We start from the raw sequence: 122,685 nt of genomic DNA, 5'->3' as shown, positions 1-122,685 counted from the left end.
GTTTCATAGGATGGTCCTGTTTCAAAATTCAGTGTTTTCTGTCCACCGCGAGATTATGAATTTTTCAAAAGGATACAGCTACCCGAATTAACATTAACCTTACATGGCAATGGCTGGATAAGATTACGTTGAAAAATGTTTTTGCCTATTTTTTGTCTTCGAGAATCAGTTTGCCTATTATTTATTTTTGTCTTCGAAAATGCTGAACACTGCTCCAAATGAGCTCGAGGCAGTACCTCTTCATGCCGAATTCGCGTCCAGTATTGATTTACCATTGCCAATGTTGGCGCGCAAGATGATAGCAGAAACCTCAGAACACAACATTTATGCCGGTGCAGGCCTCTCTAGTCCTTTCAGACTTTCATCAGTAATCCCTCTATGACTGTACCATCTCTACTACTCTACTTGTCCATCTCAGCAACTTAAATATATGTGCTGCATTGCATCCTACCAAGACAAGTCGGCGCCACACATGAATTCTGCTGCCTGGTTTTCTCTCTCTCACACACAAGGGGGAAAACACTATGGGTGTGTTTAGTTCGCGAAAAAGTTCGCGAAAAAGTTGTTGTAGCACGTTTCGGTTTTATTTGGCAACTATTGGAGTAATTAGTCTCAAAAGATTCGTCTCGTCATTTACAACCAAACTGTGCAATTAGTTATATTTTTTAACTATATTTAATACTCCATGCATATATCGTAAGATTCGATGTGATGTGCGTCAGTGAAAAATTTTGAGAACTTTTCGCGGAACTAAACACGGCCTATACTGCATACCTGGATGTGTGGATCTGAATTCTGGAATGAACTGGTAAGCCACTGCACTGCATGATATGATCTCATTTGATTCAGCAAGGGGCGTGAAAATGTGTGCCTATGCATCGCATTGAATTCAATGTTGGGGGGACTGTGAAGTGGGAAGAATGACGGGGGCGAACTGGGCATTCAGATTTCAGAGGCTGACGTTTCCAGGTCCCAGAGGCACTATTTTATTAAGGTTTTCTTCTTCTTTTTTCGCAGACCGTTTTCATTGGTTGTTGCAAAGTTTACATACTGTATGTATAGTGTTGGTGTATCCTGTGCAGAAGCAGGGAATTTTTCCTTTGGGGTCCTCATCCTCATGCGCCCTAGACAATCGGTAGTTTGTCTGCCCTTCAATTCTCAGCTGTTTTGCTCATCAGAAGCGAAACTATTTTCATCAGGAGATCTAGACCCGAAGTGCTGTGGAACTGTGTGCGAATGCTGACATTTATGCTTGTATAGTGTTGTAACATATTTCACAGGGTATAGTTTGAATTCCTGGCACTCCCTGGGGCTTCAGTGATTGGGCACTTGTCAGTGAGAGTCGCCAAATTTTATCAGGATATATATTTCTGTACGTAGAAAATGCTGTCAAAATTGTGAAATCGTTTTTGTCTAAAAATATATGTATTTCATTCATCAATAGAAAACTTATTTATATTCCAATGCACCAATGCGAGTATTTTCTTATGTGCCCCTAAAAAAAGTTTATCGTTTTGAAGCATCTCCTGGGTTACCATCTTGGGATGTTTTGCTCAATGTCGTCGAGAAATTATTGAGCTCTCAGTTTTCATAGTACTGTGCCATTGTGTGGTCATTGCACAATTATATCAGCTGAGAGTATCAGGTGAGTGAGTGAATGAATCCGTAGCTTGCGCAGTTTCAGGGAATTGCCTGCGTTGATCTCTCTCTTACACACATGGTCCTGAGCAGAGCCCCTTAACTCTTATGAGTAAATGTATGTAGGCCACAGGTTTAGAACAATTGCAGCCAGATCACAGAAGATTGAATCTATGCTTGTTTGAATAATTTTACATTTTCAGGAAGATTGTCTGAATAATCTGGTTCCAGTTTAGCGGTGGTCTTCAACAGATGGCTTCAATTCTGAACTTTTTTTTAAACTGTTCTTTGCTCTCGGGGAGCATGATCATTAGGACCTGAATGTTGGCTCTGCACTTTTAAGGTGCCAACAGTGGCCGCTCTATCTCCATGTGAGAAACTGAAAACCGTCCTGCAGAGTATGATGGATGAGGAGGCCGTCCGAATGTTTGCAGGCCTCGTCTTCTGTTTGGATGATTCCTCTTGTTTCGCACGCAGTGATTTGCGATTCGCACGGCTCGCCCCCTTGAATCTTTGGCTTCTCCTCCTCCTCTCTGAGAGTTCAATGGGGGTCATGATGCTGCTGCTGAGGAGCGGCAGTCGATGGATAATGCTGCTGCGGACGATTCCACTTCTGCTGCGTCGCTACCATGTGGCCGTTAATGGGGTTTTGTGCCTTTTTGTTGCACTACTGTTCTGAGAAAGGAGACAGAGACCGTACGTGCTCGGCCACAGAGAAAAGGGGAGTCGGGTTCATTCACAACTATTTAAGACCTGTTCTGTTGATTTACCTAAGGATTGTGATTCGTAACTTGTGATGATTCAAATTCGAACTGAATTCTAAGATCTTTGGTTAGGGCTCATGTTTACAATCATCTACGATGTGAGGGATATATAGTAATGGATCCTACGGTTCTAATAATATATGTTCCAAACGGCTTCGCAGGAAATAATCCTATGTGAAACACGTTTCTGAATGTAAAGGACTGCATTTCAAAGGAGATCTTAATTCCTTTAGTAAGTCTCAATAAAAGACTGCGTGTAAGTGTGGAGAACGGAATGCAGTGTAATTCAACACAGAGTTCTTCTTTTTCCTGTAAAGAAAGGAAATTTTTCAGCTGATATGTAGAAAACAACGATACTTTTCTCTCCACATCAAAGTTCTATTTGATAGTAATATATAAGAAACAAGTTCTGATCATGTAAAGGCCGGAATATTCAAATATTCCTTTATCTAGAAAGGAAACAAGTTCTGAGATTAAGATCTTGTTAAGTATACACTGTATCTAAACTAGTAGCAATTAATGTTTGTTCAGCCTTTAAATTTTATCCGACAAAGAATGTTTGTTTAGATTGATTCTGTTCTGCTGGCTGCTTCTCTAGCCAATCAATAGTATTTTTCTCTCACACCAAACCAGCACCAGCCAGCTAGCAGTAATTTTCTCTCACACCAAACCAGCATCAGCCACCAGCTACAGCCAGCAGAACAGAGTGAATAGTAAATTTTATTTAATTAAAGAAATATCAAATACCAAAAAATAATTGCATTGAGAAGGGCATAGAGCCAATCAAATGTTTAAATAGATGTTACTTTTCTGATTCCATGCATTTGCATTTATTGAGAATATAGGGAACCAAATAAACAACGCGGTCTTCGATCACAGTTTCTATTGTTACTTAGGGATAACATGATCATTTTCCACGACTAGTAATATGTCTTAAATTTTCTAAACAAACAGTCTTCGTGGGACTGAGAGAGTATATGCTTTAATTTCCTGATCCCATGTTGATCTTCAGCCTGTTCAAAGTGGAAGATTATTCAGCATTCAAATTGCTCAAATTAAGAATAGATTAAGCAGCACCTAGCTCCCTGGCAGAGTTTTCTTAAACAAATTGAAACCAGCTGTACTGTGTAACTATGTTTTTTTAAGGCAACAGTACAGCTATAACATTAGGTTAACTAGGGCCATATGTATAGGTCTTCTCAACGGTTAAGAACCTACTACTCTTAGAAATGCTAGTACAAAACATTAGGGAATCCCGAAGTTTCATAAAGTAGAATATATGCACAACTAACCTATGTCAGATTAAGAAGGCTAAGAGTACAGGTAACTTAGATCTTATATGGTACTAACAGAAGCTGGCAGAAGTTGAAGAAGGTAGCTAGAGATCAGCAGCCAGTACGAATTCAAAAAAATTTAAACTGGTTGATCGATCCTTGGACAGTTTTCACCTGCTCAGTACTTAGTATAAGTTAAAGAAATGGTGGCACTGAAACATGAACAGCCTGCCACAAGTCATGGATACTACTTGTTTAGTAGTAGGAAGAGCACTGTTAAATTAGTTTACTCCAACTATTAGGTTGCAGCAGGTAAGATGCGCTGCACGACTATTGACAAAGTAAGGGCGACAGGGAGGTAAATCTTAATATATCCATTTCTTATTTTAAATCGTTTTAGGATTTTTTTTTTAAGAAAACACTCTTGGATATATATGTTGACTATAAGTTTTCTTATACCATGCTGTGCACTCCTGATTTGAAACACTCTTGAATATAGCATCAATCAATGTCTACGAAATCTAGTAAAAGATTTGAAATACGAACGGGTCTGCACTCCTGATTTCTTGAGAGTGGACATGACGTCGGTAGGAGAGGAGCCGCCTCGAGAAGACCCATGCCGTGCTTTGCGAATGCAGGCAACAGTACCCCCGCATCCCGGCCATGAAAGATCGTGCAGCTGCAGTATATACACTGTACGTATTCGTACGGCCGCATCAGCATCAGTTTCAGTGCTGTCCCACACTGAAAGCTTGTCCACCTCCGTAGTGGCATAGTACAGATCATGATGCGCTGACACAGCTATTTTGTTATCTCTTACAACAAGGCCGAATAATCTTCTCTCTCTCTCTCTCTCTCTCTCTCTCTCTCTCTCTCTCTCTCTCTCTCTCTCTCTCCAAAAGAAATAGAAAAACAGAGCATATCCGGAACTAATCGTATGTCAAGATAGTAATTTCTGAGCCAAGCCCAGCTTCCTGTTGTGGTACACTGGTACCACTAGCAATTAGTAGAGTAAATCATATGCTTAGTCTCCTGACCCAAAGCTGTGACCTCCGGCTGCCGTACGTGGAAGACTCGCACATCCAAATTTCTCGAACTGAAAGAACAAATCCCACACCGTCACCTCATGTCAGTAGATCACTAGTACTTCTGAGCGATCACTAGTTAAGTGCTACTTGATTTTTTTTGTGAATAAGTACTACTAGATTGGAGCAAGTATAATATTAGGCCGCTACATGTGTCTTCTCAGCGGTTGAGAAAGCTACTGCGAAATATAGCAGCAAAGATGCATGGGTTCATATAAAAGTACAGTGCACCCAACTAACCTAGCCTATGTGTGTCAGTTTAAGAAGGCTAAAAAAGATATCAGCAAGCTAAGCTAGGAAATGAAGAACACGGTCAGTAGACGAGCGAGTACGATTTGAAAGGATCCATGGAGAAGGTTTTCACCTGTTTTGTACTAGCAAGCGGTAAACAGCATTAGACACGCATGCGTGGCGGCTGACACGATAACAAAAACAAGGCCGGCATTGTAGGCGTGATCCCATCTGCCCCCCCCCCCCCCCTCCCCTGCTGCTGGGTTTCGAAATTTGAAGGCCTGGCCTGATGATGCCCTACCACCGCTCCAATCGTGTGCAGGCAGTTTGTACGTGCAGCACGTCGTGCAGGTGATGTGGTGATGTGAATAATGCGGATATGTAGACACATCATTCTACTAGATGTAGCAGTGATACGACACTACCACTCGATGAGATGGGCAATTGGGCTGGCATCTGTCTATCGATCACAACACAAGGCTCGGACGAGACGGAGAAGCACGGGGCGGGGGCGGTGGATGGATAAGGTTCTTCTTCCTCCCCGCTGGTGTTGTGTTCTACGACTACTCGTATGCGCTCCTGCGATCCATTCCAAGGAAACCATCAATGGTGACATGTGGATGCCGCCGGGGACTAGCGTTCGTCAGCGAGAGCGAGAGTGCCTGTGGATCTCAAACGAACTGTGCTAGGCAGCAGTAGCATGTGCTCTGGCGCTTCCGGTCTAGCACGCACTCATTTGCTTCGGATTCAGCGAATTTTCCCCATTTCTAGGGCGGTCGCGCTGCTGGGTGAAATCGTTCTCGTGCGCCGCCACCAGCAGGCCTCGGACGGGGTGTGGTCAGGTCAGCGGGGCTCGAGAGCCGAGCCGAACCGAACCACCGCGCCTGGCCCGGTCGGCCGGTCAAACGACTCCATGCAACAGTGCTAAAGGGTCTCAAAAATTTATTCTTCTAGATAATTTAAAGATCGGATTAAAAAGGTATGGATTCTTTTCTTATGCAATTTTAATCTAAAAAAATATAAACATAATGTTAGATTATGAAGAGACTCTATATGCAGTGCAGGCTACCTAAAGGGTCGAAGGCTCGAGGCCAATGCACAACTGCCCGGCAACTCCACCGGCCGGGTGATGCTAGAGAGAGATGCGGGATAAAAGTAAAGAATCAAGTCACGAATGAGCTGTATCCCGGCGAACTGTACGTACGTCTATTCGTAGCACGTGCGACTAAAATTTATACTATCGCACAAGTTCACCGGAGATATAAAATATTCTAGAGATAGAAATTATTTCAAAATAAAATAAAATATTCCAATATAAAATAAAAATATTCTAGAGATAGAAATTATTTCGGAACAAATAAAAATGTTCCAAGGTAAGACAAAAAATATTCCGGAGATAGAAATCGTTCCGAAACAAATAAAAATATTTTTTTTAAAAAAAATATTATCTAAACAAAATCAAGTGCGATAATATGGCTTCTAGTCGCACGTGCTATGAATAGATGCACCCGATAACAAAGAATGTAACTCCAATCATCTTCTATGGTTAATGGTGCTCTTTTTCTTTCAGAACTTGTTTATATGAATAATTATATTTAAAAAAAAAGTAGCACGAAAGATAATCACGATAGGCACATACTCCCTCTGTTCCAAAATAAATGAATTTATAGGACCGAGCATGCAAAATAACGCTAGGTGTAAAATTAATAAATTACCCGTTGTCTTTGTGATGGGTGGATAAGGTGTTAGTTGTCTTTTATGAGAATGTTCTAGAAATTGTCTTGTCTTTTATGGTAGATGGGACGAAATTAGCATTTTTATGGAACAAATTTTGAATTCTATAATTGTAATAATTTTGGAACATTTTCACATGCACATTCTTTTGTTCAGTTACACTTAACGAGCGTGGACCTTTGTAGCTTTCTTATATATGAGTCGGGGGCATATGTCCCCATTAGGTTCTCCTCGTGTCCATCCCTACCTCCATGCTCCACACCGTTAGCGCACTCGTCGGTTCTTCAGAGAAGAAAGCTATTCCCTTCGAAATAATTAAACTCCACACACCAACTAGATCTTGAGCCTCGCCACATGACCTCAGGTACCTTGATCTTAACTCTAGGGGTTATTTGGATTCAGGGGCTAAACTAGACTATGTCACATCAAAAAAATCATGATATTTAGAAGTATTAAATAAATATTAATTATAAAACTAACTGCAGAACCCCGAGGCTAAACTGGGAGACAAATCTAATGAGGTATATTAATTCATGATTAGTGAATGATTACCGTAGCAAATTATGGATTAATTTGGCTCATTAGATTTGTCTCATAAATTAGCACTCATCTATGCAAAAAGTTTTATAAATAAATTTTATTTGATACTTTTAAATAGGAAGATACCTTTTTGATGTGACAGGGACTAAAAATAAGTTTCTGGAAACAAACAAGCCCCTTATGGTCCTAGCCTAACCGCGTCCCGCTCCATCCTTCACTGTAGCAAGACCTGCCCCAAAGTTGGTGATCAAGTGAACGTTTAGATGCCTACTCCCTCCGTCCCTAAATATAAGGCATTGAAGGATTTAAAATTTGTACCAAAATTTATGACATCCTAGGGTCACTTGAAAAAAAAAAGACATGATATCAAGTAATCAATTGAGATACATGCATCTTTTCGCTACCTCCATAATCACTCTGTTCTGCTAGAACCATTCAGCAGTATTTTTCTCTCACACCAAATCAGCAACAGCAACTAGCACCAGCCAGCCAGCAGTACTTTTCTCTCACAACAAATCAGCACCAGCCACCAGCCGAACAGAGTGAATATGGTTGCAAAAACATAGGATGCCCTAGATTTCAAGGCGGAGGAAGTATACATCAAGCCATGTCACAAAATTTGGCATCCATACAAGTTAACGATCCTATTCAGTTAGCTGCTAGTGTTTATTTCCTCCATTCTGAAATGTACACTACTACAAAAAAATAATTTACTGCGACCTTTAAAAAAGCCCTCGAAGGCGGGCAAGAGAAATAACCACCTCAGTTAATGGCTAGCATTAATCGAGGCTGTCACATTTTATTAATAGGGGCGGATATAGAAAATTGCCTCGCAAAATCAATCAGCCGAGTCCGGCAACCTTAAAATGTTCGCTTCGATTAATACTACTATTTTCCGTGGCGGACGCATTATAAAGGCCCACATCGGTTATTGGACCGTGCCCAGTAGAAGTCCAAATGAGCCAGATTGGTGAGAGGAGTATATAAACGGAAGAAAATTCTAATCCACCCCACCCCCACTCACCAGCCCGATTGCTGGGGCGTTGCGGCGACGGCGATCGCCCCCTCCACACGGTGGCGGATCCGCCCAGGTGGGACCCCCAAAGCAACAAATCCGGCAAGGAGCACCAGTGGCGCGCGGTAGATCCGGTGTTGTGGACACTAGATCCGGCCTTCCACGGTGGCGATGCGTCGGCGGCGGCCTCCCCGTGGACGCGCTTGGCAGAGCCATGGATGGGCTCGACGGGCCTGTCCACGGGTTTTTTTGTTTCTTCTATTTGATTATTTGAGGCAGGCAAGTTTCCGCCTCAAAAAATGAGTCATTTATCATGACCCTTTGTCCGAGGTGATTGCCAAAAACACCTCGGTTAAATGTTTTTGCCCGCCTTGATTAATGAGTTTTGTAGTAGTGTAAGGTATTTTCATTTGTTATTAGTCAAATTGTTCTAAATTTGATCAAATTTATGTAAAAGAGTAATAATATTTTAAATAATAAATAATAATAATTAAATCCAATATGAAATATATTTTCATAATTTACTTATCCGATGGGTTAGATGCTAACGTTATTCTCAATAAATTGATCAAACTTATACTATTTAAATTTATAACAAAGTAAAATATCTTATCTTTCAGGACGGAAGTCGTAGCTGCCACCGGTTTTGTACTTCAACGTTCATTTTTGTTTTACTCTATATCTTCGGCGCGGACAGACTCGCTGGCGTGCATCTCCGTTCACCGACTCGTGACCTCCGCGCAAGTTGAGTCGAAAACAGGAGGCAGAATGCGATGCGTGCAGCATGAAGGAGCACGTACGCACGGTCAGTGCATGGCAAGATGCGAAACGTGCAGAAAAAGAAGGGCAACGCAAAGGACACGGATCTTCAAAAAGGAACAGAGAAAAATGTAGTACTACGGATGCGCGCAGCGTCAGGGAGGAGCACGCACGGTCACCCAGGAGAGTCCGAGTCCTCCATCATCCGTCAAATCAGAACCTAATCATTGCTGAGAAGAAAGGCAACCGGGACGGACGGACGGACGGACGGACGGATAGGGTGAATGGATGGATGGATGGCTCAATTCAGACTCGCCCGTGTCCTCAACTCCTCTGCAGGCAGTAGTGTTCCACAGCAAGCAGGGTGCAGGAGGAAAGGAAGGACCAGCTAACCGCTGGGTTCCGCTGACAGTGCTCAGGCGGCCACAGCCTCTCCGCAGCGTCGATCACATGCTTGCTCTCATTGGTTTGTCACGGGCACAGATCGAGTGCGATCCGGGTATTCTGGTTATGGATGCTACTTGCAATGGGGTTGGGGACCTTCACTACGTTCAAATCTGGGCATTGCTGGTGTGTCACCACAGCTATTGAGCGTTGTACTTGTTGACCTTTTTGATGTGCCCTGAGGTGCGCGTGACTCCTTATTTGTTGCTAATCGCTTGCTCGACGATGCGGCTTTTTTATAGAGTACTCTCATGTGTAATCATAAAAAGAAAGTGATGGTTCAAGGGAGCGCAGTATTGTGCAGGTGTTCATTTTCTAACCGGATTAGTATGAGGTAAGCTTTGATGTGAACGCCACAAGTCCATTTTCTAACAGGCCTCGTTTAGTTCGTGAATTTTTTTAGATTTTAACACGGTAGCACTTTCGTTGTTATTTGTCAATTAATATTTAATTATGGACTAATTAGACTTAAAAAATTCATCTCGTGCTAATCATTTAGACAGTGTAATTAGTTTTTTTTCAACTACATTTAATGTCCAAAAAATCGTTGTGATGGGTATTGTAGAAAATTTATTTTTTTTAGAACTAAACAGGGCATCCTGTAATACCAAACGGACTTACAGTACCCATACTTTTACCGGCAAGGGCACATTGCTCTGCTGACAAATCTTCGGGCAACAGGTGTAGGGAAGAGGACGGCCCCGTGGACGGCGAGCATGACGTCAGCAGCAGCACGGTAACGAGCAGCAAACTGGAACGTGCAGTGAACAGTGCAGTGCACCTGCTGGCAGCGAGCCGGCGACCTCGCCCTTTCTCTTTGGGGATTAATTAGCTGGGCCCGGGGAGGGGGAGCAAGCCGGGGCCCGCCGCTCAGGGAGTGGGACGGCGGACGCCGAGGTGGGGCCCGCGCTCCCGCCGACAGGGGCCGGCCCACGCGCGCGACCTCACGTGTTTGGGGCGTCGGGAATTCGGATCGAGCCGAGCGAGCCCGGCTGCCCGGCGCCCGCGTGGTCCGGCCGGCGCCGCGCCCGCGATGACCTGTCAGCCAAGCCCCCCCGGCGGCACCGCAGAGCCGCCACATGCCGTGCCGCGTGCCCGCGTCGGGTCGCGTCCCGGCACCTCGGCATCTCCGTGTCTCTTCCCCGTCCCCGGCGGGCGGCGGCGGCGGCGAGCCCCCGTCTGAATCGGGGAGCGTCAAAATCTCTGAACGGGATCGAGCTCGGCGCCCTGTTCCGCGTTGGATTTCAGCGCACGAATTCCCGGAAGGCTACTGCGAGGTGGGCGCCAAGTGCAAACTGCCAAGCGAGTCGCGCACTCTCCATTCCCATCCTCCTCCACGATTCATCCATCCCACGATCTACTCCAGTAGTATTATTGATGGCGGCTAATGCTAGGCTCGGTCGTCCCACACTCCCACTGCACCAACCAGGTTTTGAACGCGCCTGCGGGACAAAATCAGTAGGCTCTACGAAAAGAATCGGATCGAGCGAGTACTCTGTCCTAGCCTCTGCAAGTGTGGGTAGGATAGGGCTCAAATCATCGGCCGTTTGGCCTGTCACGAATCCGGACGAAACGAATTCAGTTCCAAACTACCTCTCCCGTTCGTTGCAACCCTAAGCACTAGTGGTAGGGCTTAGCCCAATTTAGCACTGCCATGACCCATGAGTTTCGGAAGATCAATTGCAAGCGAACTTTTCATGTTCACTTGATTGAATTCAAATATATATAGAAGAGTACTGCAACGACGTCCATATGATGGTTGTTTCTGTTAGTTTCTTTTCTTTTGAAGAAAATTTCTGTTAGTTTCTGTGAGGTCACAGGAAGGTCCTTCCAACTGAATTTTCAGATTGTTCATTGTTTGTGAGTGCCTCCACTACTACCTCTGCCGATTCAGTTGAATGGGTGCCTCCACGATTGTAGAAACAAATCACTCAATGTTCTGAACAAATGAAGAAGAAATTAAGGACACCATCGAAGAAGAGCATTGATGATAGGAGCAAGAATTTACATCCCAAGTGCAGTATGAATCAAATTTTCCTCATACACTTGTTTACCAGAAATAAACATAAAAAAAACAGAGAGAAGAAACACAAAAGTTGCATGATTGATCACATTGCAAACACACAAGAACAAGAAGAACGAAAAGGACGAGAGCTCGCAAGAACACACGAAAACGCATTCTTATTGCTAATTACTCCCCCCAAAGCTCTCGTCGTCTCGCTGGCACCCCAATGCACCGAGCCTGCTCTGCTGGCCTCATCACCACCTCCTCTGCAGGAACGCCAGCCTGTCGTTCTCGACGCCGGCCACCTCCAGCGTGCGGTCGATGCGGCCGACGACGGCCGTCTTGAAGCTGAACGCCCCCTGCGCCCTGGCGCCGCACCCGCGCTGCATTCCCACGACGCCGCTCAGGCTCGCGCGGGACGACTCGACCACCACCACATCGCTCAGCGGCACCCGCTTCCGCGCGCCGCCGCCATTGCCGCCGCCGCAGGCGGAGGCGAGCTCCGGCCGCTGCTTCGGCGCGCTCTGCGACCGCACCTTGGCCTCCGATGCCTGCGTGCTCGACATGTAGTTCGGGCAGCCGTGGAGCGACGGGGAGTAACCGGCCACGGACTTGGTCGGGGTCGCCGGCGCGTGCGCGTGCACGTGCAGGTACCGCGGCGTGCTCTGCGCCGTCGCCGGCCGGGCCTTCTCCAGCGCGCACCACTCGTGGTCCGGGAACTGGCGCGACGTCGGCACGGCGATGCGCGGCGGCCCGGCGGACAGGTAGCACGGCAGCGGCGAGCACGCGGAGTTGGCGCACCACTCCTCGCCGCCGCTGCTGCCGGCGTCGAGCAGCGGGGAGCTCGCCCGGCGCGAGGACGACCGCGACTTGGGCCGGCCCGGGTCCACCTCCACGATCTTGGGGCTCCTGTCGTACCCGTACGACGAGGACTCGATGCTCGCCGACAGCCGCCGGCTGCCGTACGCCGCCGCGCCGTGCTCGCTCCGCGTGTCGTCCGCGTACCGCTCTTGCTGCACCGGCCGATCATCCCGACACGTCAGCAAACATCGACGGGGATGACGAGACGAGACGACGGACAGCGCCGGCCGACGAGTATGGGAAAGGCATTCGTTCGTACCAGCGAGTAGCGCGGCCGGACGGGCGGGTGGTGGAGCTGCGGGAGGACGGGGACGCCGGCGCGGCGCGCGCGCACGGCGGCCTGCGCGCGGACGAGGGCCTGCATGCTCTGGAGCGTGGCGGCCGCCTGCCGGCGCACGAGGTAGCCGCGCACCAGCGCCTGCAGCTTCACCAGCGCCTTGAGCGCGCGCAACGCCTTCTTCGCCTGCGCGCAGAGAGAACAGTGGTGGTTTGAAGCAGAGCAAGGCGTACGGACATGGCGAGAGACAACGGGGCACTGTTCGATTCGATCACGGAGTTTGGACCGGTGCGATGCTGCTTACCAGGAATCCCCGGAACGCCGTCTGGATCCTGACGGCGGCGGCGGCGCGCCCGCCGGCGGTGGCGAGGACGGGCGCGGCCGCGGCGCGTCCCTTGCTGGTGAGCCGTACAACGGCGACGGCCGCCTGGGCCGCCGCTACGGCCGCGTCCGCCGCCGCCGCGGTGGCCGCGGCTACGGCGATGGCGTGCTTGCTCTGCTCCCGCTCCCGGTCCGTCTCGGCGTAGGCCGCGGACCGGAGCCACGCGGCCTCGGCCGCGCGCGCGATCGCCGCGTTGCCGGCCGAGACGGGCGCGGCCTGGGCGGCGGCGGCCTCCGCCGTGTCCCGGGAGGACTTGCCGAAGCTCCAGCGCTTGGCGCTGGCTGGCGGGGGCAGCGACTGGTGGTCCTCCCGCTGGCGCCTCTGCTGGTCTTTGGCCTGCTCCTTCTTGCCCAGGAAGCTGCGGAACCACCGCGCCGCCTTGCCCATCGCCGGACCTGGGTGGCGGGCGGACGCTGGTAGAGTGAGAAGGCACACGAGTGAGGCGAGGTGACGGCTGTTAGAGGAGGAGCCGAGTTTTGAATATGAGAGGGAAGACGGAAGGAAGCGTGCGAGTGGGCGCGGGTTCGAAATAAAAAGGGGTGGGGAGAGACGCCGAGGAGGTCACAGCGGCCATTAGCGGACAAAGCGAAGAAGCATGGGCCTCTCTGATCTCACTCTGCTTGCTCTCTCTCCCCCCCTGATCACCATTAAAGTAAAGTAAAGAAACGGAAACGGATGCGAGCGAGGGAGTAGCGTGATGAGAGAGAGGGATCGATCGGAGGGAGAGATTTGTTTGGGCACTCGAGGTTCGAAAACGGACAGCGTCAGCCCAAAAAGACGCAAACAAGAAAGGGGCAGAAAGAAAAGGAGGACGACCAGTTCGGGAGCAACAGGTGTAGAGCGCATTTTGGAAACAAGAACATCTGCAAGCAGTCTTCTGCTTACCGGTCCAAAAGGCCGACCGACCGAGAGGTGGTTATCTACGTACTGATCTTTGCGTCAAATCAAAATTACGTGCATGAGAGAGAGAGAATCTCGCCTACCCTTTTATCCTCCATCAGGGTGTGAGGGCTTAAAACAGCGGAGTATGTACGTGGTGGTGCCCCAGCCCAGGCAATTAAGCCCAAGTTGGCAAGAAAAGCTAAGCAAGCTACACCGCGCAACACATGGCGGACGCGCATGAGACGAGAGGGAGGGGACGAGCGAGGCGGGATCGATGCGGCCGTCGAATGGGACAACGCGCGTACCGCGAGCACGCACGATCCTCATCCACAGCACTCGCAGCCCGACATGCAACAGCCAACCATGCATGCGAGACGGACAAGTAAAAACTGCAGATGCAAACCAAACAGCACTACGGGTGGGCTGGGGGAGTTGAAGAGCGATCGAGCAGTGACCACGCACCTCGATCGGGATGAAGACGAGGGAGCTCGCCGACGGCTAGCTGCGGCAGCGAAGGGGGGTCTCGGGCCGTCGGGGCTTTTGAGCTCCTGCGACCACCACCACCTGCGTCCACTGCGGCCACTCCCGTGAGCGGCCTTGACCTGCACCAGAGCGGATCGGAGCTAGCGCGCCCAGCCACGACCAACTAGTCCACTACGTACGGCAGCATCTCCTCCGTGCCCATCAGCCCGTACGATCGGATCGCAGCTACTAGTTAGCTAGCTAGCACGGCAAAAAAAGGCGAGATGCTCACCGGGCAGTAGCCTGCCAACGGCTAAGGCGGTGGAGGAGCTAGGACCCCAGCGGCAGGAGATCCCGCACGGACGGCGGTCGATCCCGTCACGGCCGGAGACGACGCAGCAAAGCTGGCTTCTCCACACTCTACACTTACGTACTAGTAGCTAGCGCACTACCCGCGCAGCGCCATCGGCAATTCGGCATGCATGGCATGGAGACGACTCGACGCCGGCGCAGCATGCAGGAGCTAAATAAGCTAGCAGGCCAGGTCACCCGCGTAGCTAGGCTTGCAACTCATGGCGGAAAAAGGCGACCGCGGAAGGAGAGGACGGACACGGACTGGATGGAGGGAAGAAAAGCAGGCAACGGCATGATGCACAGCCGGCTTGCAGCTGCAGTGGTGGTGGTTTAGACATGACGGGCCGGGCATGTTAGATGGTGTGTGTATTCAGTTCATATCTCGTATAACAAACCGTGTGCTGTTAGTAGATTAGTTGTAGGATATCTTGTTGTAATCCTAGATCTCGGCCAGGTTGTTACACGGGTGCATCTTGTAATCCACGGTGGGGCTATTCCCATCCTATATTAACACGTACAGCGGCCTCTACGGAGGTTTAACGCTTCCACCAAATCTCACATGGTACCAAGAGCCAACTGCCTCTAGATTGCATCTAGAATGGCGACCTCCAACTCTTCCCTTGGTCAGGCCATTGCCTCACCATTTGTTCTTCCCGTTCCCGTCACCGAGAAGCTATCCAAGAATAATCTTGGTCTATGGAAGCTCCAGGTGCTGCCGGCCATTCGAGGTGCCCTGCTGGAGGGGTTCCTTGATGGGTCTACTGCGGCACCATCGAAGGAGATCGACGTCAAGCACGGCGACAAGACCGTCAAGGAGGCCAACCCGGAGTATGCCTCATGGGTGGCCCGCGATCAGCAGGTGCTGAGCTATCTGCTCAGCAACATGACCAGAGACGTCATGGCGCAAGTCGCCATGGCAAAAACAGCTGCCGAATTATGGGCAGCTGTGGAGGAGATCTATTCCTCCCAAAGCCGAGTGCGTTCGGTGAACACCCGCATCGCGCTCGCCACGACAAAGAAGGGGAACTCCACTGCCTCGGAGTACCTTGCCAAGATGAAGTCCTATGCTGATGAGATGAAGGATGCCGGGAGACCTCTCGGCGACGACGAGTTCACGTCATACATCTTGACGGGACTGGATCAGGAGGATTATAATCCTCTTGTCTCGGCTGTCCTCACCAGGATCGAGCCGATCTCCTACACCGAACTGGTCACCCAGATCACCAGCTTCGAAGCCCGGTTGGAGATGCAATGTGGTGGCCGTGGTGGCCGCAATGGTGGCCGTGGCCGTGGCTCCGGCACTGGAGGCCGGGGTCGTGGCAACGGCAATGGTGGACAAAAGCAAAGGTACAATGGCAGGTGTCAAGTCTGCCTCAAGAAGGGACACAGTGCGGTCAACTGTTGGCATCGCTTCGACCAAGACTATGTCCCTGATGAAAGGAACGTCAATGCTGCCACCAACTCCTGCGGCATCGACACGAATTGGTATACCGATACGGGTGCCACTGATCACGTGACGGGCGAGCTTGAGAAGCTTTCCACCCACGACAAGTACACTGGAACAGATCAAATCCGCACTGCTAGCGGATCAGGTATGAACATTAACCATATCGGTCATGCTATTGTTCGTACCCCTACTCGCAATTTGCATCTAAATAATGTTCTTCACGTTCCACAAGCCAAGAAAAATCTTGTTTCCGTTCATCGTCTTGCCAAAGACAATAATGCTTTTCTTGAATTTCATCCTGATTCATTCTTTATCAAGGATCAGGCAACGAGGAGAACTCTTTTGGAAGGCAAATGTAGATCTGGTCTCTACCCCCTACCGAAGCCAAGCAAAGACGCCTTCAGTGCCGTCAAAGCCTCTACCATGAGATGGCACAGTCGGCTGGGTCACCATGCCTTTCCCATAGTTCAGCGTGTCATTAGTGAAAATAAGCTGCCTTGTGCTAGGGAGGTTCATCAACACTCCATTTGTAACACTTGTCAGCAAGCTAAGAGTCACCAACTTCCCTACCCCAAGTCATCCAGCACCTCTAAATTTCCCTTAGATTTAATATTTTCTGATGTATGGGGACCTGCTTCTACTTCGGTTGGGCGAAATAAATTTTATGTGAGCTTTATTGATGATTATAGCAAGTTTACCTGGATCTACTTGCTCAAGCATAAGTCTGATGTTTTTCAATGCTTTAATGACTTCCAAAATCTTGTTGAGCTCCTGTTTAATATAAAAATTGTTGCTATGCAAACGGATTGGGGAGGAGAATATGAGAAGCTCAATTCTTTCTTCCAGAGGGTCGGCATCACTCATTTAGTGTCTTGCCCTCATGCTCACCAGCAGAATGGAGCAGCAGAACGTAAGCATCGACACATTGTTGAAGTTGGCTTATCTCTATTATCTCATGCATCCATGCCTCTTAAATTTTGGGGTGAAGCTTTCCTTGCCGCTACATATCTTATTAATCGCACTCCCAGCAAGGTGATTGATTTTCAAACACCTCTTGAGAGTCTATTCCATGAGAAACCCGACTACTCTATGCTGAAAGTTTACGGGTGTGCATGCTGGCCGAATTTGCGTCCCTATAATTCCAGAAAGCTAGCCTTTCGATCCAAATGTTGTGCATTTCTTGGATACAGCAATCTTCACAAAGGATTCAAATGCCTTGATATCTCTACCGGACGCGTTTACATCTCTCGAGATGTTGTCTTTGATGAAGAAGTTTTCCCTTTCTCTGAGCTTCATGACAATGCCGGTGCAATTCTTCATAAAGAAATAAGCCTCCTTCCACCTGATTTACTTAGTCCTTTTATGCTTGTTAGGGGTACAACAATATCTAGTACTGATGTGGCTAATAGTTCAAATAATTTACCTGTAACTACTGATGCTTTTTCTCCTGAAAATTTGGCTTCGGAAGGTTTTTCTGGTGATGGTGATACGCAGGGGGAGCACGTTCTCAATCCCGAAGAGGATTTGCCTGCAGCTGCAGCACCTGCGCCAGGCGAATCGCCCTCCGACTCCGTGCCGTCCAGCCTAGGCGAATCGCCCTCTGATGCTGCGGCTAACGACCCCGCCACCGAACCAGCACATGACACGGCTTCGCATGCTCCCGCCTCGCCGACCCGCGCGGCCCTTGTGGCTCCTCCTGTGGTGTCTGCGGATCCAGGGGAGAAACATGACCAAAAACTCGCGCACAAAGTGGGATCCGCAAGCCGAAGACTTATACAGATGGCACGGTCAGGTATGGGCTATTAACAGAAAATTCTGAGCCTAGTTCTCTTGATGCAGCACTTGAAAATAAAAATTGGAGGCGTGCTATGGATCAAGAATATGATGCTCTCCTCAAGAACAAGACTTGGCATCTTGTTCCCTCACAAGCAGGCAGAAATATAATTGACTGTAAGTGGGTTTACAAAATTAAGCGTAAACCAGATGGCACTATTGACAGGTACAAGGCCAGGTTAGTTGCAAAAGGTTTTAAACAAAGATATGGCATTGACTACGATGATACATTTAGTGCTGTAGTGAAGGCAGCTACTATCAGACTTGTACTCTCCATTGCAGTATCTAATAACTGGAGTCTTCGCCAGCTAGATGTACAGAACGCATTTCTTCATGGTATTCTTGAAGAAGAAGTGTTCATGAGGCAGCCCCCTGGGTATGAAAGTAAGAAACATCCACACTATGTGTGTAAGTTAGATAAAGCATTATACGGATTAAAACAAGCTCCTCGTGCTTGGTATTCCCGACTGAGCACAAAACTACAAAGTTTGGGGTTTAAGCCATCCAAAGCTGATGTTTCACTCTTCTATTTTTGCAATGGAGGGGTTACTATGTTCTTGTTAATATATGTTGATGATATTATAGTGGCAAGTTCGTCACAGGAAGCAACTGCAGCGCTTCTACGGAAACTGCAGTCTGAGTTTGCATTGAAGGCCCTTAGTGATCTTCATTATTTCTTGGGCATTGAGGTAAAAAGAATACAACAAGGTATTGTTCTGTCTCAAGGAAAATATACCTCTGATCTACTAAAGAAGGTTGGAATGGTGGACTGTAAACCAGTGAATACACCATTGTCGGCCTCTGAAAAATTGTCAGCATATGAAGGAGAACAATTGGGGCCAACTGATGCAACAAGATATAGAAGCATTGTGGGAGCTCTTCAGTATTTAACTCTTACACGCCCAGATATATCTTTTTCAGTGAACAAGGTATGTCAGTTCTTGCATATGCCAACCACTGTACATTGGACAACTGTCAAAAGAATTTTGCGATATCTAAAGTTTACATCTGGTATTGGTCTTCGAATACATAGAAGTCTCTCTACTCTTGTGAGCGCCTTCTCAGATGCAGACTGGGCCGGTTGTTTGGATGACAGACGTTCAACAGGTGGCTTTGCTATTTTCTTGGGTTCTAATCTTATTTCATGGACAGCTCGAAAACAAGCCATAGTTTCAAGGTCTAGTACTGAAGCAGAGTATAAGTCAATGGCCAATGCTACTGCTGAAATTATGTGGGTACAGACTTTGTTGCAAGAACTTGGGGTAAGAGCTCCTACTTCTGCTCGTCTATGGTGTGATAATATTGGTGCTACATACTTGTCGGCAAATCCAGTGTTTCATGCTAGAACAAAGCATATTGAGGTAGATTTTCACTTCGTCAGAGAACGAGTAGCTCAAGGGCTTCTTCAGATCAGATTTGTCTCTACAGATGATCGAGTCGCGGATGGTTTTACAAAAGCACTTCCAGTTCTACAGCTTGAAGTTTTTAGGAACAATCTCAACCTTCAAAAGGTGTGATTGAGGGGGAGTGTTAGATGGTGTGTGTATTCAGTTCTTATCCCGTGTAACAAATCGTGTGCTGTTAGTAGATTAGTTGTAGGATATCTTGTTGTAATCCTAGATCTCGGCCAGGTTGTTACACGGGTGCATCTTGTAAGCCACGGTGGGGGCTATTCCCATCCTATATTAACACGCACAGCGGCCTCTACGGAGGTTTAACGCTTCCGCCAAATCTCACAGGGCATGCAGCAGAGTGCCGAGGCGATTTAGGGCGAGCCGCTTAGCTTTGGTTTGATGATATCGGCGATCCAGCGTGCGCGCGTTTGCAGTTTCGCACTGTGCTCTCTCGCGTCGCGCTCGCTCGCGTGCGTGCATGATGGTGTATGGGCCGGCCTGCTGCACGTGCGCCGCCCGGGCCGGGTTGCCTGCCTGTCTGCGACGCGCCATGGTCGCCGTACCAGCAGCGCATGTGGGCGGGTGCGCCACCACGTACTGCGCTGCAGGGCGGTAGTGAAGCCGAAGCGAAGCATGCATCATTGTGTTGTACCCTTCTCTGCAATCAGCATGCCGGCCGTCATGGGGGCTAGGTGTGTTTAGCAGGCGTGCACGGCGCGTGATGGGGAGCGTTACGGATGGAGTGGCGTTTGTTCGATCTGCTGGGAGCTACTCGATCTAGCTGGCATGGCCTGCGTTCGAATTTGAATCCTAGTCGCATGTATATCATAATGGTACGGTCAAGGTACGTGTTTACACATGCACGATGTAGTACCAATGCACCATGCATGATCAGCTAGCGCACCATGTGCAAGTACATGCCGTCCGGACCAAGATCTAGGCTCTGGGGCCTCCGACCTTTTTCATCAACCGATTTTGCAAAAAGGCATACCTTGGTCGACGGATGTATTTTATAAATGATGACCAAATCAGCTCGATCGAGTGACAGACAATTTTCTAAGATAATCTTTTCTCTTATCTCGACAGTTTTGATATAAACAACAACCGTTACAATAAACATATTCTCCACAACATGAGTTTCATGAGGATTGAGGATTAAATAACAAACCACATTAGCAATTTTGATCACTTGGCAGTGTCATGGTGAAGAGGGATGAGGAAAAGTTTTATCGGATAAGAGAGGAATTTCATCGCTCATGGAACTCTGCCGGAATAGTTTCAAATCTCAGTGTTGGTAACTGTGCTATGAAGATTTACACTGAGATTGTCCTAACTAATATAAGATTATACTCCCTCCATATCGTAATTACATGACGTTTAGGACATGAGTTAGCATACCAAGGAGTGATTAGTTAGGAGTAATTTTTCCATGTTTGCCCTTATTAAATATGGTGTCGGGTGCACCCTGAGCATAAAACACACGCTACTCGATTGGTCACGGAAGCTCTGGTTCGAGTACTGGTGGCCCCGATTTATTTTGTTTATCATCATGTTTTTGCATGGGCGTGCATGCGCGTTGGTTTCGGACGGGGACGCCGGACGCATGCAGGCGCGTTGCTTTCGTTCGGGCGGGACGTGATGGCGCGCACTGGGTGGGAGGCCAAGTTTCGCTCGCTCGTTTTCGTTGGTTTCGTGCACATTTTTGCCACCGCGCGTTGGCTGCCGCTCAAACAAATTTTCCGGCACATTTTTATCCTGGCGCTCTGCCTTCTCTCCTTGCCTATTTAACCATGCAGCGCTCGTCATTCATTTGTTGCGCACAATTGTTTTGTAGGCTTTTATGGAGTACTCGCCACACCTTGCAAACCGGATGTTTCTAACACTACATGGTATCTCATGGAAGCAATGAAAGTGAAAGGTTGCAACAAGTTTCAGATTGCTCACATGAAAAAAGAAACTCTAGAAAGAGAAGTTCGGCTTCCATCTTGTATCCCTTGTGATCCTTCAGTGCTAGTAGGCATTCTTGTTGCATGAAACAATTTAATTAGTAGGCATTCTTGTAACAGTTTAGCATTTATCTAGAACATGCGTCTTACCGATGCATTGGCGTCGTTCGACAGCAAGCCCTTGTACTGCTCCATGAAAATCTCGCAGTCCACTTTGATGCGGCCGAGCATGGCGCTGATGGAGTAGTCCGCGTGGACGAGACCACAGCTAGGGCATGGATGGAACCGCGAGTGTGCACGGTTCCATGCTTCGCGATCCTCATGAACGAGACCACAGCGACCGCATACAAACGCCCCCGGCGGCAAGGAATCTAGCACCACCTCCATGGAATCCGGCACCACGTCCATGGAGTCCGGCGGGAGCTCCAGCAACTCCGGTGTGATGCCCTCGTCCGGCGCCTGCGAGTCCAGCGCCACGCCGTCTGCGACGACCTCCTGCGAATCCAGCACCACCTCCATGGAGTCCGGCGGGAGCTCCAGCAACTCCGGTGTGATGCCCTTGTCCGGCTCCTGCGAGTCTAGCGCCACGCCGTTCGCGGCGACCTCCTGCGAATCCGGCACCATACCGTCCGCGGCGAGCACCACGATGACCTCGTCTGGCTCTTATGAATCCTGCGCGACGGAGAGCAGCGGGTCGGAGTCGTCCACGGACAGCAGCGGATCGACGACGTCCTCCGCGGCGACCTCCTCCGACTCCGGCCCGATGTCCTCCACGGCGAGCGCCTCCGACTCCGGCCCAATGCCGTCCGCGGCGACCAGCACCCGAGCGCCGCCGGTCTCCATAGCGATGAAACGAAGTAGTAGTACTCCGCGTGAGGGAGATGAAGTAGTCCGCGTGCGCGTGATCTCTTTAGTCGAGGAGTCCGCGATTAATGACAAGGAGACGCGAACGGGCGGGCGGCGCGCGTGCCTGGCTAGGGGCAATCCCGTCCAAAGTTTAACTCGGCCTTCACAACGTCAAAAATTGACGCAACTAGCCTGGCCTCCAGGACATCGTCTAATTAGGATACGGAGGGAGTAGATTGTTTGCTATTTTAAAATAGAAACCTGTTTCAATCAAGGGGGCTGTCACTCTTGTAGTGGATTTGCTACCTTTTGCGTCAATAAACATGAGTGATCTACTACCTTTGCTGAAGCACACTTGAGTGATCGATCTGTCTTCCCCACTCAGAAGTTTATCCGGCGGTAACCGAACGAACCGACTGCCACTTGGGCTTGTCCAACACTCGATGCCTGCTGTTCGAGACTTGTGCGTGACGGTGAAGGCAGTATGGCCGACGGCCATATCGATCTACCGTGCGAACGAATTCGTCGGCACGAGGCGATTAGCGCCACGTACGTGGACGCACACACCCCATCATCGGTAGCAAGCCGTAGACCGCACTGTACTTGCGGTGATGCGGATTATACGAAGCGACAGCATTGCATCGTCTCGAGCCCACCCACCGGCCACCGGTCCAGTGTCCGCAAGAACGACGCCGGTTGCCGAGGCGCGTGAACGCGACCCCTCCAACCGAGACAGCCTACATCCCCGCCGGCGCAAAGCGGAGCTGCAAGCGCAATCATTCGACGTCGACCACCGTGGTCATCATCACGCGTCGCCGTAAAAGCAGTTGCTCCGATCCGCCAGCCAGCTAACCCATGCGGGACCCGTGGGTGGGTTGGCCGCCGCCCGACGGGCCGGGTCGCCGGCGCGCCGCCCCGGCCGGTGACGCGGCGGACGGCAGCTGGCCACGCGCAGCTTTCCAGGTCCCAGGCCAGCTCCTCCGGCCAGATGGGCTTGACTCCTTTTTCCCGTGGCCGTGCCCGTGACCCGCACGCACGCCCGCGCCGCGCCCAGCGGCCTAGCCGCGGAATTGCGGAAGAAACCACAGCACGAGAGGGTAGCGGCGGCCGAACTCGGACCGCAGGGGCTTTTCCGTCCTTTCTCCGAACCGTGGTCCGAAATATGCGGGGTCGTCGACGGACGCGCATGCATACATCTACCTGCCTGTGGCGAGATACAATCGTCTGGACCACCGTACCTGCCACACAGTTTGTACTAGTACTCCGTAGTTTGTACTACTAGTAGTGTTCATTGCCTAGGGTGATTTCCTTTAATCTTTTTTTTACCGGTCTGGACCAGCTCGCACGCATGCATGTGGTACGGCGCACGGAGTGGAGCTGGTGGTGGTGGGGATAGGTCGATACATATGCGGTAGGATCATGGATAGGATTGGGTTGGGTACGTCCGTACGTGACGGTTATATTATTGATCCAAGCATTCGAATGCGCGGCGCATGCATGGAGACGGCCGGCCTCGGTAACAAATTCAAACCGCACGTACGAATTGCGATGCAAGTGTACGAGCAAACAATGAGGAGAAACTCGCGCGCGGGCAGGCGTTCGTGCGGTACGCCGCACCGTGCTACCGTCCGAACGAACGCACGGCTCCCGAATCATTCCGCCGGGCCAGGCCCGTAGTAAATAAGCACCGCACGGGAGCAAGCACGCGCATGCATGTACCCTGCTGCCCCCGCACGGCCCGCTCCCCCTCTCCTCGCCGCCACCATTCGAAACCACAACGCCCGGCGGCGGCGCCGCCGCCGGGCGAGGCGTACGTACATACGGAGTACTACACTACTACTACGCGAGAGCTGTGCGTGCACGTGACCTCGCCTGCCGGCACCAGCGTCGCCATCGCGTCAGCCATCTCCTCTCCGGGCACCCGATCGAGGCGGGAGGCGTTGCCTTTTGTTTACCCGTTCCCGTGTGACACGACGGCTTCCCTGGGGCCGCGCGGGTCGGGTGCCGGCCGGGGCGCGCACCCCACACCATACAGACACCGACCGGCTGCCCTCCTGCAGCTAAGATCCTGGAATATTTTTTTAAATTTGGAGGGAGACACGCAGACAGCAACCACGTCCGTCGGATCTCGCAGTTTTGAGAGAGAGGGAGAGAGAGAGAGAGAGAGAGCAGGCGAGCAGCGCGGAAGGAATCAAGGAATCTTCTCCGGCGACGTCAGGTGACTTCATGGTCGGTTTTATTCCCCTGGAGGGGAGGGGCACTGCCACCACGTCCCGCGGGCGCGGGGCCCCAAGACCGCGCGGCGCTGCCTGCCTCGGGCCGCGGGATTCAAACAGCGACACCAGAGCCCGCCGGCGCGTGGTGCCGAGGGTACGACGGTCATTTGCGCCCGTCGTCGTACCACGACCAGCTCCTGCAGGGCCTGCCCGCAGGGGTCGACACGTTTCGCCCGCCGATGACGTCGCCACGCCGGTGCCTGTTCATACGGCCTCATGCAGTCATGCTGCCGCCTCCGCCGCCGGTCTATCTTCTCCTTTCTCGATTTGTGGTTTCCCGTTGGTTTGCCCTGTTTCCGCATTGGGTTTTCTCCTCTCTGTAAAAAAAACAAAATGCATTTCACGCCTGGTAGGTTCAATGTAGCTTCAACCTCGTGCACGAGGCCAGCTGCCCAAGCACCGTGCTCCGGAGCCGTTTCATCAGGATCCAGTGATCCACTCACTCACTGATCAAAGGCACCCGGGACACGTTCATGGGACGTGCCTGCAGGCTGCAGTGCCGATCAATGAGCACGCCTTTCGCCCGGCCGCGGCTGCCTCGGAGGCCGTGCGAGAACTCGAGCTCTGCTCGACGGCCGCTCCGTGGTCGACCAGGCGGCCTGGCCCTGGCCGGAACACGTCGCGGTGTCCCCTGCCCCGTGCCCGGCCGTGCGCCGGTCGTGCGCGGCACAATGAGGAGGCCGCGTCCGGACCAATCATCATATCGCGCGTGGCTTCGCCGGCCCTGCAGGCACGCCGCGCCGGGGGCCGGGCTCGTCGCGCGCGTGCCCCGGCCGGCCGGCCGTGCACCCACGCCGCCGCCGCCGCTGCGCACGCTCGCAGTCGCAGAGCAAGCACCACCCGCGCCTCCGGAGGGCCGGAAAAGGAGATCGTACTTGCCAGGACGGCAGGACATGCCAGGGGATGCAGGCCGGGCATTATTGTGCCGCCACGTGACCCAACAGGCCGGGCCGGGGAAGCAGGCTGAGGCCCGAAGGCCGAAAGTAAAGTGCCTCTGGTTTCCCTTGATCTTGATCATGGTTTATGATGGTCGTTTCGAACTGACAGTGATTGCTTGCGGTACAAGTGATTTCCGAAGATTTGTTTCGCGTTTTAAACTCTTCCAGTTTTTCAGAAAATCATGATTCGAGCTCTCGAGTCCTTGACGTCTCCTGTTCAGCGAAGTGACGAATACAATTTTTCAGAACATGCGCCTCGGCCCATGGGCCTTGAGCCCTTGACGTCCTGCGTTTAGCGAAATGATGGGTGCTCCCTGCTGATGGCCTCCTATTTTACCCCATTCATGCACGCTTATTTTTTATTTTTTTCTCAGTTACTTTGCCATTTGTCGAACTTTTATTTTTCGGCAAAGTTTTAGAACATGTGTTCAGTACATATTTGTCGAACTTTTATTTTTCGGCATACCCACATGTACTTAGCTTATTTTTTTTAGGCCCATAAATCATTCTTGGGCTACTATCGCCATAGGCCCAAATAATAAGGCTTCCTTTCCAGTCCATCTTCTTATGTGTGCGGCGGCCCGCCAGGACGGGTCCGTCCTTGATAAACAGTCTCTTCGCCCGCCACAGCTATATATCGCTCGGGCTACAAATTCTCGATCCATCGCCTGAAGAATTCCAGGTAAGCTAGAGACGTGAATTGGGCCTAATGTTATATCTTTTTCCGTTCTAACGCTGATTTTCGCAGCCCAATAAGATGTCAGCTCGGTTTATTGGTCTGCTGGCACTTGAATCCATGTTGTGCCATTAATTATAGTTTGAGCCTAGGACTGCACATGAGAAGATTGATTTGATGGAAATGAAGGGCTCGACACACCATGTTCTCCTGTTTCTTTTTTATTTCTTTTTCTTTTGACTTGCATTGGTATTCATGTTACTTGTTTCTTTTTCTTTCACATTCTTTTAGCTCCTTTTCCTCTCGTCGCCGGTTTTGTTTCCTTCCATTACTTGTCTTTTCTTTTTATTTTGTTAATCTTTTATACTATTTTTTCTCTTATTACTTATTTAATTTTTCTTCTCAACTTTGTAGATGTTTTTTTCTCTATTTCATAGTCCATGATAAAGTAAGAAATTTAGCATTTTGTTAGTAAAATCTATGAATTTTTATGATATAGGAGATTATTGCTAATATAAAATTTATTCTTTTATAGTATATTGAATATATGCAATGATTGAAAGTATATTTAGATTATCAAAAGTACAATGGTATATTTGATTGTTCCAATTCTGCATATGATATATTATAAGTCTTTCCTATATTTTTTGGTATAATTTTTTTATAAATTTGTTATTTCTTTGTATATTTCATTTCACATGCAGATTATTTGTTTGTGACCCAAATGAGTCATAATATACTTTTCTTTAATTTTCATTTTCTCTTCATTTCAGTAATACTAACTTTTCAATTTTTTCTTCCTTTTTATTTTTCTTTCATATTTTGTTTAACTAACTTGTCAACTACTCCCTCCGTTCCAAATTGTAGGTCATTTTGGCAAATTTAGATACATAGTTTGTGTTATGTATCTAGACATAATATATATCTAGGTGCATAGCAAAATCTATGCATCTAGATTTGCCAAAACGACCTACAATTTGGAACGTAGGGAGTATGAATCTATGCAAGGTGTGGAGTCTGGACGTGTTGTGTAGAGGCTTTTTATAATTTATTTTTATCAACTTATTTAACACGTGTATATATGCTTATAAGAACATTTCTTAATCTGGATATATCTTTTTATGTCTGTGTGTAACTAATTTGTTCGCAATGCTAAATTATTTGTTCGCTTTGTAGATTAAATTATTTTGTGATGTTGAGTCATTTGTTCGAGAATTTTTTTTCTATTATTCATCCTATACAATCAAATGTTCGCATTGTTTACTATTTTTTTTCGTTCTACATTATTATTTGTTTGTGACATTTAATCTTTTGTTCGTAAGAATAATTATTTGTACGTATTGTTAAAATATTTGTTTATATTATTTAAAATTTATTATTTAGTATTAATAATATATTAAAAAAATATCTTGTAAATATAGGCAAGTATGATCTTGTTTTGAAGATTTTATCATAAGAAAGATAATGGTACAATAGAAATTTAATTTGCATGCTCGGTTTTATAGTTACAATATTTTAGTTTTGTATTTGCATGCATGTGGGTGATGTCAATATTTTATCTATATCTTCATGCATGGGCATATTATCTTTCCTATTTAGCTGGCAATTTATCTGTGTTTTTAAAATATTACTTGACTAGCGCGAATGCTTTTAATTTGGATGCACGTTTAATAGTTACAAGTTTATTAGCTTTAGAACTGCATGTATATGGATGAAGTCATCTTCGTTGTATTTTTTTATATGCATGAGCAGAACCTCTCTTCTATTTATTTAGCTGACAACATTCATGCGCCAAATTTTTGTTCGCGATATTCAGATTTTGTTCGCATTCTACTATTATTTATTCATTGGGTTTAATATTTTGTTCGCAAAGAGATATGCATTTGTTCGCAAAAGTCCATACGTTCAAGTTTTATAAAAAAATACAAAGAAAAATAAAATTCTCCAAATATAGTCAAGTGTGGTCTTGTTTTGAAGATCTTGATGCAAAAAATACAATGTTGCAATCAGAATTTAATTTGGATATTTGTTGTGGGATTTACGGATTTTTTTGTCTCAAACTTGTTTGCACGTGGGTGATGTGATTGTTTTGTCGTTTCTGCACGCATGCATATATACTTTCTCTCCTTGCAATAATAAATAGTGGGCCGTACCTAACAAGCCCATTTGCTAATTGAATTGCGCGCATTCAGATGATAAAACGGGATTGTATCGCCTGAAGCGATGTATAGTTGCTCCCCTCTTCGGCTCTTCGCATCATGGCGGTGATGCATCCAAAATAAATATATATCATCTTTTTTTCCTTTTTTTTGCGTCACAGCACCTTTAAACTACTTAGCAGCCGCCGAGAAAGGCAATACACCAAAAGTCTTCAGAGCAGTCTCTTTTTCCTTTTTGCTTAAAGATGTCCAGTGAGGCTGCTATTGGAGGTTTAGTGAGCAGCCACGTCACTTTCAATCCACCAACCCACTCAGATTAACCCCCAAAATAATGAGACTGAAACTTTAGTCGACTAGGCCGCTTCTAATATCTTCGGATTATTGCAAATTGTCAAACAGTGTGACGACATGCGTTTGTTTGGACTTGGTTGTATCTACTACAAACTTAGCACTCTCCGTCAGCACATTAGGAATAATGTCATTTTGATCACTTTGGTGGTCTTCCACATGTAACTTTTCCAAAGAATGTTACATCATACTCCCTCCTTCCCTGTTTATAAGGCATACACGTATATCAAGATTCAAACCTTGTCATCTTTGACCAATAATTTGACTATTAAATTTTTATTTTTATAATGCAAATTTCATATGATTGGATTCATAATCAAATATATTTTACAATGATTATAAATTTATAATCAAAAGTGATATAATATATGATAAATAAATGGTCAAAGTGTTGTTTAGAAGACCGTGTCATGTTCCACCATGCCTTATAAACAGGGAAGGAGGGAGTAATATATTTACATATGACAGCAACGAGATAGATGGTTATGAAATAACGTTTTGATCCAAACCTACATCTACGTGTAGTATCTTTTTTGAAAGATCTGAACAACTTGTCAAGCATTCATTAATAAGCAGAGAGAGAGTTTACAAGGCGCCAACTTCCTTCCCAGGCATGTTGCTGGAAAGGCCCAACACATACAGCTACTACTCAGGCGAGGCTAGATCAACTAGAGAGCCGAGATCCTTTGCTCCGGCAAACACCCATAAACGAGAGTCCTCCTTGATAGCCGCAATGAAGTGAGTAACCGTAACCTCCTCATGCCTGAAAATTCTGTTATTGCGCTCAGTTCCATAAACGTGTAGTATCATAACATACAACTCAATCCGAGTTCATTATTACTGTAATAAAATAATCATTTATAGAAATATTAAGCTCAGTTGGAAATGTACGACGGTATGAGTCAAATGATTTCGTAGAAAGATATTATTGGGCCTTAGTTATTATCCTCATTTCACATGATGGTACAGCACTCGGAGCGAGTCACAGTGGCGCCTTGACGTGATGCCAAAAGACAATAGCGACTACAAGAAACGGTGCTAGTCTTGATAGTCGCGGCATCGTCGCAGCTTCCCCAATTTGAATTTCGGTGCCAAAGGGAAAAATAATTAGAGTCCGCTCCAAAACAGAAACAAAAAAAGCAAGAAAGTACAGAAACAAAAGCGAGCCATCATTTTCGAGCAATATTTGAAGTTAGCAGCCGCACGACTGCAGGAGTCATTCTGATATTTTTTTGTGTTGAACAGTGAAAGTCATTAGATATGCAGAAGCCTTTTGAGCATTTTTTTGTTGCCTTTTTTGCTTGAAAGGCAGCAGATAGTCGATCAGGTACAAGGCAGGCTGCTAAAGTCCTGACTAGTTCTCAAAAAATTTCCTACAATACTCGTCACATCGAATCTTTGAACACATACATAAAGCATTAAATAGAGTTGAAAAAAAATAACTAATTACACAGTCCAACTGATTAGCACGAGATGAATCTTTTAAGCCTAATTAGTCAATGATTGGACACTATTTATTTTTTTAGGGCCCTAAGCTAGAGTACAAGTTGTAGTATGTGAACTCACAAGTAGACGCACACTACACACCTACTCACACCACACGCAACACCTCCCTACAAGCAAGCTAAGACCTACTACAACCTATCCTCCGAAGATGGCTGATCATGTGCCGAAGCACGGTCGGAGGAAGGCCACCAAAGAACCTGCCTGGGAATAAATCCCGGTGCGGCACGCAGGTAGTCCCCGATCGGGGATCGGCGGGCACGCTCCATAACGGGAGGCGCTGCCGTTGCACTACGAGCGCATCCACATTCGACATTATTTGTTAAATAACAACGAAATATGCTACAGTGCCAAAATCAATAATTTTTCACCAACTAAACACACTCTAACTACAAGTTCGGTCGTCTAAGCAGGCATAGGTAGAACCCCATAGCCCCCAGCTATTTGGTCCACCGGATGCTTTATCTACTTTGGCGGATCCATCCATCAATCTTCAAACAATGATCTGCACTATCCACGACAAGTTTGCCTCGTCCAATTTGTGTCTCTTCGGATAGCACCTGATCTAGTTTTAATACTCCATGCATATAAAATTCTGATTCAATGTGATAGATTTGAAATTTTGAATTTTGCAATTAAACAAGCCTAAAATGAAGCCATTACAGTTTGCAGAGAAGAAAAAACCCTACCAATCGCAAACGCGCACCCACGGATTATCTGCAGAAGCGGCGGGCGGGCCCACCACCTGGCATTGGTCTGGCCTGATCTCATCCCCGTTGGAGGGGCTTGTCAGCCACGTCAGAGTGAGGTGTCAAACTGCCTATCCCTCCCCAAACCAGCTGTCCGCCAGGTCAAACCTTTGACCGCAGGAGCAAACGGCATTCGCCTCCCCTGCCGCCACCTGAAAATTCGCAAGAGACTAGCTGCCTGCCTGCCCTTCGCTGCCGTAGAGAGTTCTGGCTTACGTTGCAGACCAGACGAAATCCTGGGGAAACGGCAATTTTTCAGAGATTTTTGGTCTCCTTAATTGCGTTGATGTTTCGGTTTCATCACTGCGTAAACGAATTTCTCCTGCTCGTTGGAGCACGCAAGTTTTTTCGACTGACCTACTATGTCGGAGAATGCAGCAATGCTCAAGTGGACGAGGATGGAAGGTGTCATTTACACGGGAACTAACGATGGAAGAATTTCGTAGTATAAAGCAATTTCTTCACACGTCGATTACCAAATGTATGTTCACGATGGGTGTTAGTTCTCCCCCCACAAAAAAAAATAAATAAAAATCTAACGATAACTAATTTATTGTAAGAGAAAATACTACTGGCTAGTTGTGACTGGTAGCTAATACTGATTTAGTGTAAGAGGAAAATACTACTTGCTAGTTGCATCCGAACACAGTGTTTATCGATGACTTTGTTACCGAGATTATTACTCGTGGGCCGCAAGTCGGGAGTTACGAAAAAAAGATGCTGGCCGCGAGTCCCAGCCCTCCTCGGTCAAAGCCAAGCAAACCCTTTGGATCACACGCGCTTCCCGTGGGCAATGGCCTGGCCGGAGGGAGGAGGAGAATTCAAAGCAGCGCTCTTGGCAAGGCGTCGCGCCGCCGCCTCCTCCTCCCGCACCCTTTTACTATTATCCAGCAAAGGATAATTAATTCCGGTAACCGACAGTAATTATCCGGTAAACAAATCTACTCCACCCGCCGCGGCGAGTCCGACTCGGCCCCCTTGCAGTCAGATCCGGCGAGGCGGAGCCAGCTCGTCCCCGTCCGTCTCGCTCTCGCGCTATCTTCTTCCCTCGCCAGCGCGCGCGCGGGCGGAGGCTATAAATAAACCTCGCGGGCCGCGGCCACAACCCAAATCCTCCTCCACGGATTGCGCACCAAGCCTCCGAAAATCCACAAGTGCATACTCCAAGATTTTTCCTCCTCTCTGTTCCTCGGCTTCTTCAAGTTCTCACGCCGCAAGATCGCAGCTTTGGGTAGCTTATTCCTGCCAGCCGCGGTCGCCGGTTGCTGAGTAGGGGCGCGCGCGTTCGGTGGTCGGCCCCGGTTGATCGGCGCGTGGAGTCGACCGAAGATGGTGGCGGCGGCGGCGGCGGAGCGGGTGGTGGCGGAACTCCGGGAGGCGTGCGCGGCGCCGGCGGCGCGGCTGGACGAGGTGGCCGCGGCCATGGAGGCGGAGATGCGGGCCGGCCTGCGTGAGGAGGGCGGCAGCAAGATCAAGATGATCATCTCCTACGTCGACAACCTCCCCACCGGGTAACCACCACCTCCCTCCTCCTACCATTGTTAATCGCTGCCGCGCAATTTGCAAGTTCGCCTCACTTTAGTCCAACAACAGCGACAAAGAAAAAAAATCCATGTTTTTATTTCGTATCAGTAATTATTGTTTCCGGATGCCAAATCCGTGCGAACACGGCGCTGTATATCCTCTGATCCGATCCAGGCAAAGGTTAGCCGGCCATTTACTACCTCCGGTAGTAAACACTATCAATTGGTACACGCAAACCACGATCACCGTTGATGCTAGGATGTTTCGCACTCCAAATTGGCTTCCGTCCTTCCTAAAAAAATTTGGCTTCCGTCTGCAAGCATTAGCTGGCCGTACGTCTGCGTTGTCGGAGCGGCCTCCTACCCGTCTGTTCCTCGTCTTCTAGAAAGCGTACGTGCTCCCCCCCTACCAACTCCATCTGCTGCTGGCGTCTCCGGGTGCGCGTCTCCCGTGACACACCCTGTGCGGCGGCACGTGCCGGGGCGCGTCGGGTCGCGAGCCTGGTGTGCCAAGCTGCCTCGCAGTAGTCGCCTCCAACGCCGCGCTGCGCGGCAAGTTGGCACGTCGCGGGGCGACGGCGAACGGCCAACCGACGCGTGCGCGCGACGGTGGTGGAGGAGGAGGCTGGTGGATTGGATCGGAGCCAGCGCACCAGCGCATGCCTTGTCTAGCACTCTGAACCTAACCCGACAGCCAGTTCTCAGTTCCGTGGCGCCAGCTGCTAACGACGACGCACCTGTCGGTTCCACCCGCCCCCGGTGTTTAGTTGCTCCAGCTGCTGCGCAGACGAACAAAAACAAAGCGACTTTCTGGTTTCAAGTCAAAAACAGATACAGTAAAGATTGCAAACGCTTTGATGGCCGTCCTTTCATTTTATTTTTGACTCCCTTTGTTCATGTTTCTTACTGTATGTATGCAATGCCTCTGATTCTGAAGTCAATTTGCTTACAAAGTTGTTACGAAATTCAGGAATGAGGAGGGGCTCTTCTACGCCCTGGATCTCGGGGGAACCAACTTCCGCGTCCTGCGCGTGCAGCTCGCGGGCAGAGAGAAGCGCGTCGCCAAGCGCGAGTCCAAGGAGGTCTCCATCCCTCCCCACCTCATGTCAGGCAACGCCTCGGTGAGCCCAGCGTATACTCCATTCTTTTGCTCTGCCCACCATTTACGTGGTTACGCTCCCACATCTCACCCTTGGTGTTCCGGGCTGAATTCTTCAGGAGCTGTTCGGCTTCATTGCCTCTGCGCTGGCCAGCTCCGTCGCGGACGAAGGGCGCAGTAATCTGTTTGAGGACAAGCAGAGGGAGCTGGGGTTCACCTTCTCGTTCCCTGTCAGACAGACATCGATCGCGTCCGGCACGCTCATCAAGTGGACCAAGGCGTTCTCGATCGATGACGCTGTAAGTATTCACTCTGCCGCCAGCCATCCCAATTGGTGCCCTCTGTCATACGCAAAGTTCTATCAGAATTGTTTGGTTTCTTACGCTGATGCATTTCTGAAACTTTTCAGGTGGGCGAGGATGTTGTCGCTGAACTGCAGACGGCCATGGAGAAGCAAGGCGTCGACATGCATGTGGCTGCATTGGTTAGTTCTTAGTTTCTTATCTCATCTATTTTATCTTCACTCTGATACAGACAGTCTTCATATGCTAGGATCACTCATTGACATTACGTTTTTCATGGTTCAGATCAACGATACTGTTGGGACACTGGCTGCCGGTAGATACAATGATGAGGATGTCGTCATCGGTGTCATATTAGGTACTGGCTCGAATGCCGCGTATGTTGAAGAGGCAAGTGCCATACCGAAGTTTGAGGGCGAGCTGCCTAAATCAGGAAACATGGTACAGCTGAATTCTCACTTCAAGTATCTTGTCCATAATAATAACATAATTATGTCTCTCTCTTTTTTTTTTACAAACTTCTCAGCATGCTTAATTTCTTCTGCGATTTAGGTGATCAATACGGAATGGGGTAACTTCTCCTCATCCTGCCTCCCAATCACAGAATATGATCAGGCATTAGATGAGGAGAGCTTAAACCCAGGAGAGCAGGTAGATTTGCCTATAAATTGCCCAATGATATCATTATCGTTAACACACATGATGCTTATACATTTTGACTGTGACTTGTTTTTCAGATCTTCGAGAAGTTGATTTCAGGAATGTACCTTGGCGAGATCGTCAGGAGGGTGCTTCTTAAAATCGCCTCACAGTCTACACTCTTCGGCAAAGTCAACCAAACTAAGCTCAAAACCCGATTCATTCTGAGGTATGATTATCGATGAGCCAGGAATTACTTAATATTGCTGTAATGGCTTCATGAAACACACATGCAGTCAACCAAACTAATTAATTGAACACTTGTTGCAGGACTCCTGATATCTCCGCAATGCACCACGATGACACGCCTGATCTGAGAATCGTGGCAGACAAACTGGCAGAAAACCTCAAGATCAAGGACACATCCTTGGAGACAAGGAAGATGGTTGCGGAGATCTGCGACATCGTCACCACCAGGTCTGCACGGCTGGCCGCGGCAGGGATCGTCGGCATCCTCAGGAAGATCGGGAGGGCCGTCCCCGGCGATGAGCGGCGGTCTGTCGTCGCCATCGACGGCGGCCTGTTTGAGCACTACGCCGAGTTCAGGCAGTGCCTGGAGCGCACGCTGGTGGAGCTGCTGGGGGAGGAGGCGTCCAGGTCGGTGGCCGTGAAGCTCACCAAGGACGGGTCCGGCCTCGGCGCCGCCCTGATCGCGGCTGCTCACTCCCAGCACTGAACGGCCGCGCCACTGTGCAAGTCCCAGGCTCCTCCTCTGGCACTCACGATGTATTTGTAGCGAATTCGTATGTTTTCGAGCAAAGTTTGTTTGGATTCTGCCAAACGAATGTTCAAAACGGAATGCAGAAGTGTCTTCCCGTGCTTGTTGTTCAGGCCTGGTTCCATGTTTCAGAAATCTTGGCCTTCCGTGGGAGGATGGGTCGCGGCCCAGAACAAGAATTCGCCAATTGATGACTTGAGCGAGAGAACCCGCAGCCCCCGCGCGTCGCGAGAGATAGTACCACCTCGGAAGCGCAGGCCGCTCGCAGCCAGCTTATAAGGCGGAGTCTCGCGAGGTGTGGCACGACCTTACTTGAACAGGATCTGTTCTATAGGATCGTACCGCTTCATCCTTGACTAATAAGGAGGCAAACACTCAAGCTTGGTTGATGACGCATGACCTGTGGGGCCAGAGCGTGATTAGCGGCGACGGATTTGGGCTGCTGCCCCTTCGGAGCTTGTAGAGGATCGTTCTTGACCGGCCTGTCCGGTTGAGGTGGCCCACAGGGTTGTCTGACAAGCGCTCTTTTTTGCTTCTTTTTTTTCACTCTTTTCACTCTCCAAGGACCAAGCTGCAAAAGAACAGGAGAGCCTTCACTTGACAACCTCTTTTTCTATTTTTTTTACCTCTCCAAGGCTCTAACAGCAAATCAGCGGGACAGCCTGCACCTTAACCTGACGAAAGTCACGACTCAGGAGAAATTATTTCAACTGATTACACTCGTTTAAATTTTCGTGTGGAGCTTAACCTATCAAAGTTGGATCATCGTGAATGAAAAACAAGAGTTAGCTCATGTGTGCAGCACCAAGAGTCCCCGACACCTCACTTCAAAAATTTCAGACAAGATGATGAACAGACACACCTCCCTTGAGAGCACAGCCAAACTTCCCTTAAAAAAAAAGGTTCTGATACAGGTCCTAGCATCACATGATTCTAACAGCACCGATCAACTCTTGGTTCTTGCTTCTGTAGCATGATGGGCAAAACACTACGAATATGATACTAGAAGAAACTACTTGAAGATTTACACAGATGGCTAGGGGAAAAGACGCTCAGACTTAGTTCAGACTCCAACTCAGCCACCAGTTCAGCACTCAGCTGCTGCTCTCTTCCTGCTAGCTGCTCTTAGCTGCAAAGCAAGAACATACACCAGCGTCTGAAAACATTTTCAGGCAGGCTATACAATCCACTAGCACAAAATGGATTCAGCGCGGCAGGTGTGACTGACCGAAGACGGGCTCAGATCGGAGCTCCTCAGCACGCGCAGACGCCTCGCCGTGCTGGTGAACATCCTGAAAGCAAAGCCGTTGGTCAGCAGAGATTCAGAAAATTGTGTGACGGGGACGAAAAGATTGACAGAACTCACTCCCATGGCACGTCTCCGACTAGCATCTGGTCGCCCTCCTCGTCCTCGTAGACCAGCGTGTACTCGCCGCTGCCGTTCAGGACCCCGGTGATCACCTCCTGCTCCCCTCCTGATGTTTGAGCTAGCAGAGCAACCAGAGATTGTAAGTTCAGAGGTTTGTCTTCTTGAAGAGACAGACACCAGAATCAGAGAGACAGAGATCACACACACATTCGCACCATTTCCAGAACCGGAGTACACGTACCGGCGAGGAGGCCGCGGAAGAGGTGGTCGACGGCGGCGGAGAGCGTGTCGTAGCCGGCGTGCGCCCTGAGGTCGACCTTCCGGCCGATGGGGACGCCGTCCATGTTGATCTTCACGAAGAGCCCCTTCTTGCCGGCCTCAACGGCCTTGCCGGCGCCCGTGGGATCACTGCCCCTCTGGCTTGATGGCTCGTGGGACGGCGGCTTGGAGGACCACGAGGCGAGGTTCCGCCGGAATGCGCGCACCGGCGGCCATCCGACGACCGGAGCAGCTGCCGCCGGACTGCAGAATTCAGGTGATTTAGAAGAAGATGGCGCACCATAAAAACAGAAGAAACGAAAAAAAAAGGCATACAAAAAGAATCGTGTCAAGTTGCAAAGGTGAGAATTTTACTCTAGGCTTCGGCCTTCAGGCACAAATGCCTGATGAAACGAGCAACCAAAAAGCAGAGCAAGCAGGTGAGGAGAAAGATCATCAGCGGTTACCTCGCCTTGAAGCCATTGCTTCCCTTCGCTCGAGCAGTGGCGGCGGCAGCAGAGCCAGCGCTCCCCTTTTCCTCCAAAGCTGAAACCGACACAGATCGTTGAAACCATGGGATGATGGGAGACTCACTTATTCCAGACGAAGCAAAGAACCACACGATGATACGAGCAAGAAGGAAAAGGGCAGGACACCGAACCTGCAGCGTGGGTTGGCGACTTGGAGAAGTAGCCCGGGAGGCCGAGGCTGAGCTCCAGGCCCCTCCCCTCCTCGTCGCCGAAGCGGCCATTCCAAGCCATCTCCCCTCGGCCTCGCCCTTCCCTGTCTCCTCCTATCTACCCCGTGCACGCTGCTGTGCTCCCAACAGTCAAGCAGCAGCAGCAGCAGCTCTGAAACGCTGGGACGGAGCACAGAGCAGTAGAGCGCGCGCGCACTGGCCCTGGGAGGCAGAGCAAGCTGGCATATATAGGTGGGATAGGATGGACGGTCGGATGGGTGACAGGATCACAAGAAAGGGTGGGGGAGAGGAGCTTTTTGCCAATTTACCCGTCCAAACAACTGACTTCGCTCATTTGACACTGTAAAGAATGCATTCGCCAGTTTACCCCTGCAAACAATGTCACTTTGATTATCCATACACTGTGTCCATTTTACCCCTGGCCCCACCCGTCAGATGCTTCTTCTCCTATCTTCCTCCTCATCGTCTCTTCCCTCTCGTCTATATCCATCTTCGTATCCCTCTTCATCCGTGCAGGATGAAAGCTAGCCGGCGTCAAAAGGTAGCCACCACGTCTCCGATGGCAAGCGCGACGAGGAGGTGCCGCCGGCCGCGCAGCTCGCCAGCAACGCCCGAGCTCTCACGCGCCCTACCCGACCTCACCCTCAACCGTACCCATGAGCTTGCCCTCGACTGAGCAGCTCGCCGGCGACGCTCGACCTCAACCACACCCGCGATCCTCTTCCTTCTCCGTCGTTCCCCTTCTTCTCCCTTGTGGCCGCGCCGCTATGCTAAGTCAGCCATGGCCGTGAGCCCGTGACCGCGTGGAATGCCCACCCCGTCTGCTCCCTTCGTGCAGCTCAGCTCGTGCCCATCTCCTGCATGAGCTCGCGCTCATGCCGCGCCGCCCGCGTCGGGATTGGGGATGACAAGAGGTGATGGAGAGAGGAGAGGCAGCCCGTCCTATTTGTTGTAGCAGCGGGTGTACAAGAGTTTCCTGTGCCTGTTCCTGGGACGAGGTCGCCCTCCTGCTCACGGGCTCGCGGAGGAAGATTGGAGAAGAAGGATCTGACGGGTGGGGCCAGGGGTAAAATGGACACAGTGCTTGGTTAATCAAAGTGATATTGTTTGCAAGCGTAAACTGGCGAATGCATTCTTTGCGGTGGCAAATGAGCGAAGCCAGTTGTTTGGACTGGTAAATTGGCAAAAAGCTCGGGGGAGAGAAGTAGAGGACAGAGGAGAGCGCTGCAAGGAGGAGGAGAGAGAGCACAGAGCATGCAGCAGCAGCTGGACGCTGCGCCCGAGGAGCAGGCAGGCAGCACTGCAGGAGGCTGCAGTGCAGAGACCGGAAAGGCCAAAGGAGGGGGGACGGGAGGAAAGCTTGCGAGATGGGACAAGGTTTAGAGATAGAGAGTTCCTGCAGAGAACAAGAAAAATTCAGGAGAGAGAGAGGTAAAAAGGGACGTGATTTGATTCGCAGCAGCGCCGTGCAGGTGCTGCGAAAGTGGACTACTTTTCAGGTTTCAACTCCCTCTCTCTCTCCTGAATTGTTCTTGTTCAGCAGGAAAGCATCAGTGAGGATACTGGCAAGGAGTGGCTCCCTCTCCCTCCCGGGGATGGGCAGACGCCAGGAAAGGCAAGGGAAACGGTACAGGTGACCAACCGGGCCGCACGGCACGGGCACGGCCCGAACACGGCCGGCACGGGCACGGGGAGGCACGGCACGCCGGGGCACGGCGGCGCCGCCGTGCCGTGCTGCGTAGTGCCGCCGTGCCGACATCCCGGCCCGGGCACGGCCCTACGAGGGCGCCGGCGTGACGGGCCGTGCCCCTGGGCACGGAAGCACGGCAGGCCCGAGCGGCGGCGGCCGGGGCGGACCATGGCGGGGAAGACCGTCGCAGCCGCGCAGGCGACGGGTGGGGGCGACGGCGGCCCTTGGTGGCGGCGGCGAGGTGGGCGAAGACGAGCTGCGGCTGGCCGGCGACGCGACGCGGCAGAGGTAGGGGACGCCGCCACCGAGGTCGCACGCCGGCTGCGCCCCGGCCCTCGTGGCGGCCGCCGCGGCCAAGGCGAGGAGGCCGAGCAGAGCAGCAGCGCGAAGGCGAGGCCGCGGAGGGGGCGACGGCGGCGTCCGGGGGCGAGGTCGGAGCCCGCGGACGGAGGCGAGATCCGAGCACGCCGGAGGCGAGGTCCGAGCTCACGGACGGGAGGAAGGGAGCGGCGCGGCGGATCCGGCCAGAGGGGGGAGTGGCGCTGCGGCGGCCGGGGGGGAGCGGCGAGGCGGCTGCGGCCGGAGGGGGAGCGGCGAGGCGGCTGCGGCCGGAGGGGGAGCGACGCGAGCGGCCGGAGAGGAGCGACGCGAGCGGCGAGTCGCCTGTCGGCTGTCGCGAGAAGGATGGGGATGGGAGGGGGGAGCGACGCAGGGGTTCACGGGCCGAGGCCGTGCCGCCCCGTGCAGATGCCTTAGCCGGGCCGGGCCCGTGCTAGTGCCACGGGCCGGGATTGCGGCCCAGGCACGGCCCGGCGCCTGGCACGGGCACGGCACGGGCCCGCGAGGCCACGGGACGGGCCGTGTTTGGGCCGTGCTTTCTCCGGCCGTGCCCGTGCCGGCCCAACGGGCTCGGCCCAGTTGGCCACCTATAGGAAACGGGAGAAGGAATCCAAACCCAAGTCTCCCAGTCCCAGTCCCACTCGTGCTCAAGAGCACAACTCCACAAGTCTTGCACTTGATTATTCAAAAACAAAGTCTTGTGCTTGTCATACGCTGCAAAACCTAATTCTGAGAAATTATGAATGTTTGGCACATATTCTTTTCCCTATTCCTATGATACTTTTTTAACTGATTTATCTTAGATTTTTTCCAGTTTCGAACATGATATGATGTTTCGAACTCGAGAAGTCCTCGACGGTTCGCCTAACGTATAAATTCATTCCGTTGCTTACTCTTTCGTGGGTATATTAGCAATTATGACTTTTCCACTTTGAATTGATCACACAAATATATGTCCATTGTGACAGAGAGAGTAGCAAAATGCCCGCCTTGTAAGTTTCTACAATACAATAACAACAAAGGAGGATGAACATCTAGAACGGAACAAGAATGGGAAATCAATTTGTATGTAACAACTTTACACCCACTATATTTTGTGTTTTTTAAATTCCTACGCAGATAATTCCTTGATTATTGAAGTCTATGAAAAGTCGTCCATATATCGCTACAAAGCTTAAAATTAACAGTGGCACATAAATGGTCGATGAACTGCAAATTGGAGCAATAAGCCCCTAGGATTCTTTTCTTATTTGTTTTTGCAGCAAATAAAAGATAATGGGTGGAGTCCCTTTAGCACACGATCAAGGCAAGAGAATTTGACATACTAGAGGGAACAAGTGGGGTTGAGAAGAGGGAGAAAGCATGAATGAGATAAGAAGATAAGCTCAGCACTAACCCACATGCTTTTAGGCGTACTACTTGTTTAATCCCTCTGCAACCTTAGGGAAAACATGACTGTTTGTGTAGTTGGCGAACTGAATTTAATAAGAGCAGGAGGAAATCTATAGGCTAAAAATGAGATCACAAGGTGCAGCGTGATATCATGGAAGAAATCTGAATGTTGGTAGTGCTGGTGCTGAGATCGAGTTGCATGTCAGAAAGTGGAATGCTTGCTGTGTTGACTTTAGCTAGAAATAAACCAAGCGGACTGATGAAGTAGATGGCTGGCTTTGTTCATGGGCGGCTGGAGTTGAGTGGCAACTGCTGATTTTGGTGTGGAGAGGAGCACTGAACCGAGACAGGGCATGATGAAGAGGTCATTTGTGAAATTATCTCATGAGATGAATTGTGTATGTGGGTAGAAATAAAATGTACCTCTTAGAATTAAAGTTAGTCCTTGTTTTATAGCCGAGTTAGGGAGGAAGAACCACACAAAAAAGTTTAAAGATCCATGTGCTCTGATGAGAGATTGTTTGTTTCCACGAATCTTCTATTACAATTTTCCCTCAAAGTTTACATCCAGATCAAATAAATCAATAGGAAGAACCAAAATGTAAAGAGAAGATCAGAAGGAGCGGTGAGATTCGACCCAATTGGTCTAGCTAGTCCCATTTGTGAGAACTCCATTTCAAAATGAGAACTTTTGAATCACGGCAACAGTGTTCTCCTGCTGCTGCTGACTGCATATCGTAGCAGAAACCAAAGACAGTTGTGGGCCATGTTTGGTTTACACCATACTCCCTCCGTTCCAGTATATTAGCATTCCAGGGATTCAAATGCCAAAATAGCACAAGGAGGAAATGACATTTCTACCCCTGAGGTGGGTGAGAGGGCAAGCAAGTGGCATGGCTCTCACGGTCACGGACGCCACCACACCTCCGGCCGGCGCTGGAGTGGCTCCCGCCCGCGACGCTACCGCAACTCCAGGTGATGCCTGCAGGGGAGGAGGGTGGCGCTGCGTGGCGGCGTTGCGGGAGGGAGGAGGGCGGCGCTGCGTGGCGGAGGAGCGGGACGGGAGTTGGGCAGCGCGGTGCTGCGGCCGGAGCGGGAGGGGAGGAGGCCGGCACGGCGGCCGGAGCGGGAGGGAGGAGGACAGCGCGACCCGGCGGCCGGAGCGGAAGGGGAGGTGGGCGCCGCCGGACCGTCGCGGCCGGAGCGGCAGGGGAGGAGGGCGACTTGGCCCGGCGGTCAGAACGGGAGGGGAGGCGGGCGCTGCCGCGGCCGGAGCGGTAGGGTAGGAGGGTGGCGCGGCGGCCAGAGTGGGAAGGGACGGCGGCGGGCGGGCGGGCCATCAGGTGCGAGGTGGGGAGGACAGGGATGGATGTGGGACCCAGCCTCTAGGAATGCTTATATTGTGGTAAAATTTTTGAATCTTTAGAATGCTAATATAGTGGGACGGAGGGAGTAAAAATTAGTGCTCAAAGCACGAAAAAGTTTTTATAAACACGGCCGTGAGGGGAGAACCTGAACATCTCTCCTGTGCTGTCTTCTGTTCACTTTTGCAGGGACAGTTGTGAAATGTCCGCCGGGAAATGATTGCACTACCGTATTCTGTTCACTTGTGCAGCTGAAGTCCGTAGGTTGGGGGCGGCCAGCGGCCTGCCAGTGTCTGCAAAGTCTACGCTTGACCACGACCAAATCTTGGGGTGCAGAGTAATAATAGCCAGCCAACCAGCTTTGCTCCTTTTCCGGAGGTAAAAAGGAGAAGAATACCACCACCTGTTGACCGCATTTGTTCTCTCCTTCTCTGACCACATTTCCCCTCTCCGTCTCTCTCTTGTACAGCATGCCAGCAGCAAGGCAGTTTTTTTTATTACTTAAAAAAAGATAGTTTTTTTAAGGTTTTACGGCTTCGCAACGGCTACATTGGTTACTGGCAGTAGATTCATTTGAGTTGAAATTAAGCTATACTTCCTATTTAGATGCATTTGGAGTGCCAAAACTTTTGGCCAAAGTATTTTGCACTAAGGGGGTGCTTGGATTGAAAACATAACTCACCACATCACGAGTAAGCGGCCACACCTGTGAAGGCTGCTGCTTGATTGACTATTAGTTTTGGCTGCCACAACTGTTTTATGTTGATATTCTCGCCAAAGTGTAGTGGCCGTTTGGCTCGCCACACATCGTCACAACTTCGGAGGCCGCGCCACAGCTTGCGTGGCGGGCATTGGCCGGGAACCAAATAGACCCTAAATTTTTTGGCATACAAACTTTACACCTTAGTGTTTAGATGCATGGCAAAACAGCAATTTTTTTTGTGCCAAATACCAAAAGTTACTCTCTTGGCTGTCCCCCGACGCGTGTTTAGCGTTTTTGAGATTCCTGGCTCCCAAATGCTGAAAGTTTTGCAGCCCAACTTTTGCTACTTTTTACCCATGTTGTTTAGATCCATTTGCCAAAAAGTGAGAAAAAAGAGCAAAAGTTTTGGCAAAAATGGGGAACTACACCCCCTCCATCCTTGCTATCTTAGCAGATTGTTAAACCTAATAGGGTCTTCTTTTGGCATGTAAAAATTTCTAGAGGTGCAAATGAGTACTCCTTAGTGTATTCATCGTTTTTAAAAATTTGTACTATTTTTTTTTAAATGGAAGGAGCCGTGAATACCTTTAGAAGCACCTATTTGCGACCCTAAAAATTCCACATGAATTTTGCAAGAACCGGTTCTATTTCCCGGCATTGTTGTGGGAGGGCATTGTTTTGCCCTGGCGCCTGCTCCGTAGCTATTTCCGTTGAGCCAGCCTTGGTCATGCTCGTGGCCTCGTGCAACGACTCCACGACAAGGGCCGCGGCCACAAGACACACAGAGCGCCACAGGCGAGCGTGCTCCGTGAGCCAGTGGCGAAGCAACACGCGGCGAACATTTCCGTCGCCGTCGGTACTAGGCAGTAGGCACTACCAGGCAAGGCATGAGTAGCTTGGCTGATTGGCTGGCTGTGTGGCTGCTGACCGGGAGGAGAGAGATGTTCCACCGATGCGCTATGACATTTGGTTCACAATCACAATCACCTCATCAGCATATCATGGGTCGAGATAAGAGCAAGTATTACTAGTATTAGGCTAGTCTTTACTGATATCAAGACTAATAACTAGTTAATCATGCTGACTAAATTTAATGGAGATGAAATTTCTCGCATCCCAACAATAAAAGAGAGCTTGCTCTATATACCAATATCCATGTACGATGAAATATAGAGCGTCTGTAGTCATGAGCGGATGAATGGAACAGTCATGCTATATTTAACTGGTCACGGCTCGGCGCGTCTGCAACATCCAATTTCTGCTCTGACTAGAGTTCGGCTGCCACAATGTGTATTGTTCGGCTGATTCGTTTTGAGCACACACTAGAGCTAGCCTAGCGACTCTCTTCTTGTTTCTTTTTCCTATGTGGGAGTCTTGTAGAGAGCGTATCGATTCTGTTGCAGCTGGCCTTGGTACACAACTCACAAGAGTTGTTTGCCCGCCGCCTTTCGTCTAGCAAGGAACGAAGGAGGAAAACCGAAGGGGAAGACAGTGATGGCCGCGACTGCGAAATCCTAGCTAGACTTCTTGATGAGAAGATGACATGTAGTGATATAGAGCTAGAATGGACCCTCGTGCTAGTTAGCTCGGTTGCGGCATGCTCTCCGCTCTTGGGGTGTCAATGATGTTAGCGGAATCACCATGCGCGTCTCAAATATGGAAAATTTTATAATTTTTAGTATGATTCCATTGTAAGCAATTTATTTTAATAAAAAATTGTGAAGCAAAATAACTCTTTCCCATGTGGTTTAATAATAGTTTTACCCATCTCCGCGACTATTTTTTAATACTTTTGGTAATGTAAAAGTTATGAGAGAAATAAACGAGCCTTCACCATGACCCCAAATTTTGCACGCGCCATTTTCACACGGCCACCTGAATCCCAAGTGGAAGTCATTTCAGAAAAGAAAAGGAAAGCATTTCTAGACACTCGAGTGGGATTTGGAAACACAAAAAATGTTCCACAAAAGAGCACCTTTGGCAAAGTTCAATTCTCCGAGAGAATCATGGCGAGGGGACGTAATTCTACACGGTGTCATGTCGCAACAACCGCTGCATCATGCCGTTTCTCTCCCGGCTTGTACCCGCAGCCAGCCGCAGCAGCACACACACTCTGAAGCGATGTTTTTCCTTTTGAACGTAACACTCTGAAGCGATGTAAAGAGATGAGCACCAGATTAAAGTAGTCCATAGGCTGTGAATTAATACAGAATTATTTGAAGCTCTGATGTGAACATAAATACTGTTCGTGTGGCATTATATTTCTGGGATCAGAATTGATAGATGCAGGTGTTTAGAAATTGTTAAAAATCGACACGTACGTTACGTCTTCGTTAATTACCCGATGAAGAAGCTTTAGTATTGCCGTAATGCCCTGCCCACTTTACGATCGAGCCACATCAGCTAGCACAACCATCCATGCGATAGATAAATGGATTACACCGTTCGATATGTTTCTCAACTACAACAATTGCAAGTGCAATTATACTTAACTAGTGCCTAGTGATACTTTTTTTTTTTGAAATAGTGTTGCCTGTGATGTGCCCATCCCACACTAACTTTGGAACTGCATGCTCTCTGCTAGTCGATTTCCTGGTTGGAGGGAGCACGCACGCGCGGTTGACAGCTTGGATCTTGAGATCGCTCGCTAGCTCTGAATCTTTTGCCAAGGCGCACGATGCACTAACTAATCTTTTCCTCCGCTTTCTCGTTAAACTGTCGTCTCTGTCCCTGTCTAAGCTGAAATTCTGGCAAATGAAACACTCATGAGCAGCAGCATACAGTCTAGCTATGAAGTATGTATGAACCATCTGCGGGTGAGCATCAAGGAAAAGGGAAGCTGCGCATGCTTGATCGCTCCGTTCCTCTCTCTGATCGAGACGAGGCTGGAAATGGACACTAGCTCGAACACTTTATTTGGGGAAATTATTGTTCAATGTACCACGTGCGCGCCGTCGTCGTCGATCTAGATAATACCCGATCGAGAAAAACTCGGACATTGCACTCCTATGCTCGATCCAGGCCATCTGATCCGATACGCCAGTGGAGATGTGTTGTAAGGGTCTGCATGGAGGAGCTAAATTTGAGCGCTATACTTTAGCACATATTAGCACTCATGCAATACTATTTTTTTTAAAAAAAATGACTAAAGTTTAGTCCATCCTATTAGCACTCCTATTTGGATAAGCTAATGCTAAAATTTAGCACATTTACCAATTAGCATTTTTGATTTAAACGAACCATAATTTTTATAAAACTGGTGATCGATGCTACCAAGCAGGGATCACGCACGCGCGCGCGGTTTCAGAGCCAACTCTTGAGATCGCTCCCTAGCTCTGAAGCTTCGGATACACAGTTCCTTCCATTTCCTAATCCTTTTACGTGTGCACTTAACTCGGAGGATATAAATTTATATTTTTTTCCTCGAAAGAAAAAGTAGAGGCTCTGGTGGACATGTCAGCAAGGGCACACACATGGTGCACTAATCGGTGAGCACTTATTTACTCGGTTAAGTTTAACCGCCCCCACTAGCAATGGTGGGCCAAAAGCATTAGCCCGGGCCGGCACATAAGGTTCGTTTTGGATACTGCGGGCTGCGGCCCTTCTAAATTTGAGAATGACTAGAAGCACCTCTCAAAAAAAAAACTCCAAGAATAAAAAAAAGCATTTGCGAATTGCGACGATGTGAAAAAGAAAAGAAAACCACTCTACTTGCAGTAAAAAAATACTCCATGAACAAAAAAAAAAGCTCCAAGAAGCTCAAATAACCTCTATAGCTAGCGGCGCAAGAAATTAAGGTGATGTGATCCATCATTCTGGTAACAAACATGATGTTTGGTGGATGAATTCGTCGGAGGATGCAAGATGGGCCGCGTTCTCTTTCCTTCAGCAGCCAGGGGAGTAACATGCATGCAACAAACAGGCGACAGAAAGTACCTAGGCGAACTGAACTGTACGGCTATTGCTGCGCGCACTGAGAGTAACCTACGTGCCGGGGGCCGGTGGGATATATAGATGCACGGTCCACCGCCGCCCCCGGAGCGAGCTGGAGCCTGGAGTATCCAGGCGGCGACGGCGATCGATCGGCTAGCGGCGGCGCCCCTTGGTTTGGAGCTGCGGCTGCGGTGGGCATCGTGCGGTGGATGCGTGATCCTGGCTCCAACGCACGCGTACGGCCGGCACGTACCACGACGCCGCATGATGGATGCATCTCTGATGATTCAGCGTGGAGAGGGAGACAGAGAGAGGCTAGGCGCAGGCCGGACCTGCACACCCCCCACCGTAGCGAGACAGCATGCCTTGACTCGACTCGATGTCTCGATCCCGAGCTCGGTGTCCTTGTACGCCTACGCCACAGTTGTCTAGAGTACCTCGGATCGGGTACAGTGGAGAGTTAGCTAGCTAGCTAGGACGACGCGACGTGCGCGGGTTGGGACTGGGGGAGGGCACGCTCGTGTGGTGTGCGTGGGCGGTGGGGGCGCCGGCCGGGTCGCGCGGGTGGAAGGGACGACGACTGTGACAGAGCCGCCGAGCTAAAAACAATTAATTAAGTGTAACCACCATTCTTTAACACATTAGCTTAATTAAGTGTAATTTAATAGGCTGTTTCCAACCCACAGGCCGATCGAAACACACTAGAAGTCTCGCACGAAGGCGAGCGCAGAAGGTACCAGCATGATAAAGACTTACAAAAATTAATAAATAATATCAAAGCTTTTACAAAACCGCTTTAAATTTAAACTTTACAAAAGAAAAGATAGCAGCGGAGAAAAATCTAGCTTGCAGAGCATTTTTAATAGCGAATAAATAAAATAAACTAAATAAGTCGAGGACTACCGAGACGTGAAGATAAGGCGCAACATCGAGCCGACCGATGTGAAACCTAGTTAGCTCCTATACCTGAAATAGGATAAACAGCAAACTCTGAGCACCTAATACTCAGCAAGACTTACCCGACCAGTGGGTATAACTTAGTCCACATATTTAGACATGCAAGACTTTTTGGCTAGTGGTTGATTTTGCAGAAAAAGCACTAGAAGTAAGTCCTTATTTTCCCAGTTTTAGCTTCCAATTATATCAATAAATTTACTAACCATCTAGAATTTGCAAAGCTACAACAAGAAAGGTGAGCAAACCATTAATTAAATAATGTCAGCCCTCATTGCATCTCATCTCATTCTTATTCCATTTGCTTTCTACGATGTGACCAAGAGATCAAGACTCTCATAACCGCGAGACACGGCGAATCGATCCGATTTAACCTTGCAAGGTGGACCTAACCAACACGGCACGCAAAAATCCCATCGAACCCCACGCACCAACCTTTCCCCTCCCCGCCTCGAACTACAGGAACCAGCCCAACGACATATAGTCAGCCGAGCCCTACGTGAGACCACCAAAAGTAAACATATGCGACCCCTTTCTCCACGGCCACTCGACTCGCCCTAGGAGTTGGGTGCGGGTTCCTGTACTTTCGAAGCAAAGCAGTACTCGGCTTACCGGTTTCGACTACCTCCTACTCCTGGCATGAAGCGTCCCCTCATAAGGGAAGACTTAAATGTGATACCAACATCAGTCCCAGGAGGCTGATGACACATTTATTACATCAGATGGTTCATTACCGTACAACTCTACGCGGTAATGGGCAGAGAAGCGCCACTATCGCGAGGATAACAACCCATACCCACACAACGATATTAATTATAAAAAGGGGATCATCAGAGTCTTGCGCCATGCGGTATCTCCTGCGGGTGACCCTAATCCACAGGTAAGGCTGGGTGCAGGACGGTACCCCTACTCAGCGTCGTCCGGAATGAAGTCTGGATCTTCTTCTGTAAAAATAAAGAATGGGGTGAGTACAAACGTACTCAGTAAGTCCAACCACACCCACGGAGGGGGAATAACAGAATATAATGCACATGGTAATTCAAGGATGAGGTTAAGGTTTACTTTTGCGGAAAGCTAGATTTTATGCATGGGTTCATTTGAAAGAAAACATCTCCAAAACCAGTTTTCTTGTATCGCATAACACGAAGGGTTGATCCACACAGAATCCAAGTTTTAGACTGCTACCGGACTCCCCATCCGCCGTAGCACACGACACAACTGCCGGACTCTTTTCCAAAACAACTCACGCCAACCCATTGAAATGCCCCGACCCGCAGATCAAGGCTAAACCATGTATTAATTACCGAATAAGGTCTCCGGCATAATACATGTTACATCAAGTGGAGTTCAGAGTCATACAGAGCTTTATTTAACACGTACATGAGGAGTAAAGTGACAACACAAAGCTACACAGAACAACCATAAGATAACAACTAGCATAGCGACATGCAGGACTATCTCTTCATCCATCACGGCTCCACTCGATCAGCTTGGGTGCGGACACGATCTACTCGTAGTCTTCTGGCACAAAGTCAGGATCCTCTGGAGAAAAATCAACAGGGGTGAGTACAAAAGTACTCAGCAAGCTCCACCTCACCCTACGGGAGGGGAAATGACATGCACGACGCACATTGAGCACAATGCATTAGCAATGCAACTAATGGTATGCAACTCTTCCTAACACAATCCACAGTAGGTAGCTCACTAGTTGTCAGGACCACACCGTAGCCTGCCCATACCGTGGGCACGGACCATTCGAATGGATTATACACTCTGCAGAGGTCGTACACTGTACCCACACGCTCGGCTGCCCGAACGGACAACCGACATAGCCGACACCCAGCCGTGGTCACGCCCCAGCCCGGCCGCACAAACCCTCGGGCCCTGACCCCAATGGTCTATACCCGTAAACCATCCCCGCGACCGTCAGGCTAACCAGTGGGATTAGGCTAAGTCCGGCCCATACCGGAACCTGTGGTCGTACTAAAGTAAGCTAGGTGAGATGTCAAAACAACTCGGTCCTTATGGTTCACCAAGGCAGCAACCATCTCTCAACATATCAACTCGAGCCTACCACCACGGTAGCGCCGGCTCCAGCATACCCAGCTGCCCTGGTCTCAGCTAGATCCCTTCGTATCCTATTCTCAGCTCTGGATATGCATGACTACTCAGATGCATGCATGAGCACACTCAATCACTCAAGTACTGGTATATGTAATCGATCCTAAACCAGGGCTACAACTAGACGTCCTCACATGGATGCAACCACTCACGTAGGGGTCGATGAAACTTGCCTTCGCTTGCGTACGCGTCGGCAGTGGCGGCTTCCTGCTCGCGGTACGGGTCTTCTGGCTCCTTGGCAGGCTCCTCCTCAGTCACTCCGTGATCTACGAGTGAAAACGGCACAATCGGCAAACAAACACAAGCAAGCAATAAGCTCAAATGAAGATGAAAATAGGAGGAATAGATAATATATGATTTGAGGAAAGTTTAGGAAAAAGAGTTTCGTGAAAAGGAGTTGATATGAAGGAGATATTGAGTTTACAGTATTGATTGGTAGAATGATTTGGATTAAGTGCTCACAGCATGGGGGTGTTTTGGGCCTTTATTAGTGGAGTTAATGGTCGGGGGAGCTGCCTGCCATCTCACCTTGGCGCGGAACAGCTCGAGGAAGAGGGTCAACTGTTAGAGCTTCGTCTCGTGAGTGAGCTGGACTCGGGAGGAGTGGTTCAGCTGGTGGAGCGAAGCGGCTCGGCGTGTTTGGGCTGGTGACGGGGCTCGTCACGGCCTTGCTTCTTTTATAGGCGAGGAGAGCAGCAACGGCGTCGCGCAAGGACGGGCGACGGCGTGGGCTGCGGCAGCTCGTCGTCAACGCGAACAGTGGCATCACTGAAGGCGTGAGCGCCGAGGCGGCAAAGCCGGCGAGGGCGCTGCAGCGGCGTGCGCGAGCGAGAGCGAGAGGGTGAGGCGGTTCGGCGGAAAAAAATCTCGGCCGGCACTGTGCGTGGCGACCCCGATTTTTAGCGAGGTGGGTGCTGCCATGACGGGTCATTTCAAGGTCAATGGTGTGGGTACTCTGTGGCTTCCAGGGAATGATAAAGTTATGGCAAAGGAGGTAGGCGCTGTCATGATTGTCTGGCATGGTACGGTAACTCGAGAGGCTTTTATGGTGACGAGATGATTTTTGTCGTGGGTGCAAGCATGCGTATGCTGGTTACTGGAGGGAACGAATGTACTAACGCAAGGCAAGAGTATAAAATAGTTTACCTTGTAGTTATGTAACACCTCATATAACGTTAGTATTATTTTACGTTACTAGTTTAATTGCAACATAAGTTTTATTTTAGTGATTGTTGGAAATTGAGGTGGCCCTACTAAGTTGAGGATCTACACCAACTCACTTCAGAGTCGGTCAGCTTCTAGTTACTTAGTGTACCGGGTCCTTTTGACGGCAGAGCCGCCTTTTGCTTCCGGGAGGCAGAGCCTACCAACAGATGAAGCTGGCTTCCGGGTGGCAGAGCCAACCTTCGATGAAGCCCAGACCCTTTTGTGATCCCGGGTGGCAGAGCCAACCTTCGATGGATCACAACTTATACACTAAGTACTTAAATTTAACCGGGAGACTAACACTTATAAAGACGCTTACCTTATAGAAGCAACAAAGGATCACACACCTAGCACACTCTACCTATGCTCACTTCTACCATGCCCTTGGATGTGTGTGGGATGGAGTGGAGTAGTATGGCATGGCAAGGGGTGGCACCCTCCTTATATAGGCACCCACACCCTCTTGGATGAGTGACACTTGTCACACTCTAGGAAGTTCCCTACAAATATCTAATTCTAGAAAATTCTAAATTTTACCATGACAAGAAAATATCCAAGCTTCTTGTCTTCTTATGATTCTTGTGGAACATTCTAGAACCTTGTCATGGTGAACAAAATTATGCCATGGTTTATTCATATTTTTATAGAACCTTCTAAAAGCTTGCATTATAAATTTCAACACTCCCCCTTAATCATGATGAAAACTGGGATGTTACACCCATCCCAGAATAAACATTAGTTATGTGACCACACCGTAACTCGCCCGGTACCGTGGGCACGGCTATTCGAATAGGTTTTAACTCTGCAGAGGTGTGCAACTTTACCCACAAGCGGGGTACTGCAACTCGATCACCTTAGTGTCGGTGCAGATCCCAACAAAGCCATTACCTACCTTAGCTAGACCTGACTAGCCATCACGGGATCCACCAAGGGGTCATTGACCTATCACAGAGGTTTTAACCGGGGCATAAGTCACACAGAGCTAATCCCTTCTCCTTGATCACCCGTTGCTCTCACCTCTCCTGATACGGCACAGCGGCGTTGTGATGGCACGGGCTGGCGTGTGGCACGTGGGGGGGGGGGGGCGGGCGCTGTGCGGCACAGGGGCGACGGCACGAGCGGCGAGGGCGGGGCGCCAGCGGCGGGCGGCACGGCGCGCGGTGTGGCCACGCGGTACGCGTGCGCACGGCGGGGCACGCGGCGTCGCGGCTCGGGCATCGGGCATGGCGAGCGCGCAGAGGGGCAGCGGCGGTGCGGGGGCGCGCGCGGCGCGGTGTGGGCAGGTGCGCACGTGGGCCGAGCAGAGGAGTGGGAATGCGAGCGCGTGCGCGCGGGCAGCGCCGAGCGGAGCGGCGAGCTCGTGCGCGCGGCGGCGGCCTTTGCGGTGAGGCAGAGGGCGGCAGGCAGCGGTGCGCGCGCGTGCGTTTGTGCGCGGGCCGTGCGTGGGCCGGCCGGGGTGGGGCGCGCGTGCAGGGGTGGGCCGGGGGCGTGGGCGTGCGGGGCAGGCGGCCGAGGCGAGCGTGGAGGAGGGGCGGCGCAGGCTGAGCAGTGCTCAGGGGAGGAGAGAGGAGATGAAGGGAGGAGGAGAGAAGAAAATGGAGAAGGAAAAAGAAAATGGAAAAAAAAGGAAAAGAAAAGAAAAAAAAAGAAAAGGAGGGAGAGCGGGAAAGAGAGATTTGCGGCGAACCTTTCGGCGGCGACCACGACGCCGGTCGGGCACGCGCGGCGGTCGCGGCCGCGTGCTGCGGCTTTGGCGGGAAGTGGCGTGCGCGGATCGTGGGGAACGGAGGGACGGAATGGAGACTGGATCCGGGTGTCGGGACAGGGGAAAAGATTTCGGGAGTTAGGGTTCAGGTTTTATGAGGTTTTGAGCTCAACGACGAAAATAATTTTAAAGGAATATTTTAGCGAGTGATTTATTTTTGATAGATTTTCGAGATGTCACACGGCATGCGGTTAGTACAATTCAATTCCCGATCAGTACATCCGACAACGGAATGGTCCTTAATCAACACAGATGGGGCTACACCTTCCCCCATCCGGTCTCCCATCCCATACCTTCCATGTTGAATATAATAACTCGTATACTATAATATAAAGACATCCTATATCTCGCGAGTGACAGAATTATCACTCGGTTTCTATCGAGCCCTATTAAGCATAGCAGTGCTAACGACCTATTCATACTAGTATAAGGCCCAGGAAAACCTAGGAATCATGCAACTAAGGTTTCAAACAATTCCTAAACATAATGCACAAATATTAGAGACATATATAGGTGACATAATTTAAAATAGTAGGATGTGCACCGGGGCTTGCCTGAGGATAACATTAAGTCAGTGTTAATGCTATCAAGGCCTTGAGCCCTTCCGACCTTGGGCCGGGTCTTCGGTTGCTCCTTAGGGTCCTTCCATCTTCTGGAGATGTCCACCGAACACCATCTTGTGGTTCGGCTCCAACATCGCGTGCTTCACATTCACGCATCGTACATCTAGCGCATCTACACGAGATGCATATGACATGAGAATGCAAATATGATATACAACAAAACTTAACAAGTACCGAGTATAAACACTACTAGTTTGTACAATTTACACTTAACAATCCTAATGTAACCCAGAATATCCGGATTCCTATCCGGAATCTCCGGATTACCCGTAGTATCCGGGTTTCTCACAGTTTTCGCCCCCAAAACTGAATTTCTGATTTTGGCAAAACCGACCCACAAAAAACAAAACCCTTCTAGACCCTAGTAGAGTGACTCATATGGAGATAATTCACCCAAAAGAAATCACTCAAAACCTCCCAAAACCACCAAATCGGCTAGCCCTAACTTTTAGTACCTTGAGCTCACCTTTCTTGACCGAATAACTTGAAAACAAAGCCACCCCAAGGTGGAACACATAGGGAAGCAAGTCTTTCACGATGATTTGAGGCTCCCTTGGCCTTGAGATGGATTTGGAATGGAAGATTTGGAAGTTAGTGCTAAGAGGAGAGGGAGAGCTCGTGGGGGAGTGAGGAAAAGAGAGTGGCTGATGTTTTAACGTTTGGAAATAGAAAAAAGGACCAAGGCACGTGATATAAAACTTCAGGTCCGGACTATCCGGAAGAATATCCGGAGTATCCAGGTAAATCCGGAATTTCCGGATTCAAACCCGGAGTATCCGGGTTCCTCTGGCTCTAGAATTTGAAATCAAGTTTTGAGTCGATTTGTGACTCGACTTGTAACCGAGAGAATTGGATCACTAGTTAGCTAGTTAAACCCAAGTTTAACACTCGGGTGTTACAATCCTACCCCCTTAAAAAAATCTCGTCCCGAGATTTAAAAGGAAAGCAAGGGTCGAGTATTGACCTCTAGGAATTGTATCAGACTCATAAAGTTGGACATTTTTAAAAGAAACCAAGGAAATATTTGGAAGAAGAAAACACTCCAAGTCACCTGCATCAGACCAAACAGGGAAGAGAACACTGGAACACATCAAGTCGTTGAAGTGGAATACACGAAGAGACTCTCAACGGATATTGATTAGAAAAGATTACATCAAAGATGTCCTTGAAAGAATTTACTTCCATCTTTGGTTGGAAGCTGGAATCATGATTATACGAAGTGAGTTTCAAGGAGTTGCAGAATCAATATAGAAAGGACATCAAGGCAAGTTTCTGCTCAAGAACATTCTTGTTCAATATTGTTTGTTAATTTAATTGCATGATGCAAGATGCATATGTTAACATACAGGTTAGTGGCCGGTGATTTCCAGAAACTTGAACCTAATGCTACCAACGTACGTTGTTATTCCTATACGGCCTACCCCCTTAAAAACGGACGAAGTAGAGAAAAATATTTTATGGGTTGTACAAAAAGATAGCCGTAGCAGTTCATATCCACACGTACTTAAGCACCAGCGCGCACCCGGTGGCACAATCGCGTGGCGGCCGCACACGCGAGGCCCTAGGTCCCGTCGCGGCACAATAGTTCGAGGGACAATCACCACTATGTATGAAAATCATAGAGAGCAACCCAAGTAGCACAAATTCAGAGAGAGGTTTTTCAGATTTTTAAAACATTACGAGTTCTATGTGGTCATACGGGATACATAACATTGGTTAACCTGCCGCTCAGGTTTCACCATGTCAACCCACAACTAAGCACTATATAATTATGCCATGCAACAATGTTGCACCCCTACTCATGCAAGATGACTATAATGCAGGTGATCAAAATTTTAATTTATTCACATTGATTCGAGCAAGAATGCAAGAAGATGCATAATAAAGGTAGGAATCAAAACAATTAAGAATAACAAATATCAATGTTAGAAGAACAATAGGATGTCTTTAGTCGTCAAGGATTGCTGGAGTGGATTATCGTTGGGCATCGGAACGAATGGACTAGAGATGAGGATATACGAATTAAAATTAACATTGATTAATAATAGAAAACATTAATATTTAGACAAAATGGAATGGTCATAGAACCACAGATATGATAAGGTTAGCTGATTATGGTGGAAAAAGGTAAAGAAAAAAATCGCCATAGATTTCATCTAAAACAATGATAACATCCTTATTTTAATCTTGGGCAATGTTTGGAAGAGTCTATTGTCGGGATTAAGAAACACCCACCATACTACTAGATCCGTAACTTTGCATTTCATTTATTTGCAAGAATGCAACGGACCCATTTTGGATATAGAAATCAAGGCGACATGAATAAATGGATATCGATACTAGAAAAACCTTGGAATGCTTTTACCCATCAAGAATAGCCAGAAACAAGTATTTTTCGGATATGGAACGAAGGTCCTCGAGACGAAACTAAACTGCAGATTTTTTTTATTTGAAGTTATTGCTCAAGAGAATTTATTCAATTCTAGGAGAACCTCAAACACCACTCCAAAATAATCTTTTGATGGTGTCTCTGCAAGCTCCAGAGACTCCGAGTTTCAGTCCGGAATGTCCGGGCTCAATACTCGGATTATCCGGACATTGATCTGAAATCTCCGGGTTCCCGATATTCGAACAGATTTCAAACTTAAACATATCAAATTGTTAACTTCAGTAACTATTGTGCACTCTGAATTTTTAGGAAACCGGGCTCAAAAGTATTAACGAAACCCCAAATCTTACTCCCCGAAAAACTCTCAAACTTTACTACCACCCGGACTACAAGTTACTAGAACTTTCTAAGTGCTCGGTTTTTGAAAGAAAATGACCTTGGTGGTGAGAATTGTGCCACAAACTATCAGCGCAAGATCTAGGAACTTGCGAGACGTGCACCGGGTGGAAAAAGGTTTACACAAAAAGGCTAAATAGAACAAAACACGAAAATCCGATGAGATGTCATGATGTATGCATGACCAATACGTCCTCACAAAGAAAATTTTTTTGCCACTCAAACTATGGCAATATACGGAGGTTCTTACGGTGGCACAATACGTACTCTCACTATATACACTAGCAGTCTACTATGAACTTCCCTACGTAAGCGAGGTTAGTGTACCTGCAAAAGAATCTCAATACATATATATACACAACTAATGAATGGTTAGAAGTTAGTTTATACTATACACATTGCCACCTGAAATAACCTACACTATATAGGGCTTATGATCTAATCTCTTCTAATCCCTTAAGCGCAAGGAGACGTATTTTTGTCAAAACTCATTTTTAGTTTTGAAAACACCAAAATAATAATGTTGGTACCCCCCTGGTGCATTTCAGCTCTGATACCAGCTGTGACAGACCCGCCGAGTTAAAACGCTTAATTAAGCGTAACCGTCATCCTTTGGCGCATTAGCTTAATTAAGTGTAACTTGACAGACTGTTTCCAACTCACAGGCCGATCGAAACACACCAGAAGTCTCGCATGAAGGTGAGCACAAAAGATACCAACATGATAAAGACTTACAAAAATTAGTAAATAATATCAAGACTTTTACAAAAAATGCTTTAAATTTAAACTTGACAAAAGAAAAGATAGCAGCAGAGAAGAATCTAACTTGCAGAGCATTTTTACTAGAGAATAAATAAAACAAACTAAATAAGTCGAGGACTACCGAGACGTGAAGACAAGACACCACATCGAGCCCACCGATGTGAAATCTAGTTAGCTCCTATACCTGAAATAGGGTAAATAGCAAACCCCGAGCAACTAATACTCAACAAGACTTACCCGACCAGTGGGTATAACTTAGCCCACATATCTAGACATGCAAGGCTTTTTGGCTGGTGGTTGATTTTGCAAAAAAAACACTAGAAGTGAGTCTTTATTTTCCCAATTTTAGCTTCCAATTATATCAATAAATTTACTAACCATCTAGAATTTGCAAAGCTACAACAAGCAAGGTGAGCAAACTATTAATTAAATAATATCAGCCCTCATTGCATCTCATCTCATTCTTATTCCATTTCCTTTCTACGATGTGACCAAGAGATCAAGGCTCTCATAACCGCGAGACACGGCGAATCGATCCGATTTAACTTTGCAAGGTGGACCTAACCAACACTGCACGCAAAAACCCCGTCAGACCCCACGCACCAATCTTTCCCCTCCCCACCTTGAACTACAGGAACCAGCCCAACGACATATAGTCAGCCGAGCCCTACGTGAGACCATCAAAAGTAAACATATGCGACCCCTTTCTCAGCGGCCACTCGACTCACCCTAGGAGTTGGGTGCGGGTTCCTGTACTTTCGAAGCAAAGCAGTACTCAGCTTACCGGTTTCGACTAGCTCCTACTCCCAGCATGCGGTTAGTACAGTTCAATCCCCGATCAGCACAGCTGACAACGGAACGGTCCTTAATCAACACAGATGGGGCTACACCTTCTCCCATCCGGTCTCCCATCCCATACCTTCCATCTTGAATATAATAACTCATATACTGTAATATAAAGACATCATATATCTCGCGAGTGACAGAATTATCACTCGGCTTCTATCGAGCCCTATTAAACATAGCAGTGCTAACGACCTATTCATACTAGTATAAGGCCCAGAAAAACCTACGGATCATGCAACTAAGGTTTCAAATAATTCCTAAACCTAATGCACAAATATTAGAGACATATATAGGTGACATAATTTAAAATAGTAGGATGTGCACCGGGGCTTGCCTGAGGGTAACACTAAGTCAGTGTTAATGCTATCAAGGCCTTGAGCCATTCCGACCTTGGGCCGGGTCTTCGGTTGCCCCTTAGGGTCCTTCCATCTTCTGGAGATGTCCACCGAACACCGTCTTGTGGTTCGGCTCCAACATCATGTGCTTCACGTTCGCGCATCGTACATCTAGCGCATCTACACGAGATGCATATGACATGAGAATGCAAATATGATATACAACAACAACTTAACAAGTACCGAGTATAAACACTACTAGTTTGCACAATTTACACTTAGCAATCCTAATATAACCCGGAATATCCGATTCCTATCAGGAATCTCCGGATTACCCGGAGTATCCGGGTTAATACCCGGAGTATTCGGGTTTCTCACAGTTTTCGCCCCCAAAACTGAATTTCTAATTTTGGCAAAACTGACCCACAAAAATCAAAACCCTTCTAGACTCTAGTAGAGTGACTCATATAGAGATGATTCACCCAAAAGAAATAACTCAAAACCTCCCAAAACCACCAAATCGGCTAGCCCTAACTTTTAGTACCTTGAGCTCACCTTTCTTGCCGGAATAACTTGAAAACAAAGCCACCCCAAGGTGGAACACATAGGGAAGCGAGTCTTTCACGATGATTTGAGGCTCCCTTGGCCTTGAGATGGATTTGAAATGGAAGATTTGGAAGTTAGGGCTAAGAGGAGAGGGAGAGCTCGTGGGAGAGTGAGGAAAAGAGAGTGGCTGATGTTTTAACGTTTGGAAACAGTAAAAAGGACCAAGGCACGTGATATAAAACTTCAGGTCCGGACTATCCGGAAGAATATCCGGAGTATCCAGGTAAATCCGGAATTTCCGGGTTCAAACCCGGAGTATCCGGGTTCCTCTGGCTCTAGAATTTGAAATCGAGTTTTGAGTCGATTTGTGACTCGACTTGTAACCGAGAGAATTGAATCACTAGTTAGCTAGTTAAATCCAAGTTTAACACTCGGGTGTTACAACGACGAGATTGGTTCGGCAACCGCGGCAGCCTGCTGATCGTCGCCAAGGGTGGTGCAGCGATATGATTTATCTGGTGGTGCGCACGCATATATGCAGCGGAGGAAGCGATCTCAAAATCGCAAGCCGATACATGTGCAGGCTCCTCCTCAGTCTTCGGTACAATAAGTAATTAAGCGAGCCGTGTGGGCAATTAATTGTTGCTCCACAACCACAAGCAGCGCTGGTCATTCCCGTGCCTTTCGTCTGGCTGTGAGCGATCGAGGAGCTCGCTTTCACCCGGCAGCAGATCGATCCGCAGCAGCATCTCTGGCAGTCCGTAGCCGTTTCGTTTCGTTCCCACCTGACCGGCGACCTGCCTGCCGTTGTGGAACGGAAGCCCGTACGTGTTGGGTGGGCTGGTGGTGGCGACCCGCCGCGCCAGGAAGGCAGGCAGGGGCAGGGCCGCCGCACGCAACGACGACGTTTAATTTCTCCTCCTGCGCGGTCCACGTACGGTGGCACAACGTCGTTCGGTCCACGATAGGGAGGAGGAAGGAAGCCGCCTGGCCTTCCATTCCACGGCGGCGCAGGCTCTGCTCTGGACGGGCTCGGCTTGAGCCTCCGGCGGCCAGGACACACGCAGTGACCAAGCGATCAAAACCCTTTTACACCTGACCCTACAGTGGTGTGGCAACCCGCCGCTGCGCGAGATGCCCCGGGAAGGCCAGGCCGGACGCGCTTTGGTAGGTGGCGCAGGGGCTGGGCTCGTCTCCCCAACTTTCCCTTTCTAAAACTCTTTCCAATTAATTCTTCTGCTAGCTTTTCCTTTCTAATATTTCTTTCTTTTCTCGTTCGGCAATACTACTACTAGTACAGTACTCGATCGGCCTTCGGCCAACCTGTGTGGTACGCCCGTTCCATCTGGCGACCCGCGTGCCTGCCTTCGGACACAAGGACAAGTCAGCAGGGGTAAAAAAGGCAAAAAAAAGAGAGAGAGAGGAGTCGTGCCCAGAATCTCGTTGACCAATGACCATGCACCATTGCACCGTTTATTTCCAAAAAAAAAAGACCATGCACCGTTACAGGTGCCAGCACAGCGGTTCCCGAATGTTAGGTGGCCGAGAAATGCGAGCTCAGCGAGCACGTACCCTGCTGAGAAACGTCGTGGGTTTGACTAGGGTAACCATGGCCGGGCCGTTTGATTAACTTTAACAGGGTATGGTCTGATGGTCAAAAGGTTGGACTGGTTCTGTCGGAACTCAACAGACACGTCCCACACAACTGCTGCCGCACCGCGGCTTCTTTTTTTTTCTTCCTTTTTTTCTTTCTTTCTCGGATGTATACAGTACGTTTCCACACGAACCGATCCAATGATAATACTGTACAAGTCGAAGAAGGTACAGACACGACCCGGTCATCTCGCGGTATAAACAGAGTTGATGAGGGCACGTGCGTACAGACGTACAGTACCAAGGCTCCCCCTGACCTGACCTGACCTTTCTTCCGTGCACGCGCATGCATCCATGTGAAGAGGGGGGGGGGGGGGGCACGCACGCAGCTACTGTGCGTGGCCACGGGGAGACGATTCAGCTGCGACATGCGCGGCGGTGGCCGGCGAGTCGCGCACCAGGTGCGGGAGAAAAATTAACCGTCTGTTTGGTTGGAGAGTGGGACGAGCCGGGTCGGAGCGGACTCGTCCCCACAGTTGTTTGGATGGAAGAGGGTTGGGTTGGGTTGGCTCCAAAAGAGAATATTCTCTCTAGATGCGGGTTCTCCCCATCCCTCAAAAACTGGCGGACGGAGCGAACCCGCTCCCGTCCGTCGCTCGCTCCGTCCACTCCGTCAGCGCCCATCGCCTCCTGCCGCGCCGCCCCCCGCCTCCTGCCGCGCCGCCCCCCGCCTCCTGCCGCGTCGACCGCCGCCTCCAGTCGCGCCGCACGCCGCCGACCTCGCCTACCATCGCGCCGCCCCACGACGCCCGCCACGGTGTCCCGCGCCGCCCGCCTCGCCTCCCGCAGCGGCCGAGCGCGACGGCGGCGCCCGCAGAGGCGGCGGCGGCCTCACCCCGCGCGGATCCGCCCGCAGAGGCGGCGGCGGCCTCACCCCGTGCGGATCTGCCGGCGGCGGCAGCGGCACGCGCGGATCCGGCCAGCTAGGGCGCCGGCGCGCTCGGATCCGGCCGGCTAGGGCGGCGGCGGGCGGCGCGGCATGTATGGCGCGGCAGTGGGGGCGTGCGGGCGCGGCAGCCGGAGGAGGAGGTGGCACGGGGCGCGGAGGGGGGCCGGCCGGGGGCAGGGGGCCGGGCGCGGCGGGGGGCCGACGAGCTGTGCCCCCCCCCCCCGTCGGGCTGAGGAAGAAGAACAAAAAAAGTGAAAGAAAAAAAAAATAAAAAAGTGAGAGATTGACAGGTGGGGTCCATTGGTGGCAAGTGGGACCCTCATTAACGGTGTTATCATGCCATCCAACCCGTATTCCTAATTCTTTCAACCAAACATGAAATGGGTTCACTCCGTCCCCAAAATCAGAAGTGCAACCAAACAATGAAGGGGTTGGCTCCGTCCCCAAAATTCGGGTTGGATCCAACCCAATCCATTCACCCCGCAACCAAACACACGGTAAAGCGCCCGCCATGGAAATGGAAAGTTGGAAACCGCCGCCCGCCCACGACCGCCAAGACTCTTGCCGCCGCCACCACCACCACCTACCCATGGGTTTCCGATCCTTGGGCTTGGGTGGAGATCGTCGCGGGCGCGCTTACTATTCCGCGTGCCCTCTCCGCCACCGACTCCCGACCTTTCCTCCCTTTCACACGCCCCCCTGGCGGTGGCGGGTCGCCCGAGCCTACTTTCCAGGCCCACCCCGCCCCCCTGCCGCGCCCGGCGCCCTATAAATCCGCGCCACCGCCGGGCCTCCTCCCTCCGCATCCGAACGACGACGAAGCACCAGAGGTAGCTAGCCACACCGACCAGGAGGATCCACCGCGTCGCTGCTGCTACCCGAGAGAGACCGTCGAGACTAGCCATGTCGTCGGGGATGGAGACGGCCGGCGGCGGCGTCGAGGACGCGTACGGCGAGGACCGCGCCACCGAGGAGCAGCTCATCACGCCCTGGGCATTCTCCGTCGCCAGGTCCGCCGTCCCCGCCTGAGATTTCGAATTCGTCTTGTTTTACGCCATGCCATAATCTCATGTTCCTCGAGATCGTACTCGCTCGCCAAGTCGCCATGAAGGATTCCGCCATCCGGCTGCCGTTACCGAAACATTCTTCCCTTTTCGGGGACCCTACGTTACGCAACGCGCCTAAAGCTGCCCTTCATTTCTCTCTCCCTCTCTCTCTTTCCAATCGTCACCAAACTTTGCCTTTTTCCCTTCATGTTTCGTTACAGCACATTCATGGAATTTCTTGATCGACAACACTGCAGCATTCATTCATCTTGTAAAAAAAAAGAGAGAAAAAGGCGACGAGATTTTTCAGACAATTAACAAACAAATCATCTGTCCATCATCAAATACTGTCCTTCAATTCCATTCCATGTGACAAAGCTGAAGCAGAGCGATCTGACGAACCCTACTTCTTGTTCCTCCCTCTTTCCCTCCCTCCCTTCCAGCGGCTACACCCTGCTGCGCGACCCGCGGCACAACAAGGGCCTGGCCTTCTCGGAGGCGGAGCGCGACGCGCACTACCTGCGCGGCCTGCTGCCCCCCGCGCTGGCGTCGCAGGAGCTCCAGGAGAAGAAGATCATGCACAACCTGCGCCAGTACGAGGTGCCCCTGCACCGCTACATCGCCATGATGGACCTGCAGGAGCGCAACGAGCGCCTCTTCTACAAGCTCCTCATCGACAACGTCGAGGAGCTGCTCCCCGTCGTCTACACGCCCACCGTCGGCGAGGCCTGCCAGAAGTACGGCAGCATCTACAGGCGCCCCCAGGGGCTCTACATCAGCCTCAAGGACAAGTAAGCCAGCCGCCGGCTCGATCTTCTCTGCTGCTCCGTCGTTGCGTTGATTTTATTCTTGTCTGACGGGGAGGATGCATGTGCCTCTCATTATATTGTTCAGGGGCAAGATCCTTGAGGTGCTCAAGAACTGGCCGGAGAGGAGCATCCAGGTCATCGTCGTCACCGACGGCGAGCGCATCCTGGGGCTCGGGGACCTGGGCTGCCAGGGGATGGGGATCCCCGTCGGCAAGCTGTCACTCTACACCGCCCTCGGAGGTGTTCGCCCATCTGCTGTAAGCCCTTGCTAACGGTGTTCATCTGTAGCCATTAAGAAAAATCTAATCATGATCCACGAATTATTTTGCTGATGGGAAAATGGTTGTGCTGCAGTGCCTGCCGATCACAATTGATGTTGGCACCAACAACGAGACCTTGCTGAACGACGAGTTCTACATTGGCCTCCGCCAAAAACGTGCCACCGGCCAGGTTCGTCGCTGTCTGCACCTCATACGTAGTTCTGAACATTGGTGAATTGGTTGGTCTCTGATCTGAATTGAGATGTGATTGTTTGTTTTTTGTGATTCACAGGAATACCATGAGCTTCTTGAAGAGTTCATGACCGCCGTCAAGCAAAACTACGGCGAGAAAGTCCTCACCCAGGTCAGCCATAGTGGACTAGTGATAGTAGTATATGCATGATTTTTCTTTGTGGCCTTTCTCTAAGTGCCAAGTCTTGTTCAATCTGAAATGTACGTTCCTTTTGACAGTTCGAAGACTTTGCCAACCACAATGCTTTTGACTTGCTTGCCAAGTACAGCAAGAGCCATCTCGTCTTCAACGACGATATCCAGGTAGGATTATGGAGCTTTGTTACTAGTAATGCACGCCAAGTTCAGAACAGGGGTGCCTGCCCTGTTCTGTTCTCCGCTGTTTCAAGTGTGCTGAACAAAAACAATGGGATTCATTGCAGGGAACAGCGTCCGTGGTCCTCGCAGGTCTCTTGGCGGCGCTCAAGGTTGTCGGTGGCACCCTTGCAGACCACACCTACCTCTTCCTCGGCGCCGGCGAGGTCAGTCGTCAACTATATGCTTTGATCCATCAGACATCAGTCAATCTTATCTTGCTCAATTTCTGGACCACGCGCTGATTCGTTCAATTTCGATGTTTGTCTACTTGCAGGCAGGAACTGGCATTGCTGATCTCATTGCTCTTGAGATGTCAAAACATGTAAGAATAACTACTCCCTATGTCCATTGATCCATGGTGTACTCCCAACAAAACAAAACAAATTCCTGAACCTGATGTGCCGATTGTCTTGCCGAAACGTGCAGACGGATACTCCGATCGACGACTGCCGCAAGAAGATCTGGCTGGTGGACTCCAAGGGCCTGATCGTGGAGTCGCGCAAGGAGTCGCTGCAGCACTTCAAGCAGCCGTGGGCGCACGCGCACGAGCCCCTCAAGACCCTGCTGGAGGCCGTGGAGTCCATCAAGCCGACGGTGCTGATCGGCACCTCCGGCGTGGGGCGCACCTTCACCAAGGAGGTGGTGGAGGCCATGGCGTCCTTCAACGCCAAGCCCGTCATCTTCGCGCTGTCCAACCCGACGTCGCACTCGGAGTGCACGGCCGAGCAGGCCTACAGCTGGTCCCAGGGCCGCGCCGTGTTCGCCAGCGGCAGCCCCTTCGACCCCGTCGAGCACGACGGCAAGGTGCACGTCCCCGGCCAGTCCAACAACGCCTACATCTTCCCGGGGTTCGGCCTCGGCGTCGTCATCTCCGGCGCCATCCGCGTCCACGACGACATGCTGCTGGCCGCGTCGGAGGCGCTGGCGGAGCAGGTGACCGACGAGCACTTCGCCAAGGGGCTCATCTTCCCGCCCTTCACCAACATCCGCACCATCTCGGCGCGCATCGCCGCCAAGGTGGCCGCCAAGGCCTACGAGCTCGGCCTCGCCAGCCGCCTGCCGCGCCCCGACGACCTCGTCAAGTACGCCCAGAGCTGCATGTACACCCCAACCTACCGCAACTACCGGTAAGCACCATTGCTGCCGGCGGCCGAGGAGGAAAGGAGGGGCACCATTTTTGCTGCTGCAGGGTCGTCGTGAGTGAGTCGGTGAATAAATTTGTTCAGCTGGAGCTTGTTGCTGCTGCTAGAGGAGTTTAAACGTTGTTTTGTAGTACTGTACTTTTGTGTATCGTATACGGCATACCACACCATTACAGGTCGACAGTCATTTTTTATACTTTATTATGTAGTGGTCAATCACAGCACGGGTGTGTTTTTCGTTCATTCTTCTGACAAATTTGTGGAGTCTTTATACTACTTCTACTTATGAAACCAGTGTAATGCTAGAGAGATACATTTGATTTGATTGGTGCCAAAGTTGGCTCAGTTTCGCCTAATTGAGATCTGCGTCGGTTTCTTTACAAAATTATCTTAAAATCCATATGATATTTCGATGCACATCTGCCCCTTTTGCGAATCTAAATGTTTCTAAAAAAAATAGAAATGTTATTTACGAAATCTAACAAAATTCTCACACCTGGTAGTCTCATTGGCATTCTCTGGGCCGCTGATTTGTCGGTCCAACGGCCCAACCCCTAACGAAATGGTTTTATTTGTGGGCTTCAAACTGTCTAAATTAGTTCTTGCATACAATGCACAAAGAAAACTATCTTTTGACAATTATATATAGACCGCCAAGTACTTGAGCAACGTATTGTTTAGTTTAATCTGTTTCGTGAGTTTTAGTTTTTCTCTAGCCACTGAAAATTCAAAATTGCAAACCTGAAACATGAGAGCTTCAAATATCATGCATTTTAGTTTTAGTTTTTCTTTTTATCCTTGATTTCTTTTTCCACTCCTCAATTTAGTGTCACCGTTCGCTTAACTTTTCGCAGCATTTTACATGTTAGTACGTAGTTATGTAAAGTAGCTTTAAATTTACTTTCCATGAGTCTGCAATACAATATCATGCATGCGTAAATAAAATTTTGCGTTCCAAATTAAACATTTTGTGATGTTTATAGCTCCTAAATGAATTTAGAAGGGGAAGGAGCCACGAGTAAAGATGACCTTTTACACAAATTTTATGTTATTATGGAGTATAATATCACTATAAATATGAGTTTGATTTAAAAATAAAAGTTGAAAGGCTATATTAGTCTATTTAACTTAACACTCGAATTAAAGTTGATGGACTGAACGCCTATTTTACCTTATTTTTTCGAGGCTCAGCTCTTCTTCGGATGATTTCTTTCTCGGTTGTAGCGGATGCAAGGCACAGGAGGACGAGGAGAAATTTGCGATTTCACCGTTCTGATCCCGCATTCTGGAACAACAAAGATCTCAGGTCGGGGTCGCCGGCTCCGGCCTCCGTCTCACGCGCGGGACCTCCAGCTGCTGCGCGGGGACGACGGGTCCCTGTTTCTCTCGGGCCTGGTGCGGGACGAGGAGCGGGGCCACCGGGTGCACCCAGCGCGTGCGGCCGACCACACGGTTGAGCTCGTCGGTCGCGGCGGCCATGGCGTCAGGCCGGCGCAGGAGCTCCGACATGGCCCACTCTATCGTCACCCCCGAGCTCTCCGTTCCTCCGGCGATGATGCCCTGGATGAAGGCCTTCAGGCCATAGCGCGTGAGCCTGGCCCGTCCGAAGTTTCCAATTATTTGGTATTCCCACGCGCGGGGAGATTACCTTGGGATTTGTCAAAAATTCCAATTAGTAAATGGAAACGGAGGCTTTAAATGCGCGGGTAGTCGAAGCCGCCGCGAGAGGAGAGACTCGCCAGCTATCCGAATAACCCCCATCTACTTTGAGCTTCTGATTCGATTGGTTCGGCGAACCGCGCTTGCAGGGGCCTCGGCAGCGAGATGTTGCTGCGCCGGCACCGCGGACCGGCGCGGCTGTGGGTCGCCGTAGCGGCGCTGGCGACCGGCACCATCTGGCTCTGGTCCTCCTCCGTGGGTCCCCTCGGCACCTACAGGGTCCAGGTGTGCCCGCCTCGCCAACTCCTGTTTCTACACTGATTTCGTTGCTGTTTCTTCTGTTTGGCTTGGAGTGAAGGGCGATAGCAAAGTTAAAGTAAGTGAAAGGTCCTGGGATTGAATTGTGTTATGCTAAATGCATTGAATTGAATTGAATTGTATATACAATGCTTATTTGAATTTCTACCAAATTACATCTTATACTGACATCAGTGCTACTACTCAAGGATTCTGTTGTAAATGAGTTGTGGAGAACTGCAGATTCAGATGGTTGGAGAGCATCTTCTGCACCACGCACCTATTGGCCTCGTAAGTTTCTATCTGTATCCTCCAAGAAGTTACTGATCTGGTCTTATGCCATTCTGGATGATGGCAAAATGAAATCCTGAAATTCGATCTCTATACTTGCAGCCCCACTAACTGAATCTGAGAGCAATGGGTGCTTGCGTGTCTGGTGCAATGGTGGCTTGACCCAACAACGCACTGCTGTATGATTAATATAAAGAATTTTCATCATGCAAGCTTTATGTATTCATGGCAACATAACTAAGAGATTTAAGATTACTGCTGCCTTGATTTTGTAGATATGTAATGCTGTTGTTGCAGCACGAATCATGAATGCTACACTAGTGCTGCCAGAGTTAGACACAAATTCATTCTGGGATGATGAGAGGTACGCAAGTCTGAAATGTCTATCATGCAGGAAGATCATTGCATGCAAAGTTACCACAAACCCTGTTTTCTTTATGGTTCCTTCTGTCTGAGCAGTACTCCCTCCGTCCCAGTTTAAGTGCACGTTTGTGGTTCAAATTTTGTCCCGGAATAATGGCACGTTTAGGCCTGAAGGTTGCACAGATAGTGCAGCACTAGCTGGAAACGTGGCAGAGGAACACGTAGCAATGCAGCACTAGATTTTTTTTATTTCCTCTTTTGCCGGATGGGTCACGCTGGTATATTAAAAAAAAAGACGATACTCTGGAATGCTCTCGTCCACTCGTTCCTCCAATTCCCCATCGAGGCTTCTATCCTCATTGTGCCGGGGAGACGCCTCCCTTCGTCGCCTCTCCTTTCCCCTTCGCAGACCCGCACCACAGCACCAGCAACCTCTATCGATCCTCCCCCCGGTAGCCATGGTTGCAGATGGCAGGATGCGCTGCCGTAGCTGGCGGATGCAGGGTCGCAGCAAGATGACTAGCGCAAGCGGTGCTGAGCAGATGAAGCCCCACCATGGGATCCGTGGTCTCGTGAAGTCCGGCGGTGGCAACGGCAAGTCTGGTGACCGCAGGATTGAAACGCACGGTGGCGCAAGTGGGAGCGTCGGCCACATCGTCAAGCCAGGCGCCATCGATTCAGAGATCAAGCCAAGCAGTGCCGACTCGGCTAAGGATGCTTGGATCTGTGTCCGCGGGCACCGCATCACAATGGTGGGACGCATGAGAGTTGACGCCAATGGCGACGTCTACGTCCCAGACTCCGAGGATGAAGAGTCCGGCATGGTGGTGGATGCGGGCGGCGTGGAGATGGCCGATTTTGGGGCCGGCTCGGGTGCCGCGGATGGCGCCCAGATGGCCATTGTTGGAGTCCCCACCGAAACCATCTCGATTGGGTCCGTCGGAGTTGCGGAGGATGGCTTCGATGTGGTGACTAAGGGCGTCCCCGCTGATGCCGTCGAGGTTGCGTCCGACGGGGGCGCCACAGATGCCGTTAAGGTTGCAACTAGCGTAGGGACCAGCGAGGAGATGCACCCAAAGGTGGCTGCCCGCATGAATAAGTTGCTTGCCCAAATGGATCCTACCTTCCAAGACGTCTTTGTCAGCATGTTCAAGGTTATGGTGCCTGCTTTCTTCAAACCCTAGTTCATTTGCTGATGCTTGATGTGTGATGATAAAATAATATTGATGTGGGATCAGGATGTCTACTATGTGTGATGGTGAATGTTTATATGTGCTAATAGCTGTTCATATGTGCTACTGAATATGTATGTTTAAGTTATGATGCTTGTCTAATAATTAAGTGGTGTTCATCGAACCATTATGTGACCCTTAAATATAAATTTGTGTATTATGTTTTGCAACATGATGAGAGGGCGTGCTTATATGTACTAATTATTTGATATATCATTTATCAGACCACAAGGATCATGAGACGGCAAGCTACTACGTGAAAGCAATGGACTGAAATAGGTTATTACTTCGCCATATCCAATTATTTTTATGTCATGTTTAATATTTTCTACATACGAATACCCAGACATTTAAAGGCAAATGTTGACCAAATTAGAAAACTAAATCGATCAAAGGTAGTGAGTCTTCTTGTAAAATCTTAAACCTGAGAGTCAGTTGCTTAAAGCAGAGTTTTATACAGCTGTGCCTAATTCTTAATTACAAAAGCTGTGGTTTGTACAACATTATCCATACAGTTAGTTACTTAAAGACTGCATCACATTCTCATATAACTGGCGGTCCACAGTAAGGCTTTTAGGCAGCATACCTAGTGCCTCAAGCCTATCTTTGTCCATGTGAGGAATCTTGTATCTATTCCCACCACCATCTTTCATTACCTCAATCAAACAGCCTTGTAGTGTGAGAAAAACCCTATTCAAAGTTGATGGATCACATTCATTGAATTCTTTTTGCACATTCGCAATCAGCTCATCTATGCTCCCAGAGATCGTACCATAGGCTAAGGATTGAAGAGAATTAAAGAAGCCTAGGTCTAGTACATTCATATCCGGGGAATTTGGAGGTTGGTTGATGATCTGTATGTCCATCCCTGTCTGTGCTACAGCAACAGCAAATTGTTCATCATTCACTGGCACGTGCGAAGGGGCCTATCTTGCTGGATCCAAATGGTCCTTCCTACATCTTCTCGAGGCCATCGTGCAACAATAGCTGGCAGAACTTTAGCAATCATATACGACCTCATCATATCTCGATCTACCTTGATAGACTTGGTGACTAGGGTTCCCCTTCCTCTATTACGGCTTCTTCATTTTGCTAATTAATGTAAGGATCACAAATTAGAACCGCAAATTAATGTAAGAAAGTGAAACAAGTGTGGTACCTTTCTGATAAACGCCCACACTCCTATCTTTCCATCAAAAGTACAATTACCTGCATCATCATATCTAGGTCTGGCCACTGCCGTCAATAACATAACTTTGCCAATAGAATTTTTATTTTGCACAGTCCTGTATGGGTCCTCCTCTTCCGGGAGTAAATAGTAGGTCCTGTTCTTTTTTGTGGTGTTGTACCACTTCTCATCTAGGTGGATGATGTTTTCCATGTCAATGAACTTAGGTTCATTTGGTAATGTCCTTTGATCTAACATGCAAATACACCACCGTAGTCTGTCTGTCTTGTTTACTTCCTTCAATAGAGGTTTTAGTGTGTTGGAGTGGCGTCGTAGTTTCCCTTCCTTGAACTACCTATGCACAGTGCTCTTTGGTACACCAATGGCTTTAGCTAGAGATCGTATATTAGTCCTCTTATGCAAGGGAACTCTAAGAACCTCTGATAGATGGACTTGTTTTGTTTTGCGCCCACAGTTCATTGGCTTCCTTGATCTAACATCCACTGGTCTTCCTTGTGCACGGCACTCCTTAACCCTCCGCCACACACGTTGCACTTGATACCTACTAACTTGTAACATTTCGGCAACTCTAGTTGTAGTGTTCCTTTTTAATCTTCCATGCATACTTCTCTCGAGCAATGCTGCATAAATTTTATGCCTTTCAGTTTCTGTCAAATTCCTGGACTGATGTGAAATATTTTCATTTGCATGGTGATATTCAAGATCTGAGTCGTCTAATTCATCCTCATCAAAGGCTTCTGCAGTATAGCATCCACACCATAGTCTTGCATGTACTCCATCATATCTACAATGAAAACAAGTGATCAGTTCTTCTACCTAATATTGTAGCCCAAAGGTTACTTGTTTGACCAAGTCTAATCAATGTGCCACATTATAAAATGATTGATAGCCTTGGTGGACTGATATAACAAAGAGAACACATTACCTTCATTTGGTTGTTGCAGCTCAGAAGGATCAACGTTGAGATCTATTCCATGCATAGCAACCTGCTCATGGTCATAGAAGGCTATGTCTGTGATATCAGCATTGACACCGTAGTCTTGCATGTACTCCATCATGTCTACAATGAAAACAGGTGATCAGTTATTGTACCTAATACTGTAGCACAAAGGTTACTTGTTTGACCCATTTGTACTCAATGTGGCACATTATAAAATGATTGATAGCCTTGGTGGACTGAGATAACTAAGAGAAGACATTACCTTCATTTGGTTGTTGCAGCTCAGAAGCATCAACATTGAGATCTATTCCATGCATAGTAACCTGCTCATGTTCATGAAAGGCTATGTCTGTAGTATCAGCATCGACACCATAGTCTTGCATGTACTCTGTCATGTCTATAATGGAAAAAAGGTGATCAGGTGTTGAACTTAATACTGTAGCCCAAAGGTTACTTGTTTTACCCCTTTCTAATGAATTTGCCACACTATAAAATGATTGATAGTCTTGGTGAACTTATATAACTAAGAGAACACATTACCTTCATTAGGTTGTTGCAGCTCAGAAGGATCAATGTTGAGATCTATTCCATGCATAGCAACCTACTCATCTTCCTGGAGAAGTTGGGACTGAGCTTCTTGAAGCCGGAGGACTTCATCTTGCAGGACATGGACTTCATCTGCTTGCTCATCTAGTAGTTCTCCATTTAGATCAGGCAAGTGATGTTCAGCTTCTTCATCTGGTATTGTGTTTAGATCAATGGCCATGGCTGATGGTGAACTGGATTGCAGGCTGAAATGGATGATCTGGAGCATGTGATGTGCTTATATAGTGGGGCACTGCTGCTATGGCGCCCGGCAGTTCAAATTTTGCATGTCTGTAATGGCGCCACTTTTCTCTTTGTAAATGGTTCTAGTACATTGGTGCGATTTTTCTCTTCCAGGAGGTTCTGGAGTGTAAACGTGGCATACGGCTGGCTTTCAAGTTTACCCCGCACAGTGCTGGAAGCCTACGGCACTGGGTACGCCCTTTTTTACTGTAAACGTGGCACGTATCTGGCTTTCAAGTACACTGCAATCATTACTGCATTTTCAATCCATCTGTAACATCTGAACAGGGGTAAAATGGTCATTTGCCATGTACGTTAATTTGCTCCCCCGGTCCTTGAAATGCGCTTATATTGGGACGGAGGGAGTATTTTTTTTTCTTCCTGCAAAGTAAAAGCAGTGTCCCCTAAAGTTCACTGTACAACTTTTCTTATCAAATATTCTGCAGTTTGCATTGATTGATTTATATAGTTTCATAATGCTTTTTATGCCTAATGTACATGGTATTACCATAAGATATTGACATAATCCAAATGTTGATTAACTTTGTAGAAGTATTTGAGTCCAGGTGATAGTAGATAATTAGGACTTCATAACTACTAGTCAGGTTATTGGAAAGTAGCATACTTCTAAAATGATGAAAATGTATCTATATAAACTAATTTGCAGTGTCAGAATTTGTTGGAAAGATTACTTCGTTACAGTAGAACTTTAGAAGAAACTTTTACTGTTAAGAATCTTAAGATGAGTTCATCCTAATAGGACTAGGAGGAACTTTTACAGTCTACAAACCCTTAGGTCATTACAGTTTGTCACCTTTTCAGCATTCTTGCCTGAAACATTCATAGTATACAAGATGAATTGTGAGCTAAGTTGTAAAAAAAAATGAAACTTTTTTTTATTAAAGGTAACGGTGCAGATATTATTGACACGCTTTGAAATCCTTATTTTTTGTTTTTGGGTAATGCGATCATGAAGATGTTAGAAGCTATGGTGAAAGTTAGTTGACAAACCCAAAACTATCGGTTAACACCTGACTATGATTTTCAAATAATAAGGTGGCTATTGCATATTAGTATGCTGCACTCCTTGCAAGATAATTTATTTGGTAATTATAACGAGCTCCAATTTTTCTACATTGACATTGATTTCACTTCTTCTCTGGCTTTGCAAGATTGTTCTTGGTTTGGTATTGACTTTTTTTTTGTTTGTTTGCATTTATGTACGGGACCAGTGGTTTTGTAGATATATATGATGTTCCCCACTTCATCAAGACATTGAAATATGATGTTCGAATTGTTATGAGCGTTCCAAAAATAACTGCACAAGGAAAGACCAAGAAGCTCAGAGCATATAAGGTGAATATATTTATAGCATTGCACACTAAATTTAGCTATACTAAATTCACCTTTTCTATATCTTTGAAAAGTCATTCTTTTTTCTAGATATTCTATACTTATGGAATACCTTTTTATCCTTACAAATTGACCCACCTAGAGATGCACCAGTTACTTGGTACAGAACAACTGCACTGGAGAAGATAAGGAAGTATGGTGCGATATATTTAACTCCATTTTCACACCATTTGGCAGAAGAAATTGATGATCCAGAGCTCCAGAGATTGAGATGCAGGGTGAATAATCATGCACTACGATTTAAGGCAGATATCATGAAAACAAGCAGTGATATAGTGAATAAGCTCCGTTCAGAAGGCCATTTCATGTCAGTTCATCTTCGGTTTGAGCTGGATATGCTTGCATATGCCGGGTAGGACTTTGATCAAATCACAGTATGTGATTGCTTAATGCTGTGTATCCATTGATGGAGAAGTCAATCCCTGGATTTTTTCTGTAACAAGCTAAAGTGCCTACGGCAACTCATTTGCGACTAAAAGGCTTTGTTGTTGTAGGCGTAGGAAAGTCTTGATGAGGGCCAAACATGGCCCTTACGGGGAACTCATACCATTTATTCATTCATTGATATCAAATTATTAAGATGAAGTCATAATGGCCATTTTCAATCCTGGGTACTAGAATTTTAGAAAACTATTGTCTTATTTAGTTCATTAATTTTGACTATTGTTGATAATGTATATAGGAAAATCTGTTATATGCAGTGGTTATTACTTGTGTGTCTTGCCATGTAATTTTTGTGTTGCTAGAGATGAGCATACCTTACTCCCAAAATGAAAACTGCAGGTGCTTCGACATATTCACACCTAAAGAAAAGGAAATCCTGTTGAAGTATCGGAAAGAACATTTTCCAGAAAAGATATTTGACTGCAGGTGAAGAAGGCTTATTGGAAAGTGGCCTTTAACTCCAGAAGAGGTACTGATTCTTCTTATTGACATTGTTCCTGATGTTTGTTGAGTGCTAATATATAATCTAATTGTGTGCTGACATTGGATGGGGATACAAATTTAGGCTGGTAAGCGCATGCTAGTGCATTTTCTTGCGTCTTAAGCTCCATGGGTACGTTTTTATATTTACATTACATTTTCAATTTAAATGACCAACAATGGTTTACCAAATATATGTAGGTAACATGAATTCTTGTTCTTGCTGCGCACTTGCTATTGTTTTTACCTTCTCTTTACGTATCGTGGACAAAAATATCCTTTCACTAAAAGCAAGGCCCACACAATCTTTCGTCGCATTGTGTTTGCTATTCATGATTTGTATGTCTGCGTTCTAGTTTCCATGATTGCTTGAACATCTTATACAATTCCGTGCATGTCTACCTTTATGGTCCTCGAACCACAAAACCAGACTACCAGAGCATTGGAGAACTTTGGCCCTCAGACTAAGCCCTACATTTTTGGCCCACACATGGTAGTGAATTTATCATTTTTGTATCATTAATCCAGATTGAGTTTGAAACACAGTCTAAGTAGGCTGTGCCAAAGTTCAATCATTTTTAAGCTTCTAAGTATGCTTTGCTAATGGAGCTTCCAAACTTGCAACTTTTAGGGTGTTTTGACCCATTCTGATTGGTAAGTAAGCTTCCAAACTTTGGCCCTCAGACTAAGCCGTGCATTTTGTTGTCCCGGACATGGCAATGGTTGGGTCCACAATACACCTTTGTTCCTTCAAATATTATTTCTTTAAAGCACAAAAATGTGGGATGACAGTATATGAAAAATAAATATCAGAGCCATCATAACCAACTTTTCTGTTGAATAAATATTTACATAATCCATAAGGACGAGTTTTTTCTACACTTGCGTGTAGCTACTCTCATCATCAATATGCCATTGTGTGTATGTCCGCATACTCATTTATCACTTTGAGTATGTTCATATACTTATTTTAAAATACTTCAAAGGTATATACATGAAAAATTTTAAAAGCAGCCCTATTTTTTAAATATACTATGATTATACCTTAGTATTAATATATAAAATAAGTATGTCCATATAATCTATGTATGGTCACATACCCAACATATATATCATCATAGTTATTCTAGTATGATTACATACTCCGCGTACATACTTTTCGTTAGAGCAGATACGTCATGTATCATGAGATACACACATGGGAGTAGCTACAAGCGAGTGTAGAAAGGAATTTTCCTAATCCATAAATAATAAAAAATGTTCTATTTATATTGTTTTGCAGGTAGGTCTTATTCTACGTGCTATGGGATATGATAGCACAACACGGATTTACCTTGCTTCTGGCAAGATCTTTGGTGGGAAACGATTCATGAAGCCATTCAAGGCTATGTTTCCACGTCTAGAAAACCATAGTATGGTCGGAACTGGAAAGCTGGAAGAGAATACCCGAGGGCTAGCGGGGTCAGCAGTTGATTACATGGTCTGTCTCCTGTCAGACATTTTTATACCCACATATGATGGCCCGAGCAACTTCGCAAACAATCTCATGGGCCATCGCCTATACTATGGTTTCCAAACCACAATCACACCAAACAGGAAGGCCCTTGCTCCGATATTCATGGATAGGGAGGAAGGTCATGCATCTGGATTTGAGAAGAGAGTCAGGCAGGTCATGTTGAACACCCATTTTGGCACCCCCCACAGGCGCATCCATCCAGAGTCTTTCTACACAAATTCATGGCCAGAGTGCTTCTGCCAGACAAAAGCTAGGAATCATGCTGACCATTGCCCACCCGACAATGTAAATGATGTCCTTGAAAGTCAGTTCCAAAATAAAGAAGATATAGGAGTGGAAGCTAATAATCAAATTGACTTCACCAGCCAAACCGAAGAGTTGGCTGGTGGACATGAGTTGTCTTGATGATGAGCAGAAAGCATATGTGAGTGCAATGTGTAAGGAAATCTTGGTAGCATGGATGGGGTGGGGCCTTGGGGGACAACGGAAGTGTATGATGAAGCTTATGGTTTCAAGGTTTTCTTCGCGCAATTGTTGTTTTTCCATGCTAGTAGTATTTTTCTATCAGTCTGGAGGCAATTGGCATACGGTGGCGCCAAAGCTGTGCTTCATTCCTGCAGGCTATCAGTAAACCAGGTAGGGTAGGGGTGAGAGCTCGGAGACTGTCGTGTCGATGATTCCATAGTTGCTAGCAGCAGAGGACAGTCCCCGATCCCCGACATCGGCGCCACGCCGCCCAGCTAGCTTCGCGCCCCGCCCATTCTGGGCCTACCCATGGTGCTGCGCTATCTCCGCCTTTCACCGCGAATCCTATATATTTTCTGGAAGTTTTTTTTCTTCCGGAATAACCATATTATCGATCAAAATGCTGATGGAAAAATACTAAAGTACCTTTAGTGTTAATTTTATGAGTGGTTCCTGGTCCATGAATTTTTTTATTTTGGTCCACATCTTAGGTTCTTCGTAACAGATTCTTTCTGTTTTTTTAACCATTAGATCTTGGACCATTCAGCAGCTCATAAAATTCCCAAGCACCATAAAATTTCTCATCTTTTGACAATTATATACCGCCAAGTAATTGTTTTCTGCGACCGTGCCTGACACGTATTTCATTAAGAGGTACCACCAAGTACTTGACCAACTTTTAGTTGAGTTTAATCTGTTTTGTGAGTTTTAGTTTTTCTCAAGCCACTGAAAATTCAAAATTGCAAACCTGAAACATGAGAGCTTCGAATATGCACACTTCAGATGGTACCTTGCAACTTCTCTGTTCTGAAGACACCAGCACAGTTGGTTTGGCATTGTCAGCTCCTCTCTATGAGGCAGAGAACTGACCATGATGGAAGAGTTGATGTTGCTTTACATGTTTCCTCAAACGGTACATTATTCATGCTTGCACTGCTCTCCTAGTGATTAGTGATGTATTTTATTCAATATCTTCTAAAGTAGGTCCTGTTCTTCAATTGCTTTCTCCTTTAACTTGAGCTAAAGAGCTCATCCTAGTACCTGATGGCTGGTTGTGACTTGTGAATGTTAAGGGTATAATGGTAATATCCTAGTATCTAGGGTTTGGGGCCCCAAACCCTAGATACTAGGATATTACCATTATACCCTTAACAAAGCAGCAGCCCCTCCCCCTCATGGATCCGTCGCCGCCGTCCTCTGCCCGTCGCCCCTGCGTCCTCCTCGTGCCGCCAGTTGCGGCCGTTCTCCCGTCGCGGATCCGGCGGCTGGAGGTGGCCGCCATCTTCATCTGGCCTCTGCCCGTCGCGGATCTGCCGTCCCCTTCCCTCCTGCACCGCCGTCGCGGCCCCTCAACCGCCGCCCGTCGCGGCCTCCCCGCGGGAGCGGCCCGTCACCCGTTGTAGCTCGTCCTCATCTGCGCCCGTCGCGCGGAGCCCGTCCGTCGCGCCCGTCGAGCGGCCGCCGTCCGCTCCGTCCGCGCCTGGCTGTCGCGGAGCCGTCCGTTCGTCCGCCGGCTCTCCTCCGCCCGTTCATCCTACTCTCCACCTCCGTAACATGGTATCAGAGCTCCAGATTTCTTAGATCCGGTCCGCCACCCTCGATTCACCGCTGCGCTGCCCCTGGGAGCATCGATCTTGCTCCTGGGGGCAGCATCTCCTTCAATCCCCAAACCCTAGATACTAGTATATTACCATTATACCCTTAACACCCCCTCTCAAATGCAACGTGAATGCAATGACGTTGCATTTGGAGAGTTGATACTAAGCACTAGACTCAACATAAACATGAAAATGATACGTCCAAAATGAAAGATGTCGTCGAAGCGTGCAACTCTTGAACATGTCGATGTAGATGATCTCCTCCACAAGAGGGTATTGCCTTCACAACCGTACTTCACCAAATAGCTCGAGTCTTCACAAACCAATACATCGACTCTTCAACATGAACCTTGCTTTGGAGACTTTGAACTGAGCGACCAACGAGATTAGTGATGTGCCAAATCGAGCCAAATGGGAATAGAGATAAACCACATCTGCAAGACGGCATGCTGTGGTACTATCGTGTTGATGACTAAGAAGGCCACTTGGTGATGAAATATAGCAAGAAGGCTACGAAAAGGCCAAATGGCAAAGATGCATCAACCATGACGACGAAGATGGGTTGCCACACATCATGGCAAATCCGAAAAAGAAAATGATGGCTGATTTGGCAACTAGGATGTAGGCACGCACGGCATTGACGAACTGAAGATATGCAATTGGACTTGGATTGATGTTGATGCAAATGACACCAATGCTAGCAGCTGATTTGGATGAAAACTAATGGAAATATGACACAATATAGTAGATACTAGCTGCAGGACAGATGCTATATAGCAGGAGCAAAAGGCACTTTGCCTCAAAACAGCAGAAATATATGACAATATACTATGGATAGGCAACAACAAGCAGCAAGCACAAGCAAAAGATGGATGGATTGACAGTGATGCAATGAAATTTAGGAAATTGGCCTTAACACTATAAGCACTTAAGCAGCAGCAATCAACAGGCAAAAGGAGACGGTGGAGCCTTGCACTAAGAGCAGCAAAGGACTGATGTATATGTCAATTGAACCAGCAAGCCACGAGAGGCAGCCCAACCAGCAGGAAACAAGACCAACCAGCAGCAGGCAGTAGCAGAACAGAGCAGTTCATATATGAGCAGAGCAGAACAGAGCAGCACAGCTGCACCCGCACCCCCTGTCTGCACTGCAGAGGCCCCAACGGGAGGCTAGGAAGAAGACCCAGGCGGGCAGCAGCAGTACGTCCACAACGAGCGGACGGACGACGACGGGCGGCGCGACGGAGCGGACGGCGGCGCTGGACGGCCTCCGCGATGGGCGGAGATGAGGACGGGCCGCCGCGCGCCGATGGATCCGCGACAGGCGGAGACGAGGATTCACCGCTGCGCTGCCCCTGGGAGCATCGATCTTGCTCCTGGGGGCAACATCTCCTTCAATCCCCAAACCCTAGATACTAGGATATTACCATTATACCCTTAACAGTGAAGAGCAGCTTATGCTCAGTAGTTTTCATGGTGACCCATAGCTTCAAATCATTGTCTACCTTACATCTTGTCAGAACGCTGGTTCACTGAACAAGCTTTAATTCCAGAGAAGCATGAAGCATCTGAATTTAGGAAACCTTCATTCTCATTGAGGTGCCTTATGCTGGAGACGAATGTAAATACTACATTGTAGACTATTGTGACAGTGCCACAAGGCCCACAATCCCATCATGTTTATTTTCCTGTTCCACCAAGTTGCGATTCCATTGAGATTTTTTAAATATTATTAAATCTTATTGCGTGATTTCTATTATCTTGGACAATCAGAAGCATAATAATAAACATCAACCTTATCTTTTACCTGCAGTAGTCTCCAAATATGTGGTACCTGTAGACCGTGTGCTTGTGCATCTTCCTATCCTATTTGACATAACTGTTGTGCTACAGGAAAATGATTCTAGACTATTGTAGCCAAATGCTTATAAATCCTAAATGTTTCGAATCATTCTCATTTCTATCTTTCCTTATTATGCCAATTACAATTTACAAATAAAATTATGATCATATTTCTGTTTTGGCTATAAAAAGTGATTATTAATTACTCAAGCCATTTAGAAATAGAGAAACTTTAGGTTAAACACCACTGCAGTAGCAAATTAAACCTGATCTCTTCTTCCCAAATCTAGTGCCGCCCTAAACCCAACCCCGAAACCCTAACCTGGCAGCAGCTAAGCTCCGACTATCTTCATGATTCGGGATCGAGGCATGTCGTCATGCCTCCGTGTCTTTAGGATTTTCAGGGACACTCTTAGTGATCACATGTCTTCCGAGAGCATTCTTTCACGTCTCCCACACGTGTGACGTGTCTTCATGACATCCAGCAGGTCTTCAGACTTCAGAGGCTGGGTTTGGGGGTATTCAGGGTACAGTGAGGTCTCCATCAATAGATGAGAAAATTCGACAAAGAAACTTCACCTGCAATGGTCTATAACACGAGGCTGGACCCTGTCTTGTGAGTTGTGACTATGATAACCATCCAGCTTTACTCAAATCCTGCTAGCTAAGTGGCTGTGAATTGTCGTGAGCAATTGGTTGGTGGATCCGAAATCTTACGTGGTTTATCTCGGCATGATTCGCCATTAGCACATCAGTTAAAACTGTTACGTTGGGGAAGGAGAGACTGAACTATCAGTTGTATTGAGATATGCCCAAAGGGCTATATATACAAGAGGAGACCCCAAACCCTAGAATATGTGAAGTGACTAAACTACCCTTGACACATATATATACTCTAACACCCCCTCTCAAATGCAACGTGAATACAATGTCGTTGCATTTGGAGAGTTGATACTAAGCACTAGACTCAACAAAAAGAAAATGATACATCCAAAGTCCAAAATGAAAAGATGTCATCAAAGCGTGCAACTCTTGAACTTGTCGACGTAGATAATCTCCTCCACAAGAGGGTACCGCCTTCACAACCATACTTCAGCAAATACCTCAAGTCTTCACAAACCAGTACTTCAACTCCTCAAACATGAGCCTTGCTTTGGAGACTTGAACTTGACAATATGTGTCAAACCAGCCAAACGGAGAGGAGAGAGTTCACTGCTGCAAGACGGCAGGCAGCGAGATGACATGATGATGACGACAAATAAATGGCCATTGGTCATGATGTGGAGCAAAACGGCTCCGAAAGGGACCGAGAGGGCATTGCCGCACCAACGATAATGATGTGATTAGCTAAATCGACGGGACTCAGCTAACCATAAAACAAAGAAGAAGAAATTGGCTGACTGACAATGAATTTGTGGACACGCACGGCTTGGACGAACTGAATATGAGCAATTGGACTTGGATTAACACCGATGCAATTGGCAATGACTGACAAATTGAATGAAATGGTGGACATGATGTGGATCGACGTTGATGCAATACTAGCAGCAGACTTGGATGGACTCAACAGAAACAACAAGCAAGGGTACTAGCAGCAGGCAGCAGCAATAGCAACAGGCAAAAGATGACAGTGGATAGGAGCAGCCCAAAGTATAGATGCAGGCTGATTTGCAAGGATGGCCAAGCAAGCTGAAATGGAAGGAAGGTCCAGCACCATGATGCACCAGCGAGCACTAGCAAAAGCAGAGGGCACATGCCCAAAAGGATATGTTTGCTTGCTGAAGATGCAGAGAACAGCTCAAGCTGGTGAAGCAACAGAGGGCGCTGGAGGCCGGACAACAGCTGGAGTCGAGGACGTCGGCAAGCTGGAGCAGATCCGGCTGCGCGCCGGGATAGGGGAGGTGCCACTCGCGGGGGTTGCGGCGGCGGCCTGCAGCGAGCCGCGCAAAGAAAGCGGAGCCCCGGCGCGGCGCGGACGGCGGACGGGCGCGCGGACGGGAAGTGGACGGCGGCGCTGGACGGCCTCCGCGACGGGCGGAGATGAGGACGGGCCGCCGCGCGCTTCGTAACGGGCGGATCCGCGACAGCAGAGGCCGCCGCGACGGCCGAACGGGCAAGTGGCCGCGGCAGCGTCCGCAACGCGCGGACGGCCGCGCAGACGACGCGAGGATGAAGACAGCCGGCGGAGGAGGCAGGGACGACCGGATCCGCGAGGCTGGATGGCAGCGGGATGGCGGGGACGGCCGGATCCTCGACGGTCGGACGGCGGCCGCGCAACGGCGCGGATGGATCCGCCGCGATGGGCGGCGGACAGAGGACGGCGGCGCCGGATCCATGAGGGGGAGGGGCTGCTGATCCCTTCCCGCAAGCGGATCGACGACGGCGGGGTAGAGCCGCGATGGCGGCACCCGACGGGGAAAGAAATTGGGTAAGTGCTGCTGCTGTGACTCAATACCTAAGAGAAAAAAAATGGGTTTGGGGATGAGGATGCCGCCCCCAGGAGCAAGATGAAGCTCCCACAGGAGCAAGATGAAGCTCCCAGGGGCAACGCAGCGACGAGGTCGGTGGCGGACGGATCTCACTGGAGCTGTGATACCATGTTACGTTGGGGAAGGAGAGACTGAACTATCAGTTGTATTGAGATATGCCCAAAGGGCTATATATACAAGAGGAGACCCCAAACCCTAGAATATGTGAAGTGACTAAACTACCCTTGACACATATATATACTCTAACAAAAACAATGTGTATTCCTATGTAAGAACTTCTTATATTGCCATTAACAGACCTCACTCTATGGTGAACGATCCGATCTCTGCAGAATATAAATATGAAATATGAACTGCTGTCCTGCATCGATTCTTACTTTGCAAGGAAAGGATGCTGTCTCTCCTTATCTGCTTCATTTTTTTTAAATACGCTTATGTGTTTGGGAATATGCATCGCAAGGTGCTTAGGGGCACATATAGAAAAGAAGTGTAACAATTCTTGCAACTGTCAAGGCAGTGATGTGTTGGGCTATGCCACACCTCTCACTTTATGATCAGATTTGTGCTCTGCGGCTATTGTTTGTTATGCATCTTGTTGTCATGATTCGTGCAGATAAGAACTTTACTGACACTAACCATTTAAACCAATATCCGTCATTTTAATGTCCTGTTCCAGGTTCATATTCTCTTACCACTTTCCAGCAGAGATACCTAGAGGTCATTTTCACTGCTCCAATTATACAGTTTATTCCTCTTTTCGGCATTTATCGAAAGTAGTGGATGGGACGAAACAAAATAAAATATATAACAACAACTGAAAAACCATGGGAGTAGCTACTAGAAAGGAATAAAGTGAGAATTTCCTGCCCACCATGCATCTTCCTCTTTATCATCCAATTCTCCATTTGGTTTTAGTGTGGAAGCATGGTGATGCCACTATTTATCTTCTTCCTTTTTAGTAGGATGCCTGCTTCGGCCATTTGATGATCATGCCTCACACCCATTCCTTGTTGTTAGTCTTCTTTGGACAGTGTTTCAGGATATGTGAGATGTGGCGAAAAGCAGCAGATAGTCGAGTTCCTTTGGTTCGTCAGATGAAAGATATGCCTGAGGTATCTGTCTTATAATCTATTGATGTTGCATCTTTGGTACCTCTCAATATTTCTACAATATATGAAGATGATAGTTCAAACTAACGGTATTCCAACTTAAATGTTTGAATCTGTTAGAAATTTGAATTTTGTGCTATATCTTAGTTTGGTGTTATTTGTTTTTAATTTGTTCTAGTATAATGGTTACGTGGCATGTTTGAGTTCCAACTGTTCCTATCGTTTTCGGAAGTGACTTTAAAGAGTTGGCTAGTGACCTCTTGAAAAGATTCTCCAATCATTTTTTTTCGTTTAGGCTCTCTTTTCTTGTAGTACCAAGTATCACTTTCTGTTCTGCTAGTACCAGTCCACTCACAGAGTTGCAATGTTTTAGTTGTTTTCTTGAAAGGCTATTGGAATATGTTTGCATACTCACTAAGAGGTGGGGTTGATATGCTTAAAGGAATCCATCTGTATCAGGAATTATGATATCGGCGCTACTGTAATTTTTCCTCGAAAAGTATACTGTTGTCCTATTTTAAAACAATGATAATTTTGAACATTGATTTATGTTTGCTTGTTCCATATGCATTTTCATTTTGTAGTTGTGGTAACGTAGTTAGTCTTAGTTTACGTGAGCTAGCCATCATCTTCGATTTTGTTTCAGCGATAACTGTAACTTTTCTAGATACAGCTTGGCCATAGTTACTACTCCACTTGTCTGTAATTTTATGAATTAAAAGGAAATTCTTTTATGTTAAATACTTACAAGGAATTTCAACGGTTGATACCATTTAAAGAGTAATTCTTCCAGAAACTCATTTGTAGCAGAAGATATCTTGTAAAGTTAGAATTTCTGGATTTAGTGAATATATCCTCTTCATCAATCACTAACAATCTTTGATGGCCTTGATCGTGTGATAGTGAGACTGGCTCGATCCTGACTCTCTGAATTGTAGAAAGGGTTTTCGATATGTATAAGTGATACAGATGAATGCGCAATTGTCTATATTTGTAAATTCATCATCTACTATCTAAAAAATACTTCATTTATCTTCTTATTTGCGAGCTTCTTAAGGAACAATAAGTTCTATGGTGTGACAGTTCTATGCATTTCTGTTGTGCAGCTTCTTGATATTCTGAAGTTCCTCGCTGTTTACACTGTAGCCACATAAACTTTATGTAGCAGAGACCCCCCCCCACGCAATTTTTTTGGTTTATAAAGTAAAGAGCTCATAGAGCAACTTGCAGCATTTGTACTTCAGCTATTTTCCAACAGGAGGGCATTATCAATGTAGAATAAAGATTCTGCATGTTATAAAATGTCCTGTTTCCCTCTATATATACACCCTAGTTCGTTTTGTGTCTCAGTGTGCCAATCTCAGTTCTCTATACCTTGCTTGCACTGACTGAGGTAGCCAAATATGGATTACTCAAATTTGCGGCGCCAGATCATTTCCATGAAGAAAAGCCTCTTCGATCAGGTAGCCAATCTCGGTTCACTGGGAACCTGTGATAGTAATGACTAACTGTGTAGCCACTTAGTTTTCACAGAATAATCAACGTAGCTCATTTCGATCAAATTTGGTTTTCTAAGGAACCAATGCTCGTTTTGTTAGATTTTGATCTGGTATAGACAATGCTCAAGTAGCTCCAATCTTACCATCTAAAAGTTACACAAGATATTCTGCTACATCATGCACACACATTGTGAATTTGTGATATTGAATTTAGTAGATAAATGGGAAGGATGTTGCCGACCATACAGGATAGCGTGCCACTTTATTTACCTATTTTCATATTCCTTTGAGAATATACAGAAAGGGGGGTTTTCAAACTTTACGGAATCATCATAATTTAGGATCATTTTGATCATACATTAGTTTCCGGTAGGCAAACATCAGAGTCCCCTTTATGCCTAGCTAGGTTGAAGCCTAGCCAAAACCACTTGCTGGAACTTGGTTGGTCTTTATATGGACTACCCAAAAGGTGATCTTTTGTGGTGCATTTTAGTGAGAATTTGCAACCATTAGGGGTAACCATAATTTTTTCGCCAGTTGATTCTAGAAAAAATTCACACAGTGTACAGGTTGCTACTTTTATCTTTCATTTTCCATTGTCATGTAACACATTATTCGGAGCAAATGAAAAACAGGAAATCCATGATATATGTTTTTTTCTTAATACTCTTTTACTCCATGTATCTTTATTTTATGTCCAATATGCCACCATAATTTTCACCACAATGTCTCAAACAATTAGAGAGACCGTTCTTAAGAGCGAAGTTATTTTTTTACAACAAGAGTTAATTCTTTTTTTATTTTTAATCTAACCCGCGCTTTTCCTGCAGGGTTACCTGGATGAACAGTTTAATCAGCTGGAAGAACTGCAGGATGATTCAAGCCCCAATTTTGTTGAAGAAGTGGTGGCTTTGTTCTTCAAAGATTCATCAAGGCTGTTGACAAACATAGAGCAAGCACTGTAAGTAGTATATGTCTTATTCATTTTACAGACAACTGGGATTTTCTGCTACAATGCACACATCAAACTTCTAAGACATAATACTAGCAGTCGAAAGCATCCTATTTAGTGCATTCACTTTTCAGTTTCTTGTGATGCAGTGAGAAGCACCCTCAGGATTTCTACCGGTTGGATTCTTTGGCGCACCAGTTCAAAGGCAGTGGATCAAGGTATAGAGGTGGTGAATATGCCCAGAAATATAGTGCAAACAATCGTTTTGCAGAACTCAGCAATTCAGAATCTTCTCATTACCTATTCTGGAATGTTTTTTTTAGAGTGCTCAGCTCACTGATACAAATATGATTAGCAAGATAGTTCAAGTTCACTAAAGGTATCCTCTTTTCTGCCACAGCATCGGTGCTCTGAGGATGAAGAATGAGTGCTCTATGTTCAAAGCACACTGCAGTAACAGGAATCTGGAAGGGTACATTTCATCACTCTTCCTCTATATCTGCATCTCATTCTTTTCCAGTGTGCTAACCTGTTTCACCATTCCTTGTCTCGCTCAGATGCCGCAGATCGCTCCAGAAGATGAAGAGGGAGCATGCCACCCTGAAGCAGAAGCTGGAGACATATTTTCAGGTAAACGCAGCACTCTAATCTGCAAAGACCAAAGGCTCTGTTGCTGCTCACTCTAGTTTGCAGTGTTTTTACATGGATGATGAGCATCTGTTCTTACCTATTTACCTCCTGCTGACGAGACAGTTGCTGAGGCAAGTCGGTCCTCGAGAGCGTGCAGTGAACTCATGGAAATAACAAGAATAGCGTGGAATGCAGTTCCAAAGGAAATAATGGTGTGGACTACCTCTGTTCCTTTGGACGAGTAGTATGCCCCTGAAGTTTTGCCCCTTCTGTTGCTCATGGGTCATGGGTGACGTGCTTGTGGTTTTTATACCGTCTGGTGCTGTTGTATACAGTTCGCTGCTCCTTGGTTAAATGTGGAGTCTCGCAATGTTTCTGTACTCTGAAATGTAATGGTATCAATATATATGGGTTCTGTCATATGATATCTGTCTCACGCTTCTGTTCCATTTCATGAATCCAGTATCCATGCTGCTGAAAACAATTCCCTTAAAATAACTAGCATGATGAATTTTAGTTTCAAAATTGTTTCGAGAAAGAGCATGGAAAACATTTACTTGGCCAACTTACTACCCAAGTTCCATCAGCATACGGAGTGCCCCATACTAACGCCGCCTCAGCTAGCCGGCAGCGGCAGCAGCGGCCTCAAGGCCATTCTCTGCCACACACAGACATCTGCCCAATTAGAAGTTGCAGTCATGTTATGGAGAGAGAGCCTCTAAAATTTTCTAAGAATATCATATACTTAAAATCATGCCACTACAATCCGTCAGATGATATTTGCACCATTTGAAGCTCCAACCTATACATGGGCTTTTTGTTACATTATTATAATGTGATTTTAAGCGATATAATCGCTGCCCAAGTTGATGGCACCTTAACGAGTAACATAAAAGTGATACTTTTCAAAAAGAAAAACAGTGATACTGTGATGGGAAAAGGGAAAAAAATGCGATGTAGTAACAACCATATCGCTGCGTGCGCGCACACTAGGATGTGGAAGCCGGAACATTATTTAACATAGTACAATTCAACATCATTGCCCCCAGGCCCCAAGAGACATAAAAGAAGTGTCATATGGTTGCCATCGAACTGTCATTTTATGATACACATTACCAACCCCAAATGGTAAGGTTTGGTATTAAAGGTTAGTAAACTACACTCTATACGTGATTGTACATTTCACAGAGAATAAAATCGTGAGAACTTCATTCCAGTAACATCCCCTATAACTTCCCCATCAAGACCTGGCACAAATATACATCCAGGCAGATGGGTCAGCAGCAGATGACTCCTAATCTATTCGTGTATCAATGTCGGAAGGATGATGACCTTCTTGATGACATGGAACCTGACCTTGATGTGATCAGCACATCGGCAAATTTATGGATCTCGGCATCCTCAGCTATGGCCTTGCCGCTATCAAGGCGAGCACTGTGACCAAATGCATTCACCCTTTCCTCTCTAGAAGATACACTCTTGACCTCAGAATGATCCCTCTCATTTCCAATTTCTGTTCCAACAGGACAAGATTTCATGCTATCCAAAGAAGAATGCATACTGAAAACATGATCGCTATGTCGTCGACTATCAGATATGTTTGGTTCTGCCAAGAATGAAGAATAGCTATCGTGCGAATCTCTTCCAGTGAAGTCATCGAATGAACAGCTTGAAATAGATACTCTCCTCTCCAGAGTAGAAACTCCACGGTTCTCTTTTCCTTTCCCTAGCACCAGTTTCCGAAGCTTAGAAAAGAAATTTTTCTTCTTCGGGTTTTTATGCTTTGTCATCGAAGCAATATCAATTGATACATCATCTGGTTCACCTGACGATGATGCCCGCGAAGAAGAGCATTCTGAACCAAATTCAACATGGCCTAAGTGATTGTCCTCTACAGCAGCATTGGCATATTCCATTATCAGCTGCTTGGCCTTCAGTTCAGACTTGGGGCTCAAGGTCTTGCTAAGATCCCGTGCAACTGTCTTCCCTGATGGAGCATCCTTGTTTCTCACCTCATACCGTAGGCAGGCATTTATCCATTTCAGATATACCAATTCTTCAACATCTGCAAACCTGTCACTCTGCAGTTGTTCAATCTCTTTAGCCAGCTTCTCATTTTCTTGCTTCAGCCGATCAGCCTCCTCCAATGATTTTACCTGAAACCATTATAGGTTATTGAACTCATGAACGAACAACAGAGAATATCAATAACACAAGATATAGTGAGCTTTAAACTAACATATAAAACAATTATTTTTGTACATAATGTCGTTTGCAAAAGAAATATGGATAACACCATGTCCTGTTTAGGTATGACCACTCCAAGAGATGATTAAATTGAGTTAGTAAGTGCCAGTTAACTATACAGCCCAAGAACAGTAAAGAATCACCTCCGTGCTGTTTTTAGGCTTGGGTACAGGGGGTAGGCGTGTAAGCTCCAGTCGCCTAATAAGATGTGCATTCTCCTGCTGCAGCCTTGAATTCACAGCTCTTAGCTCTGTTGCCTCCTTTTCCAGCTCCTCTAGCCTCTTCAAGTTCTTCTCAACCTCAATATGATTGTTGTTCTCATCAGTCTCTTTGTGCTGCAACAAATCGACCATTTTCTGAAGGGAAGTCGTCTCCTCCTTTGCCTGCTCTGCATCCAATGCCAGCTTCTTCTTTAACAACTTGCACTTCGCTCTTGTTGCCTCAAGCTCAGAGATTATCTTTGAGTTCTCTGACAACTGTGCTTGCAGCTTCTGGTTTTCAGACTCTAAAGATTCAATCTTCAACAAGTACAGCTTTGATTCGACATTGCTAATCTTTAGCTGATTCTCAAGCTCCCTCACTGCAGCATCTTGCTCCTGTAAACCATAACACTCCATAAGCTGTAGCTCGAGGGTCTTCTCTCTTTCTTGCAGTGATCTCACCAAATCTCTAAGCTTGTAGATTTCATGGTCATTAGATGCATCTTCCCGTACTCTGGCTGCAGGTGTGCCTCGGCCAAATTCTTTGAGAACCATTTCATTGAACTCTGGAAGGAGGTATCCTTCATCATCAGCAATGCTTCTGCATTTGGGGGCCAATGGCACTAAGGCTGTGGTGGTGGTCGTTGTGGTTGTAGTGGTCGTGTGAACAGAGTTTCCACTGATGATTTTTGCCCTGGTGTCCTCCTTGACAAACAGAGAAAAGGTCCCCAGGTCAATAGGGGCATTTTTCCACACTCTTTAATTCAATAGGAATAAATATGCAACATAAAACAGGAATTGTAAGATGAAGTCAAATTTTGTGAGGAAAGCTGGAAGACAAACTACACCCAGTGTTGAAAGTAGGGAGCGCAAAACGTTCATGCATGTTGTACTACAAAATTGAAAACTTAACCTTGTTTCACAAGATACCATTTGAAACTTGAAAGAAGAGTGTTCCAAAATGATCATCTGGTACTGTTAAGGATGATATGTTAGGACGATATTAACACCAGCTAGCAGTCTAAAAGGATTTTAATCCCTCGAGAGAAGATCGAAACACCAGTACTCAGATTCTCAGAACCGAAAATTTCTGTACAGAGCTCCCATCAACCATCATAAGCCACAAATACTACTGCATGAGCATCAGCAAATTTTAAAGGGCGGTTGATTTTTTGGAACTATGAATTACAAATAAATCAGGACGTTAAATTATTCAGAATCCAAATGCTTACATTTTTTAGGATCCTCAGCTCCTTGAGCCCTGTTCTGGCCTTCATGCTTGGGGCATCATCCGACTCTACAATCACAAACACACATGCACATCATCAGCAAATTACGTGTACCACGGCACAAAGCACAATTGACAATCGATGCGCCATCTTAACAGGCGCTACAAAAAATTTTTTCTCATGGCTGGTACCTGAGGAAGGAGGACAGGGTGGCAGCTGGAGCTTCCGGGGCGGCCGCTGGCGCCGCGAGACGAGCAGCCCAGCGACGGAGAGCGCGACGGCGGTGCCCACCCTGAGTAAAAGCTGGGGCAAATCCTTGGCGTCCCCGCCGCTGGGTCCGCCACCACCACTTCCTCCGCGGCCGCTGCTGGTGCTGCAACCTCCAGGCGTGTGCATCTGACGACGCCTACCTCGCCCAGAACATGACAACCCAATCGACACCCACGAAGGTGATCAAAATCCAACCTTGCCGGTCACAAAAGGAGCATCCTTTTGCGCCGCGAGGGGCGGAGCCGTGCCAATTTTTTTTTTTAAAAAAATGGCTCCAACCAGACACCAAGGTTATGGGGAAGAATCTGTTCCGTTCCTGGAAGGATGAGATTTTGCAGGACGCCAGAAAGCGCGCGTCAGGAAACGCGAGCTCCGGCAACTGCAAGTGGTCGGCTATACCTCCATGGCGAGGAATCGGACAGGCTGGGGGAAGAACCCAGCCTAGCAACCAATCGAAGCTGCCCCTCAAGAAATCTGTCCCATGGTAATCTCCAGTTTGGCTAAAATTAGGCTGCCACGCCCCGACTTCAGCTCGCAACCAACAAAAGAAGGTCAAGGGGGAGACAGAAGAAGAGGAATAAGGAGAAGCAAACAAGCAAGCAAGCAGGACAAAATTGGAGGCTGGCTCTCCTCACCTTTTTCCGGCTGTTCCGTCTGCGCTTTGGCTTGTTCTTGCTTCCCCAAACGCAGGCCAGGACAACTCCAAGCGACGCCGGAATCTGCAAGCTTCTTGTCCCGTCTCCTTCTCCAGCGAGAGCAACAGCTAGCAGAGACGACGCACCGTCCGCCTGCACCGCAGTGCCGGCCACCTTGCGCCCTCTTCTTTATTCGGGGCTCTTGACCTCTCCTTTTGCCCTGCCCCGTCCCATTCTTGTTTGTTGATCCGGCAGACGGTTCCCGGCAACACCTACACGCACAGCGAAATTCCCCCTTCTAAATTTCTAATCTCCCACGGCCTCAGACCTCGCCGTCGCCGTCCACTTCGCGTTTAATCTCGCACGCCAGTGGACGGCGGGACTCATGGCGACGAGGAGACCAACGTGAAGGCGTCGTGGCCAAACTGGCCACCGCCACCGGGGCTGATTGGCGGTTGGGAGATCGCCGCATCTCTGGCGATCCCGCCCGTCAGACCACGCCAAGCACGCAGCGGCTACGAGCGAGGACGCGTGCGTTTTGTTTTTTGTTTTTTTTTGTTCGAGCAAACTGCGGACTGGCCGTTGCTGGTTGATTCCCGTGTTCGCACGGGGGAAAGGGACCCGATGCGTTTGACGGTTTGAGGCATAAACACGTTCTGCGTGCCTGACAGAATAATTGACACGTCGACAGCTATGATTTGAGCAGTTGGGAGTTGGACCTGCCTGCGTATATATAGCATGCGAATTGTGAAGATTACAATTTGCAAAGTCATGCTTGGAAGTATCAAAGTGTCGTGATTCAGGAATGAGCTGGCTTTTGTAAAAGAAACAAGATGTAACAGCAATGATACAACAGTAATAACGATAACACTAAAGCAAGATGTAACAAAGAGCTAGCTAACACTTTCAAAGTAGGAGACAGTGTTCTATCCATCAACTAAAGCATATGGACCCAAAATGGTTTCCAGATTGGAACCTGCAGTCTTTCGGAAAAAAAAAGAAAAAAAATCTATATCACCCACTCATATATTGGGAGTGGACTACATAACCCCCAAATTATAAAACTGTTTATATCACCTCCTGAATTTTTCAAAATCGGTCGAATTATCCCCTAAAGTAGTTTTAAAAAATCATAATAAATCACAGAAAAATCATAAAATAGAAAATCTAATTGTGCTAGACTCCAAATGAGTAGATTTACACAGTGAACATATAATATGGTATGTTTTAGTACATTTTTTTACAGCTATGAAGAAAAGCATAAATCTAAAGCTACAGCAACAAAAATGTACCTCATCAGCAAGTCCACTATGATTTGCCCAAGTTTAAGCCAAACCCCCCTCCCCAACTGAGATTCTACCAAAGGTAGGCACTACTGAATCTATATGTGACGGAACCACCAAATTAAGACTCCAAATTAAGCGTAATGACCGTCATTTGAACACATCGGGCGCATTAGCTTAATGGCTTAATTTGGCAATACTTTCTCAACCCACGGCCCGATCGAAACAATACCGGTAGTCCCACGCGAAGGTGGGTGCAGATGGTACAAACACGACATAATACTTGAAAAATAGAACAACGCAACACAAATAATACATAACTTCTTCCAAACCAAATTCAGATACAATAATTTTATAAACCGGGTTTAAAAACATACTTGATATGCAAGTCTTCCAACAAATAAAACTAGAATTTACCCTAGGAAAGGACTATAATACATTACCCCTAGAGGTTCTGCCTAACACCACCGGTCAGACCGGTTGCGTCCCACCGGTCAGACCGGTGTGCATGGATTCCTCACGTATACACCTGTCAGACCGGTCTGAACAAAACTGAGGGCGGCACACTCTGCCCTCAAGTGTGCAACCCACCGACTTTATAGTCTACTAGTCTTTCTCCACAACTTCCCACCCCTCTGCATCTCGGCGGATAAATTTGATGCAGCAGGGGTAAAAATCGACGTCAGGGTGCTCTGAAACAAATTAATGGTGGCAACAACCCTGAGCAACTAATACTCAGCAAGACTTACCCGACCAGTGGGTATAACTTAGCCCACATACCTAGACATGCAAGGCTTTTGGCTGGTGGTTATTTTGCAGAAAAGCGACTAAAGTAATTCCTTACTTTCAGTATTTTAGCTAGAGATTCTATACAAATTAACTCTAATCTAATGTTTGCATGAATCAACTATAGCAAACAAGTTGGTGCAATCAAATAATAATTCCATGTGTTCATTGTCATATTTATACATATCCTCCTCATTCTATCATGAGACTACGATGCAGCAAAGAGATCAAGACCCTCATAACCGAGAGATACGGCGAATCGATTCGATTTAACCTTGCAAGGTGGACCTAACCAACACGGCACGCGTAGGCCTCGTCGGACCCCACGCACCAACCCTTCTCCTCCCCGCCTCGAACTACAGAACCACCCCACCTTCATATAGTCAGCCGAGCTCAACGTGAGACCACCAAAAGTAAACATATGCATCTCGTTCTCCACGACTACTCGACTCGCCCTAAGGGGTGGTGATGCAGTTCTGTACTTTCGAAGCGAGGCAGTACTAGGCTTACCGGTTTCGACTACTTCCTACTCCCGGCATGCGGTTAGTACAGTTCAATCCCCGATCAGCGCTGCCAACAACGACCGGTCCTTAATCGACACAGACGGGGCTAAGGCACCCAGAAACCCTGTCCTGCTGCCATCCCTAAACATCCTCATCATTTCCCCGTCTGGTCTCAATTTCCGTATCCAATTCAATAACTCATGTACTGGAATATAAATATATCTTATATCTTGCGAGTAACCGGATTTAACCCACTCAGCCCGGCTGGCACCAGTCAGACCGGTATACCAAACCAGTCAGACCGGTCTGGCCTGTGTGCGACTAGAGACCAAAAAACCGGAGTATCCAGACACCTACTCGGAGTATCCGGACTCCCAAGTCCGGAGTTTCTGGGCCTAAACCCGGAATGTCTAAACCACCACAAACCCAGAGTATCCGAACCAATGGCCGGACTGTCCGGACCCCTACCGGTCAGACCGGTCCCTCCGACCGGTCAGACCGGTCCTGTCTAGATCAAAACCTAGAATCCTTGGCGCGGCAAAAAAAATCGCCCACTAATTCCAATATCCTTCTAGGAACTAGTTCTAGGGTGCCATGTGAGGTGTTTGACCAGAGGGAATCACCTAAGATCATCTAGAAAAGGAGATCGACTCACACGAGCCTTCATACCTTGAGTGAGCTCCTCCTTGCATGAAGAACTTGAATCCCAAGCACCCCAGGGAGGGAATAGAGGGGAAGATGAGCCACCACGCGGATTTGATCCTTTTCCCGGCCTTGGAATCAAAGGAAGAGGAAGGATTGAAGAACCTAGGACTTGAGAAGGGGAGAGCTCGGGAAGAGTGAGTGAGAGAGCTGGTGAGGTCGAGTGCACAGGTGAGGAAGAGAGAGAGAGAGAGTGATTTAAATGCTGTGGGGCCCAAAATGGTTGAAACCAGTTCAACCGGTCAGACCGGTAGCTCCGACCGGTCAGACCGGTTCGGCCCAAACTGACAGGAAAATTTTTGGGTTTAGTGATTTGTCGTGTGAGTTGAACTAATAGTCGTGATTAATTTAATTACAGAGGATTAACACTTGAGGTGTTACAACCCTTCCCCTTAAAAGAAATCTCGTCCCGAGATTTAACGGAAGTGCTAAAGGGAAAATTAGAATTTGGTGTGTACCTCGATAGGCTTGTAGCAATTCCGGACATTTAGTCCGAACAAGTTCCTCTGTCTCCCAAGTAGCTTCCCGCTCGGAGTGATTACTCTGTTGCACCTTATAGAAGTTGCTAGTATGATTTCGAGTGGCTCGAGTCTTGTAGTCAACAATTTTGACCGGGTGCTCTTGATAGACGAGATCCGACTCCAACTGTAACTTTTCTATATCAACAATTTTGGTGGGAACACGGAGGCATTTTCTGAGCTGAGAGACATGGAATATATTATGAACCGCGGATAAGTGGGCAGGAAGTTCCAGGCAGTAAGCCACTGGTCCACACTGCTCAATAATAAGGAAAGGCCCAACATAGCGAGGTGCGAGCTTTCCCTTCACACCGAATCGTTGAACCCCTTTTATCGGAGATACCCGCAGATAGACATGATCCCCCACTTGAAACATGATCGATTGACGTTTCTTATCTGCGTAACTCTTTTGTCGGGATTTTGCAATCTTTAAATTTTCCTGAATAACCCGAACCTGCTCTTCTGCTTCATTCACCATATCGGGCCCAAAGAAAGTTCTCTCCCCAGCTTCTGACCAATTCAATGGCGTTCTGCATTTCCGTTCATATAAGGCCTCAAATGGAGCCATCTTGATGCTTTCTTGATAACTATTGTTATAAGCAAACTCGACCAATGGCAAGCACTCATCCCATATTTTATTATAGGTGAGCACACATGCTCTGAGCTTGTCCTCCAATATTTGATTTATCCTTTCTGTCTGGCCGTCAGTCTGGGGATGATAAGCCGAACTGCGGAGGAGCTGAGTGCCGAGGGCGGCGTGAAAGTGCTTTCAGAACCGGGCAATGAACTGACCACCCCGGTCTGAAATGATTGTCTTTGAAATTCCATGCAGACTCACAATACGATCCAGATATAACTTGGCATATTGCTTCACTGTATGTGTGGTCTTTACCGACAGAAAATGCGCGGTCTTGGTGAGACGATCCACAATAACCCATATCGAATCATACCCCTTAGAAGTTTTGGGTAAGCCGACAATGAAATCCATACTAATGTCCTCCCACTTCCAGGAGGGAATACTCAGGGGCTGCAAAGGGCCGGTTGGTCTCAAGTGGCTCGCCTTAACCCTCCGACAGGTGTCACATTCTGACACATACCTAGCTATTTCCCGCTTCATCCTTGTCCACAAAAATCGCTGTTTCAGATCCTGATACATTTTGTTGCTGCCAGGATGGATAGAAGACCTAGAGAGATGAGCCTCATCGAGAATCTGCTTTCGAAGCTCTAGATCTTTAGGTACCACTAGTCGGTTCTTAAACCATATAACACCCTCGTCATCTAGATGGAAACATGCCACTCAAGGGTCATTTTCTCCAAGCCTTTACCTAATCTTTCCCATGCCAATATTGTTTTTCTGAGCCGCAATAATATGATCTCGAAGTGTTGGAGTGAGGGTAAGATTAGCAAGAGTACCCTCAGACACCAAAGTCAAGTTCATCTTCTCCATTTCTTGGCACAAAGTGTCATGCACCGCTATGACTGAGATGCAACTGCAATTGGCTTTACGACTCAATGCATCAGCTACAACATTAGCCTTGCCCGGGTGATAATGAATTTCCAGATCATGATCCTTAATCAACTCTAACCACCGCCTCTGGCGCAAATTGAGCTCACTCTGGGAAAAAATATACTTGAGACTCTTATGGTCTGAGTATATATGAACATGATTGCTCAGAAGGTAATGACACCAGATTTTCAATGCATGTACCACTGCTACCAGTTCCAAATCATGAGTGGCATAATTCTTCTCATGTCGCCTGAGGGCTCTGGAAGCATAAGCAATCACCCTCTAGTCTTGCATGAGTACACAGCCGAGACCCGTACCTGATGCATCACAATACACATCAAAAAGTCGGGTAATATCGGCTAAACCAAAACAGGGATGAGGGCGCAGCCAAAACTCATACCTGATGCATCACAATAAACATCAAAAGTCCGAGTAATGTCCGGCTGAGCCAAAACAGGGGCCGACGTCAATAACTTTCTCAAAGTCTGGAAAGCTTGTTCACATTTGTCGTCCCAAACAAACTTCACCCTTTTCTTAAGCAATTTCGTCATGGGCCTAGCAATGTTGGAGAAGTCCGGTACAAACCGGAGATAATAGCCTGCTAGACTAAGGAAACTTCGAATCTCTGAAACAGACTCTGGAGTCTTCCAATTCAATACATCTTGAATTTTGCTGGGGTCCACAGAAATACCCACCTCAGAGATAATATGACCCAAGAACTGAACCTCCTTAAGCCAGAAATCACATTTACTGAATTTAGCATATAACTTATGCTCTCTGAGACGCTGGAGAACAATGCGAAGATGCTCAGCATGTTCTTCTTCATTCTTGGAATATATAAGAATGTCGTCAATGAAAATCACGACAAACTTATCCAGTTCAGGCATGAATACCGAATTCATGAGGTATATGAAGTGAGCAGGGGCATTCATCAGCCCAAATGACATAACCAGATACTCATAGAGCTCGTATCTGGTGGAGAAGGTCGTCTTGGGAATATCATCAGCTCTAATTTTTATCTGATGATAACCAGAGCGGGGGTCGATTTTTGAAAATACCTTGGCCCCGAATAGCTGATCAAATAGAATATCAATTCTGGGAAGGGGATATTTGTTCTTGATTGTGACAGCATTCAAAAGCCTATAGTCCACACACAACCTGAGGCTTTGATCTTTCTTCTTAACAAAGAGCGCCGGACAGCCCCAAGGCGAAGTGCTAGGACAAATATATCCCTTATCCAGCAATTCTTGCAATTGCTTCTTTAACTCAGCCAGCTCATTCGGTGGCATCCGATAAGGTCTTCGGGAAATTGGTGTTGTTCCCGGTTGCAATTCAATGGCAACGTCCACCTCACGATTAGGTGGCATCCCAGGCAAATCATCTGGAAAAGCATCCGGGTATTCACATACCACTGGTATGTCCTCTAGCTTCTAGTCCTCGACAAGATTCACCGTATGGTTCAACGGTATGGGGCTCATAAGACACATTGTCATAGAACCATGAATGGGAGAATTTACGTGCACCACACGTGATGAGGTGTCCAGAATAATCCCATGAAATTTCATCCAATTCATACCAAGGATGATATCCACTTTCTGGGTTGGCAACATGATCAAATGGGTCGTAAAATTTTTTCCATGAAGCCGTAGAGGCACTTGCTTGGTAGTTTGATTGGTTATCAATTGACCCCCGGGTGAATGAATATGATACGACTTCGACATGTTTTGTACACCCAGCCCAAGTCTAGTAACACACTCTTTACTTATAAAGGTGTGAGATGCACCCGAGTCGAACAACACAGTAACGGGTTGATCATTTATGGAAAACATACCCGTCATCACTGGAGCTCCCTCAGGAATACCCTCAAGGGTGGTGTAGTACACTTGTCCCGGTTTGAAATGAGCCACTTGCTGCTTCTGACTCTGCTGACCGGACTACTGGCCCTGCTTCGGTGGCATCGGGCAGTTGCGTGCGAAATGTCCAGGCTGCCCACAGTTGTAGCACGGGAATAAATTGGGGCGCATCCCCGGCTGCTGCACCCATACCTTCTGCTCACCCTACTGAGAAACAGGAGGCCTGACTGTCTCCTGTGATGATGTGTACTGAGGGGGCCTGTATCCCCACTGCTGCTGTGGCTGGTGATGAAAAAGGGCTCTCTGTGGGCCCGACTGTATCAGACAGAACCTCTGGGGAGCACTGCTCGAAGATCCCATTGCCGGTGCTTTTCTCTTCTTCACCGCCTTATGAGCCAAGTGGGCATCCTCCTGAATGATAGCCCCATTGACTAGCTCACTAAATGTGTCAAATTTGATCATGGCCAGGCGATCCTGGAGTTTGCTGCTAAGCCCCTGCCGGAAACACGCCTGTTTCTTTTCATCAGTATCCACGTGATAACCGGCGTACTGAGATAGTGTGTCGAAGGCCTGGGCATACTGCATCACACTGTTATTATCCTGCTTCAGGGCTAAGAACTCCGTGAGTTTCCTTCTGATCACCCCTGCAGGGATGTGATGCGCCTTGAATGCTTCTCTAAATTGTGCCCAGGTGAACCGGGTACCTTCAGGGAACATGGCCATGTGATTGTCCCACCAGGTACATGCGGGGATCCCTGAGCTGCTGGGCTGCAAATCCTGTCTTGTCCCCATCATTGTAAGGGTGCAGAGTGAACTTGGACTCAATGGTCCGGAGCCAGCTATCCGCTTCCAGTGGCTCATCTGCTTTGTGGAACAGTGGCGGTTGAGTGCTCAGAAACTGCTCATATCCGGGGACAGCGGGCTGTTGGTGATGTTCATGCCACTGCGCTCTGCCCTGTTCCACAATCTCCCGAAGGAGTGCCGTTTCCTCGTCTCGTCCGGTGAGCATGGCCGCAATGGCCTGGGCCAAATCAGGAGGGTTCGGGGTGCTGTCATTCTGCATTCAACTATGATTGGATTAGTTATATATTTTTATTACATAAAAATAATCATGACCACAACTAATATCCCAATCATGGAAGAAATCGCAGGAAACAAATCATTTGAACACAACTGAGAGGCCTCTGTCTGCGCTCAACCGGTCAGACCGGTGAAACCAACCGGTCAGATCGGTCTGCATGGACTGCATGCCACTATGGACGTGGACCAACCGGTCAGACTGGTGTCAAAGACCGGTCACCACCCAGAACTAAAACTCTCGATGTTAGACCCGGGTGACAACCCTTGACTTAAATTCATAAACACAATTGAAAATAATGAATGCCATGATGCATGATTTACAACAGAAACTTTCAATTGCAAAGGAAATACAATGACATGATGCATGAGCGTCCTACGTTAATCTCTCAACCAAACTGAACATATACTCACGATTGTAACAACACTATACAGGGCTATTACGAGTAATTCCACCCATATCGTTAAATAAATTTTATCCTAAGTCAAAAATTCATTTTTAATTTGTAATATCTATAAATTAGCCATGCTCGTACCACCCCCGATGCGTTTCGGCTCTGATACCAACTGTGACGGAACCGCCAAATTAAGACTCCAAATTAAGCGTAATGGCCATTATTTGAACACATCGGGCGCATTAGCTTAATGGCTTAATTTAGCGATTCTTTCTCAACCCATGGCCCGATCGAAACAACACCGGTAGTCCCACGCGAAGGTGGGCGCAGATGGTACAAGCATGACATAATACTTAAAAATAGAATAACTGGACACAAATAATACATAACTTCTTACAAGCCAAATTCAGATACAATAATTTTATAAACCGGGTTTAAAAACATACTTGATATGCAAGTCTTCCAACAAATAAAACTAGAATTTACCCTAGTAAAGGACTATACTACATTACCCCTAGAGGTTCTGCCTAACACCACCGGTCAGACCGGTTGTGTCCCACCGGTCAGACCGGTGTGCATGGGTTCCCCACGTATACACCAGTCAGACCGGTCCTTCAGACCGGTCTGAACAAAACTGAGGGTGGCACACTCTGCCCTCAAGTGTGCAACCCGCCGACTTTATAGTCTACTGGTCTTTCTCCACAACTTCCCACCCCTCTGCATCTCGGTGGATAAATTTGACGCAGCAGGGGCAGAAATCGACGTCAGGGTGCCCTGAAACAAATTAATGGTGGCAACAACATTGATCAACTAATACTCAGCAAGATTTATCCGACCAGTGGGTATAACTTAGCCCACATACCTAGACATGCAAGGCTTTTGGCTGGTGGTTATTTTGTAGAAAAACGACTAAAGTAATTCCTTACTTTCAGTATTTTAGCTTCAAATTCTATACAAATTAACTCTAATATAATGTTTGCATGAATCAACTATAGCAAATATGTTGGTGCAATCAAATAATAATTCCATGTGTTCATTGTCATATTTATACATATCCTCCTCATTCTATCATGAGACTACGATGCGGCAAAGAGATCAAGGCCCTCATAACCGCGAGACACGGCGAATCGATTCGATTTAACCTTGCAAGGTGGACTTAACCAACACGGCACGCATAGGCCCCGTCGGACCCCACACACCAACCCTTCCCCTCCCCGCCTCGAACTACAGAACCACCCCACCTTCATATAGTCAGCCGAGCTCAACGTGAGACCACCAAAAATATGTTCCCAAAAAAAGAGAGACCACCAAAAGTAAACATATGCATCCCGTTTCTCCGCGACTACTCGACTCGCACTAAGGGGTGGTGATGTAGTTCTGTACTTTCGAAGCGAGGCAGTACTAGGCTTACTGGTTTCGACTACTTCCTACTCCCGGCATGCGGTTAGTACAGTTCAATCACCGATCAGCGCTGCCGACAACGACCGGTCCTTAATCGACACAGACGGGGCTAAGACACCCAGAAACCCTGTCCTGCTGCCATCCCTAAACATCCTCATCATTTCCCCGTCCGGTCTCAATTTCTGTATCCAATTCAATAACTCATGTACTGGAATATAAATATATCTTATATCTCGCGAGTAACCGAAAATTATTCGACTTCTAAATATCCTATATCTTGCGAGTGACCGAAAAATCACTCGACTTCTATCGATCTCTATTAAGCATAGCAATGCTACCGGCCTATCCATACTAGTATAAGGCCCAGGATGACCTAGGGATCATGCAACTAGGGTTTCAAACAATCCCTAAATGTAATGCACAAGTAATAGATACATATATAGGTGTCATAAAGTTAAAATAGTAGGTTGTGCACCGGGGCTTGCCTTGCGTCTGCTGCTCAGTGCTAGAGTGAATTGGGCCTTGGGCCGGCTCCTCATGATCCTCCTGCTGCAGGGCTTGCCCCGGTGGCTCCTGTGGCTCCGCAACCACCTCGTACACAATTTCCTCCGCTGCGGTTGCTACACGTATGCATATGCATATGACATGAGGGAATACATGCATGATTTATAAAAATTACAAGTAACCAATAACCAAATCAATTTCTATCTATTTTCACTAACAAACCCTGATTTAACCCACTCAGCCCGGCTAGCACCGGTCAGACCGGTATACCAAACCAGTCAGACCGGTCTGGCCTGTGTGCGACTCGAGACCAAAAATCCAGAGTAACCGGACACCTACTCGGAGTATTCGGACTCCCAAGTCCAGAGTTTCCGGGCCTATACCCAGAATGTCTAAACCACCACAAACCCGGAGTATCCGAATCAATGGCCGGACTGACCGGACCCCTACCGGTCAGACCGGTCCTGTCTAGATCAAAACCTAGAATCCTTGGCGCGGCAAAAAAAAATCGCCCACTAATTCTAATATCCTTCTAGGAACTAGTTCCAGGGTGCCATTGGAGGTGTTTGACCAGAGGGAATCACCTAAGATCATCTAGAAAAGGAGATCGACTCACACGAGCCTTCATACCTTGAGTGAGGTCCTCCTTGCACGAAGAACTCGAATCCCAGGCAGCCCAGGGAGGGAATCGAGGGGAAGATGAGCCACCACGCGGATTTGATCCATTCCCCGGCCTTGGAATCAAAGGAAGAGGAAGGATTGAAGAACCTAGGGCTTGAGAAGGGGAGAGCTCGGGAAGAGTGAGTGAGAGAGCTGGTGAGGTCGAGTGCACAGGTGAGGAAGAGAGAGAGAGTGAGTGATTTAAATGTTGTGGGGTCCAAAACGGTTGACACTAGTTCAACCGGTCAGACCGGTAACTCCGACCGGTCAGACCGGTCCGGCCCAAACTGACAGGAAAATTTTTGGGTTTAGTGATTTATCGTGTGAGTTGAACTAATGGTCGTGATTAATTTAATTATAGAGGATTAACACCTGAGGTGTTACACTATAGGCCTGTCAAAGTCCTTGTAAGATTTTGTGTTTCACCAACTAAATGCTCAAACCAACTTTCGTGTCAAAGAACTAGTAGAATAAGCCCAACAAGCTTGGTAATGGTCTAGCACCATTTGCATTCCCGATCACAAACTTGGAAGAATAGCACAAAACACTTTGCTTTTGTGATAACATGCCTCTCTTCGCCACTTAGCTACGGCATCTTCCTTCTCGCTCAACCTGAACTGTCAAGCTCTTTAAGCTATTCCCTCAGTGTAACCGTCTTATGAGCTGCCCCTTTGCCCATATACTCAATGAGGTGCCCTCTATCGTCTAATACTATTTTCATTAAGGTTTCTTCTTTTGGCATTTCAACAGACGATAGGTTCTATATTCGAGTTATAGGGGTTGTTTGGTTCCAAGAGCTAAACTTTAGACCATATCACATCAAAAAAATTAGCATTTAGAACTATTAAATAAAGTCTAATTACAAAACTAATTGCAAAATTTTGGGACTAAACTACGAGACAAATCTAATAAGGTATATTAATTCATAATTAGCGAATAGTTGTTGCAGCATTACTGTATTAAATCATGGATTAATTAGGCTCATTAGATTCGTCTCGCGAATTGGCACCCATCTGTCAAAAAAATTATAAATAGATTTTATTTAATACTCGTAAATTTTTTTTTGATGGGATAGGGGCTAAAAAAAGCTTGGGAAACAAACAGCACCATAGGGAGAGCACATAAATCATAGGGAGTAGAACATATATTACATACATTCTTAAATTTATGTCGTTTTAGAGTTTGTGCTGTAACAAACGAGCCAAAAAATTTCAGTCATCAATACACAAGAAGAAATTGTTAGGATTTGGGACATAAAAATGAGACTTGTTAATTTGTCGAGATAAAGTTATTTATTATTTTTCAAAGTTGTCATGATAGTTTCATCTTTTTTTAATCAGACAACAAATTTTCACCAAAATTATCCTAATTTTTATCAATACTGGCTGGTACAAAACCCTACTGGAGGGTACCCACTTAAGGTTGGTTACGGGCCAAAAATAAATAAATCACCGTCCGTTTCAGGATTTTTTTATGCGTATATACACAAAGCGACGTACATGTACGGATGTGATAACTAGAACTTAGAACAGGCTGTACAACGCGGCCGCACAGGCAATCAGCTACCATAATAGCTCTCCAAAATACCATGGTATCTAGCAAACTGCAGCAGAATGTGCCGTGATGATAACTAGAGAAAACAATAGGAAATCGGAAAATAGAAAAGCAGCCTGCTTTCTTCTCTTGCCTGCAATGGTGGATTTCCCTTGGATACCAGTACACATTGATTTGAAAAACTTTTTTACCTCCAATTTACTGGAAGAAATGTTTAGATCACAAAAGGGCAAAATCCAGAAAATTTTAACCAAATATTAAAAGTTAACCAAATTTAACCTAATGCAAAACAATACCTGCTGGCACAACAACGCCTACTGGAGGCTGGTACTATATCACAGGCTCTACTCTCTCCATATTGTAAAGGAAATCATTTTGGACATCGACACGGTCTCAAAAAACAATTTTGACCACAATCTTTTTGCTACGAAAAACTTATAAAATCTAGTTAACATATACTTTTACGAAACTACATTTCAAGATGAATCTACTTACATCGCTTTCATATTTTCGAACTCAACCTAAAAAAATTTATTTATAGTCAAAGTGTAAAATGTTTGACTTAAACAAACTAAAATAGACTTCCTTTACAATATGGAGGGAGTATGGCAATTAAGGCCTTCAATACACATCAGCATGTTAACATTTTGCTTTAATTCATCTAACAGAATGAATGCAAAACCTCATATTTAATGCCTCAAACCTTTTGCAGCAAAACCTCATATTTGATGCCTCAAACCTTTTGCAGCAAAACCTCATATTTGATGCCTCAAACCTTTTGCAGCAAATGACCCCGAGAGTGCTTTCAAAAAAAAGGAAAGATATTTCCCACTATCTATTGGAGATTAGGTTAGGTAAAATATATAATTCTGTGGTGTCTAAATCCTAAATCATACAATGAATGGATCAACTAAACCCTTTTCCTATGTACAGGGTAAACAAAGTTGGGTGACCGACTGGACAAAAGGTCAAGGATGCACTATAAATCTATTGGCAGGCATCTGTAAGCATTCTACTTTGTACATGGCTCCCCCTCACTGGCCGACAAAGAACGGACTCTCCCTAGCCTTCTTTTTATCAACTCCCAAAAAACTTGAGTTGTTAAGCTCCCATCATGAGCCACTCCTGTGATCCAAAATGTTGTCACCGCCAAAATACTGTTGGGTTACTGTTATAAACTGCACGGTCCTGGATCTCTAAGATAGATACATGCCAATCCACAAGCCTAGCTTGAATGCATTTGCATAGCACAAGTCCTATTGGGAATAGCCACCAGCTGGTTTCATCCCTGCCAAGAGTTTAGAGGTTAAGGTTCTTAGGTAAAAGGTTGTCCAGGTATGAGTGCGTTAAGTTGCCACCTCTTAGCAGGAAGGGAATAGATGCTTACCCGCCAAAATTCCATGGCTGCATGCTTGGATGTTTCTTGTTTGATGACTTATAATGCAGAATTCCACATACAAAAGCCATGATCTGCGAGTGATGTGAACTTGTAGGTAAAGCATGATACTGTACTGTAGCTACTGTGAAGAAAGTAAGTATACACCCTTCACGTGAAAAATGTACAACATACACATGCAAGGAGCAAACATTACTTAAATGGAAATCAGGAAGATTTCAAAACAAAACAAACCAGATCACACATTCTCAGTTTTTTCTCTCTCCTGACAAACCATTGGGAAAAAAGGTCACTACTGTCTAGTGTCTACTGCTGAGTTTTACATGATAAACTGGGCGTAGGAATAAGGTTCTGTGTGTTAATGCCCAGTCTTCTGCTTATGTAGGTATATGAGGGTGCATGCTTGAAGTCTTAATGGCAATATGTAATCCCCAATAAATGCTCTAGCAGACAGCAATGATGCTACATAACTCCCATGATTCTAAACCTAAACAACCTGATGAGCTTGTAAAAGCAAAATCTAGATACAGACAAGGATGGATGAGTACTTACAACATTAACCAGTGATGTAATATTCCACAATGCATACACACGAGCAAGGCCAGCTGACCGCCGCGGTCCATGACTAAAAAGAGCATTTATCCCAGCAGGAAATGGTGCCAGTATCCCAAGAGGAAGAATAAACAAGACTAACAAAACATCAACTATTGAATATGAATATAGTTGGAGGAAAGTAAGCAAGACTAAGCTGAAATCTGCAAGAAGCAATATTGAGATGACTAGGCCAACGAGGTCCTGCAGTTCAAAGCAAAAGAACCATGGTGAGTGCAAGATGCCGTAAGTCTCGTCATATGGACACTATGACTATGTACTGTCAAGATGACAATCACCTGATGTCCAACTGGTTTTGTATTGTGCAAGATAAGAGAGAGAGGGTAAAACAAATCTCTCCTGTCTTTGGGCATCTTTAAGTTTTCAACATTGAGAATGGTGCCAGTTATCCTTTTACGCAAAAGAGCCTCGTTGGACATTGAGTGTCCCAATTGAGAATCAGCATAAGTATTCTGGTTTCTGTATGATATAGGGGGAATGATTAGGGAGACATGATGATCAGAGGGAAAGAATACAAATGCTCAGGCAAGTAAGAGATGACTCACACTGAATGCTGATCGGTTTTAATTACAGAGCCATCTTGAAGTTCAGCAGCCACCCCTTCCCCCAGAGCATGAAGAACAAGACCAAACTGACAGTAATCTAATGCTGTAGTTTGGAACCATGCAAGGTCAACACGCACCCGGTAAGTGTTCAACGCAGGATTTGCATGAGTTTCAAGCCATTTGAGTACAGGAAGAAATGTTGCATTTAGATTTCCACGACGAACCAAACGCAACTGGGCATTCAATCCGGCTACAAGACGATGCCATATTGACGATGGTACAGCCTATAAAGAGATTCAATAAGTTGAGAATAATTGGTTTAATTCAGCAATTTGGTACAGTCTGAAATGTTACAGAATCAACCTGACTTATAAGACTTGTAACCACTCTGTCACTGTGAAGTGAAAATGGAGCCATATAACTTCCATCACCTCCAAAGATAAGGGACATTGGAAACCTTTGATGAAGTCGAGGGGGGAGATCAGTCCTTTTCTCATCCCCACCAAGGAAGAAATCTAAATAACCCAGCATTAAATCTGGAGTAGCAGCTACCTACAAATTTGAAAACCAGAAATTATCAATCGGCAAGACTAAGAATGCAACCTATGCTTTCTGATACTACTTAAGTTGCAGGTAATGCATAGCCACAGAAATAACTGTAAAGTTATCTGGCATGTTCATGGGTACCTTTTACCAATTTTGTCGGACATAATGCAATCATGAAATTGAAATATTAGAAAAGAGCTGCACATAAAGCAGAAAATAATATATACATGCCTTCAGCCCTTCATAAAGTGCCCGTGAACGGCAGGACCGTAAGCATGAATGATCATATTCAGATCGAACAAATTCACGTATTTTTTGTAATTTCATTCTCCTGCGCCACTGTTGCCAGGACCATGCCATCGGATATGAAAGTATACAGAGAATACTATAAATTGAACCCTCCCACCATTGATAGGCTGCAAGAGCATTTATCTCATCAACAAACTTGTTAAATGCATCCTCATACCTGGAAAAAATAGTCAGGACAACATTCAGGGAAAAGGTATAATTGATTCGAGAAAGAAATCGGTAAAGAATTGAAAACAAACAACAAAATGGTAGAACTTGAACAGAGGATGGGCATATATATACACAATCTCTGAAATTTGCTCTGGTGGGGTGTGTGGGAGATGCCAAGGTTCACTGAAGGTGTTTGGGCCCCTGAAATACATCCTGTGCACATGACAGTGAGATTCTTCTGCTCTGTTTGTTTCCAATACCTGCACCATAAGCAGAAATTTCAGTAAAACTGAAATTGATCGCACCACAGCTTAATAAGATATTGAATCAGTAGATAGAATGAATTTCACAACCTCGTTCAGTGATTCAAGGAAAGGAAAAGAGTGATCAATTTGGGAGCTGTGCTGAGTCGGTGCTGGCCCAGGCAACTCATCAGTACCAACAAACTTCATCCGAGCAATACTCAGAACAAGAGCTAACAAAACAAGAAGGCCAGAAAGAAGCAGGCCAAACAACCAAGGTCCACCAAATGTATATATCAGCTCTTCAAGAGCAGTAAAACAGCGAGGCATGTGATATCTATCAGACACGCATTTGTATGGGCATGGGGTTTCAGCAACACCTCCTGTCAAAAACATAATGCTAAGTTTAGAACACCCAGGCAAACTGACAGAAAATTTCCATAGTTAACACAAAAGTTCTGAAACAACAAAAAAAAAGAAATGGAATTAAATAACCAGAAGACAACAGACGTGAAACTTATATACAAGCGAGACCCAGCCTAACACTATTTCATATTTTGTAATATGACTTAAGAAAAGATGAGGACACCATTGAAAGGTTTCTTTATAGACACCACAGATATATGTATGTCAGAGATCAAAAGCATATAGTTCCTGTCTGCTACTTATAAGACGTGCTCGATCTGCGGTTTAGATTAATGTTTCTCAAACGAGAAGAAAACACAGCAAAAACTACCTCGGATGCTTATGTATGCAGCACGGTGAGGTAGCTCATTTGGAGGGCATGGTGAGCATAAGGATTTAGATGATCCAGTAATATTCTTGTATGTTCCTGAAGGACATTCCTGTATTTTGCCACAGAAAGCATTGCAACAGTAAGAAGTAGCAATATCTAGTTAAACTAAAAACTATAGGTATAATTGAGGGTTCCTTCTAGGTTGATAAGTGTACGTTGATGTCATGTGGTTGCACAAATAGTAACAGTAAACTACAACGAGGCCTTTTAGTCAACAAGACCATTTGGGCTAGAGATGAAACCCAACAAGAGGCACAGAAAAAGCATAAGGAGGTGTTTGTAGAAATAATAACAGTGGTCTCCCTAACCTACTAAGCTATCTCACCCCAAAGCTGTGCCCATTCTCAGAGTTCTATTAAAATATAGCAGAGCACAAAAAGCTTGCAACTACATTGTATTGTGTCCCTGATACACAAGAAAACTAAAATGGGGAACAAATCTTCTGAACGTAACACTAACACATTATATGATTTGGCCCGAAGGAGGTAAGGCAGCACATCTGATGTCATAAGTTACCTTGCAAAATGTTCCATAAAGACCTTTTGGGCAATCCTTTCCTGTGACTGTTCCATTCTCACCAGGAAAACCATGGCCTTTACTGACTCCACCTCTGTAGCAGAAACAAACAATCAACTCAGCAATTTAGCGACACAATGAAAAAAGTTTGAAGGCACTTAAGGCATCATCATCGAACAATAAAATACAATAAAAAACAAAGATTCAAAAGAAACCACTGGGAGAAGACATCTCCCTGACTCAAGGCATCCAAACCCTTTAGGGAGGTACTCACACGACCTACGAGCACACCAGTTGAGCATGTGAGAAGAAGGTTAATACTAAAATGTGGAACCCAGGTGTGCAAAACAAAATTGAAACGAAGACTAATACTAAAATGTGGAAGGGGTGAAAAAGGCACTAACAGGAGAAAGCGAAAAAATAAATTTATACTGGTGGTGAAAACCCAAAGGACTGAAAAAACAACATAAAAGTGAATAACAATTCTGCCTTCTTGTTCCCTCTCAGTCTCCTATCCTCAGCAGCACAAAATGCTGTAGGATTATTAAAACTAAACAATCATGCAAATACAGTGCATACAAAATAAGGCCTTCAACATAATTCAAAACTACTAATATAAAGGAAGAGGGGCTGACAGACAGAATCAGAATTAAAACACACCTTGTAATTATTGTTCCCTTAACTGTTGCAAAAGGAACATAATCATCTCCAGTGGGAATATCGGACCAGTGAAAGTGAATCCGACCCCCTCCACCTCCACCACTGCCATTGCTTCCAATCCCGCCGACACTAGAGAGTACAGAGTCCTTCTTTAGGAGTAAAGTCCGCACAAAAAGTAGAATTGTACCCCCAGAACCACCACCAGGTCCTCCAATTGTGGCATGAGATGCCACGCCAGTAAAACTACCACCATTTGCCTCAATTGAGCCAGAAAGGGAGAGGTTTGGCAGAGATTGCTCCAAAGAACCCATCACTAAAAATTTGCACAACAAAAGTGCTATTAAGAGGTACAATGACTGAGTAGAGGGCAACAATGATAGTAGATATACAATATTTGATACCTATTATACCACCACCAGCCGTTGAAGATGCACTGACATTGCCGCTGCCACTGCCAAGTTCACAAGGTAAATCAGCATGACCATATGCAGGTCCACCCTCTGCATGATCGCCACTATAACTGCCATCACCACCTTTACCACCATGCCCACCCCCACCACTAATCCCACTGCGTATCACTTTCCCCTGTCCAATTCCACCCTGACAGCCTGCAAGCAGAAGAAACTTAAAATTCCAGAATAACTAGCAAATTCCATTGTATGCTGATAACTAGCAAAGAATCTCTAAACTACAGTATCCACATCAAATTCCAATAACCGTTAAAAGTATGAGTGATGAGTCCAAAGACACGCCATTGCTTAATTTGGACCGTTCATCCATTCTACCAGTTCAAATAAATATTTCTTCAACCATATCCCTCAAGGACAGTAGACAGACAGCAGTTTCCCTTCCCCAACCTACTTGAGGATGAGCTCAGCCTCAGAAGCCTGGAGATCTAGCCAACGCTTGCACCTCCCCACGGACGGCGCCAAATGTCGTGGGCTTTTGGGGGTACCCACAGCCGGGTGGCGGAACGCACCCGCCTATTCCCCGAGGGGAAGTACTCGGGGAAGCGCAAGGCGATTACGCCGATCTAGCTTGGGGGCAAGAGCGCAAGAACACACGGATTTAGAGTGGTTCAGGCCGCCGGAGCGTAATACCCTACATCCACTGTGAGATGAATTGCTCTTAGTATGAATGAGTCTATCCTCTGCCCAGCTGGGGCTTGAGTTCTTTCCTAACGGGCGTCTCCCTTTTATAGAGCAAGGGGACGCGTACACAGTCGTTAGACCCCGACAGGTGGGTCTAACGTGGATGTATAGTATACTGCACAGGAAGCTTCAATGGAGCTACAGCGGGTGAGGATCTCTTCTCGGATATGCTTCATCGCCCTGTAGACTCTCTGACCGAGGGGAGTCCTTATTTGTCCCATCGGCGAGGCGTCCGTTGGAGCAATGTAGCTTGCGGCGTAGACTGCTGGGTCTACCGTGTAGGCGTCATAACGGGCGAAGCCGAGCCGTCGTGTCCAACTGGCATAGTAGACTGTGAACGGTGCCAGCGACTGTACTATGCGCCTTGGTAACACGCGACCAACAGTGCAACCTGGCAAAAGCCGCCTCGGGCTCTGCTGTGGCAAGGCGCACTTCCGTCTACAGCATTGAATGCGATAGGTAGGCGAGTCTTCCAGTGGAAGCCAAGCAGTACCGCGCGCGTGCCCGCACCTGTGGTCACGTGGCGGCTCCGGACCCAGGCGGGGTGTCGGTTCCACCCGCTGAGGGGTCCGGATAGTATATGGGGGTCCGGGACCCGGCGGGGTCCGGGGCCCCCAGCGGTTTCGGCGGAGGGCTACCTCCTTCCTGGACACGTGGCGTCACCGGACCCTCCCCGAGCGGGGAGCGGGTCCGGGGCCATTTGCCGGGAGAGTAGGGCTCCGGACCACAGGGGTCCGGCTGCTCGTTGGTCAGGGCGTAGCTAAGGATAACTACGAGACCCTTGCCTAGACACAGCAGGAGGGGGTACCCCAGTCCTGGGGTACCGACAGTGTGGCCCCCGGGCCCACCTCGGGGGAGGTACGAACCCACGGGTGGGCCACCATTATGATGTGTTTCCACGCAGCTTGGCTGTGTCGGCGTGCTCTTGTCGAGAGCGGGTGCTCTGGACCCCTTGAAGGCCGGATCACTTGTTGCCAGGTTCAGGTACTAGAGTGCTCTCCGTAGGGCGGCGAAGGTGTAGGCTTGGGGTACGGAACCAAGCCAAGCGGCTACACAGACCTCGGACCGCCCAGGGAGCGAGAATCACTTCCCCGGACCTGGCTCCTGGCGACCGTGGCGAGCGGTCTCCGCCGGAGCGGGCCACCGGAGTGGACTTTGAGTCGACCGTGGCGAGCGGTCTCCGCCGGAGCGGGCCACCAGAGTGGACTTTGAGTCGACCGTGGCGAGCGGTCTCCGCCGGAGCGGGCCACCGGAGTGGACTTGAGTCGACCGTGGCGAGCGGTCTCCGCCGGAGCGGGCCACCGGAGTGGACTTTGAGTCGACCGTGGCGAGCGGTCTCCGCCGGAGCGGACCACCGGAGTGGACTTTGAGTCGACCGTGGCGAGCGGTCTCCGCCGGAGCGGGCCACCGGAGTGGACTTTGAGTCGACCGTGGCGAGCGGTCTCCGCCGGAGCGGGCCACCGGAGTGGACTTGAGCTGTTGCCATCGATCCACCGAGATACGTTACCGGACCTCATGGCGGGGCATAGGAAACCATGCCTTATACTAGAAAGGAGTCCGTACCTCTAGAGACGGCAGCCCCGGGTACTAGGGTACTCGTAACAGGGCAGTGAAGTGCGTAGGCTTAGGATATATTACCAGGCTAAGCGGCTACGCAGAACTCCTCCGCCCCAGGATACAAGCACCACTTCTCCGGGACAGGTCCCTAGGAGTTCGGACCGCCTTCCAGCTAGAAGGGGTGTCCCTACCTGACCACAAGCCAGCAACTTAGTTTGGATCGTTAGCAACAAAAGGAAAGACTCCGTGCAGGGGAAAGAAACATGCAAGCTGAACGGACAAGTGCTATCAGGTTAATGTAAAGATAGGACTGAAAAAGCAAATCTCCTTCATTACTTGATTCGTGGTGTACATCAGAGGTCGGAATTACGAGGGCGGACCTCTACCGCTCTGGACCACTTGCTGGTGTCGCCTGTTTGTGCGATGAAGCCAGAGGTAGGGTTTATAAGGGCGGACCTTTACCGCTCTGGACCACACGTAGGCACCATATCATTACAAAGGAGAAACCAACTCAGTCCTATCTAGTGATAACCTACAGCCGCTGCCCCGTAAGGCGTGCACGTTGCTGGCCGTAGTGGAGCTGCCACCTTGGAGGTTCCTCTCAGCTGTTGGGGGCGAAGGCGCCCTGGACGTGCCTTCACAGCATCATCCAGCATCACCTCGGGAGCTCAGGGGGCCCTTCCCTGCCTAAGAACTATCATATGCCTAGGTAGCATAGAGACAAATTCTTTGGCTTTGAATGGGAGTGGCCCAGCCGCCGCCGTCTGCCGCCAGCCCGTTGATCGCTCATCTCGAGCTGGGTGCTCATTTGGATGAGTACGGAGCGTGGAGAAGGGCGGTCGTTCGCCGGCTCGACCTTGGTGCTGGCATTAGGCCCCCGCGCCTGGTGGCGGGATCCTATCTGCAGCAGCACCGAGAGAGACCCGGTCCTGGCGAGGGAGGAGACGGCGGTAGACTTCCCCCGGGCCACAGCGGTCGGCTCCAGGCTTCACATTGAGAGAGAGCCTTGAGCCGACGCCATGCCGCCGCAGGGGAGTCCTGGTGGTTGCTTGAGAGAAAACCTTGAGCCGACGCAGAGGTGTTGTAGGGTGACGTACAGCGGGCGTCTCCGCGGCGTGCCACCGCGTCGGCTCTGAGGTGTCGCAGTGGCGACGCACAGCAGGCGCCGCTGTCGTGCGCCGCCGCACCGAGGGCACCGCTGCCTCGGCGCTGTGGCATGAGGCGTAGGTGCCGCCATGCCTCTCTTCATCTACTCGTCGCCGTTGCAGAGGATGAGCTCAGCCTCAGAAGCCTGGAGATCTAGCCAACGCTTGCACCTCCCCATGGACGGCGCCAAATGTCGTGGGCTTTTGGGGGTACCCACAGCCGGGTGGCGGAACGCACCCGCCTATTCCCCGAGGGGAAGTACTCGGGGAAGCGCAAGGCGATTACGCCAATCTAGCTTGGGGGCAAGAGCGCAAGAATACACGGATTTAGAGTGGTTCAGGCCGCCGGAGCGTAATACCCTACATCCACTGTGAGATGAATTGCTCTTAGTATGAATGAGTCTATCCTCTGCCCAGCTGGGGCTTGAGTTCTTTCCTAACGGGCGTCTCCCTTTTATAGAGCAAGGGGACGCGTACACAGTCGTTAGACCCCGACAGGTGGGTCTAACGTGGATGTATAGTATACTGCACAGGAAGCTTCAATGGAGCTACAGCGGGTGAGGATCTCTTCTCGGATATGCTTCATCGCCCTGTAGACTCTCTGACCGAGGGGAGTCCTTATTTGTCCCATCGGCGAGGCGCCCGTTGGAGCAATGTAGCTTGCGGCGTAGACTGCTGGGTCTACCGTGTAGGCGTCATAACGGGCGAAGCCGAGCCGTCGTGTCCAACTGGCATAGTAGACTGTGGACGGTGCCAGCGACTATACTATGCGCCTTGGTAACATGCGACCAACAGTGCAACCTGGCAAAAGCCGCCTCGAGCTCTGCTGTGGCAAGGCGCACTTCCGTCTACAGCATTGAATGCGATAGGTAGGCGAGTCTTCCAGTGGAAGCCAAGCAGTACCGCGCGCGTGCCCGCACCTGTGGTCACGTGGCGGCTCCGGACCCAGGCGGGGTGTCGGTTCCACCCGCTGAGGGGTCCGGATAGTATATGGGGGTCCGGGATCCGGCGGGGGTCCGGGGCCCCCAGCGGTTTCGGCGGAGAGCTACCTCCTTCCTGGACACGTGGCGTCACCGGACCCTCCCCGAGCGGGGAGCGGGTCCGGGGCCATTTGCCGGGAGAGTAGGGCTCCGGACCACAGGGGTCCGGCTGCTCGTTGGTCAGGGCGTAGCTAAGGATAACTACGAGACCCTTGCCTAGACACAGCAGGAGGGGGTACCCCAGTCCTGGGGTACCGACAGACAGACATCCTCTTATTTAAGCCCCACAGTGCAGAAGTAGAGACTCAAACAGGTAAGGGGATTATGATAAGTGGCAATAACCAAGTAACTGAATCTTATCGTAGAACTTTTCCAAACTTGTCTATAGCAAAAATATGTTGGCTTGTGGTACTGTGTATTTGGTGGTCAATAGAACATGATATCCTAACTTTCTGAGTCTCAGACCAACAAAACAATGATAGGATACCTAATCCTGTTGCGCTTATGGTCCCAGATGTCTGCACAGTGACACTTCTTGCTCGGTTAAAATTAATGACAGTTCCTTGCACAAGGCCGGAAATATCAATATCTTCAACGCGGCATATCTGCATGCCAAAAGCCAACATGGATTACAAGTAAAACTAAAAGGCAATCTCACCGCAAAAACAATTAAAATTTAGTAAATAAAATAAAGAATGAAATGCACCAGCAGTCCCCAAACATATCCCATGGTGTCATCCAGGGCCCTTAAACCCTTAGGTCCTGTTGCAGAGCTCCGGCTACTCGTGGAGTGGATACCACTAACTCCAAGAATCCATGTAGCTTAAGCTGGGCAACATCAAGGATGTTGGCAAAGCAATTTGTTTCTATTTAGACTAAAAACAGAAAATTGCAACGCTTTCTTTAGCGTACAAACTCTTCATTTGATGGGGAGTTGAGAGAGCCGCCAAAAAGTAGGCATTAAATGCATATTTTTTAGTTCCAAAACTTTTTAAATGAACCACTCAAGGTCAAAATCTTCCTAACCAACATTAACTTGCCTATTTGGCATGCCTCAAGAGTTCTCAAATACTCAAATCAGCATGAACATAGGAAGGTGCATGTTGGTTAATGGGATATGAACCGTGCGTGGTAGATACCCAAATATGCATTTTACTTTTTTAGAGTTCAGAGACCTGGGTGACACCGTGGGATAGATTAAACATCACAACTTGGGGAAGGCTACAACTTAGGAGAACTAAAGCACACCTGTAAAGTAAAAGACAATGAAGAGTTCAAGTTGCAATCCTCAGGTGGATGAAAAATTTCCATAGGGCAACTCTCGTCTTCACAGTTCAGCTTTGGTGCCCTAGTGTTGCCAACAAAATCTTATTAACAATTGACCAATGACCGAAACAATGAAAAAAGAGCATTTAACACAGGATTTGAAGGTTGTAAATTACATGTCGCCACTACTTCCATTTATAAGAGGGCCCCTTAGAACAGCTCCAGGTCCAACCTAAAAAAAATCAATTATCAATTACTACAGTTTTCTTCAAATGGCTAAGAAACACTGAAAATCTAACTGCAATAATGAAGTATTGAACTGGACCAGTTAAACAAATATAAAAAATCATGTTGCCCATATCAAGACTGTACCAGCCATCCAGCACAAACCATCCAAAGAATGGAAGAAAACAAAATTTGATTGCTTTGGTTATGAAAAGCAACATGGTTCTCTCAGGTGAATTTTAAACTTTGAAACATCTAAATTCAGCATCTTGAACTCAGATAAGTAAACACCAGAGCAAAGAATACTACAGACTAAACGCAAAACAGCCAAATACCATAAAAAAGATGCAACCCACTGATCAAGTCCCCAGACAGCAGCTTCATAACAGGCCCAATTTTATTTTTAATAACGTCAAAGATATAAAAACTATCCAACCTGTCAGAAACCAATAGAATTGCGCTAACAAAGGCACAATGGGCATGCAGTACAGTACAAATAAAATAATTTCAGATAGATTGTGAATGAACAAAAACAGAAAGGATTTTCATTTACCACTATGTTGTAAAACAGCGATAATATAAGGCGTTGTGCCTCTATAGTATCTCTTTGACCAGATAAATTTAGAACGCCTTGACCATGAATCCCAAGATTAGCATTTGAATGTATCACAGATGCTTCCTGACAAGCATGTGAACAGAAATATCACATACAGTGAAGGCAGACAGAAAAGGACATGACACACCTTACAGTTGCCAACATACCTTCAGGACTATCAAATTGCTACCTTCTAGTAGTGAAGTTGCTACTCCTGATTCTCTGCCACCATCAATAGTCATTCTCGAGTTCCACATAAGAAGCATTTTTACGGACATTCGTAAAGCGCCAAAGACCTGAATTTGATTGAAACATGGAGTGGTATACAAACAACATATAGAACATTAAATTGCAAAAGGCGTAGCAAATAACAGAGAAACAAAAGCAAAGAAGAACCTTGATTGTAGAATCACTCATAAGAAGTTCTTCAGCCAACAGCTCAAATTCTGAATAAGGATAATGTGTCAGGCCAAAAGTTAGAGTGGCACCAGCTAAAAGAATCTGTCCTTGAGCCTGAAAGTAGAAAGCGATTAAGAAAGGATACTATAGAAGGGAAGAAACATTTAGTCAGATAAATTACAAATCCACTGAAATTTATAACACATTTTGCCCTATACCACACTAACAACTGGTAATACTCTATCAATTACTTTGAAAAGAAAGCAAGCACATTAGCTGGCAATGACAATGTGCATCGTCTAACTATTATATGCAACCATAACTGATACAGATGTACTCCCTTTAGCAACAAAAAATTAACCTTTGGAGAGCATGCAATCAAAAGTTCAACCAACATTATCTTAATATGTATTTACATTTGTCAAATGAAAAATAGTACTGTCTCCGGTCATAATTATATGACATTTTGGGCAGCAAATTTGACTTGTAATTACTTAACTTTTGCTGCCCAAGACATCATCTAAATTATGATCGGAGAGGATATATATAGATTTATAAAATGTATTAAGAAAGACTTTCACAGGATCTTTTTTTTCCTTTGTTCTAAACAAACATTTTAGTAGAAAACGAGGGTCAAATTTATGTTCTGCGGATCATGTATCCAAAATGCCATTTTTTATGATTTGTAGGGAATAATATTCTGTGGCTTAAATACTACATAAAGTACAGAGAAACCCTGGAATAACAGCAATCTCCCTAGCTGGATAAGAACAAACAAAGTCGTCAAGTGCAGTGCTTGCAGCAAAATTGTATTGGCTACACTATCAATAAGACAATATTGTAAGCATTCAACCTGAATACGACTCCAGCGTAAGGGAAGAGAAACTTTGGCACGATTTCTGATAAGAATATTCGTCCAGAGTGGCTCATATGGGGGATCTAGAAAAACTGTATCAGTTTGTGTGCTCAAGTTATCATTGTTAACAGTAATACTCTTAGGTACTTCTTCATAAAGAGTTCCAGCTGCTCCTGCATTGTCCAAGCATCCTGAACTCTTCCCCCCTGTACAAGAACAACAACAACAACAAATCCTATTAGTCCCAAGCAACTTGGACTTGGGATAGGCTAGTGATGAAACCCAGCAAGAAGCACCAAAAAGAGGATTAAAAAAGTAAAAGGTATTGGCAACCATAATAGTAGTAGTAGAGCAGATCAAGAAAAAGGCAAATTTAAACATAGTAAATCAAGAAGCTTGAGGAGATTATGTACTCTCCATTCAACTATCATGGGTAACACTGGATCCCTGATACTTAGGGTTCAACCTCATCAACTGATAGACCTTACAGAATAGCAGATAGGAAGTAAGATTACATAAGGTAGAGAGGACAGGGGCAAAGAGATGGATCAATAACTTCAATATAATGATTCAAACAAAGGTAGCCTGCTTCAAAATGTGCAGTCTCTAATGCAAAACAAAATCAAGTAAATTACCATGAATAAAAATTTGGGCGTCATCATGCCTGCTGAAAACATCAATGGAGACACGTCCTCCACCTCCGCCAGCTAAACCATTGCCTCCACAAGCGCTTATTTTGCCACCTCCTCGCCTGGTTCAGATAAGGTGTCAAAAGGGGAACACTTGAACTATGAACAATCTTTCACCAACGAATTTAGCCAAAAAGAGTCCCCCCTCCCCCCAAGAATACACAGGTGGACCATATGGCATTTAAATAAGAATAGCTAGAAAAGAAGTCTACATTATAACTTAGAAACATCCAGGCTATGGAAGGACATGAGTTCAAATATCAAATTGCAAATTTTAAGTGGAAGAAATGTTGATAAAAGATTGCAACAAAACTTTATAATTCTCCATCAGCCATCATTCTCCCTCTTCTATTGCAACCAGACAAGAAATCATGTTGGCTGTTGCTAAAGTAGGGCTTGTACTTACATCCAAATATTAACTAGCGGCTTAGGTTGTCAGCAGACTAGCTCCTTGTTCTGAAATGTGTCAGTTGTTTCATTCATGCCATGCTAACTCTGATTTCCTAAAAGACTTAGAGGGTTAATATCAACTTAATCATGACCATGTTATGTTTGCCACATAATTACTCATAGGTATGACTAACAAAACCACACTAAACAGATACTCTGATGGGAGTACATTAGCTAGTATTTATCTCACAATGCCAAAGAATTGGCGGTGCTCTCCTGATTCAGTACTTTTTGTATAGCACTAACTGCCATCAACTGTTTTGCGTGCATGCTGAGTACAAATCTGGCTCAAGTTTATTAATTATCAGCATAAACAATCATCTAATTGCTCTGCTGAAAAAAAAAACTCAAGCAGGTGATATCCCATATGCTACTTATGTTTATCAATGAACTATTGCAAGAGGAACATAAACTTGATATCTTAATCATCCAAACACCTCAAGCAGGTTTCCTGTATGTATTTGTATTAAATTACCACACTACATGTGACGTGTTAATCATACAGCTTTAGCTTTACACAAACTATCCCAAATCTTGATTGGGCCCAAAGACAGAAGTTACTATAGTATGCCTTAATTTTCCCAATTGAAAAGATATTTCAGTCTTCCATTACATCAGCTCGCTCAAATGCCTGATAAATAGCTCAACCCACACAATAGGAATTAGGAAGTGAGAAATGAGAAAACCATCAGAAAACAAACTGCAATATACTCACATTTTTGTGGCCTTCAGATAGATGCTGCCCCCAGAGCCACCCCCACCCTTGGTGCCTCCATCTCCACCATCAGCAAGAACTGTTCCATTCAACACAATTTCGTTGGCGAACAACCACACAACACCACCGCCTCCCCCACCATAGTCCTTCTCGACGGTAGTCGACCCCCCTTTGCTGCCGTAGCTATTTGGGGTCTTGAGTGCAGACCACGCGTAGGTATCACCACCCCATGAGTCCTCCTGCGCCTGCCCCTTCTTAACGAAGCAGCTGGCGCCACGGCCGCCATGTCCACCGCCATCCCCATATGTCCCGGTGGGCACACCGCTGGTCTGGTCCGGCGGGCTGCCAGCGAGCGTGGTGGTGTTGACGACGGCGTCGTCGCCGAGCGTGATGTTGGCCGCCGCAAGGGAGACCCACCCGGCAATGACGCGGGCCCTGTGCCCCAGGAGGATGCCGCCGGAGAGGTTGGCAGAGACGACGCACCCGGGCCTCTCGCAGGTGACCGCGACGCCGCCGAGGATTACGAGGCTGCCGTTGCCGCTGATGTACACCCCGCCGCCCAGCCTCACCGATTTCTGGACGACGCACTGGGTGTTGAGGTCGCCCACGCCGCGGAGGTCCTCGGCGCAGGTCGCCGCCGGGGCGGCCGGCGGCGGCGGCAGCGCGGGGGGCGGGGGCGGCGTGTAGTCGTGGAACGTGAGGATCGAGTACGCATCCGCGCCGTCCGCCTCCCCCCGATTGAAACCCCCTGTTCTAGGAACCGGACCCCCCGATGCGACGGCGAAGAGGGCGAGGAGGAGGACGAAGCCGGCGGCAGGGAAGGGGAATGTGGGATGCCATGGGGTGGAACGCATCAGAGACCCAGCACCGCGCGTAGAAGGTACGGATAAGGCAGGGATTACTGCGGCGGCGGGGCAGCGACCGATCGCCGGCGACGGCGAGGTGGGCGGTCGGGCTTGGGGTTTGGTGATGGTTCGGCCTCCGCTCCGCTGCGGGCTTGTTTGCTTTCCACTCTTCCGTTAACGAAATCGAGGATGGCAGCGGAAGCGGCAGCCGGGCCGTCGGGTGTCATCGAGATTCGGGAGGAGTAGGTGGGGCTCCCTCGGTGGGATGTGGGGCCGCCGTGGCAGAGAGACAGCTGCGCGCAATTGGAAGCGGCGCTTTCGATTTATGGCTGGACGGGATGATAGCTGAAGACAGCGACTGTTTATGCGCGAATTCGCTTCGCAAATGCTAGTGCAAAATGGGCTGGACGGCATACATTTTGAGGAGAAACAAAATTTGATTGTTAGTACTAGTAGGCATCAAAATTCATAAAAATTTTGTCACCTTGTACTCCTATAGGCTATGGCGGCCAACGCAGCTCACGTTACGCGTGCCGCTCACGCCAGGCTCTCGTTGTCGCATGTTTGAGTCCGTTAGCATCTGATGGTTGTTTTTGTCTCACGCAATTTTATTGGCAATGTAAAGGATTCCTTTTTGTTTTCTCTCTTTTATCTTTTTAGGACAATAGCTTGTACACCATACTAATCTTTTGCTGGTCCAAGTGGTATTGCTCTAGGTTTGAACGACGGTCACAAAATTTGAACATTGTCACAGAAAACGGGGTACAAAGTATCATTTCGCCGGGTCATTTTCATCCCTGCTTTATAAAAAACCTCTGGCGAGGACTATACCCCGTACATCAACCCCATCACCTGGAAATTTTGTGGCTATGGTATGAACCCAACGCTATGACTTTAGTGAAAAACTATCAATCTTTGTATGACTATAAATGGTACAAGGTAAGTAGTCGTAGACTTGTAGTTGCTTGTCTGTTTGTGTAGTTTTGCCCTTTTCCCCTCACCATGCCTGATTTAACCATTTCATTGTGCCTTGTTTATGTGTTGGGTGGTTTTACTCTACTATATCGTTGCAACATAGAAAGCCATACATAACACAATTCTTACAAGGTTAAACGAGCAAGATTAGACTGAAATAACTTTTGTTAACTTCCATGTCTGTGTCGATTGGGCGGAGGAGTTGGAAATAATTGTTCTGAAGTGCCGGAGCTTTGTAGAGCACCGCTACCATCGCTACCATACTACAATCTCATTTTTCTTTTTCTTTTTCTTTTTTGAGAGAGAGGTACAATACTACGTTCTCGGATTTCATCAAAGAGGGGAACGGAAAAAAGAAAAGGAATCGTGATCTGTTAGGGAGAGGCAAGCACATCAAACAAACTACCTGTGACGTGTCATGTCAAGGTAGTCCTTGTCTAATCAGATTGCACGCTGAGATCACTTTAGATTCTCAAGCATATTGACACCTGCTGCCAGTTTCTTCTCAATTCCATCTTAGGGTATGTTTAGTTGGTGAAAAGATTTGAGTTTTTGGTACTGTAGCATATTTCGTTGTTACTTGACAAATAATGTCCAATCATGAATTAATTAGGCCTAAAAGATTCATCTCGTGCTGATCAGTTAGACTGTGTAATTGGTTACTCCCTCCATATAGGAAATAGATGACGTTTTGGACAAGATTTGAGTCAAACATTGGGAATAAATCATAAATAAATTTTAAGTTATTGAGTTTGAAAAAGTGAAATTATATGAATAGATTTGTTTTAAAAACACTTTCACAATAATATATATATATCACTTTTTAACAAATATTTTTATAAAAATAAGCAGTCAAAGTTATGCTTCGAAGACCGTGTCACTGTTCTAAACGTCATCTTCTATATGGAGGAAGTATTTTTTCAACTACATTTAATGTTCCATGCATGTGTCCGAATATTCGATGTGACAGATACTGTTGAAAATTTTTTGGGAACTAAACAGGGCCTTCTTCTCAATAAAAAAATGTTACCCTCATACACAATGTTACCCTCATACACGTTGAATGTTTTATCATTTAATAATGGAGGCTTGATTTTAGCTTTTTTGAATCATCTATGCAGCAGCATCAATTCATACATCACATCACATTCACAGAAAATTCCCTGCCCAGCTGGGACATCTGCGACCCAGGAGGCCAGGAGTACAATGCTGACTTGAATGCTTAGGCTCTTTTTGGATGCTA

The 122,685-nt window shown here is 47.3% G+C and overlaps 7 protein-coding genes, 1 non-coding gene and 2 pseudogenes across 15 annotated transcripts; 5 read left to right on the top strand and 5 right to left on the bottom strand.

The window, feature by feature from the left end:
- Positions 1-11,443: 11,443 nt before the first annotated feature.
- On the bottom strand, positions 11,444-14,900 carry LOC120697630. Its single transcript, XM_039980912.1, has 3 exons — positions 12,932-14,900; positions 12,610-12,813; positions 11,444-12,502 (listed from the first exon to the last, which is right to left on the bottom strand). The coding sequence occupies exons 1-3, from the start codon at positions 13,394-13,396 to the stop codon at positions 11,744-11,746; spliced, it is 1,428 nt and encodes a 475-aa protein (XP_039836846.1). The 5' UTR covers positions 13,397-14,900; the 3' UTR covers positions 11,444-11,743.
- A 16,866-nt stretch (positions 14,901-31,766) lies between these two features.
- On the top strand, positions 31,767-35,275 carry LOC120697628 (hexokinase-7). Its single transcript, XM_039980909.1, has 8 exons — positions 31,767-32,333; positions 33,316-33,466; positions 33,564-33,743; positions 33,854-33,928; positions 34,032-34,187; positions 34,299-34,397; positions 34,484-34,614; positions 34,716-35,275. Exons 1-8 carry the CDS (start codon positions 32,152-32,154, stop codon positions 35,119-35,121), a joined length of 1,380 nt encoding a protein of 459 aa, XP_039836843.1. The 5' UTR covers positions 31,767-32,151; the 3' UTR covers positions 35,122-35,275.
- A 190-nt stretch (positions 35,276-35,465) lies between these two features.
- LOC120701686 lies at positions 35,466-35,685 on the top strand. The gene has a single exon (XR_005686246.1). It is a non-coding gene; the product is annotated as a small nucleolar RNA U3 (small nucleolar RNA).
- A 327-nt stretch (positions 35,686-36,012) lies between these two features.
- On the bottom strand, positions 36,013-37,765 carry LOC120697629 (auxin-responsive protein IAA16-like). 2 transcript variants are annotated; one of them, XM_039980910.1, is made up of 6 exons: positions 37,452-37,765; positions 37,258-37,336; positions 36,774-37,054; positions 36,530-36,650; positions 36,392-36,455; positions 36,013-36,319 (listed from the first exon to the last, which is right to left on the bottom strand). In XM_039980910.1, the coding sequence occupies exons 1-6, from the start codon at positions 37,549-37,551 to the stop codon at positions 36,251-36,253; spliced, it is 714 nt and encodes a 237-aa protein (XP_039836844.1). In that variant the 5' UTR covers positions 37,552-37,765; the 3' UTR covers positions 36,013-36,250. The 2 variants fall into 2 exon arrangements, with proteins under 2 accessions (XP_039836844.1, XP_039836845.1); XM_039980911.1 differs by having other exon boundaries at positions 36,013-36,292; positions 37,452-37,761.
- A 24,364-nt stretch (positions 37,766-62,129) lies between these two features.
- Positions 62,130-65,602, top strand: LOC120697627 (NADP-dependent malic enzyme, chloroplastic-like). Its single transcript, XM_039980908.1, has 9 exons — positions 62,130-62,406; positions 62,886-63,233; positions 63,337-63,508; positions 63,606-63,701; positions 63,804-63,875; positions 63,983-64,066; positions 64,186-64,284; positions 64,395-64,442; positions 64,547-65,602. Exons 1-9 carry the CDS (start codon positions 62,300-62,302, stop codon positions 65,249-65,251), a joined length of 1,731 nt encoding a protein of 576 aa, XP_039836842.1. The 5' UTR covers positions 62,130-62,299; the 3' UTR covers positions 65,252-65,602.
- A 779-nt stretch (positions 65,603-66,381) lies between these two features.
- Positions 66,382-80,720, top strand: LOC120697623 (annotated as a pseudogene).
- LOC120697626 lies at positions 70,248-72,042 on the bottom strand. Its single transcript, XM_039980907.1, has 4 exons — positions 71,774-72,042; positions 71,496-71,630; positions 71,219-71,353; positions 70,248-71,077 (listed from the first exon to the last, which is right to left on the bottom strand). The coding sequence occupies exons 1-4, from the start codon at positions 71,826-71,828 to the stop codon at positions 71,007-71,009; spliced, it is 396 nt and encodes a 131-aa protein (XP_039836841.1). The 5' UTR covers positions 71,829-72,042; the 3' UTR covers positions 70,248-71,006.
- Positions 74,258-86,920, top strand: LOC120697625 (pseudo histidine-containing phosphotransfer protein 2-like). 6 transcript variants are annotated; one of them, XM_039980903.1, is made up of 8 exons: positions 74,258-74,387; positions 83,326-83,420; positions 84,815-84,880; positions 85,747-85,877; positions 86,018-86,086; positions 86,269-86,340; positions 86,426-86,498; positions 86,622-86,920. In XM_039980903.1, the coding sequence occupies exons 2-8, from the start codon at positions 83,358-83,360 to the stop codon at positions 86,670-86,672; spliced, it is 525 nt and encodes a 174-aa protein (XP_039836837.1). In that variant the 5' UTR covers positions 74,258-74,387; positions 83,326-83,357; the 3' UTR covers positions 86,673-86,920. The 6 variants fall into 6 exon arrangements, with proteins under 6 accessions (XP_039836837.1, XP_039836839.1, XP_039836834.1 ...); XM_039980900.1 differs by lacking the exon at positions 74,258-74,387 and adding an exon at positions 81,982-83,235; XM_039980905.1 differs by lacking the exon at positions 84,815-84,880.
- Positions 86,921-87,509: 589 nt separating this feature from the next.
- Positions 87,510-91,748, bottom strand: LOC120697622 (protein CHUP1, chloroplastic-like). 2 transcript variants are annotated; one of them, XM_039980898.1, is made up of 5 exons: positions 91,080-91,565; positions 90,366-90,969; positions 90,178-90,242; positions 88,889-89,650; positions 87,510-88,654 (listed from the first exon to the last, which is right to left on the bottom strand). In XM_039980898.1, exons 2-5 carry the CDS (start codon positions 90,568-90,570, stop codon positions 87,809-87,811), a joined length of 1,878 nt encoding a protein of 625 aa, XP_039836832.1. In that variant the 5' UTR covers positions 90,571-90,969; positions 91,080-91,565; the 3' UTR covers positions 87,510-87,808. The 2 variants fall into 2 exon arrangements, with proteins under 2 accessions (XP_039836832.1, XP_039836833.1); XM_039980899.1 differs by having other exon boundaries at positions 90,366-91,748.
- Positions 91,749-104,384: 12,636 nt separating this feature from the next.
- On the bottom strand, positions 104,385-120,654 carry LOC120697621 (annotated as a pseudogene).
- Positions 120,655-122,685: the final 2,031 nt, after the last annotated feature.

This window comes from Panicum virgatum, chromosome 3K (genome assembly GCF_016808335.1).
Source record: "Panicum virgatum strain AP13 chromosome 3K, P.virgatum_v5, whole genome shotgun sequence".
In the NCBI taxonomy this organism is placed as follows: domain Eukaryota; kingdom Viridiplantae; phylum Streptophyta; class Magnoliopsida; order Poales; family Poaceae; genus Panicum; species Panicum virgatum.
Note: the sequence above shows the minus strand (reverse complement) of the source record. Positions and strands in the feature narration are given on the sequence as shown.

What these genes read in the sequence shown, in the direction of transcription:
- LOC120697625 (XM_039980900.1), top strand. Translation starts at nt 83,181, where the DNA reads ATGCATCTTCCTCTTTATCATCCAATTCTCCATTTGGTTTTAGTGTGG. An exon ending in GGTTTTAGTGTGGAAGCATG is followed by an intron (nt 83,236 to 83,325) that starts GTGATGCCACTA and finishes CCTTGTTGTTAG; the next exon opens with TCTTCTTTGGACAGTGTTTC. An exon ending in TTCAAAGGCAGTGGATCAAG is followed by an intron (nt 86,087 to 86,268) that starts GTATAGAGGTGG and finishes TTTCTGCCACAG; the next exon opens with CATCGGTGCTCTGAGGATGA.
- LOC120697626 (XM_039980907.1), bottom strand. Translation starts at nt 71,828, where the DNA reads ATGCATGGAATAGATCTCAACATTGATCCTTCTGAGCTGCAACAACCT. An exon ending in GCTGCAACAACCTAATGAAG is followed by an intron (nt 71,631 to 71,773) that starts GTAATGTGTTCT and finishes TTTCCATTATAG; the next exon opens with ACATGACAGAGTACATGCAA. An exon ending in GCTGCAACAACCAAATGAAG is followed by an intron (nt 71,078 to 71,218) that starts GTAATGTGTTCT and finishes TTTTCATTGTAG; the next exon opens with ATATGATGGAGTACATGCAA.
- LOC120697629 (XM_039980910.1), bottom strand. Translation starts at nt 37,551, where the DNA reads ATGGCTTGGAATGGCCGCTTCGGCGACGAGGAGGGGAGGGGCCTGGAG. An exon ending in GTCGCCAACCCACGCTGCAG is followed by an intron (nt 37,337 to 37,451) that starts GTTCGGTGTCCT and finishes TGTCGGTTTCAG; the next exon opens with CTTTGGAGGAAAAGGGGAGC. An exon ending in GTCGGAGACGTGCCATGGGA is followed by an intron (nt 36,456 to 36,529) that starts GTGAGTTCTGTC and finishes CTTTGCTTTCAG; the next exon opens with GATGTTCACCAGCACGGCGA.
- LOC120697627 (XM_039980908.1), top strand. Translation starts at nt 62,300, where the DNA reads ATGTCGTCGGGGATGGAGACGGCCGGCGGCGGCGTCGAGGACGCGTAC. An exon ending in TACATCAGCCTCAAGGACAA is followed by an intron (nt 63,234 to 63,336) that starts GTAAGCCAGCCG and finishes TATATTGTTCAG; the next exon opens with GGGCAAGATCCTTGAGGTGC. An exon ending in CTCTTGAGATGTCAAAACAT is followed by an intron (nt 64,443 to 64,546) that starts GTAAGAATAACT and finishes CGAAACGTGCAG; the next exon opens with ACGGATACTCCGATCGACGA.
- LOC120697630 (XM_039980912.1), bottom strand. Translation starts at nt 13,396, where the DNA reads ATGGGCAAGGCGGCGCGGTGGTTCCGCAGCTTCCTGGGCAAGAAGGAG. An exon ending in CGGCGTTCCGGGGATTCCTG is followed by an intron (nt 12,814 to 12,931) that starts GTAAGCAGCATC and finishes CTCTGCGCGCAG; the next exon opens with GCGAAGAAGGCGTTGCGCGC. An exon ending in TCCGGCCGCGCTACTCGCTG is followed by an intron (nt 12,503 to 12,609) that starts GTACGAACGAAT and finishes CGGCCGGTGCAG; the next exon opens with CAAGAGCGGTACGCGGACGA.
- LOC120697628 (XM_039980909.1), top strand. Translation starts at nt 32,152, where the DNA reads ATGGTGGCGGCGGCGGCGGCGGAGCGGGTGGTGGCGGAACTCCGGGAG. An exon ending in GTCGACAACCTCCCCACCGG is followed by an intron (nt 32,334 to 33,315) that starts GTAACCACCACC and finishes TACGAAATTCAG; the next exon opens with GAATGAGGAGGGGCTCTTCT. An exon ending in TCATGTCAGGCAACGCCTCG is followed by an intron (nt 33,467 to 33,563) that starts GTGAGCCCAGCG and finishes TGAATTCTTCAG; the next exon opens with GAGCTGTTCGGCTTCATTGC.
- LOC120697622 (XM_039980899.1), bottom strand. Translation starts at nt 90,570, where the DNA reads ATGCACACGCCTGGAGGTTGCAGCACCAGCAGCGGCCGCGGAGGAAGT. An exon ending in ACCCTGTCCTCCTTCCTCAG is followed by an intron (nt 90,243 to 90,365) that starts GTACCAGCCATG and finishes TTGTGATTGTAG; the next exon opens with AGTCGGATGATGCCCCAAGC. An exon ending in AGCCTAAAAACAGCACGGAG is followed by an intron (nt 88,655 to 88,888) that starts GTGATTCTTTAC and finishes TAATGGTTTCAG; the next exon opens with GTAAAATCATTGGAGGAGGC.